We start from the raw sequence: 143,481 nt of genomic DNA on the forward strand, positions 1-143,481 counted from the left end.
CCCTGTTGTGATGGCCTGGGATTCGGACTCGGATGCTGAACCTGAGGGATCCCAGCCTGCACAGGAGTCCCCACCTCCAGAACCAGCTGAGCCGGGGCTGGGGCATGAGCCTGAAGGGGCCTCACCTGTGTTGGATCCTCAGGTGCAGGCATCAGCTGAGTCTGTTCTGGCTCCTGAGGGGATGGAGGACCCATTGCCTGCAAGTGCTCCACTCTCAGCCCCGTCAGGGGAAGCTGAGGTTGCCTCTGGGTCCGGTAACCCTCCAGCCTCTTCTGAGCTGCATAGAGGCGGAGGGAACTAAGTTCCCGCAGGAGGAGTGCTCGCCTCCAGGCCAGGAGAGGCGAGTCACCAGAGGATCGGGGCCGCTCTATGCCTCAGGGCAGATAATAGCCAGCCCGCCCCAGTCCCAAGAGCAACATTGTTGGTTGCTAGTTCCTGCCTGTGGGACGTGGGTGGCACAGTGGGCTAAACCACAGAGCCTTGGGCTTGCCAACCAGAAGGTCGGCGGTTCGAATCCCCATGACGGGGTGAGCGCCTGTTGTTCAGTCCCAGCTCCTGCCAACCTAGCAGTTCGAAAGCACGTCAAAGTGCAAGTAGATAAATAGGTACCGCTCCGGCGGGAAGGTAAACGTTGTTTCCATGCGCTGCTCTGGTTCGCCAGAAGCGGCTTAGTCATGCTGGCCACATGACCCGGAAGCTGTACGCCGGCTCCCTCGGCCAATAAAGCAAGATGAGTGCCACAACCCCAGAGTCGGTCACGACTGGACCTAACAGTCAGGGGTCCCTTTACCTTTACTTTACCTCAGTTCCTGCCTGCACCCTGTCCTGCTTCCCTGCCTGAGCTCCTGACCCGCCCTGGCTCCCTGCTTGCATGCCTGTTCATGACTTCACCTGACTCCCTGCCCTGCACCCAGCTTCAGCTACTACGGACTGCCTCCATGTTGCACCTTTGACCACGAACTGGACTTGGACCTCACCGTTTAGCTGCCTGTTGTCTGCCTCGGGTGCAAAAATGAGTGAACTTCAACAATGCAAGGCCAGCCAGGATGAAATTAGATCATCCAGCGGCAGCTGGCTGGGTAATCAGGACTCCACACTCACATCTTCCCTTGGTTGCATATATGTAACTGCTGCTACATTCAAGACACGACCGTATCCTTAAGTCCTGGGGAATAAAGTTGCACTAAACTGAGGAGCTTTGCTGTTTCGGTGGGGTTATTGTTTTGTTTGTTATAATCAGCGCTTTTCCCCCTTAAAAATGTTTAGAGGTGCTCTCATTTTGACTCAAGAAAATCACCACTTTACAGTGGTGCCCCGCAAGACGAATGCCTCGCAAGACGAAAAACTCGCTAGACGAAAGGGTTTTCCGTTTTTTGAGTCCTATGGGCTTGCTTCGCAAGACGAAATGTCTTGTGAGTTCTTGCGAGTTTGTTTCCTTTTTCTTAAAGCCGCTAAGCTGCTAAGCTGTTAATAGCCGCTAAGCCGCTAATAGCCGCTAATAGCTGTGCTAACGGATTAATTTCGTCTTGCGAGGCACCACTGTATAGTTCAAATTGGGGGAAATAAATACAGTAAATGGACAAAAGTACAAAGATTCACAAAATATTTATTGGTATGTGTTCCCTAGCGTCCCCCCCCCCCCAGAAAAAAAGCACTGGTTAAAATGCATTTTTGTGTTTCCAGAGTGTAAACAGCTCTGTGATCCTGGGTGGGCTATAAATTTAATACATAAAATAAATAAAGTGGTACCTTGGTTTCTCAACGGCTTGGCTCCTGAACAAATCGGCTCCCGAACGCTGCAAACCCAGAAGTGAGTGTTCTGTTTTGCGAACGTTTTTCGGAAGCCGAATGTCCGACACGTCTTCCAATTGAGTGCAGAAAGCGCCTGCAGCCAATCGGAAGCCGCGCCTTGGTTTTCGAACCGTTTTGGGAGTCAAACGGGCTGAGTTCAAGAACCAAGGTGCCACTGTAAATAAATAAAGCATGAATAGGATTGGGCAGCGAGTCTTCAGCATACTTGAAACCAACCCTGTCCGTGTTTCCTTGGAAGCAAGTCCACCAAAATTAATGGGATCCAGTACCGAAACGTCGCTCTCTGAACCTATATTATATCAATATTACTACTGCTTCCTTCAACATCTTATGTTACAAAAGCCTCAAGCCTTCTTGCAAAAGTAATCACACACTAATTCCAACAATTAAGCCCATCTTGCCCAAGTACACCAGCACGATCACCATTAAAACAACGAATTAACAGAAACCATCAAGCAAAAGGAGAAAAGAGGAAGGACAACATGCCTGGGACTGGGAGTAGAGGAAAGTCTTGAACTGGCTCCAGAAAAAATAGTAATGTTAGCACCTTGGGTGAGTGTTCCACAGTCCGGGAGCCACCACCGAAAAGGCCCTCTTTCTTTTCGCCCTGCCAGAGGGGGATTTCGGAGGAGATCCTCCGACGCCGAACTAAGCATCCAGGCGAGGTCACAGGGGAAGAGGTGCTGGGCATCTTTGAACTGAGCCTGGAAACATTTCGGAAAGCCAGCACAGCCGGGTCAGAATCCGTGCTGCAAAATCCAAAGATGAAAGTCTGTGCGGCAAACCAAACCTCTCGTGATCAGTCTGTCTTGTAAATCAGAATGGAGTTAGCGGCGAGGTGGCCTGCTCTCGTTTCTTATGACTTTATTAGGGCTCTTTGTTCCAGGCTTTAGATACTTGGCGTGATTTATAGGCAGACCGACAGGCTAAGACAAGGACCCTCTGCCCTGAAGTGGAAAGCTTTGGTGGCCTTTAAATCGCCTCTCCCTCCAGACCCTCCTGCAATGGAGACGATTCACTTAGCATTGGAAATGCACGCTCAAACATAATTTAGGAAATTATAACGCTTTCCCCCTTTTCCTTTCCTTTTTTAGCTGCTCTTTGACCTGCCAAGGCTTGGTTCTGGTGCTGACCCAGCATAACAGCACCAGAATCCTAGAAGCGTCACACTACCCCAGACCCACCATCACCATCAACCCCAGGATACTTGCAAACATATCGTTCTCCTCCTCCTCCTCCTCCATCACCCCAGTCCTTGGGACAACATGGTTTGGGACAGAAGACAGGTGAGTCCTAACCTCAGAGTCTTCTGTCTTAAGCCCCGTGCAAAAAGTTGTGTGTGAGAGAGGAGAAAAAAATAGAATTAAGGAAAATTGCCTGTGAATATTTGCTCACCCCATTTAACTCTGTTAACGGGAGATAGATAACATGGTGACCCCCCTGTATTGCAGCTACTTACTTGTGACAAAACAAAACAGGAGTTCTCCTGCTTCTTTTTAAACTGCAATATGCCAGGCAGAAGTCCAACAGGTTCAAAGAGACACCTTCATCAACTGTGTCTTCAGTACTTGAGCAAAGTGTGTTTGTTTCTACCTACATTTTAAAAAAAGATCAAGGGCTTTCCCACTTCCTTTTCAACAGCAATATGCCATGCAGAAGCCCAACAGGTTAAAAGAGACGCCTCCAACACTGTGTCGTCTTCTTTTTGTATATATATATATATTTAATATTTTTTTCTGTTCTGCAACTTAAAACATTCATTTTACATCCTTAAGATATCAATGGCTTCCTTCCTTCTCTTTCCATGGTTCATTTTACATATCATAAATCCCTGCATATTTTACAAAAACTATATTATTGCATCCATCAAAACTTGTTTACACTGTTGAATTTATCTGAATGCTGCCAGAGTTTTCAGCTGTACGCAATTATTTCCCATATATTCAATAAACGTTTTCCAAGCTTCTTTAAACTTACGTTCTTCTGTGTTTGAGGAGTGTGCGTTTGTTGCTACCTACATATAAATAATAACAATCAGGGGCTTTCCCACTTCCATTTTAACAGCAATATGCCAGGCAGAAGTCCAACAGGTCAAACCCGCCTCCACCCACTGCAACTTCAATGCTTTAGGAGGGAGGGAGTGAATGAGCGTGCAATTTTTGGTGTGGTTTTGTGTGTTTGTGGCGGGGATTGGCCTGACCTGTTGGATTTCTGCCTGCAGGCGCGAGAGGCTCCCCCTCCCTCCTTTCCCACTGCCGCCCCTCCCCTCGCCTTACTTCTGATTGGCTCCTCCGCCTCCCTCCCCTTTCCAGTCCCTTCGCGGAAAAGGAGGGAGGGAGGGCGCTCGCGAGCGCTGATTGGCTCCGGCGGGCTCTCTGTTTCTCCCTCCCACGCCGCACCCCCGCCCCTGCGCGGGCGGGCGCGCGCTGCCGTGGAACGCTGAGGCCGGCGCGCGCACGCGCAACACGCCGCCCTTTCTCTCTCTCTCTCTCTCTCTTTCCCCGGGTCTGGCATGCGGGAGCCGCGAGGCTGCGTGGCTGTTGCTGGGGCGGCCGGCTGGCTTACAAAGCAGCGGGCAAATCAGGTCAGTGGAAGCTGGGCTGTGTGCATGGGGCGGTGGGGGGGGGGGTCTCCCCGCCTTTATCCTCCCCCCTTCCTTTCAAATCAGCGTTGCACCGCGTTTCACGGCATTGCAGCGCATATGCATTTTGCAATCTATTGCAAACCTATTTTGCAATCTATTGCAATAAGCCCGTGCAGCTGCATTGTGCATCGTTTGCTGCACCGCGCGCGCATCGCTGCTTTTTATTTGGCGCCTTGTCCGCCCGGCAACGGCATTGTGTGCTGCAAAAAGCAAGGGCGCCTCGCGCGCACGTGCAAGGGGAGAGGAGGGTCCGTCTGCAGTTGCAATGCACGCCCCGTTGTCCGCGTTGCATTTCCCCAGGTCGGGTTGCAAGAATCCGGAAAGGAAAGGCATGCATGGTTGCAAAAAAAAAGGAAGGCGCTGCCGCGGAAGAGGGTGCGCCGCGGAAGCGTTAGGCGGGGCTGCAAAACGGCAAGCGAGAGAGACAGAAGAAATTTTGCAAAATTTAAAATAAAAATAGCTCGTGTGCGTTTCTGACGTGCAGGAGAGGAGCGGCGGGGTGAGGGAGGCCGCGCGCCTGTGCCGTGCGGTGCACTCAAGAAACGGGGGGCGGGGGGTGGAAGCAGGAGATCCTGCAGATAATCTCCCCCCCCCCCAGGCCTCCGCCTTCCCTCTCGCCCCACTGGCTTTCCAGAGTGCGCAATCGGGTGAGGTGAAGGTTGAAAGGGAATCGCTGCTGTGGGGAGAGAGGGTGACTGGGACCCATGCAACCCACAGCCAGTTTGCATGCTAGGTCTTTGTGAGCAAGCGCTCCTTTCCCTTCATCCCGGATTGCACCAGCCTTGCGCCACCTGTGTGATTCTCCATCAATGCAAAGGACCTGATTTTGGGGACAGCGGACTTTCTGGAGGGCAGAAAGCTCATCTTTTAAGTGCTTGCCTCCTTTACGAACCTGTAGCGCCTGGACTGTGGGTTGTTGGCGGGCATCCATGTGGCAACTGGTTGGCGTGAGATGCACCCAACTGGTATCTGGAGTTCTTCTTTGCTTTTCCACCCCCGGCTGCCTGCAGGATGCATGATGTTGCTGCGCATGGATAGCGAAGGCCCACTTCAGTTCATGTTGTTGTTGTTTAGTCATGTCCGACTCTTTGTGACCCCATGGACCTGAGCACGCCAGGCACTCCTGTCTTCCACTGCCTCCCGCAGTTTGGTCAAACTCATGCTGGTAGCTTTGAGAACCATCGCGTCCTCTGTCGTCCCCTTCTCCTTGTGCCCTCCATCTTTCCCAACATCAGGGTCTTTTCCAGGGGGTCTTCTCTTCTCATGAGGTGGCCAAAGTATTGGAGCCTCAGCTTCAGGATCTGTCCTTCCAGTGAGCACTCAGGGCTGATTTCCTTCAGAATGGGGAGGTTTGATCTTCTTGCAGTCCATGGGACTCTCAAGAGTCTCCTCCAGCACCATAATTCAAAAGCATCCATTCTTCGGCGATCAGCCTTCTTTATGGTCCAGCTCTCACTTCCATACATCACGACTGGGAAAACCATAGCTTTAACTATACGGACCTTTGTTGGCAGTTCAGTTCATACTAAACACTAAAGAGATGGACGTCTTCCATGTCCTCCATGCGCCAATCGAGCTGTCTGGCTCAGGTTTGCAGCCAGTCGGAGAAACTTTAGTTTAAGAGCATAAGACGAGCTCTGCTGGACCAGGCCAGCATCCTGTTCTCACAGTGGCCAAGCAGATGAACCAGTGAGAAACCAGCAAGCAGGATTTGGTTTCCAGCAGCTGGCATTTGGGAGCATTGCTGTCTCTCACTGTGGCATAGCCATTGTGGCTTATAGCCCACCCACTGCCCTCTCTCCATGAATGGGTAAAAAGGTAAAGGGACCCCTGACCATTAGGTCCAGTCGTGGCCGACTCTGGGGTGGCAGCGCTTATCTCGCTTTACTGGCCGGGGGAGCTGTCATACAGCTTCTGGGTCATGTGGCCAGCATGACTAAGCCGCTTCTGCCAAACCGGAGCAGCGCACGGAAACGCCGTTTACCTTCCCACCGGAGCAGTACCTATTTATCTACTTGCACATTGACGTGCTTTCGAACTGCTAGGTTGGCAGGAGCAGGGACCAAGCAACGGGAGCTCAACCCATTGTGGGGATTCGAACCGCCGACCTTCTGATGGGCAAGTCTTAGGCTCTGTGGTTTAACCCACAGCGCCACCCACATTCCACCATGAATGGGTATTATTATAATATTATTATTAATTTCATTTCTATACCGCTTTACATTTCAAGGGGAAAAAATCTCAGTAGTCTTATAACAACACATTGCAGCGTCAGATAAAACAACCCAGAATAAAACAAATTCCAGTGTCAAGGAAAATATTTCAGATCCTTCTCTATGTGAGAGTGGTGGCGGTCCCTGCCTCATGTTGGAGCGAGTTCAGTACCGTATTTTTCGCACCATAGGGCGCACCGGACCATAGGGCGCACCCAGTTTTTAGGGGGGGAAATCAAGAAAAAAATCTTTCCCCCCCCCAGCCCCAAAGAGCAGCGTACAGGGTGCGCACAACCTCTCCCTGCCGGAGGGGTTGCGAGCAGCTATGGAGCAAGCCAAGTTTTGGCTTCCCCTTTAGCCCCATGCAGCCTCTCCTTGCCGGGAGACGCTGCACAGGGCTAAAGAAGCCATAGCCCCATGCAGCCTCTCCTTGCGGAGGGGTTGTGCGCGGCTATGGAAGAAGGCAAGGCAGCGAGCGGGATGGATCCCGCTCGCTGTTTTGCCTTCTCCTTTAGCCCCGCGCAGCCTCTCCTTGCGGAGGGGTTGCGCGCGGCTATGGAAGAAGGCAAGGCAGCGAGCGGGATGGATCCCGCTCGCTGTTTTGCCTTCCCCTTTAGCCCCGCGCAGCCTCTCCTTGCCGGGAGATGCTGCGCAGGGCTTTCCTGGCTTTTCTGGGAGGTGGGGGAATTCCCCCACCTCCCGCAAAACCGGCAGAAGCCGCGCGCACTTTAAAAGGGCTGCACGGCTTCTTCTGGCTTTCCTGGGAGGTGGGGGGATTCCCTCACCTCTCGCAAAAGCCCGCAGAAGCCGTGAGCTCTTTAAAGGGGCTGCGCGGCTTCTCCTGGATTTTCTGGGAGGTGGGAGAAGGGACTGATGCGGCCAGTCAGTCCCTTCTCCCTCCTGTGGAAAAGCCCGCAAGAGCGCACGGAGCTTGTGTGCGGCTCTTGGGGGCTTTTCCCGCCTGCCTCCCCCCCTGCATTCGCTCCATAAGACGCACACACATTTTCCCTTGCTTTTTAGGAGGGAAAAAGTGCGTCCTATGGTGCGAAAAATACGGTAGTTTTAACCGTGGGTAGGCAAACTATGGTCCGGGGGCCAGATCCGGCCCAATTGCCTTCTATTTTTTTTTTTTAAATTTTTTATTGCGTTTCTTTCCATAGTTTTACAAGTTACAAACAAATAAAATGATTGCAAGAAACAAATTTTTCCTTTTTTTTTTTAACAACAAAAACAAACAAAAAACAACTTGGACTTCCCCACCCCTTCCGGTTCTGCGTTCTTTAGATTAACAATGTCAGCATTTTGTTACCTTATTTCGTACCTTATTGTAACTTTCAAATGTTATGTACCCAAATTCAATATATTATATCTCAATTTCAATACCTTTAAAATAAACATAACATGTTCGATTCAAATTGTCTCCTTTTCTCTTTTGTCACTTATTTTACAATTTACTTAACCATAATTGCTAAAGCATAACATTTCCTTATCATGCACTGTCTTAAGATTCATACAGCTTGTAATATTTTTGCAAATAATCTTTAAATTTTTTCCAGTCCTCCTCAATTGTTTCTTTATCCAGATCTCGGATTCTGCCGGTCAGTTCAGCTATCTCCATATAGTCCATCAACTGTGTCTGCCATTCCTCCAGCGTGGGCAAATCTTGTGTCTTCCAGCTCTTTGCAATGAGTATTCTTGCTGCTGTGCTAGCATACATAAACAAAGTTCTGTCTTTCTTTGACATTTTCTGGTCCACCATGCCCAGCAGGAAGGCCTCTGGTTTCTTGGGAAAGGTATACCTAAATACCTTTTTCAATTCATTATAAATCATTTCCCAGAAGGCCTTCACTTTTGGGCAGGTCCACCAGAGATGGAAGAAAGTCCCCTCTGCTTCCTTACACTTCCAACATTTGTTGTCAGACAGGTGATGTATCTTAGCTAGCTTGACTGGGGTCATGTACCACCGGTATATCATTTTCATAATGTTTTCCTTCAAGGCACTACATGCCGTGAATTTCATTCCGGTGTTCCATAACCTTTCCCAGTCTTCAAACATAATATTATGTCCAACATCCTGTGCCCATTTTATCATAGCAGATTTAACTATCTCGTCCTGTGTGTTCCACATAAGCAGCAAGTTATACATTCTAGATAAAATCCTGGTCTTTGGTTCTAATAATTCTGTCTCTAGTTTCGATTTCTCCTCCTGGAAACCAACTTTTTTATCCATTTTAAAAACCTCTTGAATTTGAGCATAATGTAACCAATCTCGCACCTTGTTTTTTAGTTTGTCCTGGCTCTGCAACTTCCAACTGTCTCCAATTTTTTCAGTTAATTCCCAATATTTCGGCCAGTAGGCCTCCATATTGGGTCTTTTTCGAGCCTTGGCCTCCACCGGTGATAGCCACCTCGGTGTTTTACTCTCTAATAAGTCTTTGTATTTCGTCCAGACTGCAAAAATTGCTTTTCTGACAATATGGCTTTTAAACAATTTGTGAACTTTAACCTTGTCATACCATAGGTATGCATGCCAGCCAAAAGCATTATCAAAACCTTCCAGATCTAGGACATCGGTGTTTTCTAGCAAAAACCAGTCTTTCAGCCAGCAGAAGGCTGCAGCTTCGTAGTACAACCTCAAATCCGGCAGGGCAAACCCCCCTCTTTCTTTTGAATCAGTTAATATTTTATACTTTATTCGGGGCTTTTTGCCCTGCCAGACAAACCTAGATATATCCTTCTGCCATTTTCCAAAACATTCCACTCTGTCCACGATCTGTAGGGTTTGAAACAAAAATAACATTTTCGGCAATACATTCATTTTTATTGCTGCAATCCTTCCCAACAAGGAAAGTTTCAATCTTGACCAGATTTCTAAATCCTTTTTAACTTCCAACCAACATTTTTCATAGTTATCCTTAAATAAATTCAAATTTTTGGAAGACAAATAGATCCCTAGGTATTTCACTTTTTTTACCACATTTAGTTCTGTTTCTCTCTGAAACCCCTCTGTTTCTGTAAGTGTCAAATTCTTGGTCAAAACCTTGGTTTTTTGTTTGTTCAACTTAAATCCCGCCACCCGACCAAACTCAGATATAAGTTCAAGAACTCTTTTTGTACTGGATTCTGGCTCCTGCAGTGTCAAAACTAGATCATCTGCAAAAGCTTTCAATTTAAATTGTTTCACTCCGACCTCTATCCCTTTTACCAGCCGGTCCTTCCTTATCATATTCAATAGCACCTCCAGGACTGAAATGAATAAAAGAGGGGATAGAGGGCACCCTTGTCGTGTCCCTTTTTCAATTTTGAACTCCTCCGTCACCACATTGTTCACTATTAATTTAGCCTTTTGCTCTGAGTAAATTGCTCGTAACCCATTTTCAAACCCCCGCCCCACTCCCATCCCTTCCAAGTTTTTCTTCATAAACATCCAAGATATATTGTCAAATGCTTTCTCCGCATCAATAAAGATTAACACCGCCCTTGTGTTTCTGTTAGTTTGTAAGAGTTCCAAAATATCAATGATGTTTCTGGTATTCTCATATAAATGTCTACCAGGGAGAAAGCCTGCTTGGTCTTTGTGAATTACTTCATTTAAAACTTTTTTAAGTCTACTTGCCAAAATGTCTGCAAATATTTTGTAATCCACATTCAGGAGTGAGATGGGACGGTAGTTCTTGAGCTGAGTCTTTTCAGATTCTGTCTTAGGTATCAATGTGATGAAGGCTTCTTTCCACGTTTCTGGTGCCCTCTTCCCATCCAAGATCTGGTTGCACACCTCCAGCAAAGGTTGTATTAAGTAGTCTTTCAAAGTTTTATAGTATTTGGAGGTAAGCCCATCCGGGCCTGGAGATTTGCCTAGTTGCATGTTCTGAATGGCACCTTCAATTTCCTGAGTAGTTATTGTAGAGTTCAAGATTGATCTTTTATCTTGAGTTATCTTTGATAGTCCATTTGTCTTTAAAAATTGATCTATCTCAGATTCTTTCTGAGGCCCCTGTGCATAAAGTTCTTTGAAATATCTGTGGAAGCACTTCCTGATTTCTTCTGGTTTCTGTACCATCCTTCCTTCAATCTCTAGATTTGTTATCGTATTTAACTTTTGTCTTTTTTTCAGCTGCCAGGCTAGCAGCTTTCCACATTTATTTGCTGATTCAAAGGATCTTTGCTTCATCTGTTTTATTTTCCATTCAATCTCCTGGTTAATCAATTTTGAATATTCTGCTTGATGGAATTTAATTTCTCTCAGCAGCTCCTTTGACTTTGGTTTGGTTCTCAATTTTTTCTCTCCTTGATGTATTTTCTCCAATATTTTATCTTTCTTTCCATTCCAGAGCTTCTTCTTGATTGTATTCTGTTGTATCAGAAACCCCCTCATAACGGCTTTGCTTGCGTCCCAGATCGTTCTTTTTTCTACTGTAGTGTTCAGGTTTATCTCAAAATAGTCCTTTAGTGTTTTTTGGGCCTTTTTCACAATCTCTTGATCTCTTAATAGTGTGTCATTCATTCTCCATCTGAAGGAACCGGATTGAGTTAGTCTGAGTTCTATTTTCAAGGCGTTGTGGTCGGAGCATGTTTTTGGGCAGATTTCCACCTTTTTGGTCTTGGGTGCCAGCCCCCTGGAGATCCAGATTTGGTCGATCCTTGACCAGGACAGGTGCGGCCCAATTGCCTTCTAAATCCGGCCCACGGATGGTCTAGGAATCAGCATGTTTTTACATAAGTAGAATGTGTGCTTTTGTTAAAAATGCATCTCTGGGTTATTTGTTGGGCATAGGGATTAGTTCATTTTAAAAAAATTCAAAATATAGTCCATGTGAATAATTAGTACCGTCATACCTTGGGTTGAAGTAGCTTCGGGATAAGTATTTTTGGGTTGCGCGCTGTGGCAACCCGGAAGTAATGGGGTGCATTACTTCCGGGTTTCGCCACATGCGCAGACGCTCAAAATTACGTCATGTGCAGAAGTGGCGAATCGCGTTCGCTTCTGGATGCGAACAGGGCTCCAGAACGGATCCCGTTCGCATCCAGAGGTACCACTGTATTAGTAATAGATTATTTCATTTCTGTGCTGCTTTATATTTTAAAGAAAAAAAGTGCGAAGAATCCTTTGTGTGTTTTGAGACTGGGACAGGTCCACTTGCGACCACGTGGAGATCTTTAGGTGTCAGACCACAACCTTTCGTAAGCAGGTCAGCAGATAAGCTTGTTTATTGCATTTAAATCCCACCTTTTTCTCCAAGGACTACATGGTTCATGCCCCCCCCCAAGTTAATCCCTATAACGACTGTGCAAGGTAGGTTAAAGGTAAAGGGACCTGTGACCATTAGGTCCAGTCGAAGCCGACTCTGGGGTTGCGGCGAGGGAGCCAGCGTACAGCTTCCGGGGTCATGTGGCCAGCATGACTAAGCCACTTCTGGCGAACCAGAGCAGCACACGGAAACGCCGTTTACCTTCCCACCAGAGCGGTACCTATTTATCTACTTGCACTTTGATGTGCTTTCAAACTGCTAGGTTGGCAGGAGCAGGGACCGAGCAACGGGAGCTCACCCCGTCGCAGGGATTCAAACCGCCGACCTTCTGATCGGCAAGTCCTAGGCTCTGTGGTTTAACCCACAGCGCCACCCGCATCCCCGCAAACTGGGTTAAGAGGCTGCAAATGACTCCAAAGTCAACCAGTGAGGTTCACAATGGAGTGGGGGTTTGAACCCTGATCTCCCAGTTTGTAGTCCGGCTCTCTTAACCACTACACCCCACCGGCTTCCTAGAAGACATCTGCTATGGGGCAGCTCTATAAATCAAGTAGGTAGATAAATATGGGGAAAGCCAAATGCCACTGAAGAAAATGGCTTGAAATATTCTCCTTGAAGCCTGAATTTGTTTAATTCTGGATTGTTTTATATGCTGGTTTAATGTGTTGTGAACAGCTTTGAGATTTTCTTTATAAAGTGGAATAGAAATGTAACAAATAATATTAATAAATCCCATCGAAGCAAGAAGAAAAAGGCCGCCTAGACTTTCTGTGGTGGTGACTATAATGTAGATTTAAGGCATAGCTGTCAACTTTTCCCTTTTCTTGCGAGGAATCCAATTCGGAATAAGGGAATTTCCCTTAAAAAAAGGGAAACGTTGACAGCTATGGTTTAAGGTGCCATTTGGCGATTATCTCATATGCCTGTGTTTCTAACACTGCCCCTTTTCCAGCTCCAGATTTGGAGCAGGAAATTTTCCTTTTAATTTTTCTGTGCAAGGTTTTCCATTTCATAAGTTCGTTAGGAGCAATGAGTGGGTGCCAGCAGCTGCTCCTGCAATATCTGGCAAGCTTGGCCACTGCAAAGTTTTGAGCTTTGTTTACTAAATAGAAGTAAAACAAACACGCCGAGTTGGATTGCTCTCTAGGGCATCAGAAAATTTTCCCATGCAAGCCTAGTTTGTCTAGAGAGATTCCCCCGCCAAAAGCCCACGTCACCAAAACTGGAGAAGGGGGTTGATTTGGATTCTGGATGGACAGAGGGAGATTTATGCACAAGCATCGCAAGATAACAGTGAAAGCATTTTGGGTTGCACAGTTGACATGCTTTTAGTAAATGTGGCAAAAAGCTAGGAACTGTTAGTCTCTCCTCGTCTGATTTAGTCGCCTGCTCTGACTTCTGAGTCCTTAGCGCGCGCGCACACACACATATATATATAAAATAGTTTTTTAACATACCGTTTTTAACAGAAATTAAACATACTTTTACATCTTTACAATTTTTTGGACTTCCATCAATCCTGTCTGAAAATTTTCCAATCTAATCTCTTAGTACAGTGGTGCCTCGCAAGACGAAATTAATTCGTTCCACGAGTTTTGTCGCCTTGCGATTTTTTTCGTCTTGCAAAGCACGGTGTCGGGAAAGTTTTGGAAAAGCTTCAAAAATCACCAAAGTCTTTAAAAACCTCAAAAAAAGCTACCACACCGCGTTCTATGAGTTGCTCCTCGAAGTCAAGTCGCAACTGTATTAACGGTGTTAAGAAAAAGGAAACAAACTTGCAAGACGTTTCCGTCTTGCGAAGCAAGCCCATAGGGAAAATCGTCTTGCGAAGCAGCTCAAAAAACAAAAAAACCTTTCGTCTAGCGAGTTTTTTGTCTTGCGAGGCATTCGTCTTGCGAGGTACCACTGTATACATTTCTTATTTTCCCTATTACATTTAAATCTCATAACTTACATCTCTATTCTTTATCTATTTTGTAACATTTCACATATTTCTCCTTACAAAACTTCTTGTAGTCCCACTAGCGTAATTTATTGATTACAATTGCTCTTCAGATAGTTCACATACCGCATTTTTCGCTCTATAAGACGCACCAGACCATAAGACGCACCTAATTTTTGGAGGAGGAAAACAATAAAAAAAATATTCTGAATCCCAGAAGCCAGAACAGCAAGAGGGATCGCTGTGCAGTGAAAGCAGCAATCCCTCTTGCTGTTCTGGCTTCTGGGATAGCTGCGCAGCCTGCATTCGCTCCATAAGACGCACACACATTTCCCCGTACTTTTTAGGAGGGAAAAAGTGAGTCTTATAGAGCAAAAAATACGGTTCTTCTTCCTATCTTCTGTAAATCTCTGGTCCTGCAGGTTTCAAATCCTTCCTGTCATTTTGTCCAATTCTGCATCGTCCATTAATTTTATCTGCCATTCTTCTTTCGTCCTTAGCACACATTTCTTGCAAGCTTTCAAACGTTCTTCACAGCCGGTCTAGAACAGGAGGAATAATAATAATTATTATTATTATTTATTATTTATACCCCACCCATCTGGCTGGTTTTCCCCAGCCGCTCTGGGCGGCTTCCAACAGAACATTAAAAAAATATGATAAAACATCAAACATTAAACACTTCCCTAAACAGGGCTGCCTTCACATGTCTTCTAAAAGTCAGGTAGTTGTTTATTTCCTTGACATCTGATGGGAGCAGGGAGCATGTCCTGCAGATGTTGTTGAACGCCATCTCCCATCAGGCCTAGCTTGCTACATTGTCCATGGCCTTGAGATATTTGAAGATGGCTATGCTATCTCCTATGCTTTTGAATTCTGGTGCTGGAGGAGACTCTTGAGAGTCCCATGGACTGCAAGAAGATCAAACCTATCCATTCTTAAGGAAATCAGCCCTGAGTGCTCACTGGAAGGACAGATCCTGAAGCTGAGGCTCCAAGACTATGGCCACCTCAGGAGAAGAGAAGACTCCCTGGAAAAGACCCTGATGTTGGGAAAGATGGAGGGCACAAGGAGAAGGGGACGACAGAGGACGAGATGGTGGGACAGTGTTCTCGAAGCTACCAACATGAGTTTGACCAAACTGTGGGAGGCAGTGGAAGACAGGAGTGCCTGGCGTGCTCTGGTCCAGGGGGTCACGAAGAATCAGAAACGACTAAACAACAACAATCCTATCTCCTCTCAGTCTCCTTACCCAAGCTAAACATACGCAGCTCCCTCAACTGTTCCTCATCAGGCTTCATTTCCTAAGGAACTGGGGGGGGGGGTGCCTTATTATACCATTAGTTCTAGGATTTCTGTTAGGAGCTGCTGGGGATCGAACCTTTGACCATCTGCTTGCAGGGCAGATAAGCCTGCCACTGAGCTATGGCCCTTCTTAGCACCTGGAGGTTCCTAATGCTTGGTCTTAAACAGTGTTTCCCAAAGTTGGGTCTCCAGCTGTTTTTGGACTACAAATCCCATCGTCCCTAGCTAGTAGGACAAGTGGTCTGGGATGATGGGAACTGTAGTCCAAAAACCAGTTGAAGACTCGAGTTTGGGAATCACTGGTTTGGAAGGTTTGCGTTTCTTTTTAAAGTGACAGGTGAGAATGCTTCCAATTTTGCAAATACTGCGTTCCATTCTCCGGTTTCTCCTACATTTTGGTGATATCATGTTACCCGATAAAGCCCTAGGTGCAGAATCTGGCCTGTACACCTCCTACAAGCCTGTTGGGTGCTTTTTCCTTTCCTAAAAAGCATTGTTGTCGAAGGTCTTTGCGTGTTATTATTGAGCGGAAGTGCATGGAACAGGTCTCAGTGTTTCGATTTCTGGGAATGGAGTTGAGAGATGACCTAACCTGGGGAGAAAACAGCAAAGACCTGATGAAGAGAGCACAGCAGAGGTTCTATTTTCTGAGAATCCTCCGGAAAAACAATCTCTCAGAGGACCTGTTGATGGCATTTTACCATTGTACTCTTGAGAGTGTATTAAATTATAGTCTGTGTGTTTGGTTTGGGAGCTATACGGTCAGGGAAAAACAATGCTGTCCAGGGTTGTAAAGACTGCGGAGAGAATAATTGGGTGCGCTCTTCCCACCTTGGATCAAATCTACGCTTCCAGGTGCCATAAGAAAGCTGCAGAGATAGCGCAGGACAGTGCGCACCCTGGAAATGATCTCTTTCAGCTTCTGCCTTCTGGAAGAAGGTCCAGGGTTATAAAGACTAGGACTAGCCGCCTGAGAAACAGTTTCTATCCAAATGTGATTTTGGTTTTAAACGCAGTGTAAGGAGTCTCTATGGGAGTATAAAGGTAAAGGGACCCCTGACCATTAGGTCCAGTCGTGACTGACTCTGGGGTTGCAGCGCTCATCTCACTTTTCTGGCCGAGGGAGCCGGCATACAGCTTCCGGGTCATGTGGCCAGCATGACTAAGCCGCTTCTGGCGAACCAGAGCAGCGCACGGAAATGCCATTTACCTTTCTGCCGGAGCGGTACCTATTTATCTACTTGCACTTTGATGTGCTTTCGAACTGCCAGGTTGGCAGGAGCAGGGACCGAGCAACGGGAGCTCACCCCATCGCGGGGATTCGAACCGCCGACCTTCTGATCGTCAAGTCCTAGGCGCTGTGGTTTAACCCACAGCGCCACGCACGTCCACTCTATGGGAGTATATTGTATTTAAAAATGGGGTATTAGAGTTTTTAGCGGGCTAACCAGGTTGGGATAGCAGGCTTATTGGTTTTTGAATTGTCTTGTGTAGGTTTTTCAATTTCGTTGTTCTGTATGTGACAACTATAATAAAGATTATCGTATCATAGTTCATCCTGCGCTGTCTGCTGACGGCATTAAGCGCCAGATGGGCACTGGGAGAGACCTAGAATTGGATGTCAATCACAAGACTTGTCTGCGTATTGAAAGGAACGGCTGTGGGTTAGGGGGCTCGCTTTGAACTCCTTGGCTCTGTGTTCAATGCCTTGCTCTTAAATCCCAGGGTTAAGGAGAGAGAAATGGCATTCCTGGAAGTTGGCTTCACAGCTGTGGCATCTGTATCACAAATGTCTCCTGGAAAACCAAGCCTGGGAATAAGCAGGGATGATAGGAGCTCAAGTCACACAGAAGAGGGAAGATAGGCGGCAGGAAAGCCATCTGATGGAGATAATAGAATCGCATTTGTAGAGTCGGAAGGGACCCCCGCGGTCATCTAGTCCAACCCGCTGCAATACAGGAATCCTGCCCAAAGCGTTTCCCTGGGTGCTCTTGAACCACCAGCTTCCTGGTTAACAGCCAGAGATTCTCTTGACACATTAATAATAATAATAAATTTTTATTTACCGTATTTTTCACTCTATAAGATGCACCCGACCATAAGACACACCTAGTTTTAGAGGAGGAGAACAAGAGAAAAAATATTCTTTCCCTCTTTGCGCAGTACCTCTCCAGCGAAGCGAAGTCAGAACAGCAAGAGGGATTGCTGCACAGCGGAAGCACCGATCCCTCTCGCTCTCCTGGCTTCAGCGATAGCTGCGCAGCCTGCATTCGCTCCATAACACACACACACATTTCCCCATACTTTTTAGGAGGGGAAAAGTGCACCTTATAAAGCGAAAAATACGGTATACCCTGCCCTTCCCGGTTTAAAAACCAGGCTCAGGGCGGCTAACAGCAAATATAAAACATTGCTTAAAATGGGACTTAAAAACAGCATAAAATATAACACAAAGTGCAGCATCAATATCAATAAAATTCAGGGGTCATTTTGGGGGAAAACAACAACAAAAACCAGTCAGTAGACATCAAATGATCACCAGGGCTAACTGGCCAAGCTGGTCTTACTAGGGCCGGCAAGGAGACCAGGGGAGAATTTAAATGCAGGATCCCAGAAAGGGTTTCTTCATAGAAGAGGAAAGGGAAAAGGGAATAGAGGACCAGGCTAATTCACATTGAGCCACTGGAGGGATGCTCCAGCTCTGGGTTTTCTGCACCAGCCAGGGGCTTGCGTTACAATCTCGCTCCCTCCCATCTCTGTGTTTTTGTTGAGCACGGGGAGCTGTGGGTTTGTTTGGTGCTGAGATGCTCAAACGCCACCCGTATCTGCAAACGATACTGCATTTCCGCCAGAGCGCATGTCGATTGGAAAACCGGTTCCCATGCAAGAAGTGCTGAGCGTTCGGTGATGCTTCCCCAGCCTCTCTCTAGCTTACCTGCATGCTGTTCCGCATTTCATCTCCCAAGACCTGCAAAATCAGCGAATAAATTTGCCAGGTGACGGGCACCGTCACATCCAGAGCCATCAGATCATTAAACCGTGATGCAATGCCCTCATGGTCCGCATGTTCACTCCAGCGCCGAAGATGGTTATGCTGGGTTAGACACCTGATGTTTAGAAAACAGCTCTGTTATTTTGTCAAATGTTTGCATTTCACCATTTAAAGTGCCATTTGGGCTCCGTAGGTTCATAGAAGCAGGTATACTGTTCCCACGATGGGAGAGGGCTTAAAGACATTGCCAAAGGAGTTTGGATCCTGCAATGTTCCCTATTTAAAGTTGCTGAGGTCATGTATCTTAGTGTACACCTATCCTGCCCGGTGCTTGTCCCCTAATGGGGTGTAACTGTTGCTGACACCATTTAACCCAAGTCCGGCCCCGGGGCCTAACTGCCCGCCGGTCGGTTTAACCCGGCCCCTGTGGCTGTTTATTTCGTGGGGGGAAATCCTAAAAGGTCAACAACTTCAATCCCAAAAAAAGAAAGGTCAACAACTTTGGGGGGAAATCCTAAAAGAAGGTCAACAACTTCCGTCCTTAAAAAAAGGTCAGCGACTTTGGTTGGTCCTCACACATGTTCACTTCATCAAATCTGGCCCTATTGTGTTGACTTTTGCTGAGCTGCTTGGCTAAACTGGAAAGCTTGATTTTTGGGATTGTGGCTTTGCTTGCTTTCCCTTATGGCATAATTCTTAAATCTCAACCCCTTGCAATGCAGGATTGTGCAGCTGCCCATACGGGGATCAAACCTGCAACCTTGGCGGTACAGTCATACCTCGCGTTACAGACGCTTCAGGTTGTGTTTTCTCGGTTTACAGACTCGCAGAAGCCCTGAAGTACCGGAACGGGTTACTTCCGGGTTTCGCCGGTCACCCATGCACAGAAGCGCTATATTGCACCATGCGCAGAAGCACCGAATCGCTGCGAGTTGCGAACGCTGCAAGTTGCGAACGTGCTTCCCGTACGGATCACGTTCGCAACGCGAGCGTCCACTGTACATCAGCACCACGCTCTAACCATCCGAGCTGTCCAGGCTTTCTGTGTCCCTGTCTGAGTTAACCTCTCCCACACCTGATTATCTGCTCCATGGCCTTGCTTCTGCCTCTGTTAGAAGCCTTTGATGCAGTCACAGTTTCATTCCTACCTTTGGGAAGCTCATTTCTGAACCCTGCAGGGTCCTCTCCAGCCTGTCGATTGCTAATTTCTGCTGTTGCTGGAGGAACGACGGCTTCTCCTAGGGTGCCGGGAGAATGGAGACTTCATTCTCTCCAAAATTGATGCCATCCTTGGATGTAATCAGACAGAATATTCGAAGCCACTTTCCCCCTCCGCTCGTTCCAGCAAACTCTCCCTCATAATAACCTGAAGCTAATTTTCCTCGCTCTCGCCGTAGAGCTGGAGTGGAATGCATTATTTGCAAAGATGACACGTACTTGAGCAAACCCGTGCATATTTCCTATTTGGGTTTTTCATTTCGTTTTCCCATTAGGACCTTCTCCCCATGGCCCTCCTTTTTTAGTGCTGTTTTTCCAAATTGGTTTGAAGTTGATGTTGGATTTTCCCGTAGCAAAATGGAAGCCAGTCATAGGAGGTAGAGGATAGCGAATGCTGGACAGAGGAACAAGTTTTCTGTTTCTGTTCTCAGACATTAAGACTCTGCATTATTCTTTTTTTAAGACGCCAAATTATTTCCCCCATCCCATGTAAGCATAACAGTTTCGCAATCTCCCAGCTTGTTTGTAGTTCTGCAAATCTGCCCACTACGCTTGCTGAAGAGGCTATTGTCCTGCGTTTCTCTCGTTTCTTCAATATATGATTCTAAAATTGCATTTTTTGGGGGGGGGATTAGATTTCTTTTCATCCTCTGTTCATGTCCACCACTAGCTTCAATTTACTGTCTAAGCCGTTCTGCTGAACCAGAGCAGCGCACGGAAATGCCGTTTACCTTCCCGCTGGAGTGGTACCTATTTATCTACTTGCACTTTGACGTGCTTTTGAACTGCTAGGTTGGCGGTGGCAGGGACTGAGCAACGGGAGCTCACCCCGTCGCGGGGATTCGAACTGCCAACCTTCGGATCGGCAAGTCCTAGGCTCTGTGGTTTAACCCACAGTGCCACCCGCGTCCCAAGGTTGTGGTTAGGCATTGGTTAATTTGGGTTGGTGGAGGGGGTGTGGCTGGCTGTGCCTGCCCCTCCAATGCTGCTGCTGCAAGGGTATTCCGTTAAAGGTATCCAGGGGCTCGCCATGCTCTTGTCCAAACCCCTGGCAAGGGGCTAGGGCCACGCAAGATCCCCTGGGAACATTTAGGGAGAGGTGAGAGCCTGGCACCCAGCTGCAGTCTCTCCCCAAAAATGTTTACCCTTGCTGACTTCCGCAGGCTTACGGTTGTTCTGTTCCTACCTCTATGTGGGAACAGATCGTCGCTAACCAATGCCTAAGCCAGTGTTTCCCAACCTTGGGCCTCCAGCTGTTTTTGAACTACAATTCCCATAATCCCTGACCATTGGTCTTGCTTGCTAGGGATGATGGGAGTTGTAGTCCAAAAACAGCTGGAGGCCCAAGGTTGGGAAACACTGGCCTAAGCAACCACTCACATACTGTAACTCAATAAAGTTGTGGCCAAAATTATGCCGAAAACCAAAACAAAAGTGTTGTGTGAACTGTGTCTTTATTTGGGTGTCGACACGCAAACCTGTTGCCTCCTCGTCTCCTCTAAACTTAAAAACACCCTGTTCTTTGCATCCTTTTCTCATTGCAGTGCCGCTGCACTCAGTCGAGGCGCAGGGCTGCCTTAACGCTGTTTGCAACGTCACTTTCTAATTGCAAGCTGCATCCTTGTTGCTGCGCAGCGGGGACGAAAGCTTGGGAAACCTGGGAGATCTGAGGCTCTGTTAATGAGCTGAACTGATTAGTAGTAGCGGCTTAGCAGGGGAGGACCGCTTTGGCCCGGCACTCGAGAAGGCAGCTCCCACTTTTATTGGGCCTTGGAAGAGACAGCTGCAGCCTTCTGCGCAGGGCAACAGATGCTGGTTTCAAGAGGTGCTTTCTCCCTCTTTTTGTCTAGAGATACAAAGGATGCTTTCTTTTTTCTTAAAGATTTTCTCGTTTTACAAAAGCGTGTGCAGTCTCTCTCGTATATCCCCCCCCCCCCAATGTAACATTTTTACAAATCAGTTTCGTTTGTTGAGACATTAGGAAGAAAAGGGGGAAAGATGAGTGGGGATGAGGTCGGGTGGCGATGTTTCTGTTTTACTTAATATATGTAGGGTTTGGTGTCCACGTCGCTTGTGCGGGTTCTCTGCTCTTCACTTGTGTTCCTTTGGTGGTGAGAGAGGTTGGGGTTGGCCTAGGGTGTGGCTGTTCATTTGTGGTTGGCTGTGGTGGTCTTTGTTTTCATGTGTGAGTGGGGTGGGTGGGTGTTTTGGGTCAGGTTGGCCATATTGATTTGTATGCTGTTGGTGGATTTTTGTCGTCGTCTTGTTGGGCTGTGTGTGTGATAAAGGGGAGCCACACCGGGGTCAAGGCGTCTTCTGTTTGTCCCCGTGTCAGTTTCAGTTTATTGGTTAATTTTTCTAGTAAGGCTGTTTCCCATACTATTTGGTACCACTGGGCCAGGCTTACTCCTGACAGGTCTCTCCAATGTCTGGCTATGATGTTTCTGGCTGCTGAAAGTAGGTGGGTTATGAGTTCTTTGTGGTGTAAGTGGGCATTATTGTCTTGGAAGATGTCCTCAGGATGAGAATGGCACAGAAACGGGGGGAAACTAATTGTTTTCCAAATTTGTTTGGTTGTTGTTGTTGTTTAGTCGTTTAGTCGTGTCCGACTCTTCGTGACCCCCTGGACCAGAGCATGCGGCACTCCTGTCTTCCACTGCCTCCCGCAGTTTGGTCAAACTCATGTTCATAGCTTCGAGAACACTGCCCAGCCATCTCGTCCTCTGTCGCCCCCTTCTCCTTGTGCCCTCAATCTTTGCCCACAACAGGGTCTTTTCCAGGGAGTCTTCTCTTCTCATGAGGTGGCCAAAGTCTTGGAGCCTCAGCTTCAGGATCTGTCCGTCCAGTGAGCACTCAGGGCTGATTTCCTTAAGAATGGAGAGGTTTGATCTTCTTGCAGTCCATAGGTGATCCGGCACTCCCATTTCTTTAAGAACTTGCCATAGTTTGCTGTGGTCGACACAGTCAAAGGCTTTTGCATAGTCAATGAAGCAGAAGTAGATGTCTTTCTGGAACTCTCTAGCTTTCTCCATAATCCAGCGCATGTTTGCAATTTGGTCTCTGGTTCCTCTGCCTCTTCGAAATCCAGCTTGCACAAAATCGCCACAGTCGCTCCTTACAAACTTCCTTGCACAAACTCCCAACTCTCCACAGCCCTCAATGGTCAGTACAAGGACCCCCGGAATTCCACTTGCAAAGGCTTGTGGGATCACTAGGCACTGTTTTCACACATTATTTTGACCTTTCTGGGTTATTTTGGGGGCATTTTTGCCACTTTTAAAGTCACTTTTGGGTTTAGCATGCGTATGTGGCTGCACATAAATTGGTCCTTGCCCATATTTTTTATTTATTTTCAGAATTTGGATAGACATCTTTTCAAAATGAGAGCAGAGAGCGTCAAGTGATACTGAGGGCGGTCCCGGTTGTGACCCAGAAGCACCTTTCAAACAGAGCACCAGAGATGACTCGTTTATAATTATATTTTGGAAATGGTTCATGTTCTTAAGTAGCTGCATTGTTTTGTACTTTCTGGGTGTCCCGTGATCATATTATAAAGTCACTGTGTTCTATGTTATAAATCAAGCATTGCTAAGAGTTGCTGTTTTTCTGTTTTCAAGTGCATTTCTTATCAATAAAAAAAAAAATTGGTGTGGTGCAAGCAGATTTTTATTCTGAAAATGTGGTCCTGAGAATAAAGTTTGAGAACCACTGTATTTGCATATGCATGCTCACTGGGCAGGTTGTAACTCAGCATGTCTCTTTCACAAGGTAGGAGCATAATGCAAAATGTTTGGTCATGCACTAGAGAAGTATCTGTTCAGAGACAAGGTACAATTAAGAAATGAATGGATTTCTGTCTGTCTCCGTACGTTTTCATGGAGACCAAGCAGAATCGTAAGACAACAAATCGTTGTCTTTATGACATGCGGGTTGGCAATTGGCAAAAGAGTGGCTTCAGTCCAAGAAAGATTAATAACGCCAAAGTCCCAAAGGCTGAATTGATAGAGGTTAGTTGAAAATAAAGTTCGCCTCCACTGCTTTCAAAGAGAGTTAGTCATAGCAGTCTGGATTGGGGGCCAGTGCTTCTCTATGAGACAGAGTATGGCCATAATTCAACTGGACTTTAAAGGTAAAGGTACCCCTGCCCGTATGGGCCAGTCTTGACAGACTCTAGGGTTGTGCGCCCATCTCTATAGGCCAGGGGCCAGCGCTGTCCGGAGACACTTCCGGGTCACGTGGCCAGCGTGACATCGCTGCTCTGGCGAGCCAGAGCCGCACACGGAAACGCCGTTTACCTTCCCGCTAGTAAGCGGTCCCTATTTATCTACTTGCACCTGGGGGTGCTTTCAAACTGCTAGGTTGGCAGGCGCTGGGACCGAACAACGGGAGCGCACCCCACCGCAGGGATTCGAACCGCTGACCTTTCGATCGGCAAGCCCTAGGCGCTGAGGCTTTTACCCACAGCGTCACCCGCGTCCCCAACTGGACTTTAGGGCTATTTAAATACCACTGATTCCTGTGAGCGATTAAAGCAAACTCCTATTTCTCTCCCTCTGAAACCATTGCAAGTTTAAAATGAATTGTGTCTTAAAGCAATCATGATGTTCGGTTGACAGGAATAAATGCTTATAACTTGAATCAATGACAAAAGACCTATTTTGTCCCATTTCTTTCACAAAGAAGCATAGCTGTCAACGTTTCCCCTTTTTTAAGGGTAATTCCCTTATTCCGAATAGGATTCCTCGCAAGAAAAGGGAAAAGTTGACAGCTATGCAAAGAAGCAGACCAAGTTCAGTAAACCGATCTAGGTGTCAGTCCACACTATTGTTAAGTTAGCTCAGCCATAGTTTAGTGTGGTGTCTGAACGGGTAAACCGTGGCTTGCAATCAGGCAGCAAACCTAGAATGGGAAACCAACAGTGTTAGAAACTCGGATATATAAGCTTGGTGCTAAGTGGCTGAAGCCCCCAAAACAAAATGTCTACTTGCTATTTTTGGGCCATATTGCTCTAAAGTCTTATTTTTCAAGTGTAAAATGAGGGGACTCTGATTCTGATGAACGTGGCTCTGCTAGGGATTGCGATCTGTGTTTCTTGCTTATATCTAGCCTCTTCCTGTTTGGCTATATTGCTGTAGGTTGTTTTGCAAGTATTGCCTCATCAGACTTCCCAGCTTTCACCATAGCATCACGTAAGGTGAGATCATGGGCTCCGCAGAACAGAAATCTGTTGGGGATGATTCTCATTCGACTACAAGAGTCCCCATATCAAATTAGAATGTAACATGCAAAAGCTTGTGCGCTCTGAACAGTTTTCCTGTGCTTAGAAACTTTGCCGTGAAGCAGAGCCCTGAGTCTTTTTACTTAACTGCAGGAAATTATGTGTGTCATCCGCAATCCACAGCGATTTTTGAGTGTCTCTGTGTTGTTGTCTGACATAGAATCTCAGGCAGCTTTTGTACCCATTTCTAAAAAGTCGTGTGTGTGTTTCTCTTTCTCAGCTGCCATCCGTGTACATTCTGCTCTCCCTGCAAATCCGTATTTTAACTTGGGATTGTGCTAAATGCATTTGCCTTGCAGCTTGTTAAAGAATCTTTGCGGCCCAAAAAGGAAAAAAGAGCAGTGTGCTTTTAAATACTACGTTTGGGACGCCGGAATTTCTGCAGGTGTTAAATTTAAGCAATTCTTCTAACCTTTAAATGGACTTGGCTGCTTCGTGCAGCAGGAGGCAATATCGAGTGCACTATCTACTTTGGTCTGTAACTGGCAGTGATGTGCTTGAGAACAGCAAGATCAGAAAAGTGAGCCAAGTTAGGTGGTTAGGGCACAGGTGGATTTTAAAGATAATCCTAAAGATCCATCCTAGCAGATATTATTATTTTATTTATACCCCGCCCATCTGGCTGGGTTTCCCCAGGTACGCTGGGCACCTTAAAGGTAAAGGTAAAGGTACCCCTGCCCTTACGGGCCAGTCTTGACAGACTCTAGGGTTGTGCGCCCATCTCACTCAAGAGGCCGGGGGCCAGCGCTGTCCGGAGACACTTCCGGGTCACGTGGCCAGTGTGACATCGCTGCTCTGGCGAGCCAGAGCCGCACACAGAAACGCCATTTACCTTCCCGCTAGTAAGCGGTCCCTATTTATCTACTTGCACCCAGGAGTGCTTTCAAACTGCTAGGTTGGCAGGCGCTGGGACCGAGCAACGGGAGCGCACCCCGCCGCGGGGATTCGAACCGCCGACCTTTCGATCGGCAAGCCCTAGGCGCTGAGGCTTTTACCCACAGCGCCACCCGCGTCATATCTAAAAACATAATAATAATAATAATAATAATAATAATAATAATAATAATAATAATAATTGTTCCTGTTGTCAATATCTTTACAGGCGTGGGGCTTGGATGGTGAGTTGGGAAACTGCTGAGCATGGAATTTGTTGGAGGCAGGTGAATTTACTGCTCCCGGCTTTTGAATCTGTTGGGAGATTTCTTGGATGCGTGTGCTGATTTAGGTAAGTAACTTTTATTTTTATTATTTTTATTTATTCTTAAAACAGCGTGGTTGTGGTCCAAGCTGCCTCTGGAGCACACCTGACGCCGTTCCTATGCGCACGCCGTGTGTTGACGGAGTTTTGGCATTTGCACATCTTTCCTTTGCTTCCCATTTTGTCGTTTTGAGTCCAGCCCACGGTCAGCATTCTGGGCAACAATTCGAGGGCGTTTCCTGTCTTGACTCTGCGGTGTTAGAGAAGGAGGAAGTTTTGAAACGTGCTGCCCTGTGTGTTGGTGTTCGGAGGTATTTTTACCAACCTGAAGGTGCGTCATGTTCCTAAGGGCCGGAAGCAGGGGTCCCAGCGCCCTAATGTGGCCCTCTAGGCTTCTGTATTTGGCCCTCCTCCAGCTTCACATCCTCCTTGAATGTTTCTACCTGGCTGGCAGGTGTTCTTGAGCTCTGATCATGCCTCCCCCCCCCATATAAAGAATAGAGGTGTTTGGGTGTGTTGAAAGTACTCCAATGGAAAATGATTTTAATAATAATAATAATAATAATAATAATAATAATAATAATAATTTATTATTTATACCCCGCCCATCTGGCTGGGTTTCCCCAGCCACTCTGGGCGGCTTCCAACAAAACACTAAAATACAATAACCTATTAAACATTAAAAGCTTCCCTAAACAGGGCTGCCTTCAGATGTCTTCTAAAAGTCTGGTAGTTATTTTTCTCTTTGACATCTGGTGGGAGGGTGTTCCACAGGGCAGGCACCACTCCCAAGAAGGCCCTCTGCCTGGTTCCCTGTAACTTGGCTTCTCTCAGCGAGGGAACTGCCAGAAGGCCCTCGGCACTGGACCTCAGTGTCCGGGCAGAATGATGGAGGTGGAGACGCTCCTTCAGGTATACTGGACCAAGGCCGTTTAGGGCTTTCAAGGTCAGCACCAACATTTTGAATTGTGCTTGGAAACGTACTGGGAGCCAGTGTAGGTCTTTCAAGACCGGTGTTATATGGTCTTGGCGGCCGCTCCCAGTCCCCAGTCTAGCTGCTGCATTCTGGATTAGTTGTCATTCCTAGGTCACCTTCAGAGGTAGCCCCATACAGAGCGCATTGCAGCAGTCTAAGCGAGAGATAACTAGAGCATGCACCATTCTGGCGAGACAGTCTGCGGGCAGGTAGGGTCTCAGCCTGCGTACCAGATGGAGCTGGTAGACAGCTGCCCTGGACACAGAATTGACCTGCGCCTCCATGGACAGCTGTGAGTCCAGAATGACTCCCAGGCTGCGCACCTGGTCCTTCAGGGGCACAGTTTCCACATTCAGGACATTTGTTGCTATGCTGAATTTTGCCTCTGACATCTGGCCCCTGGGGGGGGGATGTGGCCCTTGATCTGAAAGTCTTCCCCACGACAGGTTTGCACTCATCCTTTGCGACCCTTTCCTATTCCTCACTTATCATTTCCTGGCTCTCTCAGTGTCAGGATTCCAGTTTGTATGCCGCTTGGGGCAGAGATTGCTCTTTTTCTGATGTAGCTCCGTGGTTGCAGTCTGTGGAAACTAGCCTACTTAGGAAAAAGCTTCAATTCATTGTCCCACGCACTATTACCTCTGGCCTTGCCCATGGCATTCGGCCCTCAGAAGGTTTTCAATCAGGGAATGTGGCCCCCGGGGCGAAGTAAGTTCCCCACATATCCCAAATCCCCAAGAGTGCTTCCATATTGTTACGTCACTCGCCTAAGGTGAGCGGAATATTCTCCAGGTTATCAGTCAGGAACGCACAACGTGATTTTGTTCCCCTGCACAACAAATGGCTTGATATTTGGTTCCTAGGGGTTAGTAACCGTGCCTTAACTTTCCTGGACCTGCCTTAAGTGTTAGTTTTCTAAAGAATGTCAGAGTTGGAGCAAGGAAGAGGACTTTGGTGGGAACCAGTGGTACATTGCGAGGTGGATACAAGCCAAAATTATTTGGCCAAGTGCTTTTTAAAAGCCTTAACTTCATTGGAGCAACACACAAGATTATTGAATCTGCAGCAGCCTGGGAGCTTGAACTGATTTGATTTTTGTAACCAGCTTAATTGTGAAACACAGAAATCAACAGTTGCCAGGAACTGGAAAATATAACTTAGCAACGTTAGACAAAGTTCCTGTGAATGATCCCCTGGGCAGTTCTTCTCTTTTGTTTTCTTTATTTTGGAGAGCCCACGTCGTCAACCTGCCAGAGCCAGGGTGGTGTAATATTTAAATGTGCTGGACTAAGACCTGGGAGACCAGGGTTCGAATCCTGACTCACTGTCTTCCAGTCCAGCCTATTACTCAGGGTTGCTGTGTGGATAAAATCAAGAGGGGACGATGATACGCACCATCTTGAGCTCTCTGGAGGAAAGGTGGGTTGGATACGTAAGAAATAACTAAGTTGTCATTTTCCGTTTTAAAAAATGGAATTGGAACAGGGATAGAAGTGGCAATTGCCGAAGGAGTCCATTTTGGAAGATGGGTCAAGCAAAGTACTGTGCAGGGCAATGCAATTCGAAATATGTGGCCTTTCTGCTGATAGTTGTGCCAAGCCTAGGGCAAAGAAAACCGTGCTGTCTTGAGAAACTTGCCGATACAGTGTGCAAAAGGCAAAATTGCTTAGCTCGGAACAGAAATAAACAAGACGGAAGGTGTGCCCGTTTAGCGTATCTGTTCCTGTGTATTCAGTTACGGGTCCAGTAAGGAAGGGATGCATTGAAAACTTGAAAGCAGGCGTGTGGCGTTGTTTGTGTGTAATGCATCACACGTGCTTAATTAAGGGAACAGGCAAATTCCTGCGCATCATTTTGGGGCGCACGTAACAGAGCGGTGCAAGGATCCAGGCACACAAGGGACCACCCCGCTCGACTCAGCTGGCGATTTGAATTTCAAAGCAAGCTATGAAACCACATCAGAAATGCAGCCGCAGCACCAAACCAGGGAGAGAAAGGGGGCGCAGCATTAAATTGGAACAGCGCTGGGGAATAGCGGATTGGCAAAATCTGTCCCTTATGAGAGCTTAAATCTTAAATATTTCCACACAACCTCAGTTGCTGGCAGATTAAGGGAGGCCCTTTCTGCTGGGGGGCTTTAAGAGACTGGGGGGGGGTTGTATGTTCGTGGTGGGGAGGGTTTGGGGGGGTTCTTGCTCCCCTCCCCAACATTTGCTTTTCTTCTCTGCCCATCCCCAGTTACACCCTTGTGCAAATTAAATGAAACAAATCATGTAGTTTATTGTACAAAACTCACACATATATGTACATTAGTAATGTATACAAGCTAAAGGGACCCCTGACCATTAGGTCCAGTCGTGGCCGACTCTGGGGTTGCGGCGCTCATCTCGCTTTACTGGCCAAGGGAGCCGGCGTACAGCTTCCGGGTCATGTGGCCAGCATGACTAAGCTGCTTCTGGAGAACCAGAGCAGTGCACGGAAATGCCGTTTACCTTCCCGCCGGAGTGGTACCTATTTATCTACTTGCACTTTGACGTGCTTTTGAACTGCTAGGTTGGCAGGAGCAGGGACCGGGCAACGGGAGCTCATCCCGTTGCGGGGATTCGAACCGCCGACCTTCTGATCGGCATATCCTAGGCTCTGTGCTTTAACCCACAGCGCCACCCGCGTCCCAGTAATGGATATGACCTCTGTTATTTTTAAGCAGCATTTGAACACGGTTTGGCATGGATTCTACTAGTTTTGAACGGTCACTGTTGATTTTCGGATCCCTGTACTACTCTTGAATCAGTGCCTGAATGAGCTTCTCCATAGTCATACAGTCTACAGCACAACACTTTTCGCAGTGAGGGAACCGCCAGAAGGCCCTCGGAGCTGGACCTCGGTGTCCGGGCTGAACGATGCGAGTGGAAACGCTCCTTCAGGTATACTTCGCCGAGGCCGTTCAGGGTTTTCAAGGTCAGCACCAACACTTTGAATTGTGTTCGGTAACGTACTGGGAGCCAATGAAGATCTCTCAGGACCGGTGTTATATGGTCTCGGTGGCCGCTCCCAGTCACCAGTCTAGCTGCTGAATTCTGGATTAATTGCAGTTTCTGGATCATCTTCAGAGGTAGGCCCATGTAGAGCACATTGCAGTAGTCCAAGCGGGAGATAACCAGAACATGCACCACTCTGGCGAGACAGTCCACGGGCAGGTAGGGTCTCACCCTGCGTACCAGATGGAGCTGGTAGACAGCTGCCCTGGACACAGAATTGACCTGCGCCTCCATGGACAGCTGTGAGTCCAAAATGACTCCCAGGCTGCACACCTGGTCCTTCAGGGGCACAGTGACCCCATTCAGGGCCAGGGAGTCCCCCACACCTGCCCACCCCCTGTCCACCCAAAACACTACTTCTTTCTTGTCAGGGTTCCTTCAGGTATACTTGGCCGAGGCCATTTAGGGCTTTCAAGGTCAGCACCAACACTTTGAATTGTGCTCGGAAACGTACCGGGAGCCAATGTAGGTCTTTTGGGACCGGTGTTCTATGGTATATTATCAGGTTCTCTCTCCCCAAACCAAGTTTGCAATGCGCGCCCGGCCTTTCGAAACAGGCAGCGTTCCATGTGCCAGCGAGCTCTGCCAAATAGGACCTGGCTTGATTAAATCCATTCATCAGGGATCTGCAGCCACAGGGCTGGTTGCCCGCTTGCCACAGACTCCGAGGTGCAGTTGGCAGGCCTGGGATCAAAGTGCCGATCTCTCTTTGGTTCGGTGGGGGACGCAGGAGAACCTCAAACAGGTTCTTGCCCTGCCAGGAAGCTGCCAAACTGGAGCCGCGCACCTGGTGCCAGAGGCAGGGAGGCCGTGTCGCGGTTGACGGCGCGGGCTGAGTGCGCAGGAGGCGCATTCTCTTTCCCACAGCTGCTCCTGCGAGAGGCAAACAAATGACCTTCTGATAAGGATCTCGCTAGACCGGTGTCCTCCCCTTTTCTCTCTAACGCCTGTAGGCTCTCCTCCTCTCCCACTGCAGCTGGAAGAGCAGGGCTGTTCGTCTGCCAGGGATACGCAAACAGCTCCGTCTGACTCTTAGGGAAAGTCTTTTTTCCCCTCTCTCTCGTGCGCCGGATCGAAAGCATGCAGATGGCTGCAAACCTGCCGGTAAGTGAAAAGGCTCAGGGAAGAGAAAGCAGGGGAGATGGAGGCAGCCGAATGCTGAAGATTCAAGGACAGGTAAAAAGAATATCCTCCTTGGCACAGCACGTGGTTAATCTGCGGAACTCGCTGCTGCAGGAGGGGCCCACCCAACTGTTGTTTGTTTAGTCGTTTAGTTGTGTCCGACTCTTCATGCCCCCATGGACCAGAGCATGCCAGGCACTCCTGTCTTCCACTGCCTCCCGCAGTCTGGTCAAACTCATGCTGGTAGCTTCGAGAACACTGTCCCACCATCTCGTCCTCTGTCGTCCCCTTCTCCTTGTGCCCTCCACTTTCCCAGCATCAGGGTCTTTTCCAGGGAGTCTTCTCTTCTCATGAGGTGGCCAAAGTCTTGGAGCCTCAGCTTCGGGATCTGTCCTTCCAGTGAGCCCTCAGGGCTGATTTCCTTCAGAATGGAGAGGTTTGATCTTCTTGCAGCCCATGGGACTCTCAAGAGTCTCCTCCAGCACCAGAATTCAAAAGCATCCATTCTTTGGCGATCAGCCTTCTTTATGGTCCAGCTCTCACTTCCATACATCACTACTGGGAAAACCATAGCTTTAACTGTACGGACCTTTGTTGGCAAGGTGATGTCTCTGCTATTTAAGATGCTGTCTAGGTTTGTCATTGCTTTTTAAAGACGTCCCAAATGGGATGGTTTTAAAAGAGGATTGGACAGCTCCGTGGAGAAGTCTTATTAATGGCTACTAGCCGTAATGGCTGTGCTGTGTACCTCCGCAGTTGGAGGCAGAAATGCTTCCAGATACCGGTTGCGGGAAAGGAGAGGGCTCCTGTGTTCGAATCCTGCTTCCTGCAGGCCTCTGGTTGGCCGATGTGAGAAGAGGATGGGTGAAATACAGTGGAGCAGATGGGCTATTGGCCTGACCCAGCAAGGTCTTCCAGTGTTCTTATCAACAGAGCGTTCATCCTCATTTGTTTACAGCAGGCATGGCCAAACTCACCCGTTCAGCTGTTTTGGGACTACAACTCCCATCATCCCTAGCTAACAGGACCAGTGGTCAGGGATGATGGGAATCGTAGTCCCCAAACAGCTGGAGGGCCAAGTTTGGCCATGCCTGGTTTACAAGGAAGTTAGATCAGTGGTTCCCAAAGGTGCCTTGGGTTTACATAGTGGGGGCGCTGAGAGGCAAGTGTGTGGCGGAGGGGGGCTGCTGGGGGGTGTCATTGACTACCAGGCTTCAGAATCCGTGTCGCTGAAACTATAATTAAATAGTTTTGTTCGGATTTTGAATAAATGTGCAATTAATTGTCACTGCTTAAATTTTTGTGTGTGTGTTACTCGCTTCCTTGTGCAAACTGCCATTTTTGAATGATGACGTTTATTATGGCACCGAGGGGGCATTGCCCTCAAAACATTTGGGAACCACTGGGTTAGTTGAGAGAACACATTTGTCCTGGTCTGTGATGCTGTGCATTTTCCCTGTCGCTTTCCTTCCTGCAAAAAAATCATCTCTTGGGACGTGGGATTTTTGCTCAAGGCCAGGGGTCAATAAACACACAAGACGTAACCGGCTGTACGTTTGAAAAAATAATATATACTATTCATTGTATTGAATAGTAGATTTCAACAGAAGTAGCTCAGAAAGTTCAACGAAAAGGGTAGTGGGCTTTGAAGTCTTTTGGGTCCGATGAATTGCGTTTTAGTTTTAGAAACTGACCTATGGGACGGTTATCACAGAGATGTTTGGGATGATTAGATCTATAATGTAACAAGAGATTTCTAGCCGTACTTTTCTAAAATTTTCTAAAAATTTTCTAAAAATTTCTAAATCAAGAAAAGGTAAAATGATGTGAACTTGATGTTCCTTCAAAGGTCAAGTGTGGATTTACACCATTGATCCAGCGGTTAAACGGTTCAAAAATATCCTCAGAAAATATGAAAATCAAATCATCTATATATCATCGACTCTATGAAGAGACAGGTGGAATAGACACTTTCACATATATGGACCTTATGCATAAACTGATTAGAGAATGAACTGGGTCTTCTACTTTCTTCGTTGAACTTTATGAGCTGTATCTGTTGAAAACTACAATTGAATACAATGAATAGTATACATTATTTTTTCAAACATACAGCCGGTTACGTCTTGTGTGTTTATTGAATATGTTTCACGAACGCAGAGGTTTGTTGTTGTTTTGCTCAAGACCAGGGGTCGGCAAGGTGTACCTCGCCTGGGTTGGTTCACTCCAGCAGAGATCCTTCCATGGGCCAGATCGCGCCCGCACCCACGATTTCCGGCATCTGCTCAGATGCAATTTCCGGTGCTGCGGAAGCAAGTCGCCGCGTCACACTGCGCCTGTTTAGCGCAGTGCGTGGGGACTCGCGTAGTGGGCTGCTCGGTTCGGGGTCGGCTCGTGGGCTGGTTAAACAACCCCCATGGCCTGCTTGTGGCCCATGGGCCTTAGGTTACCAAACCCTGCTCAAGACCTTCCAATCACTCGTAGCTGTGCCACCTGGTTTTGCTGGTACAGTCATGCCTCTTGTTATGTTCGGTTCAGGTTACGTCTTTTCAGGTTGTGTCCCGCGGCGACCTGGAAGTACCGGAAAGGGTTACATCTGGGTTTCGCCGCTCGCGCATGCACAGATGCACATAATGCCGTCATGCGCAGAAGCGGCGAATCGCGACCCGCGCAAACGTGGGTTGCGTTCCTTTCAGGTTACGAACTGGCCTCCAGAACGGATCCCGTTCACAACCAGAGGTACCACTGTATGTGATTGAACCCCTACCCCAGAATAGTTGCAGTTCGGAATCAATGAGATTAAACGCCTGCCATTGTACGAAGCCATGGCATTAGATGTTCTCAACGTTTTGGCTCAAGGTCCAGCAAATTCACTAGACACAAAACAGGGTAAACCCCCTGGAGCTGTCTTTTCCTTATTCCGTCTTCGGATTAATCCTTCATTAAAGGACCTCTGACCATTAGGTCCAGTCGTGGCCCACTCTGGGGTTGTGGCGCTCATCTCGCTTTATTGGCCGAGGGAGCCAGCGTACAGCTTCCGGGTCATGTGGCCAGCATGACTAAGCCACTTCTGGCGAACCAGAGCAGCGCATGGAAACGCCGTTTACCTTCCCGCCGGAGCGGTACCTATTTATCTACTTGGACTTTGATGTGCTTTCAAACTGCTAGGTGGGCAGGAGCAGGGACCGAGCAACGGGAGCTCACCCCGTGGCGGGGATTCGAACCGCCGACCTTCTGATCAGCAAGCCCTAGGCTCTGTAGTTTAACTCACAGCGCCACCCGCGTCCCTAACCCTTCATTGGGTGAGCGTAAACGTTGGAAGTGGGTTGTGATGGCTATTTTTGCAATGCTGTTGCGGAGGGTGGGGAGAGATCCTTGCAAAACGCCATCAGCAGGTCCTGATATTAAAGAAAAACAATATTCTGAATGAATCAAAAAGTAAATCAGACCCCGAGGTGTGTTAGGTGCTCATTAACCGCCCCCCTGCAGTTGTGACGTCCTCAAATGCCCACCCCACATTTGCAGGGACTTTTTCCATCTCTTTACACCAGCCGGGTTTTACCGTAAGCGCCGAAATCACCGTGAAAGCAAAGCCCCCCCCCCGCCTTTTCTCAGTTCTGCTCCGCTCGAGTAGGCTTCTTCTCCGTAAGATATTTGCATTTCTCCAAGGATTCTGCTCTTCATGCAAATAGAATTAAAAATGTAAGCAGATGTGCGGCGTTTAGCGCTTTTTTAGAAAAAAGAGTTTTGCATTTCAGAATTGGCTCTGTGACAAAGGGGAAGTGATTTTTAAAGTTCTGAGTGGCAGTTGCCTTGACAAAAGTCTCTTAACAGCTGGATGTGTGATTCTTTTTTTGGACGGAGGAAAGAAACAGCACCATTCACACACACACAGGTATAAGCTGTTAGTTTCCTGTTTTGCTTTTTAACCGGCAATTATCAAGGGCCTGCAGCCACAGGGTTTCAACATCTATGTTTCATCCTGTTTTTCTCTTTTTTTCCTCGTCTCTCTGTGTTCCCCTCCCTTCTCTGTCTCTCTCCAGATAAGAGCTGCTAGCATTTAAGAAATCACATTCAGCAGCTTTGCAAATATGCTGGTATCTGCTAGAATCCTGGAGGCATTCCAGGGCTTTGAGAGGTCATAAGGTGGCAGACCTCTGTTCTCTGCTAATCTGACCATTGGTGCATTTACAGAGACGAAACTGTCTTTATCCCCCCACACACTGGCCCCATCTATATCTCCAGGTGCCCGCATATCTTGACCGAACAGGTAACCCCATGACCCGTGCTTGTCCTTCTTCCCTCCACCCAGTTCTGTATTTATTTATTTCACGGGTAGGCAAACTAAGGCCCGGGGGCTGGATTTGACCCAGTCACCTTCTAAATCTGGCCCACGGACGATCCGGGAATCTGTGTGTTTTTACATGAGTAGAATGTGTCCTTTTATTTAAAATGCATCTCTGGGTTATTTTGTGGGGCATAGGAATTCGTTCATTCCCCCACCCCCCAAAAATATATATAGTCCAGACCCCCCTCAAGGTCTGAGGGACAGTGGACTGGCTCCCTGCTGAAAAAGTTTGCTGACCCCTGATTTATTTCATAAAATCTACATACCGCTTCATTGTAAAAAAAAACAAAAACCAACAACCTCAAAGTGTTTTATAAATAATAATAATAATAATAATAATAATAATAATAATAATAATAATAATAATTTTTATTTATACCTCGCCCTTCCCGGTTCAAAATCCAGGCTCAGGGTGGCTAATAACAAATTTAAAACACTTTAAAACACTTAATTATAAAGCAAAATTATTAGCGAAAGCGAAACGTTCAAAGAATTGAAGCCAGCAGTGACCTAAGAAAACCACACACACACACACACACACTGGGATTCTGAATATCTGGGCAGACTTGCCTAAGCAAAAATGTTTTTAGCAGGCGACGAATGGAGTTCGCGGAAGATCCCTGCCTGGAGTCAAGAGGCAGAGAGTTCCAAAGGGTAATGGGAGCAGCTACATTGTAAGACCACTTTTTTTGCGAATGCGGAACAAGTGTCGTGTGGCACCTTTGCGTGCAGAGAACTCGAGGGAGGGCCATGCTTTGCCAATCACCAGATACCTGTTAAAAGTGAGAGGAGGTGTTGCGTAGTGACTTAGAGTTTTCGGAGCAGGAACTGGGAGACCAGAGTTCAAATCCTCCCTTGGGCATGAAGCTCGCTGGGTGACTGTTGGCCAGTTGCTCTGAGCCTAACCCAACTCACAGAGCTGTTGTTGGGATTTAACAAGGACTTTAACTATGCACATCAACTCGAGCTCCTTGGAGTCAGCACGTTTCATGCTCGCCCCAAGAAGCACAGCCCACAGCTGTGAGCCTGCTGGAAGCCTAATTAGGTGCATCGTTAACCTGTGGAACTCCCTCCCACAGGACGGCTCCACCTTGGATGGATTTAAAAGAGGAATGGAAAAAATTGTGGAGGAGAAAAAGGCTCTCAGTGGCTGCTAGCCAGGATGGCTGCGTTCTGAATATCAGCTGCTGGAAACCACTGGAGAGGAGAGGGGTCTTGTGTTCGAATCCTGCTTGCCGGTTTCCCACAGGCTGCTTCACTAAATGGGCCACGGGATGCAGCGAAGAACTGAACACACTTCCCTCCTTGTGTGCATTTCTTTACGTAATTTTTCCCAATAGGGATTTTTGTTTTGGGGGTGGGCGCACTTTTTTGAGTGTTGCATCGTATCGCAAAAGGTTCAAAATTCAAAATGCGATTCTGTTCCGATCAGAGCACATTAGGAGTTCGAGGTATGGTTTGCATGGGGATTTGCAAAATCTTCATTGCCTGCCTTTAAAATATTCTGTGTGAATATTCCAGTGCAGTTAGGGAAAATGTACAAAACTAGACATTTTATCGTATGCGGTGGGATTGTAAGGTAATTAAAAAATTTTGGGAAATGAGATACAACGAATTGAAGAAAATGTTCCATTTAACATTTGTTTAAAAACCCGAGGCATTTTTGTTGGGGATTGTAGGGAAAGACCTGCCAAAAAAGTTGAAAAACATCTTCATGTACACGACAGCGGCTGTGAGAGTTCTGGTAGCACAAGGATGGAAGACTGAAGAAACCCCAACTAAAGAATCATGGCAAGAAAAATTGATGGACTATGCAGAACTGGCAAAACTGACATATAAGCTACGGGACAAGGAGAACTGTGACTTTAAGGATGAATGGGAACCCTTTACAAAGTATCTGAAGACGCAACAGAGAGAACTGGACTCCTTGGCTGGTTTTGAATAAACATTCACAAACTTTTTATTGATAATAATCAGCTAAATAGTTTGAGGATCTATACAACTTTGTAACATGCAGAAAACAGCAGTCTCAGAGAAACCAAAGACTGGAACTGTGGGAAGTCGGGGGGTTGGGGGGAATGGGGGGGGGGAACAAGGATGATATGTTTTTGGATAATATGTCTTGTTGTAATTTTGAATTAAAAAAACTTTTTTAAAAAAGAAGTTCAAGGTATGGTTTGCATGGGGATTTGCAAAATCTTTTTTTATAAGATATTTATTAGGATTTTTTTTAAGTATTACAATAAAAAGTGAAAAAGAAAAAAAAATACGAAATAAAAATGGTTAAAAACACTGAAGTTTCTCCTTGCTTATTTTTCTTTAGCTTGTTTCCCGGACCTCCTCATACTTCCCTTTTTTGTATTCCAGTTCAATCTGTTGGTTCAGCAAATCCTTACCCTCTTTATTTATCCTAATCTTTGATCTTAAAATAATAACCTTAAATTTTTACCTCATAACAAACCCCCTTTTCATATTCCGTTAAAGCATTATCTTTTCATATTCCCTTAAAGCAAAATCTTCATTGCCTGGCTTTAAAATATTCCACGTGAATATTCCTGGCTTGCAAAGAAAGCAAAATCGCAGCAGCTTTTGTGTGTGTGTGTGTGTGTGTGTGTGTGTGTGTGTGTTGTTTTGTGGCCTCACGGTCTCATTGTCGCTGTTAGCGCAGCTCCGGCTGAATTGCAAAAGGCACTTGAAGATTCGAGTCAGAGGCCCGGGCGGCTGATGAGACAGTAACCTACTTTCCGTTTCTGGTTGACAGCCCAGATGCAGACCAGGAAATCTGCAAACAGCCAGTGTGTGTGAGAGAAGAGAGAGACAGGGAAACAGCCAGTCGTTCTTGAGTTCTTGGCGCTGCCGTCCGTTGTCAAGGGCGTAGGATTGGACGGCCTGCATTTCGGGGAGACTGGCATGGTTTCTGCATGCGCAGAGCATGTTCCTTGTGTCTCTGTGAGGAGGAACGCTGCGGCCTCAAAAGTTAAATGTCACCGGAGATCGCTTCTGCGGCAGGCAGGCGCACTATGTGTTCCTACCCGGGGCACTTGGAATTCTGCCAACGTCACGGCAAGCACCACCAATGTGCAGCTGAAAGGGCGCGGGACCCAGAAGCTTGCGGTGCTTCTCACAGCTCTGCGGTGGCGCCCAAATTTGAAATCTCACCGGGTGACGCACGGGGGCGTTCGTTTGCCCTTCAAAATATAGTCCGGCCCCCACAAGGTTAGAGGGACAGTGGACCGGCCCCCTGCTGAAAAAGTTTGCTGACCCCTGGGCTAGAACCAGCGGAAATGCGGTTTCGGCCCTTATATCTGGGAGTGAAGGCAGGAACTCAAATCCCTTGGCATCCCTAGCAGCAAGCAGTGCAATCATCTTTATTATTCCTGACCGAACTTGTTGCATTTTGGCAGCGCAGCAGGAAGATAATCCTGTTTTATGCTTTTTGCCTGCTGGATTAAAGATGCAAAATACGAGTATTATTTTTTTTTTATTCCTGGAGCTTCAGAGCCCATTTTGCAACGTAGAATACTACCCACCTTCGATCACCCAAAAGTTGGCCTCGTCTTACCTAGTCCCCGTCGGCTATATCCCTCTAAGCAAGCAAACGTTCGCAAGGGAGGGTATTCACCACCTTTATTTCCACCTTCCAATTTTATTAGCTTGAGTCAGGTGCTCCCTCTCTGAGCGGGATGCCAGCGTTCTTCACCTCGCGTGACCCCCCTGTGCCTTTCGCGGTATTAAACGAAGGGTGCTCTGTTGCATCACGGGAGAAAAGCGCTGTCTGGGTGGGTTAGAAGAAACTGTTCCTGCCAAGGACTTTTCCTTCTGGACCTCGTGTTCTCCTAAGCCCTGCAGCTTTTGGATCAGTTAACCAAAAGAGGTGGCCTTGTTGGGACGGGCCAAAAAGGATAGCTCAGTCGGTTAGAGCACAGTGCCTGGTCAACGCCACAGTCACGGGTTCGATTTAGGATTTAAATATGTAAGGATAATATTTGAGATGTTTAAAACTAATTTAGAAAGAATGAAAGATGTTAAGTGACCAAGTTAATTTTTTGAGAAAATTGATTTTGGAAAACTGTCAAAATGATATATAATGAAATTCAACCAAGGGGATTTGAGGAAGTCACTTAATGATGTCATCAAGATTGGTTTAATTACCGTATTTTTCGCACCATAGGATGCACCGGACAATAGGACGCACCTTGTTTTAGAGGAGGGAGAACAAGAAAAAAAAATTCTCTCCCTCTCTGCCCAGCGCCCCTTCAGTGAAGCGGCAGGAGGCGCTGCGCAGAGAGGGGGAGATTTTTCCCCCTCTTGTTTTCCCGCTCTAAAACAAGGTGCCGTTTAAGGTGCGTTCAGGCGGCTACCTTGGAAGCCTGGAGAGCGAGAGGGGTCGGTGCGCACCGACCCCTCTCGCTCTCCAGGCTTCAGGTTCCTTTCGACCTGCTCTTTGGGGCTGGCGGGGGGGAGCCCACCACCAGCCCCAAAGAGCAGGTCGGGGAGCAGCGGAAAGGCGCAGCGGAGAGGCTGCTGCCATAGTCGCTCGTCACCTCTCCAGCTGGGAGAGGGTCGCGGAGCTATGGCTTCTTTAGCCCCCCGCGCGCTCTCCCGGCTGGAGGGGTGGCGCGCGGCTATAGAGGCTCCTGCCATAGCCGCGCGTCACCTCTCCAGCCGGGAGAGGGTCGCGGGGCTATGGCATCTTCGCTCCATAGGACGCACACACTTTTCCCCTTCATTTTTGAAGGGGAAAAGGTGCATCCTATAGAGCGAAAAATACGTTATAAAAAGGATGTTTGTTTGTTTTAAATTTTTGGAAAATTAATTTTAAAAAATTGGGGGAAAAAGAGATGAGGTCAGGGATTGGTGGAGTGGTTTTGCTGGCACAAAGGCAGCTTTTGTTCCTAACTTTGCAGGAAATGGCATTCTCTCTCCCCCCCCCCCCGTGTTTTTTAGCAGCGATGGGCATCGCCTCCTACTTTTGCCTCCCTCTCAGCTTTCTGACACCCCCCTACCTCCTGCGTCAGCAGAAACATTCAGAAAGAGGGAAGCTTATTGGCAGAAGTACTGATTTGCAAGTGTGTGGGAAGCGATTATATTTAAGTGACGTGTGCACAGAACCGTGAAAGTTGGCCACCGTGTTTAATCTCATTGCGAGGCCTTGAGAAAGGAGATAAAAGGATGCAAGGTGATCTCGCGTTTCTACAGGAATTCAGGGGGAAATAACTAATACGTCTTGCAGGGTCCAAGCCTTGTTCGACAGGTAGCCTTCGGAGAGGCTCAGGACTGCAGATCTGTTACTAATACCAGAATAAACGCTAGCAGGTGTGCTGTTGAAGTCAACAACGTGAGGGATATTGCTTTTGACCACTGAGTTCAGCCGTAAATGTCAGTGAAACTGCCAGAGGTGGGCTGTTGCCTGTGTGTATCCTCCGCCTTCCTATAGCACAGTGTGCGTTTAAATGAAAATTGTCGCAGCCTATCTTGGAATCTTTGGTACTAATAGACACCAGCAGTCTTAGATCAGTATACAGTGGTACCTCAGGTTACATACGCTGCAGGTTACAGACTCCGCTAACCCAGAAATAGTGCTTCAGGTTAAGAACTTTGCTTCAGGATGAGAACAGAAATCGTGCTCTGGCGGCGCGGCAGCAGCAGGAGGCCCCATTAGCTAAAGTGGTGCTTCAGGTTAAGTACGGACCTCCGGAACGAATTAAGTACAGTGGTACCCCGCAAGACGAACGCCTCGCAAGACGGAAAACCCGCTAGACGAAAGGGTTTTCCGTTTTGGAGGCGCTTCGCAAAACGAATTTCCCTATGGGCTTGCTTTGCAAGACGACAGCCCATAGGGAAATCTCCGGGACAGCGGGGAAGCGCAGCGCGTCTTCTCCACTGTCCTCGGACCTCCTCCCGCCGCCCGGCTTCGGAACGAAGCTCCGAAGCCGGGCGGCGGGGCGGGAACGCCTCCTCCCGCCGCCCGGCATCCGAACGAAGCTCCGATGCCGGGCGGCGGGGCGGGAACGCCTCCTCCCGCCGCCCGGCATCCGAACGAAGCTCCGATGCCGGGCGGTGGGGCGGGAACGCCTTCTCCCGCCGCCCGGCATCTGAACGAAGCTCCGATGCCGGGCGGGGGGGGGAAACGCCTCCTCCCGCCGCCCGGCATCGGAACGAAGCTCCGATGCCGGGCGGGGGGCGAACGCCTCCTCCCGCCGCCCGGCATCGGAACGAAGCTCCGAAGCGGGGCGGGGACACCTTCTCCCGCCGCCCGGCTTCGGATGGCTTTCCTGAAGACTTGGGGTGGGAGGAGGGTTTTCCTTCCCACCGCCAACATTCAGAATGCTGTTCTGAATGTTGGCGGTGGGGAGGAAAAACCCTCCTCCCACGCAAGCCCCGGGAACAGAGGGAAAGCGCTGCACGCCTTCCCCTCTGTTCCCGTACCTGTCCTGAAGGCTTGCAGTGGGGAGAAAAGCCCTTCACCGCACCGCCAGCCTGGCAAGCGGTTTCCCTAGGAACGCATTAATTGATTTTCAATGCATTCCTATGGGAAACCGTGCTTCGCAAGACAAAAAACTCGCAAGAAGAAAAAACTTGCAGAACGAATTAATTTCGTCTTGCGAGGCACCACTGTACTTAACCCGAGGTACCACTGTAGTTATATGCCAAGTTAAAGATGTGTGTATGCAAAAAACAAACAAACAAAAAACCCTAAACTTCGCAGTTTTGGGTCAAGCATTGCGTTTGCTTTTCGTTTTGTTCTTGCCTATTAAATCCCATGAACAATTTGAAAGGAGGATGTGATTTTCAGGCCTGTTCTGCCCCTTCAGAGCATGCTCTTAAACCAGAACCAAGCCATTTTGCGACAGGCTGCAAAGTCTCTTGCTCTTACCAGTTTATTTATTTTTATTCAACTGGCGGCCTTGTGCCTGGCATTCGCATGGGAATTCCCAGAAACCAGAAGATCTGATTTTGAAATCGCCGGTGAAAATCAGTGCCGTTCTGAAAAGCTCCCTCCGCCATCTTGATTCAGATTGGCACCCGGTTGTATCAAGAATGGAAACAGAAACCTGCCCCTTCCTCTCAGGAGGCGCCGTGCCAAAAGAGGTGTCCAAATGCAGAGCCGAATATATAGCAGACGAATTACCCGGGTTGGAAAATCCCCAGGCGCCTGCTTACTCAGGCACCTGAAAATTGCAGCATGCTCATTGTTGGCTAGCAAAGTGTGGTTTAATCAGAGTCAGTTTAGCATGGGAAGTAAGCTTCCAATTTGGATCCTGCCCAGGCAGAACAGCCCTCAAGACTTCTTCTCAGTGGGGTGATTTGAAAGTTCTGCCAGCTGAGAGCACGTCATGTAGAGTTTTGTTGGAAGTTTGCTCCTTGGATAGGTTTGCTTGACATTCATCAATTGGAGATGGGTCATTGAGGTTGATCTTTTGTCTCTGCTGTGTGTGTGTGTGTGTTGTATGTATACATGTGTACTGTATATGTCTGATACAAACACTAGGAATGGGTGGCCCATTGGCTTTAGGGCCAGGTCTCTGTGAACTTGACCAGTTCTTCTCCATACAGGATGTACTCCTCCAAAGGGAGCGGGTGGCGCTGTGGTCTAAAACACGGAGCCTCTTGGGCTTGCTGATCTGAAGGTCGGTGGTTCGAATCCCTGCGACGGGAGTGAGCTCCTCTTGCTCTGTCCCAGCTCCTGCCAACTTAGCAGTTCGAAAGCATACCAGTTGTTGTTGTTTAGTCGTGTCCGACTCTTCGTGACCCCATGGACCAGAGCACGCCAGGCACTCCTGTCCTCCACTGCATCCCACAGTTTGGTCAAATTCATGTTGGTAGCTTCGAGAACACTGTCCAACCATCTCGTCCTCTGTCGTCCCCTTCTCCTTGTGCCCTCCATCTTTCCCAACATCAGGGTCTTCTCCAGGGAGTCTGGAAAAGTCTTCTCATGAGATGGCCAAAGTCTTGGAGCCTCAGCTTCAGGATCTGTCCTTCCAGTGAGCACTCAGGGCTGATTTCCTTCAGAATGGATTGGTTTGATCTTCTTGCAGTCCATGGGACTTTCAAGAGTCTCCTCCAGCACCATACCAGTGCAAGTAGATAAATAGGTACCACTGTGGCAGGAAGGTAAATGGCATTTCCATGCACTCTGGTTTCCGTCACGGTGTCGCGTAGCGCCAGAAGCAGTTTAGTTCTGCTGGCCACATGACCCGGAAAACACTCTGTGGACAAACGCCAACTCCCTCAGCCTGAAAGCGAAATGAGCGCCCCATATTCGCCTTTGACTGTACTGAACCGTCCAGGGGTCCTTTTCCTTTACCTTTTTTATGACACCCATCCAATTCATTATGCTCTGCCCTACGAGTCCCTTCCAGCTGGATGTTGAGGCTTGCCCTTTGCGGAACCACAGATTTGCACGTGCTGCGTTGGAAACCCAGTTCTGCCTCAGTTTCCTGGCCCTTCAAGCACCCAGGAACGCCTTCCTGTTTCGCCCGGCTTTCACAGGAGTGCCCTAATTATTGGTTGGTGCCGTTTTACTTCTGCAGCCTGGGCTTTGTTTTAATTATGTGGTCTGTGATTTAATTAGATATTGCACAATGGGTTATATAATAAACATAGCACACACTCACTTACACCACTGTGCCAGTAAGTGCCCATCATGGGAAGAAGAGAAGAGAAAAGGCTGATATATTTTCACCAACATTTGGAGGGGTGAAATATCTATCTATATATCATCTATCTATCTATCTATCTATCTATCATCTATCTATCTTTTGCACTCTCCCACCTAGCACTTTCTTCTTCCACAAAGTTTCCTTTCCGTTGAGTCTAGAGCATGGGTAGGCAATCTAAGGCCCGGGGGCCGGATCCAGCCCAATCACCTTCTAAATCTGGCCCGTGGATGGTCTGGGAATCTGTGTGTTTTTACATGAGTAGAATGTGCCCTTTTATTTAAAATGCATCTCTGGGTTATTTGTGGGGCATAGGAATTCGTTCATTTCCCCCCAAAAAATATAGTCCGGCCCCCACCAGGTCTGAGGGACAGTGGACCGGCCCCCTGCTGAAATTGTTATAATTGTGATGATTGTGGCGTGCAGCTGATGAAAACCCCAAATTAACAGTCTCAGAAAGTTAGAATATTGTGAAAAGGTGCAGTAGCTATTCAATCCATAACACCTGCAATGGGTTCCTGAGCCTTTAAATGGTCTCTCAGTCTGGTCCAGTAGGAAGCACAATCATGGGGAAGGCTGCTGCCCTGACAGTTGTGCAGAAAGCCATCACTGAGACTCTCCATAAGGAGAGAAAGCCTCAAAAGGTAATTGCAGAAGAAGTTGGATGTTCCCAAAGTGCTGTATTGAAGCACATTAATGGAAAGTGATGCGGAAGGAGAAAGTGTGGAAGAAAAAGGTGCACAAGCAGCAGGGATGACCGCAACCTGGAGAGGATTGTCAGGAAAAGACCATTCAAACGTGTTGGGGACTTTCACAAGGAGTGGACTGAGGCTGGAGTTAGTGGGGTTTTCATCAGCTGTACACCATAATCAAGCAGGACTCGAGTGCGAGAGCTGGTGTCCTGCAAGTGAGATTCGGAAGTGTTGCTTTGTCCAGTTGTGGAGGCTGATCTCATGTCAGCAAACTGGCCTGTTCCTCCGTTCTCTCGGTGCGTATTGATGTGGACCCAGCTTCCTGCATTCAAATACCCCAGTTTAGTGCCAGAGAAACTTAACTGCCCCCCCCCCCTGGTGTGCTTTTTCCCCAGCCCGGCCCCTTTGGTAGCTCACATATTCTCTCTCCTTGCTGCTGCTCCAGGCCTTGGCGGGCTGCCACCCGAGAGCTGGAGCACTCTTGCCTTTGCAAAGCTGCCAGTTTAAATGATTATGTTACGATTCCCCGTAGAGTTGGCTTCCCTCTTCCCCCTTCTCTCCCTCCCCGGCGCTGCTTTTTCCTCTTAAATTGGCACTTGAGATTGCTAATTGAAGGCAGACATCGCCGCCCCGGACAGAGACGCCTCGCGTTCCCGTCCTTTTCTTTCTGGAAGACTCCCGTCCCCAGATTCCCGTCCCCAAAGGCGACACTCTGCTTTGGGGGGAAGGCGGCAGAAGCGACAGCTGTCCGCAGCGGGGGCGACTCGCAAGGTAGGTCCGGATGCCTGTTTCGGCCACGTCAGGAGGAGTTTCTCTGCAAGGTTTTTCCCGGGTCGTTCGTCCACAGCCTCCTGGAAACTCTGGGAAATTTATTGGCCTCGCTGCACGAGAGTTATCAGGGGTGGGAAAGTTTCTCCCTTTGAGGTTGAGGACTTGCAGCTGTTGGCTCAAGGCGGCGAGGGGGGGGGGTGTTTGGTGGGGAAATCCCAGAAAATGAGGTTTTTCTCCCCACTCCCTCTCCGCCGGGGTGGGCTGGGGATTAGTGAGGAGGAAGTGGAGACACTAAGCCGCTTGCAAATGGGCAGAAAGGGGGAAGACCTGACGTTATGCGCTTCCAGGCTCTGCGAATTTGCCATAGCTGTGCGTGCCTCTTACCGGATCGGCCTTAATTCTTACAAGCTGGAGTAGTCGAAGGGGCCTGCGGGAAAATAAATGCATGCTGCAGGAAGTTCCCTTTCAACCGTGTCCTGGTTGGAGGATGGATGGTGGCTGATGTATTGAGGTTGAATCCTGACAAGACAGAAGTACTGTTTTTGGGGGACAGGGGGCGGGCTGGTGTGGAGGACTCCCTGGTCCTGAATGGGGTAACTGTGTCCCTGAAGGACCAGGTGCGCAGCCTAGGAGTCATTCTGGACTCACAGCTGTCCATGGAGGCGCAGGTCAATTCTGTGTCCAGGGCAGCTGTCTACCAGCTCCATCTGGTACGCAGGGTGAGACCCTACCTGCCCGCGGACTGACTCGCCAGAGTGGTGCATGCTCTAGTTATCTCCCGCTTGGACAACTGCAATGCGCTCTACGTGGGGCTACCTTTGAAGGTGACCCGGAAACTACAAATAATCCAGAATGCGGCAGCTAGATTGGGGACTGGGAGTGGCCGCCGAGACCACATAACACCAGTCTTGAAAGACCTACATTGGCTCCCAGTACGTTTCCGAGCACAATTCAAAGTGTTGGTGTTGACCTTTAAAGCCTCAGCCCAGTATACCTAAAGGAGCGTCTCCAGCCCCATCGTTCTGCCCGGACACTGAGGTCCAGCTCTGAGGGCCTTCTGGCAGTTCCCTCATTCTGAGAAGCAAAGCTACAGGGAACCAGGCAGAGGGCCTTCTCGGTAGTGGCTCCCACCCTGTGGAACGCCCTTCTATCAGATGTCAAAGAGATAAACAACTACCTGACATTCAGAAGACATTTTAAGGCAGCCGTGTTCAGGGAAGTTTTTAATGTGTGACATCTTAGTGTATTTTTGATCTTTGTGGAAGCCGCAGTCAGATGGGCGGTGTACAAATAAATTATTATTATTATTATTATTAAGCATTGCAGCCACTTGCACGATGTATAACGTTGGCCCCGTGCTAGGCGCTGTACAGGAAGGAGATGGGAGGTGCGGTCTCTGTCGCAGAGATGGTTGGATGACAGCAAAACCCAGCCAGATGGGCGGGGTATAAATACAAAATTTTTATTATTATTTATTAGGAAAAGCTGTTGGAGGGTAGGACGGACTCCTTTGGAAGTGGGTGGTGGAGACCTCTAAGCAGAGGCTGGATGCCCCTCTTTCCAGGGAGGGGACTCTTCAGCTGCAATTCCTGCATTGCAAGGGGTTGGGCTAGATGACCGCTGGGGTTCCCTTTCCGTTCTGCAATTCTGTGAATCTGCACCACGCCACGCCTCCCGGCTGAAGGCAAGCAGGTCTGCACTTGCTCCCTGCCGAGATGGGTTTCATAATGGTGAAAAGGTGGACTGCAAATGAAAGAGAATTGATGTGCCAGATTGATAAAATGGACAGGGATTGAGTTTTGCTGCGAGATCCATTTACTGTTGTGTTTATATTCCTTTTCTTTCATTTTCTGGTTCACTGTCTTAATCCGTTTTGCTCTCTATTGCTTATTTGTTGTGAAGCCACCCAGAGGACTTCCCTCCCGGCCACCCAAATATTTTATGGTTTTCGCTTTTATTGATCTCGTGGGGGGGGGGGTGGATTGAGCCTGTTGGGTTGCGAGTTTCATCAGCAAACCTTCCTCTTTTATTTGCATTATAGAGGTTTCATTGTTCAGAGAGCTTCAGCATAGGTGCTCATCAGCAATAGAAACTCGGATCATAGAATCAGAGAACTGTAAAGTTGGAAGGGGGACCCCAAGGTCATCTATTCCAACCCACTAGCAAATGCAGGAATCTCAGCTAATTGCTAAATGACAATATGTCAGCTAATTGCCAAATGGCACCTTAAACCTAGGTTAGCGTTGCCACAACAGAATGTCTAAGGTGCCCCTTTTCCCCCAATGGAGTTGTTGTTTTCATTTCTACACTGCTTTATATATTTTTTTTGGGGGGGGGGGATCTCAAAGCGGTTTACAATACATTAAAACACCAAATGAAACAATCCAAAATGAAACAAAATTCAAGCTTCCTGGAAAATATTTCAGATCCTTCTTTTAAGTGGCAGTTTGCTTTCTCCATATTTAGTCACCTGCCTCATTTATATAGCTGCCCCATAGCAGAAGAAGTCTAGGAAACCAGGATGGTCTAGTGGTTAGAGCAGGCATAGGCAAACTCGGCCCTCCAGATGTTTTGAGACTACAATTCCCATCATTCCTGACCACTGGTCCTGTTAGCTAGGGATGGTGGGAGTTGTAGTTCTAAAACATCTGGAGGGCCAAGTTTGCCTATGCCTGGGTTAGAGTGATAGACTAGGACCAGGGAGATCCGGGTTCAAATCTCCCGCTGGGGATTTGCCACCACCTGACACCAGAACAGTCTGATTCTGGCGTCAGGTTTGTGGCATGGAAGCAGCAGCAGAACATGGAGCGTGGACTGCTGCTTCTCATCCCTGCACAGGAGGGGGTTGGGCTAAATAATAATAATAATAATAACTATTATTATTATTATTATTATTATTATTATTATTATTATTATTATTATTCCCTGCCCATCTGGCTGGGTTTCCCCAGCCACTCTGGGCCGCTTCCAGCAAAATATTAAAAGCCCAATAATTCATCAAATATTAAAAGCTTCCCTAAACAGGGGTGTCTTGAGATGTCTTCTAAAAGTCAGGTAGCGGTTTATTTCCTTGATATCTGATGGGAGGGTGTTCCACAGGGAGGGTGCCGCTACCAAAAAGGCCCTCTGCCTGGTTCCCTTTAACTTCACTTCTTGCAGCGAGGGATCCGCCAGAAGGCCCTCGGCGCTGGATCTCAGTGTCCGGGCAGAAAGACGGGGGTGGAGACGCTCCTTCAGGTATACAGGACTGAGGCCATTTAGGGCTTTAAAGGTCAGCACCAACACTGTGAATTGTGCTCGGAAACGTACTGGGAGCCAGTGTAGATCTTTCAAGACCTGTGTTATGTGGTCTCGGCGGCTGCTTCCAGTCACCAGTCTAGCTGCCACATTCTGGATTATTTGTAGTTTATGGGTCACCTTCAAAGGTAGCCCTGGACACAGAGCGCATTGCAGTAGTCCAAGCAAGAGATAACCAGAGCATGCACCACTCTGGCGAGTCAGTCCGCAGGCAGGTAGGGTCTCAGCCTGCATACCAGATGGAGCTGATAAACAGCTGCCCTGGACACAGATTTGACCTGTGCCTCCATGGACAGCTGTGAGTCCAAAATGACTCCCAGGCTGCGCACCTGGTCCTTCAGAGGCACAGTTACCCCATTCAGGACCAGGGAGTCCTCCACACCTGCCCGCCTCCTGTCCCCCAAAAACAGTACTTCTGTCTTGTCAGGATTCAACCTCAATCTGTTAGCTGCTATCCATCCTCCAACCGCCTCCAGGCACTCACACAGGACCTTCACTGGTTCTGATATGAAAGAGAGGTAGAGCTGGGTATCATCCGCATACTGATGAACACCCAGCCCAAACCCCCTGATGATCTCTCCCAGCAGCTGCATGTAGATGTTGAAAAGCATGGGGGAGAGGGCAGAACCCTGAGGCACCCCACAAGATGACCCTTGGGTCCTTTTCCCACTCCTCATTTCCACGATCTGTACATTCTCAGGTTTTTGTTCACCGCGGTGATTGCACAGGAAGCTGTTTTGAGATGTGCAGATGTTTTGGGGGGAGAGGGGTTCGCTCATCTCGCGACCGGCTTCCAAAGGAGGGTCCAGCGCGCAGTAATCGCCGAAATTAAATTCGCGGCCTACCCTAGCAACCATGTTGGTGGACCCCTGGAGACAATAACACGAGTGCTCCTCTCCATTGTGGATGGAGCAATGGACGCATCCCTGCATTTGTTTAGCGCATGCATTCCTGCATCCATTTAGCGCATGCATCCCTGCATTCATTTAGCGCATGCATCCCTGCATTCATTCAGCGCATGCATTCCTGCATATATTTTTTTAGCGCATGCATTCCTGCATTCATTTATCCCCTCCGCTCCGTTTCCAACCCTCCCTTCTGCAACCCCTCCAGTCCTTTCTCTCCCTCCGGCTCCTACAGAGCAACAAAATCCCCTCCCTGCTCCTGTCCAATGCATGGATTTTTCTCCCACTTGCTCCCTAGCGCCAGGGTGGAGCGCCGGACAGAGGTTCCGGTTCGTGAGTAATCGGGAGGTGCACGAGTCTCTCTCTTCCTTTTCCTCCTCCAACCTTTTCACCAGGTCACTGTGAGCACACGCTGGCCTGCCTTTGTGGGTTCGGTGTTGTTCTTGTTGCTTTTTAAGAAAGAAAGAAAGAACTCCAAAGGAAGCAGAGGGAGCGAAAGCGGGGGAAAGGAAGACAGGAAGGTGAACTCCAGGAATGTGCACTTTTGCGTCCTTTTTATAGCAGATGCCGTTTCCTTTTGCTTCCAAATGCAGAAGCTCTTTTGACAGCGCCTCTCTCTTTGGAGCTGTCCTGCACATTTCCTGCCGGAGTGGCAGATGTCTGCGGCTATTGGTGGCTTTTGTTCATCGAAAACCGTCTGGGCGGATGACACTCTGTTGCTTCCTCTCGCGCTCCCTTCCCATCCTTCCGGCTTCCACTTGGCCCCGTATTCATGCAGATGTTTGGGGCGTCCCCCCACCCTTCCCCGCCTCTCCTCCTCCCTCTAACCCTTTCATCTTCCACATCCTGCCTCTCCACACCCTTCCACCCACTGGGAATTGGGCGGACTTTGTTTTCCTGTTGCTCCTTTCCTTTGTGCCAGACGCACCCCCAGCTGTTTCGCTCTCTTTTCTCTCTCTCTCTCTCCCCCCTTTTCTTTTGTCTGGAAAACAGTCCTCGAAATTGCAAGCGGGGGAATCCGCCCGCCCGCCGCCGCAGTGAATTGAAGCAGAGGTCCCCCAATAGAGTAGGGTGGGTTCTAATCCTTTGCTGCTACTCTTAAACCTCCCCAATTTGGTTTCTCTTTTTTTAAAAAAAACCCCCACTAAACTTAAATTTTATTATGCCTATTAACACACACACAAATACATTCAGAATTGAAGAGGGTGATCGACACAGCAAATTGTAAATTAGTATTTGATCTCCTCTTTCCTTTAATACAACTCTCTGTGTATTCTAAATATAAAAGGTAAAGGGACCCCTGACCATTAGGTCCAGTCGTGGACGACTCTGGGGTTGCGGCACTCATCTCGCTTTATTGGCCGAGGGAGCCGGCATCCAGCTTCCGGATCATGTGGCCAACATGACTAAGCCGCTTCTGGTGAACCAGAGCAGCGCACGGAAACGCCGTTTACCTTCCCGCCGGAGCGGTACCTATTTATCTACTTGCACTTTGACGTGCTTTCGAACTGCTCGGTTGGCAGGAGCAGGGACCAAGCAACGGGAGCTCACCCCGTTACGGGGATTCGAACCGCCAACCTTCTGATTGGCAAGTCCTAGGCTCTGTGGTTTAACCCAGAGCGCCACCCGCGTCCCATTCTAAATATGCAGTTGCGTAAATAACCCAAACCTCATTGTCTTCTGTAAATATCGGAGCAAAAGTATGGAATTGTCAGTATAAATTTGTGCGTCGGATCAGGGTTAAAAGGCATGCCAGTAAATAGATAAGCAGGCTAAATTTCATTTGCGCAATGCCTTCTTAAACCACATGCTGTCTGTTCTTATCCCCATTTTTCCTAATTCTTTCTAGATATGATTCGTAACTCCATTTATTTTGTATTCCACTGGAGGTTACTATCGTGTCTTGACACTGTGGTTCATTTTATTACTTCTGGTTTGCTTTCCCTGCTTCATGACCCTTGTCTGGAGCATGTCCTTGGTGCACAGCCTTGCCTCCTGGGCTTCACTAGAATCTTAGAAATTTAGAGATGGAAGGGACCCCAAGGGTCATCCAGTCTGACCCCCGTGCAATGCAGGAATCCTGTCCACAGCTATCCCTTGGGTGAGCTCGTACCACCAACCTTCTGGTTAACAGCCAGATGCACTGAGCCATTGGGATTAGTGTCTTGAATGAACAGGGTGACCCCTCCAAAGGAACACCCCAATATATCAGTGGATTTTGGGGGGTGCGTGTGAATGAGTAGCAGTGGTCGAGCTGTCTTTTGTGGGGCCTTGCCCCCCATGATTAAAGTTAGAGAGGCTCAAACACTTATTTTCTTTGGGTGCAAAGAAAACCCCACCCATTTTATTTGTACAGTGGTATCTCGGGTTAAGAACTTAATTCGTTCCGGAGGTCCATTCTTAACCTGAAATTGTTCTTAACCTGAAGCACCACTTTAGCTAATGGGGCCTCCTGCTGCCGCCGCGCCGCCGGAGCACGATTTCTGTTCTCATCCTGAAGCAAAGTTCTTAACCTGGAGCACTATTTCTAGGTTAGCGGAGTATGTAACCTGAAGTGTCTGTAACCTGAAGCGAATGTAACCCGGGGTACCACTGTAGTGGCTTTTCCAGAAGGACATGTCAACTTGTGGGCATTGTTCCCCCCCCCCCGAAAACTGCTATAAACTAGTCAGATGTTTAACTGAGAATCCCCCACAACCAGCCCATCGTTTGGGAAATAAGACTTGCAGTGGTTCTCAACCTGTGGGTCCCCAGATGTTGTTGGACTACAACTCCCATCATCCCTGAGCTCTGGCCGTGCTAGCTAGGGGTGATGGGAGTTGTAGTTCAAGAATAATATTTGATGAATTATTGTATTTTAATATTTTGTCAAGGGACGCGGGTGGCGCTGTGGGTAAAAGCCTCAGCGCCTAGGGCTTGCCGATCGAAAGGTCGGCGGTTCGAATCCCCACGGCGGGGTGCGCTCACGTCACTCCGTCCCAGCGCCTGCCAACCTAGCAGTTCGAAAGCACCCCCGGGTGCAAGTAGATAAATAGGGACCGCTTACTGCCGGGAAGGTAAATGGCGTTTCCGTGTGCTGCGCTGGCTCGCCAGATGCAGCTTTGTCACGCTGGCCACGTGACCCGGAAGTGTCTCCGGACAGCGCTGGCCCCCGGCCTCTTGAGTGAGATGGGCGCACAACCCTAGAGTCTGTCAAGACTGGCCCGTACGGGCAGGGGTACCTTTACCTTTACCTTAATATTTTGTTGGAAGCTGCCCAGAGTGGCTGGGGAAACCCAGCCAGATGGACGGGGTATAAAATTTATTTATTTATTTATTTATTTATTTATTTATTTATTTATTTATTTGACAGGCAAGCAGGGCAAAGAGGAAGAGGTAGCAAGGAGAGTCAGTGTGGATCTTCTCGCAAGGCTTCTGAATTTTTGCATGAACAGAGTGACGTGGGAGGAACTGTCTCAGGAACCGCCAATTGCCCCGGTTCCCTAAATTAAGAACCGGCCCTCTTTCGCCTTAATCACGATTGCTATATTTGGGGAACGTGTAGGCAACCTGTGGTAAGCCGCAGGAATCGAGAGGGCACCTGAATTAAGTTTATTCATAGCTGGAGGCAGGACCCATTTCTCCCCCTCCAGAACTCCTCACCCCTTTGACAGACTGAGCAACAACAGAGTAAGTTGTGCTAGCAAGAAAAGATTAAATAAAATGCAGCCTTAATTGTTGTTGTCCATGTAGGTGTACAGCAGGGTGGATTTGATTTAAATCAAATCAATTTAAATCACTATTCAGTAAGACTGGATTTAAATCATTTTTTTACAGAAATAAAAGCACACATTCTGCTCATGTAAAAACACCAGGCAGGCACCACAAATAACCCAGAGATGCATTTTAAATAAAAGGACACATTCTACTCATGTAAAAACACACAGATTCCCAGACCGTCCACGGGCCAGATTTAGAAGGTGATTGGGCCGGATCCGGCCCCCCAGCCTTAGTTTGCCTACCAATAATCCAGACGCTTGATCGTTTTGGTGGCCCTTTTCTGAACCTTCTCCAGCTGCACGGTATCCTTTTTTCTTACAGCAGGATGGAGGGGGAAAGGAAGGATGTTGCTGTAACTTATTACTTTTCTGGCCTTGTAAGGTTGGCCCCTAGGAGCAACGGAAGGTGAACTCCAGGCTGTGTCTTGAGATGGGGTTGAGGCGAAGTTTGCCAAGGTGGCTCAGTTTTCCCTGCACCTGAGCGAGAAATAGGACCAGGGTGGATTTGATTTGTTTATGTTGTTTAGTCGTTTAGTCGTGTCCGACTCTTCATGACCCCATGGACCAGAGCACGCCAGGCACTTCTGTCTTCCACTGCCTCCCGCAGTTTGGTCAAACTCAAGCTGGTAGCTTTGAGAACACTGTCCCACCATCTCGTCCTCTGTCGTCCCCTTCTCCTTGTGCCCTCCATCTTTCCCAACATCAGGGTCTTTTCCAGGGAGTCTTCTCATGAGGTGGCCAAAGTCTTGGAGCCTCAGCTTCAGGATCTGTCCTTCCAGTGATCACTCAGGGCTGATTTCCTTAAGAATGGATGCGTTTGATCTTCTTGCAGTCCATGGGACTCTCAAGAGTCTCCTCCAGCACCAGAATTCAAAAGCATCAATTCTTCGGCGATAAAACTTCTTTATGGTCCAGCTCTCACTGCCATACACCACTACTGGGAAAACCATGGCTTTAACTATACGGACCTTTGATGGCAAGGTGATGTCTCTGCTTTGATTTAAATCAATTTAAATTACTAGTCAGTAAGACTTGGTTAAAATCGTGGGGTTTTTTTGCTGGTACAGTCATACCTCGGGTTACAGACGCTTCAGGTTGAGTTTTTTCGGTTTGCGGACCGCTGAAACCCGGAAGTACCAGAACTGGTTACTTCTGGGTTTTGGCAGTCACGCATGCATAGAAGCGCTAAATCAAGCTTTGCGCATGCGCCGAATCACAACCCGCACATGCACAGATGCACTGCTGCGGGTTGCAGGCGCTGCAGGTTGCAAACATGCAGCCCGCACGGATCACGTTCGCAACCCTAGCGTCCACTGTATAATCTTAATATTTGCAACCAGATGAAGGTTTCATTTTGGGAATAATAAATTTCCAGAGTAGCTTTTACAGTTACATCAGAAATTACTGATTTGGTTATGCTATTATAAATATATTGAAGTAATTATGAAATTATTGTGAGGTTTAATAAGTTAACTGTTTATATTTGGACAACTTTTCTCCTGTACTTTATTGGAAGGAGAAATATAATCCTTAGTAACATGTTAAACAATTTATTTAACTAAAACATTAACATTATAGCATATGTATCCATGTTTGTTAACTGATGTAGTTAAACTTTAAAAACAAAAAAACAAAAGCCCTAGCCTAGAGTTTCAGCACACATGCAAATCTTAAAACAAATCCTTATTTCCTGATGAATAGCTTTTGGACTATAATGCAACCTAAATAGAAAACTATCTTTAGAAAGATTTTTCCTGCTAAAGCATTTTATTTTAAAAATCCAATTTAAATTAAAAAAAATCCGATTAACAAAAATCTGATTTTTTTAAAATAAAAAAATCATATCCACCCTGAATAGGATGCAGCTCGCCAGACTGGGCTGTGACAGCTTTAGGGTGATGAGGGGGAGATAAATCTTTCATCTCAAAGGAAGCCGTCTTGGAGAGGAAGGGGAATCGGAGCACAAGGAGGAATGAGCAGGCGTGCTGTGACACAACCGTTTAATCTCCAGTGAGCAATCTAATCCTAGGATTTTTGCAAGATGCGGCTGTACCTGGGCGAGGTGAAAGAGAGAGCTAATGCTGCTGGCCGCCCCCCAGCTGTGCTCTAGATTCGATGGCTTTTGTTGTTGTTTAGTCGTGTCCAACTCTTCGTGACCCCATGGACCGGAGCACGCCAGGCACTCCTGTCTTCCACTGCCTCCCGCAGTTTGGTCAAACTCATGCTGGTAGCTTCGAGAACACTGGCCAACCATCTTGTCCTCTGTCGTCCTCTTCCTCTTGTGTCCTCCATCTTCCCCAACATCAGGGTCTTTTCCAGGGAGTCTTCTCTTCTCATGAGATGGCCAAAGTATTGGAGCCTCAGCTTCAGGATCTGTCCTTCCAGTGAGCACTCAGGGCTGATTTCCTTCAGAATGGAGAGGTTTGATCTTCTTGCAGTCCGTGGGACTCTCAAGGGTCTCCTCCAGTACCAGAAATCAAAACCATCAATTCTTTATCAGCCTTCTTTATGGTCCAGCTCTCACTTCCATGCATCACTACTGGGAAAACCATAGCTTTAACTATACGGACCTTTATTGGCAATTCGATGGCTTAGGAGCACCCAAATCTAGGTTGATTTGCAGGTTATGCTTTGGCGAGATGCCTAACCAGTTCTGCCATTTTCCCGACTGCTCTGCCCTTCTTGGAAGTGTGGGGATGAGGCCTTCTTCCTTTAGGCCTCCCACCCCCCTAAGGAAAAAAACAACAACACCTGGGAGCTTTAGTTTGGGGTGCTGGGAATTGGAACTGTGTGAGGGGTAAACTACACTTCCCAGGCTTCTCCAGGAAGTTGAAAACTGAAGATTCACCCTTTGGTCTGTCCTAGGCATTTTCTTTTACTCCCCAGAGTTCTACGTTGTCTTGATTTTTTCCCCTCAACCGCTGGGTGCAGGGAACTAAGTGAGATTAACATGGACAGCCTTGTGGCAAGAGGTGGAGGCCTGGCTGCATGTTTTGCTTTTATCACACATAGCTCTGGCTAGGAATCTCAATTATTCTCAGCTGCAGCACATATAGAATCACTGAACTGCAGAATGGGAAGGGACATTGAGGGTTTCTAGTCCAACCCCCTGCAATGCCGGAATTGCCGTATTTTTCGCTCCATAACACGCACAGCGCGTTTGTTGAACAACTATCTTCCATCTGAATTGGTTACAGGTTGTTCTAAAAGTGGCTCCACAGCTCCTTTGTTGGTGGGGAGAGTTTGTGTGAGGAATGAAAATGACTATTTGGCATTGGGACGTTTCTGCGGTCTGTAAAGTAGGGTTAAATAAATAAGTCCAGTAGCACCTTAGAGACCAACTAAGTTTTTTCTAGGGGCGCGGATGGCACTGTGGTGTAAACCACTGAGCCTTGGGCTTGCCGATTGGAAGGTCGGCGGTTCGAATCCCTGCGACAGGGTGAGCTCCCGTTGTTCAGTCCCTGCTCCTGCCAACCAATCTTTATTGTCATTGTCCCATACAGAACAACGAAATTGAAAAATCTGAATAAGACAATTCAAAAACCAATAAGCCTGCTATCCCAGCTATCCCAACCTGGTTAACCCCCTAAAAACTCTGATACCCCATTTTTAAACACAATATACTCCCACAGAGGGGATGCGGGTGGCGTTGTGGGTTAAACCACAGAACCTAGGACTTGCTGATCAGAGGGTCGGTGGTTCGAATCCCTGTGACGGGGTGAGCTCCCGTTGCTCTGTTCCAGCTCCTGCCAACCTAGCAGTTCGAAAGCACGTCAAAGTGCAAGTAGATAAAGAGGTACCGCTCCGGCGGGAAGGTAAACGGCGTTTCCGTGCGCTGCTCTGGTTCGCCAGAAGCGGCTTAGTCCTGCTGGCCACATGACCCAGAAGCTGTACGCCGGCTCCCTTGGCCAGTAAAGCGAGATGAGCACCGCAACCCCAGAGTCGGCCACGACTAGACCTAATGGTCAGGGGTCCCTTTATCTTTTTTTAGTTACAGGGTGAGTGGGCTGCTTTTAGATAGCACCCCCTTCTCTCCCTCTCCCCTGTCCCGTCCTGCTCACGGCTTCCGGAGTTACGGCCAATTTGAGGGTTTTGGAAAAGGAGCTCGCGGCAAAACTTAATAGCAGCCTGCCTGTTGCCGGGGCCTTTCGTTAAGGAGAAAATGAAAGGCTCGGCATTTCCTGGAGTTTCACTTGGTCCGTACCTGAAAGTTACTGCTTGTGCCTATATAAATCAGGAGGCATAAAGTTGTCCTGCTGTTGCCAGAATCTCACAGGCTTTTATGAGAGATTCCGACGGCTCTGCAGGCTGGGGCTGACGAGAGTTGAAGGCAAAAGCACTTGTGCAGTGTCAGGCTGGGGAAAAGCTGTTTGAGCATCTGTAGAACAACACAACAAACAATACAAGCAACACAGAGACCAGTATACTAGATAGCACTGTATTGCATAATATACATAATTTAGTAACAAAAACAAAATGTGTGCACTTGTAAATTCTCTAATATATTATTATACTTCTGCGGACTTTCAAAGATTGACAGACGTGTGTTCAATTGATTTCAAATATATTAGTGAATATATTTGCAACACATGGGTTGTTCTGTAGAACAACACAACAGCAAATATGAGAAAGATACCCCCCCTCAAAAAACAAAGCCCAATGTTTCGGCAAAATAAACATAACAAGATTACATGAAATGCATTACACCTCCTGGCAGTAGCAGGAAAAAACAAGGGAGCTTAAATTTCCCGTCTTGCTTGTGTGTCCTGAAAGGCAAAAGTGCAAGGAACGTGACTTAATTGCTTTTCAAATAATGGTTTTTCACCCCTATGTTTTTAGCTCTTCTTTCTTTTACAGTGGTACCTCAGGTTAAGAACTTAATTCGTTCTGGAGGTCCCTTCTCAACCTGAGGTACCACTTTAGTTAATGGGGCCTCCCGCTGCCACCACGCTGCCATCGTGCGATTTCTGTTCTCATCCTGAAGCAAAGTTCTTAACCCAACGTACTATTTCTGGGTTAGCAGAGTCTGTAACCTGAAGCGTCTGTAACCCAAGCTACCACTGTACAGTGGTGCCTCGCAAGACGAAATTAATTCGTTCCGTGAGTTTTTTCATCTTGCAATTTTTTCGTCTTGCGAAGCACAGTGTCGGAAAAGTTTTGGAAAAGCTTCAAAAATCACCAAAGTCTTCAAAAACCTCAAAAAAAGGCTACCACACCGCGTGCTATGAGTTGCTCCTCGAAGTCAAGTCGCAACTGTATTAACAGTTTTAAGAAAAAGGAAACAAACTTGCAAGACGTTTCCGTCTTGCGAAGCAAGCCCATAGGGAAAATCGTCTTGTGAAGCAACTCAAAAAACCAAAAACCCTTTCGTCTTGCAAGTTTTCTGTCTTGCGAGGCATTCGTCTTGCGAGGTACCACTGTATCTGTAAGCCAGCTTCAGTCCCTGTCCAGGGGGAAAGTGGGGATATAAATAAAAATATATTAATAGTAATTTCTAGGCTCTGAAGGGGTTGATGTAATTTATGTGTGGCGACTCTCATCCTGTCCTACATTTAAGAATTGTGTGCTGACCCTGGGATTTGCTCGTAAACTAACCTTGGTCTGAACCCCATTTTCTTTTAGTACATAACCTTCTCATTTGCCTAAAAAACCTTATTAGAGCCCAGATCACACATCACACTAATAGTTAACGGTTTACTGTGAACACACATCACCGGGGCTTTTCGGAAACCACAATCCCTTGCTTCAGCCTTGTGTCTGATCCAGGGGGGTTGTGGTTCGTACCCCCTTCCAACAACCCCACTATCATTAAGCCAAGGACACACCTTGGCGACAGGTCATAATCCTTCCTCTGGGCATAGCGCTAAGCCTGGCATCGTGGTTTGTTTCCTCCTCCCAGACGCAAGAGGCTGGGCAGATTCAGTTTCCTGGCGTACAGTAAACCAGGGTTCATAGCTTACCATGATGCATGAACTTCCACTTTTTACAGCAAGACTGGCATAATGGTAAACTTCCTCTTGCATCATTGGGCTGTGTTTTCCAAAGAAACCAGCCTCCTGGAGAGAAGCATTGTACCCTTTTGTGTTCAAAACAGTAAATGCACACTGCTGTACCCACCTGTTTGCTATTGGGAACAGAATAGTGGATCTTGCTCTGTTACAGGAACGCAGTAAGTTAAAAAGAGTCATTCCTCCCTGCAAGTATAGAATCAAATAATTTTTAGAGTTTGGAGGGACCTTGCAGACCATAGAGCATTTCAGGGGAAAGGCTGGGATGGAAACTTCCCCCTGATGTTTTGGGGTTCTTTTTATATATGTGCTCTACGTGGGGCTACCTTTGAAGATAACCCGGAAACTACAACTAATCCAGAATGCGGCAGCTAGACTGGTGACTGGGAGTGGCTGCCAAGACCACATAACACCGGTCTTGAAAGACCTACACTGGCTCCCAGTACGTTTCTGAGCACAATTCAAAGGGCTGGTGCTGACCTTTAAAGCCCTAAACGGCCTCAGGTCAGTATACCTGAAGGAGAGTCTCCACCTCCATCGTTCTGCCTGGACGCTGAGGTCCAGCGCCGAGGGCCTTCTGGCGGTTCCCTCACCGTGAGAAGTGAAGTCACAGGGAACCAGGCAGAGGGCCTTCTCGGTGGTGGCACCCGCCCTGTGGAACGCCCTCCCATCAGATGTCAAGGAAATACAATAGTACCTCGGGTTACATACGCTTCAGGTTACATACACTTTAGGTTACAGACTCCACTAACCCAGAAATAGTACCTCGGGTTAAGAGCTTTGCTTCAGGATGAGAACAGAAATCGTGCTCTGGCGGCGTGGCAGCAGCAGGAGGCCCCATTTGCTAAAGTGCTGCTTCAGTTTAAGAACAGTTTCAGGTTAAGAATGGACCTCTGGAACGAATTAATTACTTAACCCGAGGTACTACTGTAGACAACTATCCGACTTTTAGAAGACATCTGAAGGCAGCCCTGTTTAGGGAAGTTTTTAATGCTTGATGTTTTATTGTGTTTTTACTGTTCTGTTGGGAGCCGTCCAGAGTGGCTGGGGAAACCCAGCTAGATGGGAAGGGTATAAATAAATTGTTGTTGTTGTTAAATTGTTGTTGTTATTGTAAAGGTAAAGGGACCCCTGACCATTAGGTCCAGTCATGGCCAACACTGGGGTTGCGGTACTCATCTCGCTTTATTGGCCGAGGGAGCCAGTGTACAGCTTCCGGGTCATGTGGCCAGCATGACTAAGGTGCTTCTGGCGAACCAGAGCAGCGCACGGAAACGCCGTTTACCTTCCCGCCGAAGCGGTACCTCTTTATCTACTTGCACTTTGACGTGCTTTCGAACTGCTAGGTTGGCAAGAGCAGTGACTGAGCAACAGGAGCTCACCCTGTCGCAGGGATTCGGACCACCGACCTTCTGATTGGTTTAACCCACAGCGCCACCCGCGTCCCGTTATTATTATATATCTCCCCTAATTGCAATCTGATGTGCTTTAAGTTCCTTCTTCCACCTCGTTCAGGGGCACCTGCGTGAACCTTGGATTGACCCAGCAAAAGTCATCACCGACGTTTGTACGTTAGAAGGCAAGAGCTTTATAGCTCCTTCTGCAAACTGTCGAGCCTCACTGATACCCTCTGTATCCTTGGTGCAAAGCCTAGACAGCCATCACCTTGCAATTATCCCAGCGAGGCTGCCTCTGTTTACAGGGACATGCCGACATCTGCGGCAGCTGTCAGGCTGACGATTAGTTTCCAGGGTGGCCTTTGAGGTTACAGTCATCCACCGCCAAGGTGCGAGGTGGCGTCATGCTCTCTGGGGCCGCTGGCTTTCCCACGCCTCACCTGTCAAGCTGAGCATTGTTTACTGTTCAGGATTTAACGCTGGCATCCAGTTGCCCAAGCAGGAGCTGCTGGAGCTCAAACTGGGAGAGTTGGTATCTGAAGAAGTGTGCAAGCACACGAAAGCTCATACCAATAACAAACTTAGTTGGTCTCTAAGGTGCTACTGGAAGGAATTTTATTTTTTTTATTTTTGGGAGAGTTGCAGGGATCTATGCCTATGGCTCTCCCAGGCAGTGTGGTCTGGTGAACTGAATGTTGCAGCATCACTGCCATGCATAGGAAGAAACATAGGATTATCCCTCCTACCGAATGAGGGCATTGGCCATCCTGTTCTCACAGTGGCCAACCAGATGCCTTGTGAGAAACCCACATGCAGGATCCTAGCGCAAGAGCATTCTCCGCACCTGTATTTCCCCACAGAAGCATCGCTGCCTCCAGCTGTGGAGACAAGAGCATAGCCGCCATTGCTAATAGAGAATTTGTCTGATCTTTTCAAACCACCACTGTCTCCTGCGGAAGCGAGTTCCATAGTTGAACTAAGAGCTGCGTGAAGAAGGACTTTTCTTTGATCCCTCCCGAAACTTCTTTTGGATTTCATTTCTTTCTTTCTTTTAAAATACATTTTTATTAATTTTTTAGCATACCAGTTCAAACACTCCTACAACATAACTTCTCGTCTTATACAGTGGTACCTCAGGTTAAGTACTTAATTCGTTCCGGAGGTCCGTTCTTAACCTGAAACTGTTCTTAAGCTGAAGCACCACTTTAGCTAATGGGGCCTCCTGCTGTTGCCGCGCCACCGGAGCACAATTTCTGTTCTCATCCTGAAGCAAAGGTCTTAACCTGAAGCACTATTTCTGGGTTAGCGGAGTCTGTAATCTGAAGCGTATGTAACCTGAAGCGTATGTAACCTGAGGTACCACTGTACAATGCTTTAGACTTCCGTCAACGCCTGATGATTTTCCGTTTTTATCACTTATTCTGCATTTCTTGGTTTCTACATTGCATTCAATTGTCCTTAACTAATAATTCTTTTCATAGTCTTGTAATATTTCAGATAATCCACCTTACAAAACTTCTTGCTGTCCTACTAGTGTAATCTGTTCATCACAGTTACTTTTCAAATAGTTCATGTCCTCTAAGATTCTTGGATGCTTTTGGGTTTCTTAATCCTAATGCGTTGTGTGAAATAACACACACATCCCTTTGTGTTGAGTTCCCCCAACGCCCTTCGCGACAAAGCACAGGGCTCGCAGCTCTGCCTTTTCCTCTGCCAGAAACTTGTTCTTCTGCATGCAAAACAGGGGCAGTCCCTACCTGTCTTCCAGGTGGTGAGTTTTCCTCCAGCCTTTGATGAAAAGCTTTTTCTGCAGGCAGGCAGAATGGGTTCCTCTCAGCCATGTTCAAACTGGTCCAGGGCTCCAGGGCTAAAATATTCCAGTACCTCCATATGTTTCGTTTCTGTTCCTCCAGATTTCTGTCTCCGAACTTCAGAACTGGTTGGTGGGAACGGGGCTCAGCAGGGAAAGCTTTGGTGCTGATGATGAGCACCATAATTTTCTGCAAATGTTTAAAAGGTATTGATCTCGATGGCCACATGTCCGGAGAGAAACGAGAAATCGACATCTTCCGTGCCACTGCAAGCTTTTCCCCCGCTAGTGCACGCTTGCGTTTTTTGTGCATGCTGCAGGATTCATGCAGAGTTCACATGAGGAGACATAGAATGATAGAGTTGGAATAGACCACAAGGGCCATCAAGTCCAACCCCCTGCCAAGCAGGAAACACCATCAGAGCACTCCTGACATATGGTTGTCAAGCCTCTGCTTAAAGACCTCCAAAGAAGGAGACTCCACCACACTCCTTGGCAGCCAATTCCACTGTCGAACAGCTCTTACTGTCAGGAAGTTCTTCCTAATGTTTAGGTGGAATCTTCTTTCTTGTAGTTTGGATCCATTGCTCTGTGTCCGCTTCTCTGGAGCAGCAGAAAACAACCTTTCTCCCTCCTCTATGTGACATCCTTTTATATATTTGAACATGGCTATCATATCACCCCTTAACCTCCTCTTCTCCAGGCTAAATATGCCCAGCTCCCTTAGCCGTTCCTCATAAGGCAACGTTTCCAGAGACATGTGTGGTGTGAGGAGACAGTAGTGGAGACATGAAAGGCTAGGCCATAGGCCTTTGTGTAAGCAGTTCGTGAACCCTAGAATATGTCCCAGACTCCACTGTGTGAAACTTGAAATACAGCCTTTTGCAACTTCTTTCCCCGGCAATGGTGTTTGTGGTGGGATGGCTAGAGTGCTGGATTAGGACCTCGGAGACATTTGGCTTTCCCCATATTTACCGTATTTTTCACTCCAGAAGACGCACTTTTTTCCTCTTAAAACCTAAGGGGAAATGTCTGTGCGTCATATGGAGTGAATGTGTGGTCCCTGGGGCAGGGGGGGGGGGACGGGACCCAGGCTTCCCTTGCCAGCCCCATAAGCTTCAGGATGCCTTATGCTAAAGCCTGGGGAGCGAGACCCCTCTCCTCTCCAGGCTTCAAAGATTCAGGTTACAGACTCCGCTAACCCAGCAATATTACCTCGGGTTAAGAACTTTGCTTCAGGATGAGAACAGAAGTTGTGCTCCGGCAGCGCGGCGGCAGCAGGAGGCCCCATTAGCTAAAGTGCTGCTTCAGCTTAAGAACAGTTTCATGTTAAGAACAGACCTCCGGAACGAATTAAGTATGTGTGTAACCAGAGGTACCACTGTACAAAGCTGAAAATGAATGAAATGCAGCTAAAATATTATGTTCCTGTTTCACACGGTCTAGCCCTTCCCCTGCCCACACCCTAATATTCTTAAGAGGGTCTCTTCTCCAGTCTTCAGAGAGTAACTGGAAGTGTAGAGACAGAAAGAGGTCCTCCTTTCCTTCCACTCTGCAGTTTTAATCTGAAATCTTAGGCGCAGTACTGAGCCCAGAGCTCAGAAACGGCTCACGCTAATGAAATTCCCTGCTGCAAAATGCACCTGGAACAATGGGAGTTTCGAACACTGCTTCCCATTATCAGACAGCTTCCTGGTTTTGCGCAGGAAATGCGACAGCTAACAGGAGGAGATTTGTTCTGTGACCTGCAGTAGGGACCAGTCATGCAGTTTGCTCCATTTCAGAGTATATTGCTCTGAAATACCCTGAGTCACGGCGCAGTGTACGCGGTGCAAAGAAGCACATGCGCCGCGCATTCCCTGGCGTTCCCAGTCCACGTTTCAGGGCGAAATTCTCCCCAGAGAACGGTGGGGAGAAGGTGTCTCCGTAGCCTTTACCACTCCAGTAGCTTTCGATGTGTTTGAAATCTGGATCAAGTTGGTTAAGAGTTTGATCTCCCTGTGATCCTTCCCTAAATCCTCCTGAGCGCTTACTCCTTCTGTGATGCGCGCAGAGAGCTGCCAGATGAATAATAGCTTGGCAGGTGGTGAGCTGGCGTCATTGTTGGCTTGCCTGTATTTGTGTGTGTGTGTTTTTGTGCCCGCCTGCGCAGTGTTCATATTGCCGGCGTTGAAGCGTTCGGACGCTGGTTTGTTGCACCGCAAGTGATGTTGAAATGTTTGTGGGCATTCCGTGACCGATAGAACTGTCAGCGGAATGTTCGCAGGCTTAGCCCTGTGGGGAAAGGGGCGCTTGTTGGTTTGGCTGGGATTACGAAACCCCATACATCTGTATGGGGGGCAGGCTGGCTGGGAAGACTGACTGGGAGAAGAACAGAGCCTGACCCAGATGAAATTAGGTTGGTGAAGGAGCAAATTAACCCTTTCCAAATCTGGAGAGGCTCGCGGCTGAGCCAACTAGCGCTCTGTTTCCTGTTTTTATCGACCTGATGAAGTTTTCAAAGCATGCTCGCCCACTGGTCTGTGCAATTGCACTTGGATTTTCAGGAGGGGGTTGAGCTACATGACCTTTGGAGGTACCTTCCAGCTCTCCAATTCTGGGCACAGCAAAGAGGGAACAGTGTCCCCTTTGTGCTTTTCTTCTTGGCTTCCGGATAGCCTTGCCCGCTGTTGGGGGGCGGGTTGTGGTGAGAACAGGATCCTGAACCAAGTGGATTTTATTCGGTCTAAGCGAACAGGGCTGCTCTTAGCTTCTTTTAAGTGTTTTCGTAAAGTCGAAGCAATCTTCCTCCCAACCGTTTCTCCCTCCCCTTGCCATCTTGAAAACAAAAGCCAGATGTGTGCACCAAGCAGATGTGGGGCAGGTGTCCATCGCAAGAGAGGAGCCCGCCGATGTTTATCAAACAGCCCTGAGAAGTTTGCACAGGATATGAGGGTATGTCCTTCAAAGCGGCTGCATCCTGGCTCTGGCGGTTCGGTGTAATGTGATTTAGGGTTATAAATAGACCCCGGGCCAAGCAGCTTTGCTTTGCTCCCCTCTCTCCCAAGGGGGGATACCAGAATTTCTCGCCCGGCTTGCTCCCCCCTGCACTTTAGAACTGTTTAATCACATCATCAAGAGCTATGGGTCAAGGGATAATTTCTTCCTTAGCATTAGAAGCCCTTTATGCCTCTGGGGCTTGCTGGTTATCAACGTTATTCCTAAGTTGCCAGAGGTGATGGTATAGCACCGCTGGGAGTGACTGCTTGCATTTTTTAATAGTGGTTTCCCATTACTATCGCTGCTGTAAAACTCTCCAAGGTACCGTAGTTGTTATAAGCACCGCTCATAATTACTGTAAAATGGGATATGGATGCAGCCTTGCTGGGAACGGGTAACTCTAGAGACCGCTGGTGGAGCAGTTTGTGTGTGCGCATGTTGTGCGCGCTCAGGCACGCGCATGCCTTCTCACATAAACGCATAAACGCAGAGCTCATCTTTGCACCTGGAAACACTGAATTTGCTCGCGACTTGTACCTAAAATCTGTGCACCAGTAAGCTTCATTTGCAAGATTCTCTTTTTAGTCCCAGAAGAGGGCATTTAGATTTGTGCAGCGCTGAAACACTCCCTCTCCCCGCAAACAAATGCTGATGCAAATGTACACACACACACACACACCGGACCTGGCTTCTGAGACAACCAAGCGTTGTCTGTAGATTTTCAAAGCCATTTTTCCAATGCTAAAAAAAGAGGTGGGTAGTAATAAATAATAATAATAATAATTTATTATTTATACCCCGCCCATCTGGCTGAGTTTCCCCAGCCACTCTGGGCGGCTCCCAATCAAATGTTAAAAACAGTACAGCATTAAATATTAAAAACTGAACAGGCCTGAACAGGGCTGCCTTCAGATGTCTTTTAAAGATAGGATAGCTGGTTATTTTCTTCACATTTGAAGGGAGGGTGTTCCACAGGGTGGGCGCCACTACCGAGAAGGCCCTCTGTCTGGTTCCCTGTAACCTCACTTCTCGCAATGAGGGAACCTCCAGAAGGCCCTCAGCGCTGGATCTCAGTGTCAGGGCTGAACAATGGGGGTAGAGACGCTCCTTCAGGTATACAGGACCAAGGCCGTTTGGGGCTTTAAAGGTCAGCACCAACACTTTGAATTGTGCTCGGAAACATACTGGGAGGCAATGCAGATCTCTCAGGACTGGTGTTATGTGGTCCCGGCGACCACTCCCAGTCACCAGTCTAGCTCCCAGGATGCTGAATTGCGCGCCTCGATTTCCAAATCTAAGCAGCATGGCGGGGTTAACGCTATCCAAGTTGTAACAGTGTGCAAGACAGGGGCTTTGTGTGGGGGGCTTCAAGCTTAGAGCCTTGACTTGTGTCAGATGCTGGTGGTGTGTGTGTTTGTGTAGATTTAACATGACCTACACTGGTAGCAAGGGTGAACCAGATGAGCAGGGCTTGCCCTAAAGAGCTAATGGGATTTAGAAGCACATATCAACAATAATATTTCCCAAGGGCTGCAAAAGTGGAAAGGGGGTCTCCTTGGGCATTCGCCTCCCTGCCACGTTCTGAAGCCTTTATCGGCCGCCTCTCACAGGCACCCACCAAAATGCAAAGTTGTCAGGAGCAGGAAGTAGCCTGTAGCAGCAGCAACAACAACAGCTGTCATGGAACTCTCTTTATCAGAAAAAGTTGCCTTCTCCTTTTTCGTTGCTGCTGCTGTTTTGTGCAAAGGGAGGGGGAGCGATTGACAAAGATTCACTCTCTTGTCTGTCCGTCCACCCCCCCCCCCCCCGGCTGCCGTATCCCTTGCATCATTCAGCTTCCCTGTTCCCGTTTACTTATGTGCTTAGCCCTTGTGTTCTATTTTGAGGCTCTGTGCACCCGGTGCTAAGCAGCGGATGACCCTGCCGAAGGTAAGCGTTGCAAAACAAGAGCTGTCAGGCAGATCACGCCACGGGCTTAGCCAAGCCGGCAGCCTCTTCGAAGGGGGACTGAGCAGTCCTCAGCAGGGCGAAAATCTGGCTGCAAGAGGCGTTTGGGCAACCTGGAGGTTCTCCTCTTCGGAAAGGTAAGCCTCGCGTATGAGAAATCAAACTCCAGGGACTGGTTTTGTTTACCTCCTCCTTTTGCAGAACTTTAGCCAGCGATTTCCCCAAGCCTCTTTCCCCCACCACCCTTCGACGAACGCTTTGGACTTCCTGCAACAGGAGGTTCATGCATGGACAGGCAATGCCTTCTTAAAGCTGCTTTCTAAATTGCTTCTTCCTTTAACCAAGCCCAGGTATCTCAGCACGCAGCTCTTCCTAAGCTACGGGTTTGCAGATTTCCAAATTTATAATTCGCCAGCTCGTCAAAGCAACACGTTGCGGCAAGCTAGTAGGAAAAAGGAAATCAGGAATAAATATGTTGTGGGGGGGAATGTTTCCAAGTGGGGGGGGGGGATTTTCAAAGTCCCAGGTCTTCTGTTTGGGAAGGTCCATTGCTTAGTAGGGGAGAATTTGCATTATAGGAGAGCCCCGTAAGAGGAATGGAGCAGGGCATGTTTAGCTTGGAGAAGAGGAAACTGAAAGGTGATACGATAGCCATCTTCAAATATCTCAAGACTGTCACATGGAAGATGGAGCATGCTTGTTCCCTGCTGGTTCGAAGGATAGGACCTGAACCGATGGATTCAGATTACAAGGAGATTCCGGCTGAACATCATAGAATCATAGAGTTGGAATAGACCACAAGGGCCATCGAGTCCAACCCCCTGCCAAGCAGGAAACACCATCAGAGCACTCCTGACATATGGTTGTCAAGCCTCTGCTTAAAGACCTCCAAAGAAGGAGACTCCACCACACTCCTTGGCAGCAAATTCCACTGTCAAACAGCTCTTACTGTCAGGAAGTTCTTCCTAATGTTTAGGTGGAATCTTCTTTCTTGTAGTTTGGATCCATTGCTCCGTGTCCGCTTCTCTGGAGCAGCAGAAAACAACCTTTCTCCCTCCTCTATGTGACATCCTTTTATTTATTTGAACATGGCTATCATATCACCCCTTAACCTCCTCTTCTCCAGGCTAAACATGCCCAGCTCCCTTAGCCATTCCTCATAAGGTATCGTTTCCAGGCCTTTGACCATTTTGGTTGCCCTCCTCTGGACACGTTCCAGTTTGTCAGTGTCCTTCTTGAACTGTGGTGCCCAGAACTTTCTGTCAGAGCTTTCTGACAGTCAGAGCTGTTGGACAGTGGAACTCTCTCCCTCGGGAGGTTGTGGACTCTCCTTCCTTGGAGGTTTCTAAGCAGATGTTGGGTGGCCATCTGTCAGGGATGCTTTAGCTGAGATTCCTGCATTGCAGAGGGGGTGGACTAGATGACTCTTAGGGTCCCTGAAACTTACAAATTTAACATTATCAAAGGAATGCTTCTGCACTCTTACAAAGACCATTAGAAAGAAACAAAAATTTAAAAGCTAAGAAACTGCCTCAAAGGCATTTTTACAATCCTTCCTCCACAGTAAGGTATTAAATAATCCAATCTATTCACAAAACGGCTCTCTGCATATGCTCTGGTGTCTTCTGCCATATCACTGCATATTTAGGCATGACTGAGATAAGTTTCCTTAACGATGTTATTCGAAAACCTGAAGCTGTTCTTTTACCTCTGTAAAACCTTTTTTTAAAGAGTTTTCTCAAAGTTTTGAAAAACTATTAGCCAGGATCATGGGGCATAACGTTTTCCTTTTAAAAAATTAAGTGCGTGTGTAGAGTTAAGAAGCTGTTGTACATTTACGATTTAATAAAATAATTTAAAAGGGGGGGGGGGGAGATTACTCTTAAGGTCCCTTCCAACTCTAGGATTCTGTGATCTCATGCATACATCCCCCGCAAAAAATAGAACTGTAAAAACAGGATCCTTTCCTACCTGAAATGAGTTTGACAGCAATAATAATAATAATAATAATAATAATAATAATAATAATAATAATAATAATAATAATATATTTATACCCTGCCCATCTGGCTGAGTTTCCCAGCCACTCTGTGTGGCTCCCAATCAAGTGTTAAAAACAGTACAGCATTAAATATTAAAAACTTCCCTGAACAGTTATGATAATGAACAGTGGTAGTTGAGATTCCTGCATTGCAGTGGGTTGGACTAGAGGACCTTCAGGGGTCCCTTGCGACTGTTCTATTTTATGATCCTATGCAAGAAGTCTAGGGTTCAGTCCAGAGACCCCTGCCTCTGAAAATCTGGAGACCCCTTAGCAGCCAGAAAAGACAACGCTGATCTATATGGACCAGTGGCCTGATTTGGTCTAAAACCAAGATTCCCCGAAGTTTTGGCTTCGTATCTCAAGACTGTCTTTTCTCACAATCCCCACTTGTTCCGAAGAGTTAGAATCTGCGGGGCGTGGGGTTCTCCTCCCCAAAAGCCCTGGGATGCTTAGAGCGACACCAGCCCACTCTCTCTCTCTCACACACACACACCCCAATTCCTGGCCTTGGCTACCCAAGCAAGCAGGCGTCGCTGGCAGCGATCCCAGTCCGTTTCCGATTCAGCGTGTTTCTGGTCTGCGGATGTTTGTGCGCTCGTCTCTCTCTCTCTCGTCACAGCAGTTTCTGGGTTGGAAATAAGAGGAAACTGCTGGTGTGACGAAGGCCTGGCACACCCAGGGCTTCCGTAGGAGGGGCGCGCAAGGCTGATGCTTGCCTCCGGCTTATTCTTAGCACGTTGCAAGCTTCAGAGCTCTTGAGTCGCTGCCAGAGCCAGCCCCGGCGCACCGGAGGCGCACGCTTTGCCGGTGCTCCTTCCGCCACGCACGAACAGGCTTTCTGGCCGCTCGCAGGAGTGCCTCTCCTACTTCAGAGAGAAGAGGCAGCGACGGGGAAGCAAAATGCCTCTGCGGAGGTGGGAGAAACACCTTCGCGCAAAGCGAAGGTAACGTCGGGAAGGTTTGGGAGCCTTCTGCCCTCGATGGACCCGGAACCTACTCGCAGAACCACGTCCCGGGGCTCGCCCAGTGCTTTTGGAGCCTTGTGAGGATTGTAGTGCATGCCTCGGCTTGTCGCACCTGTGCTCAGTGTGTGTTGTGTTGGGAAACTCTGAACAGGGGAAGGTAAGGCATCCGTCGGCTTTCGTTTCCCCCACACGCGTTTTTGGTGCGTGATTTTGTCCAAATGGCACCCGCTCTCTTGAGAAGGATGGGCCTGTCTGTCTCTGCAAATCTCGTTGCAAAGTGAGCACGTTGAACCTAAAATAGTTCAGCTCCTTTTTCTTTTTTAGAAAAAGGAAGCCTTGCCTCAGCGGTGGGAAGCCAGCTGTGTGTGTGTGTGTGTGTGTGTGTGTGTGTGTGTGTGTGTGTAGATTAGCATCAAAGGAAGGAATAAGGCTGCCATTGTTTGAGAAGCAAAGCGAGGCTTGGGTAGTCATTAACTATCAATAAAATTACTGTATGAATATTGGTCCCAATCCAGTGATCTCTGATTCGGATACGATTGCAAAGGTTTCACATCAGATGGGTCAGAGACCTACCGATATTATGTATACTGGATTTCAGTTTGTAGGGTCTTTTGTTTAAAGCTGTTCTAAACATGTCTGAGCCCACAGAAGAGGAAACCGAGGCTACACGCATTTCATTGCAACAGAATAAACTGAATTCTATTCAACCCGGTTCCAACTCCTCAGTTTCGCGAGGAAATGAGGCTGGAGATTTCTCAAAATGTACCTAGCCCCATCTCACCCACCGGTGGTTATCGACACTGCAGATAGGAAACAAGGTTTTTTTGGTGTCTCTCGCACCTTCTTCTCTTGTGGTAATGGGACACAAAATTTGTTGGCTTCTAAGTCAGCTGGCCTGTCTTAGCGCAGTGCCGCGGGGCATATTGTGCCAAATCCTTCGTCATAAGTAAATTTTGGGGTTGTTGTTTTTTTGTTTAATTAAAGAAAAAACCCTATACATTTTTACTTTACATACCTATGCTGTGGCTTCCCCTGTTCTGGAGGGTTTAGAGTCTGTAATCTGGCATCTTCTAGAGGAAGGGCATGGCTGCTGTTAATGGGGTGGTAGGAAAGCCTCGCCCATGATTGATTTCGGGAACAATAGGGAAAGGACAGGAAATTCTTTAGGACACACCCGTTCCCCACAGCTGGGAGCCTCCGCTATCAGGCAACCTGTTGTGTTGTTTTGTATTCTGGGCATGTTGTGTGCCCGCTTTTCCACGCGTCTCTCTTTGAGCCTCAGTAAAAGCAATTCTCTCCTGGAGGGGTGTGTGCAATAGCTGTCAACCGTCCCTTATTTGGTGGGAAACTCCCTTATCCAAGTGCCGTGTCCCGCTGCTGTCCCTTATTGATGATGTCTCTTAAATTTCCAAGGTTTCATGCTCGCCCAGCTCAGGAGGGAAGCGGCAGCTCGGGGTCCTCCGCTGCAAGAGAGAGCGTCTCCGTCTCTCCCTTTTCCCCCTCAGGGGCGCGTCATGAGGACACGGGTGGCGGCGGGCGGGCGGGCAGCCCCTCTCTTGCGAGACTTCCACTGCGCTGCCAGGGGAAGCCGGAGGCGGCGGCTGAGGAGGCAGCCTGAGGGAGGAGGAAGAGAAGGGGATGGGGAGGGACGCAGAAGGGCCGTGGTGCAGCCGCAACCGCCTCACGCCGGGCTCGCGGGCGGCGTGGACGAGAGTCTCCCTCCCTCCCTCTCTCTCTCGGGCGGGGAAGGGCCGTTGGAACTCCTTGCGCCAGGACGACGGCAGCCCCAACCTGCTGCTTAGCATCCCCTCCAACCAGTGCAGCATCTTAATGTAGTGATTTCCCCCTCTGCATCCCTTTCATAACTCTATGTTTATAAATCATTTGTCCATCCATAGTTCAAATTTTTACAAGTTTTCTGTCAATCCTACCAATGTAACTCTTCACAATAGCTTTTCAAATAAATTATAAACTTTCCCCATTCTTTATTAAAGAGGTCCTCTTCCTGGTTTCTAATTCTGCCTGTAAGCTTTGCCATCTCGATGTCGTTCATCAGTTTTGTCTGCCCCTCTTCTTTGGTGGGAGTTGTAGACCCTTAGGATCATCTAGTCCAACCCCCTGCAAAACACAGTCGCAGCCAAAGCAGCATGGCTCCATCAGTGCCGGATTTATGTACAGTGGTGCCTCGCAAGACGAAATTAATTCGTTCTGCGAGTTTTTTCGTCTTGCGAATTTTTCGTCTTGCGAAGCACGGTTTCGGAAAAGTTTTGGAAAAGCTTCAAAAATCACCAAAGTCTTTAAAAACCTCAAAAAAGGCTACCACACCGCGTTCTATGAGTTGCTCCTCAAAGTCAAGTCGCAACTGTATTAACGGTGTTAAGAAAAAGGAAACAAACTTGCAAGACGTTTCCGTCTTGCGAAGCAAGCCCATAGGGAAATTCGTCTTGCGAAGCAACTAAAAAAACCAAAAACCCTTTCGTCTTGCGAGGCATTCGTCTTGCGAGGTACCACTGTATAAGTTAAGCAAAATCCCTTATTTTGGCTGCTCATCCCTTATGTTCGAGGCTGCTGGTCGCTTATTTTCAAATCTGAAAGTTGACAGCTATGGTGTGTGTGTGTGTGTGAGAGAGAGAGAGAGAGAATATTTGGGATCTGCCGAGTAGAGCGTATGTTTCTCAGTGCCTGCATCTCTCCCAAAAGAGCAAGCATCGTTGTAGAGGGTCCAAGAAGCCGTTCGGTCTGCTTTGCATTATCACCCCGTCTCTTGGCCCAGTGGAGAGATGCAAATCTCTTGCCCTGTAGCCAGGACCGAGATCTTTTCAAAGGAAGAAATGAGGCCATACCTAGATCTTGCTTTGTTGGCAGGGCTCTCTCGAGAGAGTGAGATAAATGTTCAAAGCGGCGTTGACAAGCTCTTGGACGTTCCCTCTTGCAGGTGCCGTCGACGTGGTCTGATACCATCATTGCCACGACTTTGCTGGCCTGGGATTTCCCCAGCAGGGGAGGGATAATCAGAACTTAATAAGGCTGTAGGCAAACTCATCGCCGTGCTGCAAGGCGTTGCAGTTAAAGTGGGACAGAACAAGATAAAAGGTCATTGGGAAGATTGGAAATTGTAGTAGTAGTAGTAGTAATAATAATAATAATAATAATAATAATAATAATAATAATAATAATAATAATAATAATAATAATTTATTTATTTATACCCTGCCCATCTGGTTGGGTTTCTCCAGCCACTCTGGGCGGCTTCCAGCGGAATATTAAAATACAATAACCTATTAAACATTAAAAGCTTCCCTAAACAGGGCTGCCTTCAGATGTCTTCTAAAAGTCGGATAGTTGTTTATTTCCTTAACATGTGATGGAAGGGTGTTCCACAGGGCGGGTGCCACTACCGAGAAGGCCCTCTGCCTGGTTCTCTGTAACTTGGCTTCTCGCAGCAAGGGAACCGCAGACGACTCTGGAGGTATGGCTCTCGCTTTATTGGCCGAGGGAGCTGGCGTACAGCTTCCGGGTCATGTGGCCAGCATGACTAAGCCACTTCTGGCGAACCAGAGCAGCGCACGGAAACGCCGTTTACCTTCCCGCCGGAGCGGCACCTATTTATCTACTTGCACTTTGATGTGCTTTCGAACTGCTAGGTGGGCAGGTGCAGGGACCGAGCAACGGGAGCTCACCCCGTCGCGGGGATTCAAACCGCCAACCTTCTGATCAGCAAGTCCTAGGCTCTGTGGTTTAACCCACAGCGCCACCAGCGTCCCTTTGAGACTCCTTAGGGTAGTGATAAAGCGGGATATCAAATCCAAACTCTTCTTCCTCTTCTTCTTCTTCTTCCTTCCTCTTTCCCCCTGCAAACAGCCACAGCTCACCTGCCAGGAAGCGAGTTTAGTGTCTCTGTCCCACATCCGGCGACATATTTATTTCCTCATCTTTTCAATCCCTGACAAGGGCGAGTTCGTGCATGTTGATGAACCACGGGAAAAACTTTAAAATCACCCGAGGTCACCAAACCACCCTGCTCTTCTGAGTCAGCAGTTTACAATATTCAGCTGTGAGTTGTTCAGTAACGGCTGTTTGCAACCGATGCTTGCATATGTATGAGTCAGCTCCAAAGTGCTAGCGTTGCAGGTTTCAGGTTCCGGGTGCAGTTGGGATGTCCATGCCATAACACCCGGCAGCTGGCAGGGGCAAGAAGGGAAGAGGGGCAATATCCACAGGCAACCATCGCAAGATGCTTGGTCCAGGTGTTTTCCATCCTGGCGAAGGTCACATCAGACTGGTCTTGGAAGTTTAAGCAATGGGAGGATTGTAAGAATGAAGGGAGTAAAGAAATTTATAATAGAATAAGAATTGTGTATAGGCATAAAGATGGAAAGGCTTTGGGGGGCAGAATGGGGGGAAAACAGGTTTTTCCCCCAAAACGCTTTTTTTCCAGGGGAAAAACACTCTCTGTGGAATATTCAAACTATATCTCTTTTTTTATAATAATATTTATTAAAGTTTCAAACAAGATTACAAAAATACAAAAAAAAGACAAAAATAAAAACAAGTCAGTATTTCCATAACTTATCTTTCGTTCACTTGTTTCCCGGACCTCCTCACACCTCCCTTTTTTGTATCCCAAATCAGTTAATTAATTCAGCAAATCCTTTCCCTCTTTGTTCTTATCTTGATCCTTTTTCTTAGTATGTTTTTACTTCAAATTCCCATCTATTAACAATCCATTGTTTATTAACCCTTAGTAACATTACTGCTAAAACCACTTAACTTCATTCCAACATCATTCTAACATTCATTAATTTTACAATATTTCTGTAAATAGTCTTTAAATTTCTTCCAATCTTCTTCCACCAACTCTTCTCCCTGGTCTCGGATTCTGCCAGTCATCTCCGCCAGTTCCATATAGTCCATCACCTTCATCTGCCATTCTTCCAGGGTGGGTAATAATAATAATAATAATAATAATAATAATAATAATAATAATAATAAATTTTATTTATATCCCGCCCTCCCCAGCCGAAGCTGGGCTCAGGGCGGCTAACAACAAACAAAATAGTCCAACATTCTAAAAACATTCATTATAAAATTAATTAGATTAAGTAGATCTTGAGTCTTCCAATACTTTGCAATAAGTATTCTCGCTGCTGTTGTAGCATACATAAAGAAAGTTCTACAAACTATATCAAACTGATTGCTTTTCATGGGGGAGGGCCTTGGTTTTTTTCCAAATTTTTCCAGGGTTTTTTTCCAGGCCTTGCCATCTCTAATGAGGCAGCAGGTAATTTGTCTGTAGGGGGAAACCTCATGAATGTAAAGCTGGGAAGTCAAAGTGTATGAATTGCACTTTGTGTAAAGTTTATAAAACCAATAAGAATTTAGATATAAAAAAGAAAGAATTTGAGGAACCAAAGAGTCACATTGAAAAATATGACCTTTGAGCCGCCTGGGCCCAAAATGGCAGCTAGACATTCCATTTTGGTCACCGAAAACCTTGGTTTAAGGAGCTGTTCCTATCTTATATATCTTGAGTTTCTAACACTGGTCTAGTCCAGCTGCTTCCCAGTCCAGGATTAATGGAGGACGAAGAACAGGGGCAGATTTAGGAAGGCACCTATTCTCTTCCCCACCTCCTCCTTCCATCATTTTAGTCCTATTTATTTCGTAAACTTTGTACACCTCTTGGTTGCAAAACGTCTCAAAGCGGTTTGCAAAAGAGAAAAAGACCTTTCTCCCTCTTGACTGGAGGATGGCTTCCCCTGATCCGTATTGTGACCTCACGTGTCGCATACTGTGACAGCAGAATAGGCTGGGCAAGTTCAGGCTAGTGATGTCAACCTTTTGGGTACCACTTCCTAGCAAAAAGAGAGAGAGAGAGAGGGATTATCTGTTGTGCAACGCTCCTCCATACTGGATAGAAAAGTGGGTGCCGTTATTATTATTATTATTATTATTATTATTATTATTATTATTATTATTATTATATTTTAAATGAAGTGTTTAGATAGTGCTTCTTACCAGCGTACATTGGTACCTTCATTCTCAAACGCCTTGGTACTCAAACAACTTGGAACCCAAACACTGCAAACCCGGAAATAAGTGTTCCAGATTGCAAACTTTTATCGGAAGCCGAACGTGCTCCATTTTGAGTTTTACGCTTCCGATTTGAGTGCCACACTTCCGTTTTGAGTGTTACGCCAAGGTCTGTCTGTTTTTGCTGTTTATTTCGCTTTTTTGTATGTGTGACTGTGTGGAACCCATTTCAGTTACTGATTGATTGATTGACTGTACATTGTTTATTGCTTTCATTTTATGGATCAGTGGTCTCGTTAGATAGTAAAAATCATGTTCAATTGCTGTTTTAGGGGTTGCTTTGAAAAGTCTGGAACGGATTAATCCATTTTGTATTGCTTTCTATGGGAAAGTGCGCCTTGGTTTTGGAACGCTTTGGTTTTGGAACAGACTTCCAGAACGGATTAAGTTTGAGAATCAAGGTGTCACTGTGCTATATATCTGTATATAAGAGCCGGTGTTAGAAACTCATATACAGTGGTACCTCTGGTTGCAAATGGGATCCATTCTGGAGACCCGTTCGCCAACATGAAAAGAACACAACCTGCAGCAGCGCGTCTGCGCATGCGCAGGTTGCAACTTGCCACTTCTGCGCACACGCATGACGTCATTTTGTGCTTCTGTGCATGCATGAGCGGCGAAACCTGGAAGTAACCCTTTCTGGTACTTCGGGACACTGCGGTACGTAACCTGAAAGAACATGAGGTATGACTATATAAGTTGGGTGCCAAATGGCTCCTTAAACCAAGGTTGAAGTCGCCAAATTGGAACATCTGGTTGCCTATATTATTATAGGTTATTGTATTTTAGTGTTCTGTTGGAAGCCGCCCAGAGTGGCTGGGGAAACCCAGCCAGATGGGCGGGGTATGAATATTATTATTATTATTATTATTATTATTATTATTATTATTAGTCCATATCGATGGAGACTTTTCCACTGACCAGAGACCCTTCCCTTCTTTTTTTCCCTCTCCCCCATTTCCCCTTCTTCCAGATTGTCTCGTATGCTGAAAGGCTGTCGATTTATGGAGGGTCCCGGGTGCAGCTTTGAGCACTGCCCCGCGCAACATCCTGCCCGCTGAAGGAAGGACGCCGCCGCCCCGCCCCAAACCGGGCGCCCTGAGTCGTCGGGCTTCACCATTCAGGTCTCCTGTGCATGGCTCTTACAGCCCAAGGAGGACTTTTGCCACCCGCTGCCCCAGCCTGAGCCGCCCCGGGTCCCCATCGCTGCCCCCAAATATTCTACATATCCAGATGGGGTAACGTGATGGCGCAGGACGGACGCCGGTGGGGTTAACCGAATGCAGAGGCCTTTCTAAAGAGGGGGAAGAGAGAGATAGAGCCCAGGCAGGGAAGCGAAGCAGCAGCGAAGGACGTCTAAAATTGCACACACAAAGGAAATTGACACTACAGCAGGTTTTGGTTTCATTTTGATTTATTATTATTTTTGCTCAGCAACAAGCAAGCACAGGGTTCCTTCCCCCCCCCCCCCCTTAACTGTATGGTTTAGAGAATCCGGCCTGCGCTCTCCCCAAAGCTGGGAATATTTTGCACAACATTTGTGTTGGGGGGGAGAAAAGATAGCCTTTTGCCAAACTCTTCCGTTTCCTTTTTCGCCCTGCAAATCTTCTCTTTTTTTTCCCCCCACCTGCTTTGCGGGCGTGTTGGATTTTGGTGTGTGTGCATTTGTGTCCCCCCCCTCCAACCAATCTTGAGACCCCCACTCCTTCCTCCGCCATGGCCCGCATGAACCGCCCGGCGCCTGTGGAGGTTTGCTACAAGAACATGAGATTCCTGATAACTCACAACCCAACCAACGCCACTCTGAACACCTTCATCGAGGTAAGTCCGCCTGAGCAATTTGGAAACGTTGGGGTTGAATCGGATTCTGTGTTCGCCCGTAGGTTTAAAGGCCCTCTTGCAGGTTCCACCAATACAATGGTACCTTGGGTTACATACGCTTCAGGTTACAGACTCCACTAACCCAGAAATAGTGCTTCAGGTTAAGAACTTTGCTTCAGGATGAGAACAGAAATTGTGCAGCAGCGGTGCGACGGCAGCAGGACAGGATGCCCCATTAGCTAAAGTGGTGCTTCAGGTTAAGAACAGTTTCAGGTTAAGTACGGACCTCCAGGACGAATTAAGTACTTAACCCGAGGTACCACTGTAATCATAATCATCATCATATATTTGTACCATGCCCATCTGGCTGGGTTTCCCCAGCCTCTCTGGGTGGCTTCCAACAAAGATTAAAAATACAATAAAATGTCACACATTAAAAACTTCCCTGAACAGGGCTGCCTTCAGATGTCTTCTAAATGCCAGGTAGTTGTTTATCTCTGACATCTGGTGGTAGGGCATTCCACAGGGCAGGCGCCACCACCGAGAAGGCCCTCTGCCTGGTTTCCTGTAGCTTTACTTCTCGCAGCGAGGGAACCGCCAGAAGGCCCTCGGCGCTGGACCTCAGCGTCTGGGCAGTACGATGGAGGTGGAGACGCTCCTTCAGGTATACAGGGCCGAGGCCATATATGTTGGTGTTCCGCTCTAGCAGATGTTTTTGAGGGGGATGGGCGCAAAGGGCAGCGGCCAACGAAACAGTTGTACGAGGGGAACGAGGAACCTGCGCGAGGGACACTGCTGCCACCCCCAAATCTGCTTTATTTGGTTCTGGGAAACCGCAGAACCGATTTAGGGGATAAACAAGGAGGGAGAATCCCATTGTTACTGCTTTGAATACAACCCAAAAAAGACTACATCACTTTTCCAGGAGTCTGTTCCAAGAATGTTGCAAGGAAAGAGGGAGATTCCTGGTCCCTATCCAATCTCAGGTCAAGGGCACATCGAATTAAGAGCTGGAGAGAAAGACACTCTTTTCTCCCACCGCAAAAGCGCTCCTAGGGATTTCAGGGAGTTGGAGCAGCTGTAGAGTAGAATTTCGGGAGTCTCCCATCCCAGTTAAAGGCAGAGGGTGAGAGTCTTAAGCTTGCACATTCTTACATGTCAAACAAAGAAGGGTGTATTTCCCCCCCGACGTTCTCTCACTGTTAACTGGAGAGGGATTCAGTCTGAATGTTAGGTGCCTTGTTCAGAAAGCCGCCTTAGTCACCATAGGAGCTCCTGACGGCTCCAGAGTATGTGAAGATTACCTGAAGTTCTGACGTACTTGGAAAATTCTCAAGGACCTCGGCTGCCAGCGGTTCAGATAAGCCACAAACTTTTGGCACCGCCGCTCCTGCAGAAAATTGGTTCTGCAGTCTTCACGTCCAACTCCTAGACGGAGGGACCGTTTATTTAGCCTACTTAAAGGTTACTCGCTTGCTGAACTTTCGGCCTACTCGGTGTCTGTATCAGCCGTCGCGTTTGTAGGCTGCAAAATAAAACCAGACACTTTCAGGATACTGCCTCCTCGGTTCCAGAAACTCACCCCCAAATTCCCCTTGCCCTGCCCTATGAAAAAAGCATCAATCAGAATATCGGTATGCACAGCCCACTAAGAAAGATAACACAATAAAATTCAAAGCAGTAACAATTGCGCGTTCATTCTGAATGCAAGTAAAACTAGTGGGATTAATACCAGCTTTCCAAAGCGGGAAAGTCATTCCGCACCCCGCTTGCCCCTTAGCACTGACCCCCAAGTTATCCCAGTGCACCCAGCTGGTGGTTCCTTTTCTCCCTGTTTTCCTGGAGATGGTTCTTGCTCGGCAAGGGATCTGGTTCGCAGAAAGATTGTTTTGGCTGAATTGTAATTGTAACAGGCTGGGCCAGGAGAGTCAACAGTCAGAAGGCGTTTACCTTTGAAAGTAAGGTAATATTTAGACCAGCAAGGCCAAAGCTGTCTGCATGGAGCCGGTGGAAGGGCTCAAAGTGTCATCATTCTTCAGCCCATCATTCTTCAGACCCCCCAAAACAGCAAGTTGCCCATTTGAAACAGGGGTGGTCACCCTTTTAGCCTCTCGAAAGGGCACTCAACTACAAATCCCATCATCCTTGACCCTGCTGGCCAGGGATGATGATGATGATGATTTATTATTTATATTTATTATTTATATCCCGCCCATCTGGCTGGGTTTCCCCAGCCACTCTGGGCAGCTTCCAACAAAGTATTAAAATGCAGTAGTCTGTTAAGCATGAAAAGATTCCCTAAACAGGGCTGCCTTCAGATGTCTTCTAAAAGTCTGGTAGTTGTTGTTCTCTTTGACATCTGGTGGGAGGGCGTTCCACAGGGCGGGCGCCACTACCGAGAAGGCCCTCTGCCTGGTTCCCTGTAACTTGGCTTCTCGCAGCGAGGGAACCGCCAGAAGGCCCTCGATGCTGGACCTCAGTATCCGGGCTGAACGATGGGGGTGGAGATGCTCCTTCAGGTATACTGGACCGAGGCCGTTTAGGGCTTTAAAGGTCAGCACCAACACTTTGAATTGTGCTCGGATACGTACTGGGAGCCAATGTAGGTCTTTCAATCATGGGAGTTGCTAGTGCACTTGGAAGAGCAAACTGGAAGGGGTAGCTAATACCGCAGAAGACAGAATTGGGATTCAAGGTGACCTTAACGGATTGGAGAACTGGGCCCAAACTAACCCAGTGAATTTCAGTAGGGACAAATGGCAGGTTCTGCTCTTGGACAGGGAGAATTGGATGCACAAATGCAAGACTAGGAACACCTGGATTACTAGCACACATGTGAAAAGGATCTAGGGGTCTTGGTGGATCACAAGCTGAACGTGAGTCAACAGTGTGCTGCAGCAGCAAAAAAAGCTAATGCTATTCTAGGCTGCATCAACAGAAGTATAGTGTCCAGATCAAGGGAAGTCGTAGTCCTGCTCTATTCTGCCTTGGTCAGACCACACCTGGAATACTGTGTCCAGTTCTGGGCAGCATAATCTAAGAAGGATGTTGACAAGCTGGAATGTGTGCAGAGGAGGGAGACCAAGATGATCAGGGGTCTGGAAACCAAGCCTTATGAGGAATGGTTGAAGGAGCTGGGTATGTTTAGCCTGGAAAAGAGGAGACTGAGAGGAGATATGATAGCCATCTTCAAATATCTCAAAGGCTGTCACATGGAAGAGGGAGCAAGCTTGTTTTCTCCTGCTCTGGAGGGAAGGACTCGAACCCATGGCTTCAAGTTACAAGAAAGAAGACTCTGACTCAACATCCGGAAGTACTTTTTGAGAGCAAGAGCTGTTTGACAGCGGAACAGACTCCCACAAGAGGTTGTGAACTCTCTTTCCTTGGATGTTTTTAAGCAGAGGTAGAATGGCCATCTGTCAGGGATGCTTGCGTTGAGATTCCTGCATTGCAGCGGGTTGGACTAGATGACCCCTGGATCCCTTCCAACTCTGATTCTATGAAGCCACCAGCCAACAACTTTGTTCTCTTAGGCTGTGTGCACATTTTACCTTTAAAGCCCATTCCATGCACATTTGCCCGCCCTCACATTATTCTGGGCAATGTAGTTTGCCAGGGGTTGTTTGGGATTCTGCCTTTGCGAGGGGTAAACTACATTGCCCAGAATTCTTTGCTGGTGGGGAGGGGGAGTGATCTGATTCTGCTTTAAAAGCTATCATGTAAACTTAGCCATAGTTTCCCCCTCCCCCCATTTATTTATTTTTTTTTTAGGGGCTGTTGAGATGCAAGTATTCAGACCACATTTGGCAGGAGGTTGACCGCTTTGGCGGCTGAGCTTGCCCAGGCAGATCTTTGGGAATGCTGAATTACGTCACCTGGTAACCAAACCAGGTGCCTGGCTGCTTGTTCTTCCCAAAAGCACCCCTTGCTTTTACTTTGCATGAATGTACTGCCGTCACTTTGCTTTGCCACAGGTCCCTTCCTGTGTCCCTATTCCCTTTTTTGTTTTGTTTTTAAAGCCCACCCAGATCTCCTTAACGTTTGCTGGGCTGTTTTTGCCCTCCCCTTTATACCTGGGCTTACGGCCAGGATGCTGTTTTTAGCTGTTCGTCTCTTCTCTCTCTCTCCCCCGCCCCCAAAAGGCCCCCAAAACAGCTCTGTTGTCTGCAGATGTTGATCTGGTTACGTGGGCAACTCAGCGAACTTGCAGCATACCTACCGGGATTAAAAATAAATGCCCTCGTTTAACCTTTGAGGGAGCAGCAAGGAATAACGCTGCCTTCCCTGGCTGGAGTCTGCTTTCTCTAAAGTAGGACTTGGAAGGAGAACCTTGTGGGAGGAGGAGCGACTAGGCCAAGGATGCCGGACCTCAGCCAAGCGTAGCCTTCCAGACCTCCCTCTCTGGCCCATGAGATCTAGTAACTTCATCCTGTATTTAAAACCCACAAGATCTACCGAGAGCAAGTCTTTGGCCTGCTCTTTGTAGCAGCCCTCTGGGGATTTTAAGACAGTCCTCGATGGCCCCACTTCGGGTAGTACAGTGCTACCTCTGGTTGCGAACAGGATCTGTTCCGGAGCCCTGTTTGCAACCTGAGAAGAACGCAACCTGCGTTTGCGCATGTCGCGATTTGCCGCTTCTGCGCATGCCGTCATCTTGAGCATCTGCACATGCGCGAGTGGCGAAACCCAGAAGTAACCCTTTCTGGTATTTCCGGGTCGCCGCGGGATGCAACCTGAAAACGTTCAACCTGAAGCAAACGCAACACGAGTTATGACTGTAGCTGCATCGTGGGCATAGAAGCCTAGATTTGTAACGTTGTCAATCTCAACTAAGGCATCCATGATAGGTGAACATCCAACCTCTGTTGAAAAACCTCCAAGGAAGGAGAGTCCATCACCCTCTTACTGTCAGAAAGCTTTTCCTGATGTTAAACTGAAATCTCCTTTCTTGTAACTTGATGCTGTGGGTTTGAGTCCTGCTCTCCAGCTTGCCAACAGCCTTCTTAAATTGTGGCACCTAGAACTGGACGCAGTACTCCGAGGTGTGGTCTGACCAAGACAGAATAGAGTGGTACTATTACTTCCCCTGGGACGCGGGTGGTGCTGTGGGTTAAACCACAGAGCCTAGGACTTGCTGATCAGAAGGTTGGCGGTTCGAATCCCCGCAACAGGGTGAGCTCCCGTTTCTCAGTCTCTGCTCCTGCCAACCTAGCAGTTCGAAAGCACACCAGTGCAAGTAGATAAATAGGTACCACTCCGGCGGGAAGGTAAACAGCGTTTCCGTGCGCTGCTCTGGTTTGTCAGAAGCGGCTTAGTCATGCTGGCCACATGACCCGGAAGCTGTACGCTGGCTCCCTCGGCCAATAAAGCGAGTTGAGTGCCGCAACCCCAGAGTCGGCCACGACTGGAACTAATGGTCAGGGGTCCCTTTACCTTACTATTACTTCCCTTGATCGGGACACTGTACGCCTGTTGAGGCAGCCTAGAAACTCCTCTGTAACACCTCTCTGGGGGGCACCAGTTTGGAGAAGGCTGACCCCAATACCAGCTATATAAACTTCACACATTACAACCCATATATTACAATCCTGAAGGAGTGTCTCCACCCCCATCGTTCTGCCCAGACGCTGATGTCCAGCTCTGAGGGCCTTCTGGCGGTTCCCTCATAGCGAGAAGCCAAGTTACAGGGAACCAGGCAGAGGGCCTTCTCGGTAGTGGCTCCCACCCTGTGGAACGCCCTCCCACCAGATGTCAAAGAGAAAAACAACTACCTGACATTCAGAAGACATCTTAAGGCAGCCCTGTTCAGGGAAGTTTTTATTGTGTGACATCTTAGTGTATTTTTGGTCTTTGTGGAAGCCGCCCAGAGTGGCTGGGGAAACCCAGCCAGATGGGCGGGGTACAAATAATAAATTATTATTATATGTTACAACTACAATAAGAAGGACAAAGGTACATACCCCATAGATTAGAAAAATGCACAAGGAGCAGTGGTCATGTGGATATATAACCACTGCTACCAGTTGCATGAAACCTGAAGTAACTATTCCCAGGTGGCACTCATTACAGGGAGACTGAATTGCAGTAATTCAGTTTAAAGGTACAGAGCAATATTGCAGCAATAAGAAAACATTATACTTCCACGGACTTTCAAAGATTGACTGGTCTTCGTGTTGCTTGTGTTGTTTGTTGTGTCAAGTTTGCAACACAGGGGTTTGTTGTTCTGTATTAAAGATTCCTTCGCGGCAGGAGGTTAGACCAGAATGGCCCTTGTGGTCAGTCTACGAAGCCAGGATTCAAGCCAGGCGAGCTAAAGTCTTCTTTCCCCTTCCTCCCCTGCGCAGGACCTGAAGAAATACGGTGCGACGACAGTCGTGAGGGTTTGCGAAGTTACCTATGACAAGACTCCGCTGGAGAAAGATGGCATCACTGTCATGGTATGTGCCTTGGTCCCATACACAGCCTTGGGAAGGCTGAAATGTCTCGAGCGTCTTCAAGTTTCCAGGTCTGATAACCTGGCGGATTTTGTTTTACTTTTCGCAATGCTTCGGTGTACATTGGTTGTTTAAGGAGTGCTTTTTAGCTCTGTACTGTTCGCGCCTTCGCATTGTGGCCTCCTACCATTAGGGTTTTGCGATAATCCGGTTTCCAACATTCTGACAGATCACAAACTTAACTATCGCGATACACCAGTATTAAGTTACAGGGAACCAGGCAGAGGGCCTTCTCGGTGGTGGCACCCACCCTGTGGAATGCCCTCTCACCAGATGTCAAAGAGAAAAACAACTACCTGACATTTAGAAGACATCTGAAGGCAGCCCTGTTTAGGGAAGCTTTAAATGTTTAATAGACTATTGTATTTTAATATTCTGTTGGAAGCCGCCCAGAGTGGCTGAGGAAACCCAGCCAGATGGGCGGGGTATAAATAATAAATTATTATTATTATTATTATTATTATTATTATTATTATTATTATTATTATTATTATTATTATAATATTTATTTATTTATTTATTTATCATGATGCTGAGGTCCTGGGAGGGAGGGAGCAAGAGGAGCGAAAGAACCCTCCAGTGGTTCCCAACGATCGCTCCGGCATGACCTTCCCAGCGATGGCCCCTCACGGCAATATACTGTCATTCTGAAGCCATTATCGCAATCTTAACTTCAAATTGGTTTCAGGCGATTTATTGATAGACCGCTCACCCCTACCTAACATGATGGCATTTCTCTGTGAGGTAAAACACTGTTGATGCAGGTATTGATCTCCTCCAAGACTAAAATCATTGGGGTTTTTTGTTTTTTTGGAAAACGTAGCCCTCAATATGCTTCCCCCCCCCCCCCCCCCGCTCTGGAGGGTAGGACTCGAACCCGTGGCTTCAAGTTACAAAAAAGGAGATTCTGACTAAACATTTGGAATAATTTCCAGACAGTAAGAGCTGTTTGACAGCGGAACGGTTTCCCTCAATAGGTGGTGGATTTTACTTCCGTGGAGGTTTTTAAGCAGAGATTGGTCAGCCATCTGTCAGGGATGCTTTAGCTGAGATTCTGCATTACAAGGGGGCTGGACTAGATGACATTTGATATCCCCTTCCAGCTGTTAAGATTCTATGAATATAAATGGAGATGGGATCAACTAGAGCAAATATTAATATAATATAATATAATATAATATAATATAATATAATATAATATAATATAATATAATATAATATAATATAATATAATATAATATAATATAATACAGTATAATAATAAATTTTTATTTATACTTCGCCCTCCCCAGCCAGAGCTGGGCTGAGGGCGGCTAACAATTTAAAATACAGGTTAAAATATAATTTAAAATGCAGCCTCATTTTAATAGTAGCCCATAGAACAAAACCATAAGGGAACCATAAGGTTTTATGAGGAAAACATAAGGGTCAGACTGAGTCCAAACCAAAGGCCAGGCGGAACAGCTCTGTCTTGCAGGCCCTGCGGAAAGATGTCAAGTCCTGCAGGGCCCTAGTCTCTTGTGACAGAGCGTTCCACCAAGTCGGGGCCAATACTGAAAAGGCCCTGGCCCTAGTTGAGACCAATCTAACCACCTTGCCCCCTCCAGAAGCAGGAAGATGCCTGGGCAGGCTGGCTGGCTGGCTGGCTCACCCTGTGACTTCTGCAGGGAATGAATGGTGGAGAGTTTTAAAGGGGCTTGGATATGAAACCAGCTGCTCGCGTTACCCTCTGATTATCTCGCAGGGAAGGAATGAAATTGCGCATGTTTCAGCAGTTGCCTTTGATTGTTTGAAGCCGTCAGCAAAAGAAAAAGAACTGGGTTCTGTTTTTTTCAAGCGCCTGTTCTGCCCTTTTAATTAGAAATAATTAAAGACGGCGTTAAGACACAACCTTCTGTGCTCAGGGCAAGGAACAGCGTGGGAGAAGGTTGTGGCTTTGCTCAGGTGTAATCTTTGCTTCCTGCTCCAGACTGCATGCTTCCAGATCAGTAGTATCGTTTCAGGCAGCTCTGTCTAGTTTCAAGCCCAGACTCAGGGCAATGTGCTTCCCAAAAGTCGGGAGGTAACTTAACTGGTGGGGACACGGGTGGCGCTGTGGGGACGCGGGTGGCGCTGTGGGTTAAACCACAGAGCCTAGGACTTGCCGATCAGAAGGTCGGGGGTTCGAATCCCCGAGACAGGGTGAGCTCCTGTTGCTCAGTCTCTGCTCCTGCCCAACCTAGCAGTTTGAAAGGACGTCAAAGTTGTTGTTGTTGTTTAGTCGTTTAGTCGTGTCCGACTCTTCGTGACCCCATGGAGCAGAGCACGCCAGGCACTTCTGTCTTCCACTGCCTCCCACAGTTTGGTCAAACTCATGCTGGTAGCTTCGAGAACACTGTCCAACCATCTCATCCTCTGTCGTCTCCTTCTCCTTCTGCCCTTAATCTTTCCCAACATTAGGGTCTTTTCCAGGGAGTCTTCTCTTCTCATGAGGTAGCCAAAGTATTGGAGCCTCATCTTCAGGATCTGTCCTTCCAGTGAGCACTCAGGGCTGATTTCCTTCAGAATGGAGAGGTTTGATCTTCTTGCAGTCCATGGGACTCTCAAGAGTCTCCTCCAGCACCAGCACATCAAAGTGCAAATAGATAAATAGGTACCACTCCGGCGGGAAGGTAAACGGCGTTTCCGTGCACTGCTCTGGCTCGCCAGAAGTGGCTTAGTCATGCTGGCCACATGACCCGGAAGCTGTACGCCGGCTCCCTTGGCCAATAAAGCGAGATGAGCGCCACAACCCCAAAGTCGGCCACGACTGGACTTAATGGTCAGGGGTCCCTGTACCTTTAACTTAACCGGAGGACTCTTTACATAAGCTTTGGTAATATCTGAGAAGCAGTACAGTCATACCTCATGTTACGTTCGGTTCAGGTTAGGTCCTTTCAGATTGCGTCCCACAGCAACCTGGAAGTACCAGAAAGGGTTACTTCCGGGTTTCGCCACTTGGGCATGAGCAGACACGCAAAATGACATCACACGCATGCGCAGAAGTGGCGAATTGCAACCCGCGTGTGCACAGACGCGGATTGCGTTCCTCTCAGTTTGCGAACGGGGCTCCGGAACGGATCCCGTTCACAACCAGAGGTACCACTGTACAGTGGTTCCTTGGTTCTCAAGCGTAATCCGTTCCGGAAATCCGTTCCAAAACCAAAGCGTTCCAAAACCAAGGCGCACTTTCCCACAGAAAGCAATGCAAAATGGATAAATCTGTTCCAGACTTTTAAAAACAAACCCCTGAAACAGCAGTTTCACATGAATTTTACTATCTAACAAGACCATTGATCCATAAAATGAAAGCGATAAACAATGTACTGCAGTCACACAATCAGTCAATGAGTAACTGAACTGCCTATATATTTTTCATTTAAGCACATGTTCCGTACCACAATTTTTGCTTTATTTTTAACTTGGGGCACCGATAGCCCACCCAAGAGAGGTGGAGTTAGAGTGTTGGACTGGGACCTGGGAGACCAGGGTTCAAATTGAAGCTCATTGGACGACCTTAGAGTTAAGTCACAGCCTCTCAGCCTAACCTACCTCACAGGGTTGTTGTGAGGACTGAGGGGGAGCATGCAACTTTGATCTCCTAGGAGAAAAAAGTGGGATATAAATGCAGTAAAATCAGTCTTTAGGATTCATAAATATCGATTATGACAAACACTGCAAAATTAGCACGAGAAACCTGCTTCTCAGAGTCTTATCGGGGCGAAGGGAGAAATCCCTTAAGATGGGATGTTGTTACGAGTGGCTGGCAGATGAGCCAAGACGCTGGGGTGTAGCTGGGAGCGAAGATTTCATCCGAAGGCACGAGCCAGCTTTGTGAGCCTGGCATAAGGCGATTAACTGTCAAGGAGCAAAGGCAGGGCAGGATTTGGGTAAAAATAGAAGGCACAGAGGCAGACTGCAGAGAGCCAGTGTGGTGTAGTGGGTAAGAGCGGTGGACTCATAATCTGGTGAACTGGGTTTGATTCCCCGCTCCTCCACATGCAGCTGCTGGGTGACCTTGGGCTAGTCACACTTCTCTGAAGTCTCTCAGCCCCACTCACCTCACAGAGTGTTTGTTGTGGGGGAGGAAGGGAAAAGGAGATTGTTAGCCGCTTTGAGACTCCCTAGGGTAGTGATAAAGCGGGATATCAAATCTAAACTCTTCTTCTTCTCTTCTGCAGAGTCCCTTTTAACTTTTATTTGCACAATCTGCATAATAATAATAATACAGTGGTACCTCTGGTTGTGAACGAGATCCGTTCCGGAGGCCTGTTAGCAACATGAAAAGAGCGCAGCCTGCAGCGGCACATTTGCGCACACGCAGGTTGCGATTCTGCGCTGCTATGCATGCACGTGATGTCATTTTGCGCTTCACATGCGTGAGTGGCGAAACCCGGAAGTAACCCTTTCCGGTACTTCCGGGTCGCGTGGGATGTAACCTAAAAGAACGTAACATGAAGCATGACTAATAATAATAATAATAATAATAATGTACTGCTTGTCCCTTCAGGTTCGTTGTTTGCAAATGTCAATAAATAAGGAAGACTTAGGGACGCGGGTGGTGCTGTGGGTAAAAGCCTCAGCACCTAGGGCTTGCCGATCGAAAGGTCGGCGGTTCGAATCCCCGCGGTGGGGTGCGCTCCCGTTGTTCAGTCCCAGCGCCTGCCAACCTAGCAGTTCGAAAGCACCCCCGGGTGCAAGTAGATAAATAGGGACCGCTTACTGGCGGGAAGGTAAACGGCGTTTCCGTGTGCTGCGCTGGCTCGCCAGATGCAGCTTTGTCACGCTGGCCACATGACCCGGAAGTGTCTCCGGACAGCGCTGGCCCCCGGCCTATAGAGTGAGATGGGCGCACAACCCTAGAGTCTGTCAAGACTGGCCCGTACGGGCAGGGGTAACTTTACCTTTAAGGAAGACTTGGGGTGTTGGGATCCCCAAGTTGCTCTCCCTGTGGCCTGGTTCACATATCACAAGTAAGCCAACCTCCCTTACCAAGGGCTGCAGTCAAGGCTTGTTCTTAGCTACAGCTCGTGGTGAGCGAGAAACAAGCTTTTCCTGGGCACAGCGGAGGAGCAAAAGGAACCAGCACATCCTCAGTAAGCCATAGTTACCGCGACACGTGAGTGACGCTTGTTGTTAACGGAGAAATCTGAGGGCTCCCTTGTACAAAAAAAACCAAGGACACCAGCCAGGAATATCAGAGCAAAACAGCAGCCAGTTGGCTTAGTCTTTATTGAAGACTGTCGCGACAGGACTCCCACCTGCCACAAGGTGGGACAAGATGGAAGCCCCAAACAAAAGAGAACCCAAACTTTTATTAGCTGCTAATCCCGATGTTTTGTTGTTTAGTCGTGTCCGACTCTTCGTGACCCCATGGACCAGAGCACGCCAGGCACTTCTGTCTTCCATTGCCTCCCACAGTTTGGTCAGACTCATGTTTGTAGCTTCGAAAACACTGTCCAACCATCTCATCCTCTGTCGTCCCCTTCTCCTTGTGCCCTCCATCTTTCCCAACATCAGGGTCTTTTCCAGGGAGTCTTCTCTTCTTATGAGGTGGCCAAAGTATTGGAGCCTCAGCTTCAGGATCTGTCCTTCCAGTGAGCACTCAGGGCTGATTTCCTTCAGAATGGATAGGTTTGGTCTTCTTGCAGTCCATGGGACTCTCAAGAGTCTCCTCCAGCACCAGCACATCAAAGTGCAAGTAGATAAATAGGTACCACTCCGCAGGGCCTGCAAGACAGAGCTGTTGTGCCTGGCCTTTGGCCCAGGCACAGACTGACCCCCTCCTCACAGAACTCTAGCCCAATGGTTGCCGTTAATTTGATTTTGAACTGATTTTAAAATGAATTGATTTTAGAATGCTGTGTTACTTATATTGTTGTTAGCCGCTCTGAGCTCGGCTTCGGCTGGGGAGGGCGGGATATAAATAAAATATTATTATTATTATTATTATTATTATTATTATTATTATTATTATTATTCCTTCTCTCTTAAGAGATGAAACGAAAGGGGGCTTTCATGCGCCCAAATCTGTTTCTGCTTTGTGCATCCCAGCTTGGTTCTCGTTTCACATCGAACAAGGCGACATTGTGGTTTCCTCCTTATCGGCCTCGCATCGCGTTTTGCGTCCGGGAGCCTGAAAACTGCCTGTCCTATTTACACAGCATGGCCCTTTTCCTCCCCGCCTTGCCCTGTCCTTGGAAAGGATTTGCGGAGGCTTGGTTGGTGAAACTCCTCTCTCTCTGTCTCTCTCTCCCCCCCCCCCCACCTAACCCCAAACCCGTTCTAAATGGGCAGCTTGTCTAGAGCTCCTCCTGGACACCGGCCAGCTTGCAAACATATTTTCTCTATGCAAAGAAGAGAGAGAGAGAGAGCCTGTTTGCAAGATTTAGCTTTGGGGCTCCAGAGAGATATCACATCACTCGGAGTCTTCCCTTTCTCTGCAACCCTCTTTGGGGGTGCAATCTTGCTTTTGGGAGGGGTGTTGCTGACAGGCTTTCCTTTCTCGTTTTTGCAAAACGGGCTCTGCTGCAAGGCTGCTCCTAAGAGCAAAGGCCCGGCCTGCGTTCCAGGTCTCCGTAGCCGGGAGAGAAGACAGCTCCACGTCCTAGAAATGAACTATTTACGAGCCGCATCTGTGAAACCTCCTCCTTGGGTCGGTGCCTCGCCGATTACGCACAACCAGTGGATTTATCGCCGGCCCCAGGGGGGAAGGCCTTTTCCAGGCTTGGCTGGCCCCCCTCTCTCCCTGTTCCCTTTCCTATCCAAGCCTGTCTTCGTTCGTTCGAGAACGGGCGGCCGTTTATGGTGCAGAAGGTTTTTCGTGTGCCTGCGTGCTCTTGTTTGCAAAGGGGTGGAATCAATCAATCCTTTTGTCAGCTGCGGAACTCGTGGATGATCCCAACACGGTTGCACAGTGAAATCCGGATGGATTTATCCCATGCCACATAGAACCTAGCAGCCCAGAACGGTGTGTTATATATCAAGTCAGGCCCACGTCCCGTCTAGATCAGTTTTGTCTGCACTGAATGAGAGTAAAGCTTTTCAAAAAAATATATTTCATTGGAAGAATTTTATTTATGAAAAGATAGAGTGACAAAGAAGAACGGAAAAGTGAAAATGGAAAAGAGAATAAAAAGTTACGTTTCTATAAATTATTATGGAATACAGTGGCACCTCTGGTTGCGAATGGGATCCGTTCCAGAGGCCCGTTCACAACATGAAAAGCCCACAACCTGAAGCGCTGTATCTGCACAAGTGCGTGGCGCGATTTGGTGCTTGTGCACATGCGCGATTTAGCGCTTGCGCGAGTGGCGAAACCCAGAAGTAACCCTTTCCTGTACTTCCGGGTCGCTGTGGGACGCAACCTGAAAAAACGTAACACGAAGCAAATGTAACATGAGGTATGATTGTAATAACAACAACAACAACAATAATATTTATACCACGCCTATCTGACAGGGTTTCCCCAGCCACTCTGGGTGGCTTCCAACAGAATATTATAAAGGTAAAGGTACCCCTGCCCGTACGGGCCAGTCTTTGCAGACTCTAGGGTTGTGCGCCCATCTCACTTAAGAGGCCGGGGGCCAGCGCTGTCCGCAGACACTTCCGGGTCACGTGGCCAGCGTGACAAAGCTGCATCTGGCGAGCCAGAGCCGCACACGGAAACGCCGTTTACCTTCCCGCCAGTAAGCGGTCCCTATTTATCTACTTGCACCCGGGGGTGCTTTCGAACTGCTAGGTTGGCAGGCGCTGGGACCGAGCAACGGGAGCGCACCCCGCCGCGGGGATTCGAACCGCCGACCTTTCGATCGGCAAGCCCTAGGCGCTGAGGCTTTTACCCACAGCGCCACCCATGTCCCAACAGAATATTACAAACATGATAAAACATCAAACATTAAAAACTTCCCTAAGCAGGGTTGCCTTCAGATTATTATTATTTTATGCTCTGTCCTTAATACACATATAGTTCTCAATAACCTAATATAGTTTCTGTAAAACTCACTCCAAATATCATTGTATTTATCCAAAGGAAGTCTGCGTCTATTAGGGTTAGGCAATATCTGTTTTTCAACATTGCGATATATCGCCAGCTAAACATTGTGATGTACTGATATATCACGATGTCTGAAATAAGGATGGAGCTATGCATTGGCTAGCTGCACAGTTTTTTCCTACGTTGTGTTTTTTTGCGTAGCACATGAAAAACACGCATCAGGATATGTTATTTATTGCAAGGTCAGAAATTATGGAACCAATATCACAATATGGACTTCAAACCAGTTTGAGACTAAATACTGATATATCTCCCAGCCCTAGCGTCTATAAGCAGCCTGTTCATATATTGTTATGTTCAACTTTGAGTTTATAAAAACGGCAAATGTTTTAATGCAGCCTTTCTCAACCTGTGGGTCCTCAGATGTTGTTGAACTACAACTCCCATCATCCCTGGCTAGCAAGGCCTGAGCTCAGGGGTGATGGGAGTTGTAGTCCAACAACATCTGGGGACCCACAGGTTGAGAACCGCTGGTTTAATGCACACTTTTTAAGCTTTGTGTATAACTTTTTAAAGTCACTTGTAATAAGATGAAGAAGGTTTTAAAAATGGATTATTAAAAATATAAGGTGTTATAGACGTGCATGAACAAGTCTAAAATAATGGAACCAAGAAGGGGAGGGGAGGGAAGTCAAGCAAAACGTTATGGTTTTAAAATGTGTTTATGATTTTTTTTAGATATATACATATAAAATCAATAAATTGCTTGTAAAAAAAAGCCCATACATATATTGTTATGTTCACATGTTGTTAGGTTGCCAAGCCATTGGTTAAGGAGAATCGTATCTCTGTTCTTCCAGTTCATCAGTATCAATCTCATTAGTGTGCTTAGAGTAATTCTGAGAATAAACTTGTAAGAAAATTAAGGAATCTTGGAATGTAATTTATAATGAACTTAAAAGAATGATTAAGGTATCGTTCATTAAAAGGAAAAAGAAAAACCGCAGGCATTTCTCCTGGGGATACTAGGCCCAGATATACCTATAAATGCGAGAGAAATATTCTTTTATGCTACAGTAGTTGCAAGAATACTAATCGCCACAAATTGGAAAGGAGAGAAAACTCCAAAAAGGTGGAGTGGCAAAATTTGTTGGAGTACGCCCAGTTGGCAAAAATGACAGAAAAACTGAGAGATCATACTGATCAAACATTTATTAGGAGATAGGAAATGTACAAAAAAATTACCTTATTGAATATTGTAATAACATCACGCCAGTGGCAGGACTTTGAATAACTTTTGTGGCAGGACGATCGATTGTAAGAGAACATAACATTGATGAAAATTTTAAAAAATTAAATTAATTGTGCGCTAGATAAAGCAGTAAACACACGATGGGGTGATGGGAAATTGTTAGAAACTCAAGAAGAATGTACAGTGATGTGACGCAACAAATATTACTGTATTTTTCGCTCCATAAGACGCACCTGACTATAACACACAACTAGTTTTTAGAGGGGGAAAACAAGAAAAAAAAATTCGGAACGAAACAGTGGATGTATGATTTTTGTGGTTCATGCTGTGGCCACAGACATGTGATTTGACAGTGAGTTTGGGATAGCCCAATGCAAAAATCCTGAGAATCCATGTGGATCCGTGCTTTGTAACCACGTTTTTGCGCCATTCCATGATCTGCTTTTCGCCCCTGGGCAATTCGGCTCCAGGGACCACGCATTTGCTCCATAAGACGCACAGACATTTCCCCTTACTTTTTAGGAAGAAAAAAGTGCGTCTTACGGAGCGAAAAACACGGTACTTTCTTTTCTTTTTCCTGATTAACCCTTATGTTTGTTACTTCTTTTTAATCTTAATAAAGCATTAAAAAAAGAGGTAAATAAACCTCTCTCTATCTCTCTGTGCCCCCTCTCCTCCTCCAGGACTGGCCCTTTGACGACGGCGCTCCGCCACCCACCAAGATTGTGGACGACTGGCTCAACCTGCTGAAGACCAAGTTCTGCGAAGACCCCGGCTGCTGCGTGGCCGTCCATTGCGTGGCTGGCCTGGGACGGTAAGCCGGAGCGCCGCGCTCTCAAAGGAGCCTGGGACTATATGGAGCTCCCCTCAGTCTAAGTCGGGCCATTCTTCTGTCGGGAAAACATGAGACTCTTCATCTCAAGGTCCTGGGTTCAAGCATTGGGCAGAAGAGTCCTGCATTTCAAGGGGTCAGACTAGATTTCTCAAACTTGGGGCTTTTTGGGGACTACAACTTCCTTCATCCCTAGCTAGCAGGGCCCCTGGTCAGGGATGATGGGAGTTGTAGTCCAACTACAGCTGGAGACCCAAGTTTTGGAAACCCAGGACTAGATCAAGGGAAGTAATTGTCTAATAATAATAATAATAATAATAATAATAATAATAATAATTTATTCATTCCCCGGCCACTCTGGGCTGCTGCAAATAAAATATTAAAAGCACCATAAGACATCAAACGTTAAAAACGTCCCTAAACAGGGCTGCCTTCAGATGTCTTCTAAAAGTCAGATAGTTGTTTATTTCCTTGAAATCTGATGGGAGGGCGTTCCACAGGGCGGGCGCCACCACTGAGAAGGCCCTCTGCCTGGTTCCCTGTAACCTCACCTCTCGCAGGGAGGGAACCGCCAGAAGGCCCTCGGCGCTGGACCTCAGTGGCACCTGCCCTCTGGAACGCCCTCCCACCAGATGTCAAAGAGAACAACAACAACCAAACTTTTAGAAGACCTCTGAAGGCAGCCCTGTTTAGGGAAGCTTTTAATGTTTAATAGACTATTGTATTTTAATACTTGGTTGGAAACCACCCAGAGTGGCTGGGGAAACCCAGCCAGATGGGTGGGGTATAAATAATATCTTATTCTTATTATTTATTACACACACACCCAGGTCTCTGGTTCCCCACCCCTGGATTAAAAAGGGTGAGGTGCAAGCATAGCACAAAATACCAAAGAGACAACTAGCTAGGCTTATAGGGAGAGTGACAACGGCCTGTTCAGGGCTTTAAGGTAAAGGTAAAGGGACCCCTGACCATTAGGTCCAGTCGTGACTGACTCTAGGGTTGCGGCACTCATCTTGCTTTATTGGCCGAGGAAGCCAGCGTACAGCTTCCGGGTCATGTGGCCAGCATGACTAAGCCGCTTCTGGCGAACCAGAATTCGGGAATTTGAATCGCTGACCTGATCGGCAAGCCCTAGGCTCTGCGGTTCACAGCGCCACCCGCTTTAACCAGGGCTTTAACCAGCTGTAAATATCTAAATGCTCATGTCGGGAAGGGGTGGGTGTTTAATTCTGTTTACTGAAGCTGTTTACTGAAGTCCTGTGCCTTCTTCCTCCTCTTTTCCCCCAGCAAAAATAAAAATGTCATTTTCTCTAGTTGAACCCTGTTTCTTCTTCCTAGTGTCATGGTTTAATCTTCTCTCTCTCTCTCTCTTTTTTTTAAACCAGAGCTCCGGTTCTTGTCGCGCTGGCGCTGATTGAGAGCGGGATGAAATACGAAGATGCCATTCAGTTTATTAGACAGTAAGTGCCTCTGAGCCGCCTGCTAAGATCCAGATTAATGGCTCGGCGTTCCCAGACTGGCTTGATGCTTGTGGAGAGGGGAGTCGGGGGTTGCTTACGGAAAAGGCAGAGGTCGTTCGGCCTAACGAACGCACCAAAAATGGCAAGCGTGAGGCTTGCTGGCATGGGTTTTCTCCACCCAGAAAGTCGACCGGGCGCAGGCTCGTAAAAGATGGCTGGGAAAAGTTTCCGCCCCTTCTCTTGAACTCTTGGTTTCGGTTTAGCTGAATGAATCAGAACCTGACCTACAAATTTTACACAGGCAAAGCTGTTTGTTTACGGCCAGGATCCGAGGCCCAGGGAAATTTAAACAGTCGTCTTTCCCCCCGCCCTCCCCAAAATTGCTCTTCTGCTACGGAGGGGACTTTGTAAAATGCTTCTGGGCACTCCCGCGTCTCGAGACGCAGCTTTTGGACCCCAGCCTCGGTCTTCCATAGTTGATCAAGGTAATGGGTAGAGATACTGCTTGGCTTATAAATGGACTGACCTTAGGGGGCAGACTTTTATTATGACAAGCCACTCGGCTTTCTCTTCCTGTCCTCAACAACTCAACTCTCGACACACCTGGTGATGATCTCAGTATTGGTCCTGGTGTTAAACATCTGGAAGAACTTTCTGACAGTAGGGATCTGTTTGGCAGTGTAACAGTCTCCCTCAGGAGGTTGTGGACTCTCCTTCCTTGGAGGTTCTTAAGCAGAGGTTGGATGGCCATCTGTCAGGGATGCTTCAGTTGAGATTCCTGAATTGCAGGGCTGGGTTGGGCTGGATGACCCTCCGCGCCCCTTCCCACTCTTAAGATTCTATCATTCTACTCTTCTGGAGTCATAGAGGTGGCTGTACCGCTTCATAGTCCTTAGCAGTGTGTCACATCTAATTTCCCTTCCAACGGCAGCAGAAACCCTAAATGGAGAAAGCTAGCCTATCAAGAGGGATGTGGGTGGTGCTGTGGGTTAAACCACAGAGCCTAGGACTTGCCGATCAGAAGGTCGGCGGTTCGAATCCCCGCAACGGGGTGAGCTCCCATTGCTCAGTCCCTTCTCCTGCCAACCTAGCAGTTCAAAAGCACGTCAAAGTGCAAGTAGATAAGTAGGTACCGCTCCAGCGGGAAGGTAAACGGTGTTTCCGTGCGCTGCTCTGGTTTGCCAGAAGCGGCTTAGTCATGCTGGCCACGTGACCCGGAAGCTGTACGCTGGCTCCCTCGGCCAGTAAAGCGAGATGAGCGCTGCCACCCCAGAGTCGGCCACGACTGGACCTAATGGTCAGGGGTCCCTTTACCTAGCATATCAAGAAGAAGGATTTAGCTTAGCCTTGTTCTCCCTGAGAGGCTAACTTTTCCCAGGCAAAGATGCAAGAGGATTCCTGTAATCCTGTAACAGTGACACCGTCACAGCGATACAGGAAGCTGCGTTATACAGGCCAGGCCATTGGTCTTCTGTAGCCTAGTATTGTCTCCACTGGCTGGCAGCCTCTCTCGAGGGTTTCAGGCAAGGGGGTCTTTTCTAGCTGCACCCGGAGACGCCCTTGGGGGATTGAACCCTGAGCCTTCTGCATGCTGAGCAGATGCTCTCTGGCTGAGCTCCGACCCTTCCCCAAACCCTACATTGCTAGCAGAAACAGTACCTAAAGAGGTAAAAGTAAAGGGTAAAGAGACCCCTGACCATTAGATCCAGTCGTGAACATGAACAATTGATTCTATTTGTCTCTGTCCACAGGGGCATAGTCTCTCTAAGAGTGTTGTTTTCTGGAACTGGGATGACTACTTTATTCAGGGTGCTGTGACTTGTTAAAAAAGGTAAAGGGACCCCTGACCATTAGGTCCAGTCGTGGCCGACTCTGGGGTTGCGGCGCTCATCTCGCTTTATTGGCCAAGGGAGCCGGCGTACAGCTTCCGGGTCATATGGCCAGCATTACTAAGCCGCTTCTGGCAAACCAGAGCAGCGCACGGAAACGCCGTTTACCTTCCCGCCGGAGTGGTACCTATTTATCTACTTGCACTTTGACGTGCTTTCGAACTGCTAGGTTGGCAGGAGCATGGACTGAGCAACGGGAGCTCACTCCATGGCGGGGATTCGAACCGCCAACCTTATGATCAACAAGTCCTAGGCTCTGTGGTTTAACCCACAGCGCCACCCGTGTCCCACCTAAAGAGAGACTGCACCAATCTACTGAGAACCAGTCAGTCTGAGTCAGGGATGTTTCGATCCCATGACGAGGGACGCTGCAGGATTCTGCACTAACCGATGATGTTGGGAGGTTTAACCTGGAGCCTTCTGCATGCCAAGCAACTGATCTCCCTCCGAGGTGCAGCCCGTTGCTGTTGCATGGCACACCCACCCACCCTGCCCCTCGCTTTCAGGGGGGTTATTCTTGGGAATCGGGACGTTGTTGCCCTTGCAGAAAGTCATCTGGGGTTAGGGAAGGACTAAAATGAACCTTTGGGGGGGGGGAAATCCAGTGAAAACTGTCCGGCCGGATCCGGCGAGGATTACGGTCCATCTGGCCGCATCTCCTGGCTTGCAGCTGTAATAGCTGTGTGAGCCCTTCACCGCCGCCAGCTCTGCTTACGAGCTGCAGCCGAGCGTCCTGCTCTCAATCCCTCCTCTAATCTCCTTAGCATGTTCTGCTAAGGCCACAGAACAGGGATTTTTCCTTCAGTCTCTCCTTGGGGAGGGGCCTGAACGGCCTGAAACATCTCTTCTTGCTGTGGGATCACATTCATCCAGTGCTTTACCGACTGCACTGGCTCCCGGTGGAGTACAGGGTCAGGTTTAAGGTGCTGGTTTTGACCTTTAAAGCCCTATGCGGCCTAGGACCCTCATACCTACAGGACCGCCTCTCCTGGTATGCCCCCGGAGGACCTTCAGGTCCACAAATGATAACATTTTGGAGCTCGCAAGGTGGTTAGATTGGTCTCAACTAGGGCCAGGGCCTTTTCAGTACTGGCCCCGACTTGGTGGAACGCTCTGCCACAAGAGACTATGGCCCTGCGGGACTTGACATCTTTCCGCAGGGCCTGCAAGACAGAGCTGTTCCACCTGGCCTTTGGTTTGGACTCAGTCTGACCCTTATGTTTCCCTCCCCTTATGGTCCTGATTTATCGGCTACTTTTAAAACGAGGCTGCATTTTAAATTGCATTTTAACCTGTATTTTGAATGGTTTTTCTTTTTTCTTTCCCTCCTATCATGTTTTTTACTGTGATTTTATTGGTGTCAGCCGCCCTGAGCCCGGGAGGGCGGGGTATAAATAAAATTTATTTTTATTATTATCATTATGATGATAATAAGCCCCACCCTCCCGCATCTGGAGTTGAGGGCACAGCTGGGGCTGCTCTGACCAGCCTGCAGCCCTTTCCCCCGACTCTGCAGAAGAAAAAGAGTTTTGCTGCTGCACGGCCTTGGAAGCACCTAACTGGGGCTGGCAAAGATAGCTTTTTCTTGCCGCATGCGATGGTCTCTTGGTAGGCAGGACTGCAGGGGAGGTTTTACTCGGGGTCAAGAAGTCATGTGTGTGTGTGTTCAATGCTTGCTAGGTGTTCTGATCAGCACACCAAAGCTTTGATTTTTGTATCCCCTCCCTTCTCTCTCTGTCGCCTTGCCAGGAAGCGCCGCGGAGCCATCAACAGCAAGCAGCTGACGTACCTGGAGAAGTACCGGCCCAAACAGCGGCTGCGCTTCAAGGACCCTCAGAACCACAAGAACAAATGCTGCATCATGTAACCTCAGTAATAGCCTTTTGCCAAAACACACACACACACACAAACTCCACAAACACAGACACAGGGCTTGACCTCTGAAGTCCCAGGTGGCAATCTTCCCCACTGGGCAGGATTCCCCTTGTTTGGCGCCGCCAAATCTGAGCCTAGGAAGGAAGGTGGCTGAGTCCATTCCCCCCCCCCCCCCCAAAAAAAACCTAGAAATTATGTTGTCGTTTTTCCCCTGTCCCCCTCTCCTCGCAGAACACTCACCAAGTGCGACGATGGCACACCACAATGCAATTGTGCTTCTGTTCCTTGGTGCTGGGGTGTATCTATATCTGGGAGCACCACAGCCCCTCTTCCGTGCCCCCCCCCAAAAACCTCCTTTCCAGGCAGGGGCAGGTCCCAGCAGGGGCCGAGTGGGATCGCTTTGGGTGGGATAGACTTCTTGGAGCTCAGATCCCTTGCCACTGCCTCCCCTCTCTCTGATGCCAGCGTGGCTTCCGATGCACCAAGCCAAAAGCAGTGCCACCCTGCCACTGCCTCCCCCCTTTCTGCTGGGGGTGGTGGTCTCCAATTGACTTGGTGGGCAGCGCAGGTTTTGCCAGGCCTTCTGGAACCCAGGTGGCAAGTTGGTTTTGGCCGGAGGGATGGCATTGGTTGGGTAATGGCGTGATGGGTCATTTGCCACCTTCTTGCAAGGTAGTCTTTCTGGCAAGGTAATCCTGTGGTCTTCTTGAGTGATCTGCTGTGATCTTTGATCTAACCCCATGAAAGGGGTTTCCTCACCCCATTTGGAAAAGGTACAGGGACATTTCTCTGCAATGCACAACAGGAAAGCAAACAGGCTCTCTGCCGAAGGCATCGTATTTCTACCTTGTGAGATTTCGTCCCCCAGTTGATACGATTCCTGTGTGTGTGTGTGTGTGTGTGTGTGTGTGTGTGTGTGTGATCAGAAGTTGGTCCCTTCACGTTTAAATCATCCGGTTCCCATCCTTGCCTCTGCTTGCAAGGGCATCCTAGGGTTGTAGCTCATTGGCAAAGGTTTGGCTTACCTGTACGAGAGACCCAAGAGTGAATTCAGGGGAGGCAGGTAGCTAGTAAAAAATGGTTTTTGGTCTGAGAACAGAGGGCTTCAGGAATGTTTGGCATTGGGCTCAGGAATTGGGAAAAGGCGTGAGACAGAGAAAGCTGTTTCATGCATGGAACGACATCTGATTTGGACATGGAGGACTGCACAATTTATTCCTGTCTCCGCCCTAGGCCTTAAGAGATCAGGCCAGGGGAAAGGAACCGCTCCTGCCCCTTGCAGCTATTCCTGCAGTCACGGGACGTTTACGAGGAGATCCCACTTCGCGGGAGAAGAATAAATGAGCATGCGATGTAATTTTGGCACCCTGGGAGATCCCCGGACCTTGTGGGTCCAGTTTTAAGAGACAGAGGAAGCTGGACCCAGGAGAAGGCAGGCTAATAAATTCTCCTCTGACTCTTCACAGGTTGTGAGGAGGTTACCGGAAGCTTTAAAACCCATTTTCCATGCTGCAGTTTTGCCCTTGTCGAGAGCACCCAAGCCACACCTTCGGTTTTGATGCTTAACGTTTTTAATCGCTATTAAACGCACAAGTTATTTCTGGTGATTTTGTCTTTGCTGAGCTAAATCGCGCCATTGCCGCCTGGGTGCTTGCAGATTTGCTGTGTGAGCATAGCAGCAGCGGCTGGTCCTATACCGGAGCCATGCAGAAATCACAGCCCCCAAATGCCCCCCCCCCCCGCTTCAGCAGGGAAATGGCTGTTCTAGGGAGCTGCTCACCGCCTCTTCCCTGAAAGAGGACTAAGCCTATGTGCCCCTTGGTTCAAAAAACAATGGTAACAATTCTACCCCCAATGCATTATGGGTCAAGAAATCAGGGGACTGCGGGAGGGGGGGTGAGGAATAATAATTCTGCCCCTCTTGCCTCATTCTGGTTTCCCTAGTCCTATTTTGCAGCTTGGCTGCTGAAGCCCCACTTCCAAATTATGAAAATCTTCAGCAGGGATTGCTCAAAAGTTATGAGATCCTGAAGCTTGCTTTTTCTGTATTGCTAGCAAAAATGGGAGTTCTGGGTACATAGCCATGTTTTGTGTGCTCTCCTCCTTTTCTGGCGCTTGGGAATGGCATGCAACGTTAATCACAGGCGTGCAACTGGTTGCAGGTGGACACATTCCATCTGCATGCAGAACGCCCTGGCCGAAGCGGTAATCCGTGTCGGAAATAGGTGAATTAAAGTCCCCATGAGCAAATCGAGGATCTTTGCTTTTGGCAAACGTGCGCAGAGACTCGCTCTGCCTCTCCCTGTAAGCCTTGGTATTATTAGCGCTCTAAAGGTGAACATGCCTCGATCTGAGATGCGCAGCCCACAGAGACACCACAGCTACTGCTTTCCTCTTGTTTGTGTAGCAAAAGTTTCGGTTGCGTTTTCAATACCTTCAAGCAAAAAAGTTCAGCGTTTTGCTTTTTAAACTTTTAAGGTCGTCTCCCTTGGCCCGGAAAGCTTTCTTCCGGTTGACGATAAATGTGCAGTCCTCTTGACAGCTTCCATGCGTGGGTGGGAGCGATTTCCTGTGCTAAGAGCTCAAGTGTGCAGCCAGCAGGTTATGGGATGGAGGATGGGTGGGAATTGTTCAGCCTGCAAAGGCGTGACTTGGTGGAGGGAACAGTTGGGGGGGGGGCAGGCAGGCAGCTGCTTTGGGTGAGTGTCTACCAAATTGGGGGGGGGGGAGCCTTGGTGACTAGGATGGACTCAAGCAGATCGCAGCACAAAATACCCATGGCCTACTTTTGCACCCGCGCCCAAATGTTGGCTAACTCTTGTGGCAGAAGCAGGATCGCACCATTTCCCCAGGATTTCAGGCTGCAGGCAGAGAGACTGTGTTGCGCGGAAGCTTTCACGCACTCGGCCCCTTGCATGTAGACAGCTAGCGTGTCAGGGAGAAGGAAGACTCGGCCCCACATGCCTCTTCTGGCAAATGGCTTTCATGTGCACTGCTGGGATTCTCTCCCCATCCTGCCTCCCATGTGAAACATTCAAATAATTGGATTTCCTCTTCCCTCGGACTCAAGTGGTGCAAATTAGGACAGGGATGCCTGCCTCAGAAAGAGGTGATCACGCCAACACAACTTTATCCTGACCCTCCCGGTTTTAATTTTTTATTTTATTTTTTAAATGTTGCTTGTAGTTGTCACGTCCAAGGAGTGAAGCATTGGGCCTGTTTATATATTTCACTGCCAGCCTCCAGGTTGAGGGGATCCTTCAGGAAGTATATTCCTCACTTTGGCCCCTAGTCAGCAACCTTCTGCCATCAACACATAATGTGCCCAATCGTCGTGAAACCTCATAGCCTCTTTACAATAGAGTCTGGTCACTCAGCTTGCTCCAGAGCCCAAGACTAGTGTCTGGAGAACACAGTGCCCTCCCTCAGATTAAAAGTGACCACCATTTGTGCTGACCATGAGCTTGTGGGGGGTGGTTGGAGACCAGTGGTCAGCACAGGCAGGGAAAAGTTATTTTCATCTACCTGCTGCATCAAGAATGTTCTTTGAAAGGGCACAAGCGCCAACTTTTTAAAAGGATCCTTTCCGAAAAGCGCCGTTCTTTCCCTCAAATGTGCGCCTTTTGCAAAAAAATTCCCCATAGGTCTCTTTTTAGAAAAATAAAATTTTAAAAAATCATAGCACATAAAATGTCTTCAGACCTTACTTCAGAGCACCGGCTTAGACAGACATACCAGCATTCTTAATAGCCTTATAGTGTGGAAATCTTGAATTCAAATTAAAAAAAACACGAAAGCTTGCGTGTATCCTCTAGCAGGGAGACAGGGGGGAAACATATATATACATATAAATTTGCAATGCCTCTTGTGGTTTTTGTGTGTGTGGTATTGGGAGAGGCGATTTCTCTCTCCCGACTGTTGTAAAGCAAAAGTGATCATGTTCCTCCACAGATCTCAAGGTGCTGTGCACTGCAACACAGCCCAGAGTGGGGATTTGAAACGCCCCCTTGCCTCTGGTATGATATGGCTCATTACAATGTCCAGGAATGTGAATTTAAATGATGTGTGTGTGTGTGGTTTTTTTAATTATTAAAAACGACGATAATGTTTTCTCGGAGGGGGGATTCCCAACTGCTAATGCAAACGTCGCAATGAAATGACGTTTTATGGTTCCAGGGGAGAAAGGGGGCTTCCAGCATAACTCCAAGGGTCATTCCACCATAGCTGTCAACATTTCCCTTTTTTTAAAGGGAAATTCCCTTATTCCGAATAGGATTCCTCGCAAGAAAAGGGAAAAGTTGACAGCTATGCGTTCCACCCCACGGCAGCCAGAGAATTCCTCAGACCCTCCTTCATTGGACCCTCAATGTAACATCCCGGAAGCAATGGGCGTAGTTTCCCCAACATTTCCCCATGCGCAAGTTTTTCCCACCAGAAAGCAATCAATTGCATTGAATGTGCAGCACAGTGGGGTTGTGCAAGGGCTCCGCGATGGCATCTTCCGGGGCATCGAAAGAGCCTTTTGGGAGGAGATTGGCAGAAGCGGACACACCTGGCAGGAAGGAAATTGGAACGGCTGCCGCCACATCGACCTCACACCCCGTTTAATCTTCCAGCGCCCTGGGAGCGCCTTAAATTCCGCCGGCTTCTTCCCACACTGCTCTTGCGCTATCGAGGCGACGGGGTGGCGTCCTAGCTTGAGCATCGCCCGACCCCAAGTGGCCAAGCAAGGGGGGAGACAGCCATGCAGTTGGCCCCGGCGCAGAGCATTCCTGGCACACCAATGTTCCCAGGCCAGTGTGGGAAGACTTCACGAAGAAACAGCTCCCACTTGGCCATGGCGGCGGGAAAGCGAATTAAAACCTTGGTGAAATCGCTGGTGAAAGGTTAATGTTTTAATCGAGGGCAGGTTCTAATCCCTGCTGAGGGCGCAAGGGGGCATTTTTCCAGACTGGTACGCCTGGCTTCAACATTTTAGTGTTCTGGGATGTGTGTCTGAATTTTCCCAACCCACCCTGTTTCTTTTTTAAACGTGTTTTCCCAAAGATACACCGGGCGATCCTTCTGATTCCTTTCAGCAGTGGGATTTTACACGTCTCCCTTTTTTAAAAACTCGGTGCGCCATTAGTTCATAGGTCTGCCTTCCCTAATTCGACGTCCTGCCACTCCCATCAGCCCCGCCCTCTGCTTGCTGAGGCTGCTGGGAGTTCTAGTTCAGAACATGGAGAGAGCGCCAAGTTGGGGAAGGCTGTTGTAGACGGAGACCAGTTACTTGGGGTATTTGTTGGTTTGTTCGTTTTTCCTCTGAGCCATAGCTAAATTATTCTTGTTGGTTTTTACTATTATACCCAGTGCTTTTATATCGGGCAAGCATCACTTTGGCAGATGCCAACGAGGTCCAGACACTTTATAACCTTTTTTTAAAAGAAGAAGAATTATTAAAAAAAATGAAATAAGTGAAAACTTGTCTGTTTTTTCTGCTCAAGTCCTGTAAAACTGTCAATGCCTTTTTTAAAGTATTCACTTTTTTTTTTTAGTTGTGAGAGGTTTCCTTAAAAGTGTAATAAGGCTGTCCTTGCCTCCGACCGCAACAACAAAGGAAAATTTAAAAAATAAAAAGGCTTCACTGTTTTGTATGAGACTCTGTGTTGCAGTGTATTTATTTATCTCTCCTTCCCTTAAGGTAAAACTAGAAGCTGTCCATTGAAATAACCACAATCTGACTCCCTTCCAAGTCATTGTGGTTTGAACGCTGAGCTTAGAGGCATCATAGATTGCTCCTTCTGGGTAGAAAATCAGATATATAAGCTAATCGCCAAATGGCACTTCAAAACTTACATTGTGGTCACCACAACAGAATGTTTAGGTGCCTTTTTTTTGCTGCAAAAAAATATTATTGTTCATTTCATCTCTGTACTGCTTTATATATTAAAGGGGGATGATCTCAAAGCTGTTTGCAACACAGCAAATAAAACAAATCCACAATAAAATTCAAACTTCATGGGGAATATTTCAGATCCTTTCCTATGTGACATTTTGCTTTTCCTCATATTTATTTACGGACTTTATAGAGCTGCTCCATAGCAGAAGTCCTCTTAAGAAGCCGGTGAGGGACAGTGGCTCTCAGCCTGTGGGTCCCCAGATGTTGTTGGACTACAACTCCCATCATCCCTGAGCTCTGGCCTTGCTAGCTAGGGGTGATGGGAGTTGTAGTTCAACAACATCTGGGGACCCACAGGTTCAGAAAGGCTGGATTAGAGGGTTGGACTAAGAACTGGGAGATCAGGGTTCAAAGCCCCACGAGGTGACCTTGGAGTCAGTTGCAGTCACATAATCTACCTCACAGGGTCGTCATAGGGATTAACTGGGGGGGGGGCATGTAGTCCTTGAGGGAAAAGGTGGGATATAAATAAGCTCTTCTGACCTCCTTAAGAAAGCTGGAGGGGACCAGCCAGGTGGAGGTGTCAGTTGGCACCCAGAGATCTCCACGTGGTCGCAGTTGGACCCGTGCCACTCGCAAAATGTGCCTGGCTAATTTCTATCTGCTTCTACCTTGGTCTGGGGCAGGGGGTCAGCAACCTTTCTGCACCTGTGGGTCTGTCTTAAAGGTAAAGGGACCCCTGACCATTAGGTCCAGTCGTGACCGATTCTGGGGTTGCAGTGCTCATCTCGCTTTATTGGCCGAGGGGTCCAGCGTACAGCTTCCAGGCCACATGACTAAGCCGCTTCTGGCGAACCAGGGCAGCGCGCGGAAACGCCGTTTACCTTCCCGCCAGAGCGGTACCTATTTATCTACTTGCACTTTGACGTGCTTTCGAACTGCTAGGTTGGCAGGAGCAGGGACCGAGCAACGGGAGCTCACCCCGTCATGGGGATTCGAACCGCCGACCTTCTGATCGGCAAGTCCTAGGCTCTGACCCACAGCGCCACCTGCGTCCCTTCTATCTTAGGGTTGCCATATTTCAAAAAGTACAAACCGGGATGTCCTGAAAGTTGTTGAGCTGCTTTTTTTTCTTTTTCTTTTTAAGAAAACCACCGAAATTGTTGAGCTTTTTAAAGGTTTTTTGGGGTTGTTTTTTTTACCCAAAATTGGTTGAGTTTCTTTTTTACAAAAACTTACATACACACACAAAAACCACCGCAGTTTTTCCTGCCTAGCACCCAGGACACAAATAACCCAGAGATGCATTTGAAATAAAAGGACACATTCTTATGTAAAAACACGCCAGCCAGATTGAGAAGGCGATTGGGCCGGATCCGGCACCCGGGCCTTGGTTTGCCTACCCCTGTTGTACAGAAAGCCAAGGAAAATGAAATTGCAAGAAGAAGAAGAAGAGTTTGGATTTGATATCCCGCTTTATCACTCCCCTTCAGGAGTCTCAAAGCAGCTAACAATCTCCTTTCCCTTCCTCCCCCACAACAAACACTCTGTGAGGTGAGTGAAGTTGAGAGACTTCAGAGAAGTGTGACTAGCCCAAGGTCTCCCAGCAGCTGCATGTGGAGGAGCGGAGGTGCGAACCAGAGTCTATCGCTCTTAACCACTACACCACACTGGCAGCCTTGAGTCATTTCAGGATCGGCGTGGGTGGCCGAGGGAGGCGAAGAGCAGGACTTTGAATGCACCAAAAGCCCAGGTGGAACATGAGTAGAAGTGACTCAGGCCCTTTTAAGGGTGGGAAAGTTCCCCCAGAGAGCAGCGCAATTAAGATGGCTATCTTCAACTGCTTAATCTGACAGTATGCAGTTGCTTTTTCCTTAAGCGATGGCAAATCTGCGTTGCAGTAGCCCCATTCCTGCTCGGGGGCTAATATTTGCAACTCCGCCGGACAGCAGCTCCTTCCTAAAAAATGCAGGCCGGTTGGTCTGCTAGCAGCAATGCAGACAGAGGCTAGCTCTTCTGTGCGCCATGTCAGTTGCATTCAGCAGCTGCAGGGCTCTACCTGCCAACCAAAACACATTTATGCCTGGCCAGAGTTCGCTTGGCTGTTGGCATCTCTTGATTTTCCCAGACGATAATGCCCACCTGTTTTGCAGGGCACGGCTGAGGGCTGGAATGTGGAGAGGCATCCTTGAAATCTCTGGGTGTGCCTTCGCTTTCCCTTTGTCGTAATGCTGTGTGGGCCATGCACTGAGAAGCAGGGTAACTTTATCCTATACTTTGCAGACTTTATTTGGAGGTTTTGAAGCAGAGGTTCGATGGCCATCTAACAAGGATTCTTATTATTATTAAAAATAATAATTTATTTAACATAATTGTTACAAAATATAAGCAAAATATTGCAAATACATACAATATATATTTCAAATGAGCACATATATAAGAAAGGAACAAAAGAGAAAAGAAGAAGAAGAAAGGTTGGAAGAATTTCTTCCAAGTTGATTCTACAAGTTGTTTATTATTATTAAAAATTTTAATTTATTTAACATAATTGTTACAAAATATAAGCAAAATATTGTGAATACATACATATATATTTCAAATAAGCACATATATAAGAAAAGAAAAAAGGTTGGAAGAATTTCTTCCAAGTTTATTCTACAAATATCTCAATATGAAAATAATAATAAAATTTCATTGATTGACTTCCGTCACTTACACTGCACTTCCTATATACATTTTAAGCAAGATTGTATCTGTTATTCTGTATTTTTCCCATACAATCTCACACAAATATTCTCATCAATAAGTTTACTAAATCTTTCATAAATCTATCCTAAACACAACCAATACCTTACATTTGATCCTTGTCTGCATAAATAATCATTTAGACAATTCCCATTGTTTCTGGATTATATTTTTTGGTTTTTGTCTTATCAAATCAGTCAACTTTGCTAATTCCAAGTATTCGCATAATTTATTCAACCATTCTTCTTTGGTTGGAACATAATTTCCTTTCCAGTTACTGGCTATCAACATTCTCGCTGTTGTTGTTCCATACAAGAAAATATTCTTTAGCATTGAAGGGGGCTGCACTAGATGATTCTTGGGGTTCCCGTCGAAGTCTACAATCCTCGGATTCTACGTATTCCAAAGTGCAATCAGTGTCACACAGTTTACCTGAAGACAAATTGCATGCTGCTTATAGATGCCAGGGTCCCCATGCTAATATTTCCCAAAAACATCCCATTAAAAGCTACCTGTCAGGGATCCTTTACAGTGGTACCTTGGTTCTAAAACGCCTTGGTACTCAAACAACTTGGAACCCAAACACTGCAAACCAGGAAGTAAGTGTTCCAGTTTGCAAACTTTTTTTCAGAAGCCAAACATGCTCTGTTTTGAGGGCCACACTTCCGTTTTGAGTGTTACGCTGAGGTCTTGTCTGGTTTTGCTATTTATTTTGCGTTATTGTTTTTGCGGCTCTTTTTTGTGACTGTGTGGAACCCAGTTCAGCTCCTGATTGATGGTGTGACCGCAGCAGCCAAGGGAAACCCCAGAGGGGGGAGGCTCAGAGCCCAGGGATTTGTGGTGGGACATTGTGGAGAGGTCAGTAGGAGAAGATTGTAAGGAGCTTCCGAAGGGCAACAGGGTTTAGTGAGCAAGAAGAGTCGGTGGCGGAGAGCAGTTCAGACTGCGAGGCTGAAGCAGAGGAGGGGGGTCAAGAAGCCGCTTAAGAATCCAGGGAATCTCCCTCTCCTGCTATGACAAGCTCCACTCCTCACTGGTCTCCAAGAATGTGCAGAATAAGGAGAACAGTGGCCAGAGGTGCACAGACCCAGCTTGCGCCTGCATGGGTGAAATATACTCGGAGTCGGGAGTGGATTTCATGCTCTTTATTCAGCTCATAGTGGTCCAGAATGTCCACTTTATATACATTATTTACACAATGGGCCCCACCTGATTGGCAAATTCCAGGATTCATCTGTAGGCCAATCAGGTTGCGGATTCACTTCCACCTGGAGCTGGATTGGGTGACTCCTGTGGACCAGTCGGACTGCTGCATTCTGAATCCTACTGTTCTAGGACCAGTCAGACTGCTGCCTTTTGGATCCAACTCAGTACATAACAATTGGAAACATCTGAAAGAGGAGGAGCCTTAGAGAGTCCTGGCAGCTGCTCGCTAGGGGCAAGACCTGCTGCCAAGGGTTTCAAAGTTGTCCATTCATTTCCTCAAGGAAAGAGTTAACTTCCCTGCCAACAGTCTTTCCGCTCCTGATTTGCGGCACTTTTATTGTGGCACCGCCACCGAGAGTGTTCTCCAGCCCCTTCAAGCCAGGACCCAAAACTTCAGGCGGCACTCGGTCAACTTGCAGGGCCCCCAGCCAAGGTGTCACAAGGGGGTTGCACATGTGACAAGGATAAATGCTGCACCGGTTTAAGCTCAAAAGCGGGAAATGCTGGGCAGGAATAGATTGGATATATACTGTAATTTAGCAGGAAAAGTGCAGAATCTGCTGTCTTTTATTTTCGCTAGACTGCCTCCCTCTTTGTCCTTCCACCAGCAGGTGAAACCTTCTTGTTCCAACAGGCTGATAGGAACCGGCTGCTTTTAATGAAAGGGCTGGTGCTGTTTTATTGTGATTATCTGTGTGTTTTAAACATGGTCTGAAGCATATAGTTTTACTTCTGTCCGTGTTTACTCGTTCGGTGTCGTTTCTTCTAAGTTTTTATCCGTAAGCCGCCTTGAGTCCCATCATGGGGAAAGGCTGGGTATAAATAAATAAATACGGAAGAAGAAGAATAACAACCATTTTAGATGATATGTGCTTGAAAGTGTTTGTGCAGCACCAGATGCCATCTCAAAATTCAGAGGTGTTATGATTTCCAGTTACGGAGTTCAGGTGCTCTTAAATAGCGCAACAGGCATTGCAGGAATCTAACTGCAGATCCAGTTTGGCCGGTAATCCTTGCTTCTATATTCTTAAGGCAGCTTGCCAATAATTTATCTGACTTGTTGCCATGTTCCTTATTACGGAGATGCAGAACCTGTCAGACTCCAAGCCCCCATCACCCTCAGTTAGCATGGCCAATGGTCAGGGTTGATGGGAGTTGTAGTTCAGTAGCACCCGGATGGTATCAGGTTTGTTGTTGTTTAGTCGTGTCCGACTCTTCGTGACCCCATGGACCAGAGCACGCCAGGCACCTCTGTCTTCCACTGCCTCCCGCAGTTTGGTCAGACTCATGCTGGTAGCTTCGAGAACACTGTCCCACCATCTCGTCCTCTGTCGTCCCCTTCTCCTTGTGCCCTCCATCTTTCCCAACATCAGGGTCTTTTCCAGGGAGTCTTCTCTTCTCATGAGGTGGCCAAAGTCTTGGAGCCTCAGCTTCAGGATCTGTCCTTCCAGTGAGCACTCAGGGCTGATTTCCTTCAGAATGGAGAGGTTTGGTCTTCTTGCAGTCCATGGGACTCTCAAGAGTCTCCTCCAGCACCATAATTCAAAAGCATCCATTCTTCGGTGATAAGGCACAGTTCTCTGCTCTTGACTTTTATTCCCTCACCTCTCCTACTCTTTAAAGATCCCCTTGATTTCTGCCTCTGTCAGATTGTGAGGCTGCGGGCTGGAACTTTCTTTATTATTATTACTTTTTAAAAAAATTAATCCGAGGTTAAAGTGCTTGTTTTTCCGAAGTATATTGCACCTAGCAATAAATACCACCCTTGCCAAATGAAATTCAAACAGCAGAGCGAGATTTCTTTGGCGATCGCTCGTAACTGAAACTATCAACAGAACTGGACGGAACAAGCTTTTATTTACATAGCGAAATATCCTCTTGAATTATATAGCCAGCACATGGAACCTTTTGTAAAAGGGCAATGAGAGTGGACTCTCCGTGCCCTTACCACAGCAAAAAGACTGATCCTGGTGAATTGGAAAAATAAAAATCCAGCTCCCTTCTACGATTGGATTGAAGACTTACCATGTTTTTCGCTCTATAAGACTCACTTTTTCCCTCCTAAAAAGGAAGGGGAAATATGTGTGCGTCTTATGGAGCGAATGCAGGCTGCGCAGCTATCCCAGAAGCCAGAACAGCAAGAGGGATCGCTGCTTTCACTGCGCAGCGATCCCTCTTGCTGTTCTGGCTTCTGAGATTCAGAATATTTTTTTTCTTGTTTTCCTCCTGCAAAAACTAGGTGCCTCTTGTGGTCTGGTGCGTCTTATAGAGCGAAAAATATGGTATATAAACTTGCAACATATGTACAACTTGCATACAAACACAGACTTGCCATGCACAAACTCAGTGATATTTGGAATCCATTCCATATGACCTCTATAACCTCCTTCCCAATTTTCCGCCAATTGGTGGCTTAATTTCTGCAGTAGCCAGAGGCATGTCACCCAGGATGGTTCAGAGTCCATTGCCTTAAGGACATAGCCTTGAACAGGACCCGTGACAAGGAAGAGAAATGTCCCGCCGCAACTTGACCTCGGATTGTCCACCACCAGAAACTTCCAAACTTTGTGCCCTTTTAGCTCAGCTGGTATGGAATGAGACTCTTCATCTCAGGGTTGTGGGTTCGAATCCCATGTTGGACAAAAGATTCCTGTGCTGCAGGGGGTTGACCCTCTAGATGACCCTCAGGGTCCCTTTCAACTCTACAATTGGTGCTTCTGTGGTGCAATGGGTCAGTGCGTCAAGCTGTTAACCAGAAGATTGGTGGTTCGAGCTGTTGTAAACAAAATCTGCCCTTTTCTCCTTATGGGGTACACAAGAGCCCATATAGAGTCCTTACGTAGGTTCCCTATTGGTAGGAGAAAATAACAGAGGCCAACCAGAGAATATTGAGAAGCAAAGCAGCTGGTAAGCCTGATCTTTATTGATCTGTTGCAACAGGGTGCTCCCCTCACACGAAGGAAAGGAGGAGGACCCAGAACAAAGGTGTGCCTGCCTTTATATGTGTAGACATTTTAAATTCCCTTCCCTGGAGCAAAAGACCACCCCTCCATACATCATACATACATCACTGAAGGGGTGTAACCCAAGACCACCCCCCTCAAACATCATGCCTACGTCTCAGAAAAGGTGGTCTACAACAGAAATTTGAATGTTGTTGTTTTTCCTGTCTGTCAGGTTAACTGATAATGCCTTATCTGATTGCCTTTCCTGGTGGTCTGGCCATTCCTTTGAAATGGTGATTACTAAATTCCTGTAACAATGGGAAGGCTCCCTGACCCCCTTCCTCCTCGCAGAGAAAACATTTGGTCAGTTTGGGAGTCAAAATGGCTTCAGGTCAGACTCCCCATGCTGATCTATGTACGTGCTTGGTTGGTACATTTATCAACATATATTATATATACTAGACCTTAAAATTCTTATAACAGAGCCCACCCAGGGATGGCTGCAGGCAGGATTCCTGCATTGCAGAGGGTTGGACTAGATGACCCTCGGGGTCCCCTCCAACGCTACAATTCTAAGATTTTGTGATTCTAATTCTATGACTGGCTGCATTGCTCATGCAAGAGGGAGAGACAGTGTGGCGCGATATGGTTAGAGTGTTGGAGCAGGACCAGGAGGACTAGGGTTCGAATCTCCGCTCCACTATCCATGAAGTTCAATGGGAGACCTTGGGCCAGTCGCCATCTCTTAGCCGCACCTACTTCACAGGGTTGTTGTGAGGAGGAAATGGGGAGCGGGGTAACCACATACACTGCCTTGAGCTCCTTTGGAAATAGCGCTGGCATATAAATGCCAGAAGATCAAACCTCTCCATTCTGAAGGAAATCAGCCCTGAGTGCTCACTGGAAGGACAGATTGTGAAGCTGAGGCTCCAAGACTTTGGCCACCTCATGAGAAGAGAAGACTCCCTGGAAAAGACCCTGATGTTGGGAAAGATGGAGGGCACAAGGAGAAGGGGACGACAGAGGACGAGATGGTGGGACAGTGTTCTCGAAGCTACCAGCATGAGTTTGACCAAACTGCAGGAGGCAGTGGAAGATAGGAGTGCCTGGCATGCTCTGGTCCAGGGGGTCACGAAGAGTCGGACATGACTAAACGACTAAACAACAACAACAACATAAATGTAATAAAGAATAACAAATTGTAATAAACAAAAACAGCCCTTATTCCCTTATGGGGAACACAAGAGCACTTACAGAGTCCTTTACAGGTTCTCCGTCGGTCGGAGAAAATAACAGAGGCCAACCAGAGACTATTGAGAAGCAAAGCAGCTCGTATGCCTGATATTTATGGAAACTGTTGCAACAGGGTGCTCCCCTCACAAGCAGGGAAGGAGGAGGACCCAGAACAAAGGTGTGCCCGCCCTTATATAGACATTTTAAATTGCCCGCCCTGGTGTCCAAGACCACCCGCAGAAACATCATACCTACATCACAGAAGGGGTGTAACTCAAGACCACCCCCCAGACACATCATACCTACATCACAGAAAAGGCGGTCTACAACAGAAATCTGAGTGAGTTGTTTATCTCCTGTCTGGCAGGTTACCTGTTAATGTTTACTTGATTGGATACCCTGGGGAGCCTGGCCAGTCTTTTGTAATGATAAATACTTAGTTCCTCAGCCAGGTCACAGACTCACCCTATTCATACACAGACATACCCTTAAGACAGGATTTGTGAAGGAAAAGACAATGGGGAGGCTTTTCCATTTTCCTTTGACCTTGCAGAGAAAACATTTGGTCAGTCTGGAAGTCAATATGGTTTCAGGGCTGTTTTCCTGTGCTGCTTCAGACATGTGGTTTATATATTTATGTACATGTTTGCTTGGTATACATTTATGAACATTTATTATATATATAAGACCTTAATTTTTTTATTTCAAAATGAACCAAACAGATTGGTGGAGATCACCTGCCCTTTGTATATCTTTGTGGTGGCCCATCAAAGGGGTTAAAGGTAAAGGTACCCCTGCCCGTACGGGCCAGTCTTGACAGACTCTAGGGTTGTGCGCCCATCTCACTCAAGAGGCCGGGGGCCAGCGCTGTCCGGAGACACTTCTGGGTCACATGGCCAGCGTGACGAAGCTGCATCTGGCGAGCCAGAGCCGCACACGGAAACGCCGTTTACCTTCCCGCTAGTAAGCGGTCCCTATTTATCTACTTGCACCCGGGTGTGCTTTCAAACTGCTAGGTTGGCAGGCGCTGGGACCGAACAACGGGAGCGCACCCCGCCGCGGGGATTCGAACCGCCGACCTTTCGATCAGCAAGCCCTAGGCGCTGAGGCTTTTACCCACAGCGCCACCCGCGTCCATCAAAGGGGTTAGGTCTTCCTTTTTGTTTTACTTGCTTCCTCAGATGACTAGACTTTTGCAAAAAGAAACCCGACTCCTTCTGTTCGCTGTGGACCCTTTGAGCTCTCCACACAGCCCTCAATCTGTTAAGGAAGACGGAGGAACGCTCAGAGCTGGATTTCCCCGCTCGCAAGTCCCACCCAGAAATGCACATCTGCTGAAGTTATCAGAGGGTGGAAACTCAAAAGTCAAATGGAGGTTAAATCTCAGCAGGAGCGCCATGTGGTGCTTGGCACCAGAGCTATCGCAAGCAGGGGAGAGGAGAGGCCCTTTCTGCTGGCCCAACTGCGCTCAGACACTCTGTCCTCTGTTTGCACTAGGAAAACCTGGCTGGAGGTTTGGGCTGACTCCTGCAGACACCCACGTCCCGCGCAGGAGTGGGTGGGTGCTTGGGTGCTGTTCTGGGTCCTCGCCGCCAGGGCTAGAATTAGGTTTGATGAGGCCCTAAGTTACTGAAAGTAATGGGGCCCTTTATATGTCCAGCTGTCCTTTATCAACAGCAAATCATCACTGTTTTTTGTTGCTGAATAGATGCTATATGGTAATTTATGGACCTAATAGCTCTCTGGGACGCGGGTGGCGCTGTGGGTTAAACCACAGAGCCTAGAACTTGCAGATCAGAAGGTCGGAGGTTCGGATCCCCACGACGGGGTGAGCTCCCGTTGCTCGGTCCCTGCTCCTGCCAACCTAGCAGTTCGAAAGCACGTCAAAGTGCAAGTAGATAAATAGGCACCACTCCGGCGGGAAGGTAAATGGTGTTTCCGTGCGCTGCTGGCCACATGACCTGGAAGCAGTACGCCGGCTCCCTCAGCCAATAAAGCAAGATGAGCGCTGCAACCCCAGAGTCGGTCATGTCAGGGGTCCCTTTACCTTTACCTTTAATAGGTATCTAAATCCATTTGCACATGTTGCCATGCAACCAGTCCATGCAGAATGTTGTTGTTGTTTAGTCATTTAGTCATGTCCGACTCTTTGTGACCCCCTGGACCAGAGCACACCAGGCACCTCTGTCCTCCACTGCCTCCCACAGTTTGGTCAAACTCATGTTGGTAGCTTCAAGAACACTGTCCAACCATCTCGTCCTTTGTCGTCCCCTTCTCCTTGTACCCTCCATCTTTCCCAACATCAGGGTCTTTTCCAGGGAGTCTTCTCTTCTCATGAGGTGGCCAAAGTATTGGAGCCTCAGCTTCAGGATCTGTCCTTCCAGTGAGCACTCAGGGCTGATTTCCTTCAGAATGGAGAGGTTTGATTTTCTTGCAGTCCATGGGACTCTCAAGAGTCTCCTCCAGCAACATAATTCAAAAGCATCTATTCTTTGGCAATCAGCCTTCTTTATGATCCAGCTCTCACTTCCATACATCACTACAGTGGTACCTCAGGTTAAGAACTTAATTCATTCTGGAGGTCTGTTCTTAACCTGAAACTTTTCTTAAGCTGAGGTACAACTTTAGCTAATGGGGCCTCCCGCTGCTGCTGCTGCTGCTGCACGATTTCTGTTCTCATCCTGAAGCAAAGTTCTTAACCCGAGGTACTATTTCTGGGTGAGCGGAGTAACCTGAAGCATCTGTGACCTGAAGCATCTGTAACCCAAGGTACCACTGTACTGGGAAAACCATAGCTTTAACTATACGGACCTTTTTCAGCAGAATGCAGAATGTAGGCACACTATATACAGAAATGAGCAAACCAGTGATATTTTAGGGAGCAGGCTAGCAGGGGGGGGGGGGGCATGACTTACATCATAGGAGCCTACACATCGCAAAACACTGTTGCTGTATATAGGTTTGTTTTATTTGTTTTTTATCTTATATTTTGGAAATGTACATCCAGGTGTTTTTTCCCGTGTTGGGGCCCCCAAGAGAGTGGGGCCCTAAGCTATAGCTTGTTTAGCTTATACATAAATCCTGCACTGCTCACTGCCATGTGTTGCAGCCAAGGCAGCAAAAGAGGCTAGCCGATTTCACGATAAATATCTCCCCCTTTTCTCCTCCCCTAAATGCCTCTGTGTGAGCAACACAGACCTCTGCATGCCCTTCCTGCTTTCAAGGGCGCAGCCTGCAAAAGGAAGCTTTTGTTCAGTCCTGGATGCGAAACATATGGCTAGGAAGTGTGGGACGGCCGAGGCCAAACTCATGGCGAGCACGTAACGCAGGAGAGACGTTCCTGGGGACCGTGACTGTTCCGGCGCATTAGGCCAATGTTCAAAGCCGGCCTTTAATAAAGAATGGAATGCTGCCACAATGGAAGGTCAGCTTTGGGTAAAGAGGCCTTGAACTGGACGTTATTCAAAGTCTCCTAACTGCTCATTTTGAAGTGCCCGTCTACAAATGAAATTCAATAATCCTGCAGCAACAAGTAGATATCTGGCAGCTGCTGGGCCAAATCCAGCCCATAGGTAGCTAGTCAACAATGGCCGCCCAGTGGCTGAAATTAAGCTGCATTAGAATCTAATATACGCTCCCAGTTTCATACATGTTGACTCTCCAAGTTAATAACCCTCATTGAGGTGAGTTCTTTTCCTTCCAGATGAACTCTTTGCATGTTAAGCTGCCACTACTAGGCTTAAGCTTCTCAGGCTCTGTGTCCCCTGAGACACCATTGTGCCTACTTACCTGAAAGCCAGGTGGGATTTATATATTGACAGATATATATTATGGTCCAGGCTGACAGTGACAGCTTGTTTTAAGGCCAAACCTCCAAGAATAAACAGAGTGCAACCATAGAACTCTCCCAACCATACTATGACTGTAGCGCAGATTGAATTAGACTAGGCTTCCTTTTGAGTAGATGTGCACTGTTACAGAAGTTATTATTATAGAAGGCTTTTCATTCATTCTAGGTATGTAAAAGCTTTCATCTGCATCAATAAAATGAATGCAAACAGTTATTTTCTCTTTGACTTACATATGCCGGAGGCAGACAATTTAACCATTAACACAGGGCGGTGTGGGAATAATTCTTAGTAATGGAAGTTTGTGTTAGTTATGAGGACATTGCTGATTTCTCCATTAATTTCTTTTGTTGCCCCACCTGGGAATGGGTAACTGAGTAAGATTGTCTTCCATGAACACAGTTTTAACGGTGAGTCCGTAAGTGACTGTGGAGGCCAATTCTGGATGCACACATCCTTCTACAATGGGGACATTGGTTTCCGGGCGGGAACTGATCATGGTGAGGGTTTGCCAAGCGAACCTTCCTCTTAGCACATTTCTCCCTTGCGTCCTGAGTTCGAGTGTCTTCAAAGTCCATGACACCTTTGGTAAAGGCTGTTCTCCAATTGGAGCGCTCACAGGCCAGTGTTTCCCAGTTGTCGGGTATTTGTACTACATTTTTAAAGATTTGCCTTGAGAGAGTCTTTAAACCTCTTTTGTTGACCACCAGCATTACGCTTTCCATTTTATGTTGGGAATAGAGTAGTTGCTTTGGAAGACGATCATCAGGCATCCGCACAACATGACCAGTCCAACGAAGTTGATGTTGAAGAATCATCGCTTCGACACTGGTGATCTTTGCTTCTTCCAGTACGCTGACATGAGTTCGCCTGTCTTCCCAAGTGATGTGTAGAATTTTTCAGAGACACCATTGATGGAATCTTTCAAGGAGCGTTTATAAGTGGTCCACGTTTCACAAGTATGCAGTAAGGTTGGTAGTACAACGGCTTTGTAAACAAGCATTATGCTCCCTTCCAATGGTTTCCAGCAACTAGTATTCAGACGCACTGAAGGAGAGCACAACTACCCTGGCTAGGAACGACTGATAGACCTCTTTTCCAGGAATTAGCCTGATTTCATCCATTTCCTTCTTTGATCTGGAGGTCTTCTGCCTATGTGGGCATCCTGGAGGCATCTGCTTGGCCGCTAGAGAAGAAGGATGCTGTCTTGCTCGGATTCTGCAGGACTCTCCTCGCGTCCATCCTTTCTCACCTTTGGTGTGTCGGAATAACAGTTCAGGGATGCCACCTCCTGGCTGTGCATGAGCATTGCATGCAAGCAGAGGAACAGCCAGAGAGGATTCCCCACTTGTTTTTGTTGTTTAGTCGTTTAGTCGTGTCCGACTCTTCGTGACCCCCTGGACCAGAGCACGCCAGGTACTCCTGTCTCCCACTGCCTCCCACAGTTTGGTCAAACTCATGCTGGTAGCTTCGAGAAAACTGTCCAACCATCTCCTCCTCTGTCGTCCCCTTCTCCTTGTGCCCTCCATCTTTCCCAACCTCAGGGTCTTTTCCAGGGAGTCTCCTCTTCTCATGAGGTGGCCAAAGTCTTGGAGCCTCAGTTTCAGCATCTGTCCTTCCAGTGAGCACTCAGGGCTGATTTCCTTAAGAATGGATAGGTTTGATCTTCTTGCAGTCCATGGGACTCTCAAGAGTCTCCTCCAGCACCATAATTCAAAAGCATCAATTCTTCGGCGATCAGCCTTCTTTATGGTACAGCTCTCACTTCCATACATCACTACTGGGAAAACCATAGCTTTAACATTCCCCACTTACTTTCCGTGTTAGTAAAGGTAAAGGGACCCCTGACCATTAGGTCCAGTCGTGGCCAACTCTGGGGTTACGGCGCTCATCTCACTTTATTGACCGAGGGAGCCGGCGTACAGCCTCCGGGTCATGTGGCCAGCATCACTAAGCTGCTTCTGGTGAACCAGAGCAGCGCACAGAAACGCCATTTACCTTCCCGCCGGAGCAGTACCTATTTATCTACTTGCGCTTCGATGTGCTTTTGAACTGCTAGGTTGGTTGGTTGGCTAGGTTAACTTTCTGTGTTATCCAGTCCTTAACAGGAACTGAACCTTGAAGCAAACTGTGTTGGTCACTGTCTAATTCAAGAGTTTGGAAGCTGCTGCAATGGCACTTTGCTACATCTTAGGGCTCTGCCACTCTAATAATAATAATAATAATAATAATAATAATAATAATAATAATAATAATTTATTATTTGTACCCCACCCATCTGGCTGGGTTTCCCCAGCCACTCTTGGCGGCTTCCAACAAAGATTAAAAATACATTAAAATGTCACACATTAAAAACTTCCCTGAACAGGGCTGCCTTCAGATGTCTTCTAAATGTCAGGTAGTTGTTTATCTCTTTGACATCTGGTGGGAGGGCGTTCCATAGGGCGGGAGCCACTACCAAGAAGGCCCTCTGCCTGGTTCCCTGTAGCTTTGCTTCTCGCAATGAGGGAACTGCCAGAAGGCCCTTGGCACTGGACCTCAGTGTCCAGGTAGAACGAAGGGGGTGGAGACGCTTCTTCAAGGATACTGGACCAAGGCCGTTTAGGGCTTTAAAGTTCAACACCAACACTTTGAATTGTGCTCGGAAATGTACTGGGAGCCAATGTAGGTCTTTAACGACCGGTGTTATGTGGTCTCGGCAGCTGCTCCCAGTCACCAGTCTAGCTGCCGCACCCTGGATTAATTGTAGTTTCCGGGTCACCTTCAAAGGTAGTCCCACATAGAGCGCATTGCAGTAGTCCAAACGATAGATAACTAGAGCATGCACCACTCTGGCGAGACAGTCTGTGGGCAGATAAGGTCTCAGCCTGCGTACCAGATTTAGCTGGTAGACAGCTGGCCTGGACACAGAATTAACCTGCGCCTTCATGGACAGCTGTGAGTCCAGAACGACTCCCCGGCTGCGCACCTGGTCCTTCAGGGGCACAGTTACCCCATTCAGGACCAGGGAGTCCTCCACACCCGCCTATCCCCTGTCCCCCAAAAACAGTACTTCTGTCTTGTCAGGATTCAACCTCAATGATTGCATTTATAGCCCACCTTTTTTGTCCAAAGAGCTCCACTTTCTCATTTAATCCTCCCAACATCCCTGTGAGGTAGGTTGAGCTATGAGGCAACCACTGGCCCCAGGGAGCTTTATGGCAGAGTGGAGATTCGGACCCAGGTCCTAGTCCAACGCTCCAACCACTACACTGGCTCATTTTATTCAGGTGTATTAGTATTCATGCGGTGCCACTTCATTTCCAGTCGGTGCATGTCCTGTAACTTTTTGCTGAAACGCCACAACCTTCCATACCACAAATATTTTGGGGAGAGTTATTTGTCCGGGTTTCGTTGCATTATAAGCCCTCCAGACAACAATAAGGAATTACTGTTGGGGAAGCACCGTAGAACAACCAACAAAGCGGAGTAAATCTATTATTCTGTCAAGAGCATGCTGCAGAAAATATCTGCAATTGGACATTCCACTCTCCAGTTCCCTGTTTAGGGAAGTTTTTAATGTTTGGTGTTTTGTCGTGTTTTTATTATTCTGCTGGGTGCTGTCCAGAGTGGCTGGGGAAACCCAGCCACATGGGCAGGGTATATTATTATTATTATTATTATTATTATTATTATTATTATTAATTCTGCTGCAGAGGGTGGAGAAGGAAAAACTTTGACCAAGGTTGTGGTGTCATTCCAAACAATGGCCAAGAGGTGGCGGCAGAGTCCTATCCATTAGTTCATGCCTAAAAGGAGATACCGTATTTTTCTGTGTATAGGGCTGAGCTTCGCCACAACACCCAATGTTGTAACCAGTGGTACCTCGGGTTAAGTACTTAATTTATTTCCGGAGGTCCGTTCTTAACCTGAAACTGTTCTTTACCTGAAGCACCACTTTAGCTAATGGGTCCTCCTGCTGCGGCAGCACCGCCGGAGCACGATTTCTGTTCTCATACTGAAGCAAAGTTCTTAACCTGAAGCACTATTTCTGGGTTAGCGGAGTCTGTAACCTGAAGCGTATGTAACCTGAAGCGTATGTAATCCGAGGTACCACTGTAGTGCTGTTGTTTTTAACCCCTCTGCATCCACCATCCGTGTATAAGACGACCCCCAATTTTGGAATGAACTTTTAAAGCAAAAAATATTGTCCTATACCTGGAAAAATACAGTAATTATTTACAAAAATGCTCACACAAGATGAGAAGTGATGTTGCTTTAATGGTCCACTGATTTAGGCAAATGCACACCTTTATCACAGATGATTTTAGGAACTGGTTGAAGGCTGTTACAGTAAAAATGATTTCTCCTCTACTAGGGATAGCTGAATCAAAGTAAGATTTGCCTCATCAGTTTTTTATTTGTTTGTGTTTTTAAAAAGAAAACTCATGAAAATTTGTATTTTAGCAAATATTTCCCCTAATATGTTCAGTTTTCTATTTTGCCAAATATAGGGTTGCCATATGTCTGTTATTTCCCAAACGTATCCGGAATATCACAGTTGGAAGCAGTGTCCAGGCAGAAATCATTAGAACGTCCAGGAAAATCTGGATGTATAGCAACCCTTGTCGGCAGTGTTGTTTTTAGCGATTTTCTTTTTTAAAAAGGCTCAAAACTACTTCTCCCCCTCCTCCTCCTCATCCTCCTCCTCCTCCTCCTCCTTTTCTAGAGTTTGATTTTGCAAATTTGCCAAATGAGCTCAACAACTTTCCTGCCCTGATTTTCACTATTTGAAATATGGCAACCCTACCTAATATGAACATTTTTGCCAGCAATTGGCCCCAACAGAACACACTTTTGTACATTTCTTCCAGACATCCACGCACACTTTCCCCTAATGTACAAATTGTTGCACACTCATGTTCCTCAGGAACCTGGTATTCAAATCCATACGGCCTCCGATACAAGTACACAGTTTTTTGTGCTCATAGCCATTCATAGCCTTAAACTCCATGCATTTGTCTAGTCTAGGGGTTCCCAATTAGCTCATTACTGAGCACCCCTTATTTTTCAAAAGCCAAGCCACGGACTCCCTACTTTTGAACATTTTGATAACTCTAGGGTAGTTCCCGCTGCAAAGCAATTTATGGAACAAAATGTGGGGTAGCCCCTAAGAAGCAGATTTTAGGTATACCAAAAAACAAACTAGGGCTGAGCGATGCCTGGTTTTCAACATCTTGTTACATCAACAGCTAAACATTGTGATGTTCTGATATTCTGATATACTGTACTTTTTGCTCTATAGGACTCACTTTTTCCCTCCTAAAAAGTAAGGGGAAATGTGTGTGCGTCTTATGGAGCGATTGCAGCCTGCGCAGCTATCCCAGAAGCCAGAACAGCAAGAGGGATTGCTGCTTTCGCCGTAAATTTCATCCCGGTGGTCTGAGGTAGGCACCTTGATGGGCATACAAAATGGCCCCTCCCCACTCATCAGAATGATCATTCGGCAAGAGGGGGCAATGATATGCCACTCCTTAGCTGATCTCTGCAGATCTAAGAGATGCTCCTTCCATCAGTGGCATGCCGGAGAAGGTTGAATGCAGCCCTTGTAGCCAAAAGAGTTAGCCACCCTCGTTGTACAGTGCCTACTGGCTTTGTCTGTTTTATCAATATAATAATTGTAACAGCAGCATCAAGAAGTGCCCTGTGAGAGAGTCCTTTGCCTGTCTATGGAGAGAAAGAATCTGGAGTCCTTGGATCAACCTTCCAGACCACCAGTTGTCTATCCCTAGACCACCCTTCCCAAACATGGTACCCATCAGACGGCATGCACTCCAGCTCCCATCATCCTCAGCCAATTTAGCCAAACAGCAATGAATCATGGGAGTTGTAGTCTGGGGAGCCAAGGCTGAAGAACACTGCCTTGGACAGTAACCTTACAATGCAATCCTAATCTGGCCAGGATGAGACAAGAGAGAAAAATACGGTATTCTGATACCATAAAACCTGTGATATTACCATGCAAAAATGACCAAAAAAAAATCAGTTGGGGGGAAGACAAGGGATGGGGCCACAGACCCCCTGGGTGCGTTCCATGGACCCCCCAGGGGTCCCCAAACCCCAAATTGGGAACCACTGGTCTAATCCGCTTTCAAAGCCATCCAGATTGGTGGCCATTCCTTTCTCCTGCGGGAGCAAATTTCATCGTTCAATTATATGTTCTGTGAAGAAGTACTTTCTTTTGCCTGCCCTCAGTTTCCCAAGAGTCAGCTTCCCATTGGGTTCTAGTATTGTATGAGAGAGGGAGAGAGAAACTTCTCCCAATCCACTCTCCACACCATGAATAATTTTATATTCTCATTTTCTCGAAACTAAAAATGCCCAAATGTTGTAACAATTCGTCAGAGTGGAGTTGCTTCAGCCCCTGAAACATTTTGGTTCCATTTTCTGAACCTTTTCCCAACTCTACAATGTCCTTTCTGAGGTTCAGCAACCAGAACCGTACACATTACTCCAAGTGCACTTGTGTCAGATTTGTGTGATGGCATGATGATGATGGAGAGCCATAATATGTCAATATTATGACTAGCATTGTGTCAAACGAGACCTCAAGACACTGTAAACTTGTGTGTTCATCCTCTTTAGAGAGAAAAGAGAGCAGCCGTTTTCACATTCTGCTTTAAGCTAACCACAGTTCCCTGTGATGTTCAAATTTAAGAAACCATGGCTTGTTTAAACACTGTCTAGTTAGAACAAGCCAAGATCAAACCATGATTTGAGATCCTGGCTTGTTCTCAAACTCCTTCCAAACCTCCGAACTGTTTTTGCTTCTCTCGCCAAAGTCAAGCTGTCCCTCTCAGATCAAAGTCAAAAGCTAGCCTTTGCTCCCACCTAGGAAGGAGTGTGTGACCTCCTTTATCTGCCCTTGTGGTGTCTAGCATACAGACCCGTTGGTTGGCCTGTTACGAACCAGACATCACCAAGATTTACTGAAGGAGTCACTCTGCCTAATTAAAGGACACAGGTGGTGTTATGTACTGAAGTTCTCACCCTGGGCCAGCAAGGGGATACTGTAGATAGTTATGGAAATAAGGGATCGAAAGTGACGTTCAGTGATTGGATAGTTTTAGGAAATTGTTACAGTTACATTGTACTGGAGCTCTATATAAGCAGGCTGACTGAACCCTTCAGTTCAGTTCTGTTCTGGCTTGTGAATAAACAAGAGCTGTTTGAAGAATTGCTGTGTCGTCTGATATGTTCACCCACAACTTAACAGGTAAAATGGCCGATTCGCTCTTAGAATAGGATGCCAACATTTCTCACATCACACAGCTCGTATGGTACATTAAAATTGTTCTCTCTCTCTCTAGGTTGGAACGGTTTGCCCTTTGCAGTCTCCCCAAGCTCTTTCCAGCAGTCCAGTGTGACCAACTTCAAAGTTAGCAGGGTTTCAGGAGGGGGCACGTTTTTCCAGACTACAGAGGCTAGAGGTTACTCTGCTTCATATTTCCCTGAGAATTATTGGCAAAGGAGTCGTTTACTCACTGGGATGCTAGCGCAGTGGGAAGAAGGTTGCAGTTGGCCTGAAGGCTGTTATCATTGCTAGGGCAGCTTATGTGCTTAGTTCCTTGCCTGTTTTTTATTTTGCCAAGAGAAAATAACACAGCCTCGTGGATCTTTCCAGCCAGGGTTGGCTCCAGTTTTTGGAGGGTCCTTGAAGAAGAGGCCGTTCTGCTCACCTTCTACAGTGAGTCTACTTCCTCATCGGTTGGGCCTCCTCAAGAACGTGAGAGGATCTGGCTGCTGGGTTAGCCAAAGTCCCATGTAGCCCAGAATCCTGTTCTAACTGTGGCCAAACAGACATTCCAAGAGGAAGCCCGTCAGCCAGACCTGAGTGCAGCAACTCCTCTCCTGTGGGATTCCCAGAAACTGGAATCCAGAGGTCTTCTGCCTCCAGTGATGGAGGTAGAACTTAGCCGATGAGGACCTCAAGGTAGCTACCATAATGTCCTGCTATAAGAGAGCATGGCAAAAAGCCTTTATAGTCATACCTCTTGTTACATTCGCTTCATGTTACGTTCTTTCAGGATACGTCCCACGGCGACCCAGAAGTACCGGAAAGGGTTACTTCCGGGTTTCGCCACTCGCGCATGCGCAGACGCGCAAAATGACATCACGCGCATGCGCAGAAGCGGCAAATTGCGACCCACGCACGCGCAGACGCGGGTTGCGTTCTGCTCATGTTGCGAATGGGGCTCTGGAATGGATCCCGTTCGCAACCAGAGGTACCACTGTATAGAGGATTTCACCCCAAAACAACAACAACAACTTATTATTTATACCCCGCCCATCTGGCTGGGTTTCTCAAGACACTCCGGGCGGCTCCCAACAGAATATTAAAAACACGACAAAACATCAAACATTAAAAACTTCCCTAAACAGGGCTGCCTTCAGATGTCTTCTAAAAGTCAGATACAGTGGTACCTTGGTTTAAGAACATCTTAGTTTATGAACAACTTGGATTAAGAACGCTGCAAACCCGGAAGTAGGTGTTTTGGTTTGTGAACTTTGCCTTGGAATAAGAACATGTTGATAACTGCAGATGGTGAGATCACCACAAATGGTGACAGCAGTCACGATATTAAAAGACGCCTGTTCTTGGGAGAAAAGCAATGACTTGCCAACAAAGGCCCATATAGTTAAAGCTATGGTTTTCCCAGTAGTGATGTATGAAAGTGAGAGCTGGACCATAAAGAAGGCTGAGCGCCAAAGAATTGATGCTTTTGGATTATGGTGCTGGAGGAGACTCTTGAGAGTCCCATGGACTGCAAGAAGATCAAACCCTTCCATTCCGAAGGAAATCAGCCCTGAGTGCTCACTGGAAGGACAGGTCCTGAAGCTGAGGCTCCAATACTTTGGCCACCTCAGGAGAAGAGAAGACTCCCGGGAAAGGACCCTGATTTTGGGAAAGATGGAGGGCACAAGGAGAAGGGGACGACAGAGGATGAGATGGTTGGACAGTGTTCTCGAAGCTACCAGCATGAGTTTGACTAAACTGCGGGAGGCAGTGGAAGACAGGAGTGCCTGGGGTGCTCTGGTCCATGGAGTCACGAAGAGTCGGACACAACTAAATGACTAAACAACAACAAGAACATGTTTTGCTTCCTGTTGAGTGTGTTCCATTTGCAAATTGAGTCCCCCGCTGTTATGGGAAAGAATGCCTTGGTTTAAGAACAATTTGGTTTAAGAACGGATTTCAGGAATGGATTAAGTTTGTAAACCAAGGTACCACTGTAGATGTTTATTTTCTTGACATCTGATGGGAGGGCGTTCCACAGGGCCACTACCGAGAAGGCCCTCTGCCTGGTTCCCTGTAACCTCACTTCTCGCAAGGAGGGAACCGCTAGAAGGCCCTCGGAGCTGGACCTCAGTGATGGGGCTGGAGTGATGGGGCTGGAGACGCTCCTTCAGGTATACTTGGCCGAAATTACTGTAGCAGAAGGAAGTAGTTCAGGAAATGTTTGGAAGGCACAAATGCATCACTACGTTAATAACTAGGGTGTTTGCAGAATGTAATTCACCTAGGTATTTTAGGAAAAGTTTGGAAGATTCAGATGCATCCCATAATAGGGATGATGCTACGTCACTAGGACATTTGCAAAACGTAATTCACTTAGGTATTTCAGGAAAATATCTGAAGACGCAGATGCATCTTGACATCATAAGCTGGTGTGTTTGCAGAATGCAATCCACCCAGGTGTTTTAGGAAAAGCTTTGGAAGATGCAGGATGAGGCTACGTCAATAATGAGGCTGTTGGCAAAAACGAAACCCCCTTAGGTATTTCTGTCCTTTTACATTTTAAGTTGAGCTCGGAGTTTACTGAGCTTGTTCTTAGCAGCGACTGGAGAAAATTTACACCTCCCTATGTTTGCGCCAACCATCACAACTCATGCCGCGTTTCTCTGTTTTGTGTCTCGCGTTGCTTATTTTAACAAGAAAAAGAAAAAGATACACAGGGAGGTAATTTATTGCCATCACGTTTGGACAGGCATTATGAACGGATGTTTAGTTTTCTGGCAGGTTTCCACCCTCCCCGCACTTCTCTTTCTCCTGTCGTTGTTGACAGCTGGTTAAAAATAACTGTTTAAAAACTCCATGCGTTTGCTTTGAGGAGCCCGAAATGTTGGAAGGAGGTGAAGTTCAGAGCTAGCAAAGCAACGGAGGGCAGACTGGAGAGCCTTTGAGAAATGTTGCGAAAGGAAGACTAGCCAGAAGTGCCCGGCGCTACCCAGGAATTCAAAGGGAGAAAAATAAAGTGGGGTTTTTAAAAAACACATTATGTAATTTGTGAATTTGGGGGGGGGGGGGAGTACTTGTCCCACACTTTTGGGTTGTGGGTTCTCACCAGTACGGAACATTCCTAATGTACTTCCTACAGTTCTAGTTACAGGTAGGTAGCCGTGTTGGTCTGCCGTAGTCAAAACAAAATAAGTTTTTTACCCTTCCAGTAGCACCTTAAAGGTAAAGGGACCCCTGACCGTTAGGTCCAGTCGTGAACGACTCTGGGATTGCGGCACTCATCTCGCTTTATTGGCCGAGGGAGCCGGCGTACAGCTTCCGGGTCATGTGGCCAGCATGACTAAGCTGCTTCTGGTGAACCAGAGCAGCGCACGGAAACGCCATTTATCTTCCCGCCGGAGTGGTACCTATTTATCTACTTGCACTTCGTGCTTTCGAACTGCTAGGTTGGCAGGAGCAGGAACCGAACAACGGGAGCTCACCCCGTCGCGGGGATTCGAACCGCTGACCTTCTGATCTGCAAGCCCTAGGCTCTGTGGTTTAACCCACAGCAGCTTAGAGACCAACTAAGTTTGTTATTGGTAAGGTGCTTCTGGAAGGAATTTTTTTTATTTATTTTGTACTTCCTACACTCTGGGTTCAAATGATCCTGTGCATCTTAAAACAATCCAAGAAGGTGTCAAACGGCAAGGCACATCGAAGATGGTCAGTGCTAAAACTTTAGTGGATTGCATCCAGTAGCAACAAGCTCACCCAGTGTGTGTGTGTGTGTGTGTGTGTGTGTGTGTGTGTGTGTGTGTGTAGAAGAAGAAGAAGAAGAGTTTGGATTTGATATCCCGCCTTTCACTCCCTTTTAGGACTCTCAAAGCGGCTAACATTCTCCTTTCCCTTCCTCCCCCACTACAAACACTCTGTGAGGTGAGTGGGGCTGAGAGACTTCACAGAAGTGGGACTGGCCCAAGGTCACCCAGCAGCTGCATGTGGAGGAGCGGAGGCGCGAACCCGGTTCCCCAGATTACGAGACTACCGCTCTTAACCACTACACCACACTGGTTCTCAGTAGAGGAAATTGGAATTGAACCGATGTTTCCCGAATCTCTTCTGCCTCAATACTACTACAATTTTCACAGCATCTTATAGAGACTCCCAAACTGCCCCGTGACGTCTGATTTCCCACAATTCTTCCCCAGTGTGTCACAAAACCCAGATGTGTGAGCCCCTGACCTAACTATCCCTCTAAAATGCTTGTATTTTCCGTGACCTCCTTTCTCTGAGCTGAACTTCTCCCCAGCTTCCAGGAATCTGCTATCCTCTCTCTGATCAGAATGATCCGGTTCATCTAAGAAGGAAAACGAAAAATGCACTGCTCTCACAGAGCAGAGGGATGCTGGGAAGAACCAGCTAGGGAACCCCTAAGGGAAGAAGGCTCAGAGCCCAGGGATTAGTGGCGGGACAATGATGAGTGATCAGAGGGAGAAGAGGGAGCAGACTGGGGAAAAGAGGTGTTGGGAACTGGATAGGACTTAGTGAGCAGGGAGAGTCTTTGGCAGATAGGTGTTCAGAATCAGAGGCAGAAACTGAAGCAGGAGAAAGGGATGAGGGAGACCAAGAGGCAGAGATGAGTCAGGCTGGTGATTCAAACTGCTGACCTTCGGATCAGCAAGTCCTAGGCTCTGTGGTTTAACCCACAGCGCCACCCGTGTCCCTTTTCCCCCCCGGTATAGCTCCCCTTTATCACATCACAGCCCAACAAGACAACGACAAAAATCTACCAACAGCATACAAATCAATATGGCTAACCTGATCCAAAATACCCACCCACCCCACTCACACATGAAAACAAAGATCACCACAGCCAACCACAAATGAATAACCACACCCCAGGCCAACCCCAACCTCTCTCACCACCAAAGGAACACAAGTGAACAGCAGAGAACCTGCACAAGCGACAGTGACACCAAACCCTACATATAGTAAGTAAAATAGAAACATGACCCCACCCCACCCCACCCCATCTAAACCACCCCTCCACCTCTTTCCCCCTTTTCTTCCTAATGTCTCAACAAATGAAACTGATTTGTAAAAATGTTACATGAGGGGGGGAATACGAGAGAGAAGTATTGCACACAATTTTGTAAATCAATAAAATATTTAATAATAATAATAATAAAACAAGCAGAGAGCCAGTCTAGCTTTGAGTTGCCTTTTAGGATATTTTAGCATCTTATATTTTTTAGCACAGTCCGAAATGTGGTCTACAAGCAGGATCCCTGCCCTTTCCCAGTCTGCTCTCTTCCACCAAAATGAGGTCTCTGTACAAATGTACACAAATGCTGCACCTTCTCTGAAAACACGTACGTAGTCTTGGGGATGTTGGGGAATACCCTTCCCACTTTATAGTACTTCTCCAAGTTATAAATCGCTCATCTCTCTATATCCTGCTGGACTCAGGCTAGTGCTATGTTTCAGAGACCGACGGGAAAGAGTGATTCAGGAAAAGAGTTTCTGCTGGTACACGATGAGCCTGTAGCCTGTGAGCAGTTTTCATGGGGATAGATAAAGCCTGACTGGAGCCTGACAGCATCTCCCAGCAATGAGTCCTTGGCCGGTGTCCCAGGGAGACCCGGTCCTGGAAACGGGCTGAAATCTCCATAACAGGAAGGCATTTCTTGAACGTCAGGAGAATTTGCAGCCGTTTAGCACCAGGCCCAAATGTGGCCGATGCAAACGTGCAACGGTGGTGAAATATACTCAGAGTCGAGAGTGGATTTCATGCTCTTTATTCAGCTCATAGTGGTGAGGAGGAATGGAAGTTCCCCCACAATATCTGCTTTATATACATTATTTACACAATGGGCCCCACGTGATTGGCTAATTCCGGGATTCTCCTGTAGGCCAATCAGGCTGTGGATTCACTTCCACCTGGAGCTGGATTGGGTGGCTCCTGTGGACCAATCATACTGCTGCATTGTTCTAGGACCAATCAGACTGCTGCATTCTGAATCCTATTGTTCTAGGACCAATCACACTGCTGCATTTTGGATCCTATTCAACTCAGTACATAACAGCTGGGAATCCAAATTGGCAAAGATGGAACTGCACACTGGAACAAAGCTCTCTTGGGTAGTCAAAGGGAAGAAGAAATCATTTTCCTTGTTTTGGGAATCCCGGGGCTCAAGGACACACAGGAGTGAAGAGCGCCTGTCACCAACAACACACAATACTTCAAGGTGGGGTTGGCTAAGCTTCTAAAATGTTGCTGGACTCCAATTCCCATCAGGCCCAGCCAGTATGGCCAATGGACAGGGATGCTGGGATTTGTGGTCCACTAGTGGTCCTCCTACCCACCTGAATCTTCCAGCTGAGGCAAACGCCTCACTTTGCCCAATGGTAGAGTTGGCCCCATGATCAGTGCCATGTACAAAACGAAAACACATAGCCAGGCCCTCTGCCTGGTTCCCTGTAACCTCACTTCTCGCAGCGAGGGAACCGCTAGAAGGCCCTCGGCGCTGGACCTCAGTGTCCGGGCTGAACGATGGGGGTGGAGACGCTCCTTCAGGTATATAGGACCGAGGCCGTTTAGGGCTTTAAAGGTCAGCACCAACACTAAAAATAACCCCCAAGTGGAAGCACCAGAGCCTTCTGTACGTGCATCCGTAACCATGCAGATGATTTTGACTTTCAGCATGCATTGGCAAGAGTCTTTGGTCAGCTTATGCTTCAGCTGCTGTTATCTGCCTTGGCTTGTAACTTGCAATACTGGAGTGGAGCTTCTTTCGCAGAAGGTTAGGATGACCCTGATTGATTCAAGACAAGAGACCAGACGAAACATGGCAGGATTCCACAGAGCTTCAGAAAGCTGAAGAGGGTCCTCTCTGAAAGTGAGGGTGATTTTTTAAAAACACGGTGTGGGTGTGTTTTAATGAAGTAGCTTCTCTGGCAGATCCTTCTGGTTATGTCCCATTTGATAAAAGTGTTTGATTAAGCTGGGCGAGATTTGGAAGCAAAAAATATTCAATATGGGCGTGTTAACTGTGATGTCTTGTGGAAAGGAGAACTGGACCAGGACTCAGAGAAGCATGAACAGCTTAAGAACAACACAACATGTCATGCTGAAAGGAAAAAAACCAACAAATCGTGTCCTCCCTAAAAGAGGGCACGTGTTGCGGTGAGACCTGGACAACCGGCACCAGAGGAAACTGGTGTTTGTGAGCATGGCCAGCTCTGAACAGATGAACCTCATGGTTCCTTCTAAGTCTGCAATTCCATGACACTGACAACAACACACAGGTTTCCATGGCTGGTGGCCTCCATTTTATGTCTCCCAAGATTCCCACGGTGAAGGTGTTATGTCTCTAAGGTCTTATAATTCTAAGGTCTCCAATACAGAATAAATATTCATAAATGCACACATATCTAAATATTTGAACCAGGTGTCTGAAATAGTATGGGAGAGCAAACCTGAAGCCATTTTGACTCTCCCAGTGACCTCAAATATTTCCGTGGGCTGCTCTGGTTCGCCAGAAGCGGCTTACTCATGCTGGCCACACGACCCAGAAGCTGTACGCCGGCTCCCTTGGCCAGTAAAGTGAGATGTGTGCCACAACCCCAGAGTCAGCCATGACTGGACCTAATGGTCAGGGGTCCCTTTACCTAGGGTGAGCCTGTGACCTGGATTCAGGAACTAAAGTATTAAGCATCAGAAAAGAATGGCCAGGCTGCCCAGGTAATGCAAATCGGTTTTCTTCCTTAAAGAGACCACTAATTATGGTGAGACCTGGACAACCGACACCCTGTGTTGTGGGTGGGTACAACTGGTTAGCCACAACACCCAATTGGTAGATCCCTCGTTGCTGGGTTTAATCTGGCCAATGGGGTGCCGTCTAAACGGACCAAGGGACCTATATATACCTATGCACGTGACCCAGAGCTTCCTCTTTCGGCTCATGCATCGGAACACCCACCCACCTCTCCCTATATTTTGGGCATTTTGTGATTGACCTTGCTATGCTGTCGTGTGTCGTCTGTCGTTGGGACAGGGGCACGGCAGGAATTTTCCCCACTTTGCTGATTGGCTTTTGCCATTTGGGTTTTGCCTGCCGCGTAGCAAATCGTCATAACTTGTAAGGTTGCGGATAGGCACTGGTTTAGGTGATAGGGATGGGAGAACGGTCTCTCCATCCCTATGTGAAGGGTATTCCATTAAAGGAATCCAGGGAGTCAACTTGGTTTGGTCAACCCCCAAGAGGGGGTTTGTGCCCGTGTCTGAGTCCAGGGGAGCATCTGGGGAGTGAACAGAGTCTGTTCCCAGGCTTTTCACCTGCCTCAGGTGTTCACCCTTGGCTGACCTATGATAGAGCTCTGGGTCAGCGCTACCTGCAAGGGTGCAGGGAGCTAGTCGAACCAGAGCCTATGCAACCACTCACTTTTCTGCAATCAATAAAGTTGTGGCCAGAATTCTGCTGAAATCCGAAACTAAAATTTGAGTCAATTGTGTGCTTATTTAGGGGGGAGGTCTCTGGGTCTGAACACGCAACTTACAATTGGATATAACAAAAATCAACACTTTGAGATGTAGGGTGTGTAGGAAAAGACTGTTGAAATGGACATATGCAGGACATGTAGAATAAAGCAGTGTTGGTATGGAGACCCCAAAATTTCAAAAGACGAGAATGGGTGGATGATATAAAACTAACAGCAGAGCTTATGCGGATGAAGGAAGCAGAGAACACCACAGAGTAGTGGCAGGTCCAGTGACATTCACCGATGTACCATGATGGTATATCAACAAAAATCCACAGTTCCTTGACATGAGGGTCATCGAGTCCAATGCAGGAATCTTTTTGCCCAACGCTGGACTCGAACTCATTGCCCTGAGAGCCTTGTGCCCTACCGACTGAGCTGCCTTCCCCCCACAACTTCCCTTCTAGCAACAAGCAGGAGAAAAAGGAACTACACAAGACTGATGGATCAAATAGATGGATATTAGCGCAGTTAAGGTTCAGAATCAATCTTCCGTCCTCCTGTGTTTAGCAGGACAAGCAATCTGCTTTTTATCCTGGCCAGAAAAATATATGATTTTTTCCTCTTGCAAAGGGACGCAGTTTCCACCCTCAGTGCTAAACATCTTCTTTCGAGACAGCATGCTAATGAGTCAAAGAGATGAATTGCAGCAATTTTGTCCTCGTAGCTAATGGAGTATACTGCTGCTTTTCCATTAGAGCAGGGGTCAGCAACCTTTTTCGGCCATGGGCCGGTCCACCGTCCCTCAGAGCATGTGGTGGGCCAGACTATATTTGGGGGGGGGGGGACGAATTCCTATGCCCCGTAAATAACCCAGATGAAATATACTCAGAGTCGAGAGTGGTTTTCATGCTCTTTATTCAGCTCATAGTGGTGAGGAGGAATGAAAGTTTCCCCAAAGTATCTGCTCTATATACATTATTTACACAATGGGCTGTGCGTGATTGGCTAATTCCGGAATTCTCCTGTAGGCCAATCAGGTTGTGAATTCACTTCCATCTGGAGCTGGATTGGGTGGCTCCTGCAGACCAATCATACTGCTGCATTGTTCTAGGACCAATCAGACTGCTGCATTTTGGATCCTATTGTTCTAGGACCAATCAGACTGCTGCATTTTGGATCCTATTCAACTCAGTACATAACACCAGAGATGCATTTTAAATAAAAGCACACATTCTACTTATGTAAAAACACCAGGCGGGCCCATAGCTGTCAACTTTCCCCTTTTCTTGCGAGGAATCCTATTCGGAATAAGGGAAATTCCCTTTAAAAAAGGGAAACATTGACAGCTGTGGGCAGGCCCCATAAACAACCCAGAGATGCATTTTAAATAAAAGGACACATTCTACTCATGTAAAAACACGCTGGTTCCCGGACCATCTGCAAGCTGGATTGGGAAGGCGATTGGGCCGCATCCGGCCCACGGACCTTAGGTTGCCTACCTCTGCATTAGAGGGTCAGATCCTGCTGGTGGACTTCTCAGATTCGCCAGCTCTGCTCTGAGATCCTATTCACCTTGAATTGTGAAGGGTGAGGAGACAATAAGGAAAGGCTCTAGGGCTCCAGTAGGACAGCTTGGTTGGTCAACCACACCCCAATAACACACACACACCTGCACACACAGAAAGTGAGAGGCATCCGGTTCGGTCGCAATGGGTGCAGAGCCACAGGGGGTAGCAGACTAGGATGCAGAATGGAAGGTGAGAGGTGAAATTCTGGCATTGCCACTGAAACTGAAGACCTCAAGGTCTACCACTGATGCCACCAACAAGGACTGAACCTGAAGTGAAATCAGTTATGATACACTGGGCAAAAGATTTTGGATATAATATACAGCTAAAAGAATGGGAGAGGTTGTGGAAAGAAAGAATAAAAATTTACAGCATGTAATGCTTTGAAAGAGAATATGATGGAAATGATGTATAGATGGTATATTACACCAGTGGAATTAGCTAAAATGTATAAGACATGTAATAAATGTTGGAAATGTAAAGAAAAAGAAGGATCATTTTATCATATGTGGTGGAAATGTAAGAAAGTAAAAAACTTATGGGAAATGATATATAATGAGATGAAAAAGATGTTGAAATATACATTTTAAAAAAACAAAACAGAAGCATTTTTACTTGGCATTATAAGTGATGATATTAATAGACAGGACATTAAATTGTTTTTATATGCAACAACAGCGGCAAGAGTATTGTTGGCCCGGAAATGGAAGCAAGAAGAAATACCGACGAAAGAAGAATGGACTACGCAGAATTGGATAAAATGACAGGAAGCATTCGAAACCTGCGGGACCAGAGATTCACAGAAGATTGGAAGAAATATACGCATTATTGGAAGAGCAAATGTAATCAATAATTACACTAGTAGGACTACAAGAGGTTTAGTGTTATGTACTGAAGTTCTCACTCTGGGCCAGCAGGGGGATATTGTAGATAGTTTTCAGTCAGGTCCACATATGCAAATAAGGAATTGAAAGTGACGTTCAGTGATTAGATAGTTACAGAAAGTTGTTACTGTTGCATTGTAGTGGAGCTTTATATAAGCAGGCTGGCTGAACCCTTCAGTTCAGTTCTGTTCTGGCCTGTGAATAAACAAGAGCTGTTTGAAGAATCGCTGTGTCATCTGATATATTCACCCACAACTTAACATTTAGTAAGGAGGAATATATGAAATATTGCAAAGAAGAGAAAGAAGAGAGATATGAGTTATGATATTTAAATGTAATAGTTAGAAATAGTTTAAAATGGTATGTTAAAAAACTAATTTAAAATGTTTAATAAAAACAACAACAAGGATTGATCCTGGGAATTTCTGCATTTAAAGCTAATGCGCTGTGGCCCTTTCCGTAAAATACCAGGCCCATTCCTTCTGTCTGTCTGTCTGTGTGGCCACTGCTTTCTCCATGTGCCTCTCCCTTGTCTAGTTCTTCTGTCTTGTCTGGTTCAGGAGGGCAGGAATTTGGTTTCCCCCCCCCCTTTCCACCCACCCTCTCACTCTCTGTTTATTCAAATACAAGGCGAGACCCATCTCGGCAGATATTTCGTCAAAGCAAACCGTGAACGTTTGACATAACGGGAAGAGAGTCCGGCTGCTTCGTGTTCCTTGTGGTTTAAACTGTGTAAACCATGTCAGCGGCTTTACAAATCCCCTTTCCAAAGCAAAATAAACCCAGTGCACCCGAAATGCGAGGAAACCGCAGCCGAGGAGGCCCCGTGCGGCTCTCACATCTTGGAGAATCTTCCACAGCATGCTTTCAAAGCAATGGAAGGAGACCGGCTGGTTGTTCCATTCAGCCATTATACTTTCCCTGCTGTGGTAATGGCACCCGGGTTTTTTTTTCTGCTTCAGGTTTCGGTTGGTAAGGAGGTAGCCCTGGAGAGGGGGTTGCAGACACTCCAAATTGTCCCCATTTTCCAGGGACATCCCTGATTTAGAGACGCCGTTCCCGTTTCTGATTTGATCCCGGAATGTCCCACTCTTCCTCAGGATGTCCCTGTTTTTATTGGGAAAATGTTGGAGAGTATGGAGTTATCCTGGGACGCGGGTGGCACTGTGGGTTAAACCACAGAGCCTAGGACTTGCCGATCAGAAGGTCGGCGGTTCAAATACCCGCAATGGGGTGAGCTCCCGTTGCTCGGTCCCTGCTCCCGCCAACCTAGCAGTTTGAAAGCACACAGTGCAAGTAGGTAAATAGGTACCACTCCGGCGGGAAGGTAAACAGCATTTCCATGCGCTGCTCTGGTTCGCCAGAAGCGGCTTAGTCATGCTGGCCACATGACCCAGAAGCTGTACGCCGGCTCCCTTGGCCAATAAAGCGAGATGAACGCCGCAAACCCAGAGTCGGCCACGACTGGACCTAATGGTCAGGGGTCCCTTTACCTTTACCTTTTTATGGAGTTATCCGACCCCCAAGCTGTCTGAAGGCAATCCTGTAGGGAAGTTTTTTTAATATTTAAAGTTTTATTACTATACATGTTGGAAGCCACCTGGAGTGGCTGGGGCAACCCAGTGAGACAGGCCCCCCCAAACTCAGCCCTCCAGCTGTTTTGGGACTACAATTCCCATCATCCCTGACCACTGGTCCTCTTAGCTAGGGATGATGGGAGTTGTAGTCCCAAAACAGCTGAAGGGCCGAGTTTGGGGATGCCTGCTGAGTAAGTTAATAGTAAAATTATTATTATGGAATGGGGCATCCCTATTTTCATCAAAGAAATGTTGGAGGGTATGCAGATTTCCTCCCGTCCCCTCTTAGCATTTTCAGTCTCCATGGCAACTACTTATGAGGGATGGAAAATGACAACAAGCATGCTTTTGACTATTCCAGATGTTGGTACTTTGCAGAAGCGGGGAGTGGTCTTGTGTTTGAAACCTGATTGCGGGTTTCACAATAGAGGTATCCGCTTGGCCACTGTGAGAACAGGGGGCTGTTCCCTCCTCCTAATCATCTTTTAACTGATACAAGATGTTCTCCATATTATTTGGCCATGAAACAGGGGGACTGTTTTCGAGAGTGGGGAAAATTTTGTCAGGAAAAGATGAAACCCACAGATATCCCTCTCCGCTCCCCACTGCTGTAATCTGGAATACAGAAAGTAGATTTGGGGTAATAAATATTGTGGCCAGCAGAACCAAGCAAACCAGGAAGTGACTTTTGCCACTGCCCCCAACATTTCTTTCGTACCTCTCAAAATGCAGAAGAGAGAAACCGTTTCACAAGGGACTTTCTCCACCCTGCAGACAGCCAAAAGGACTCAGCAAAGAACTTTCAGTCAAATATTTGAGCTATTGGGGGGGGGGACTTCTATTTTCTCTTCCCCATCACATTAGCCCTAAACCATTCATTCATTCATTCATTCAATCAATCAATCAATCAATCAATCATTTATTCATTGTTTTTATGTACTTTGCTTTGTTGTTGTTGTTTAGTCATTTAGTCATGTCCGACTCTTCGTGACCCCGTGGACCAGAACACGCCAGGCACTCCTGTCTTCCACTGCCTCCTGCAGTTTAGTCAAACTCATGTTGGTAGCTTCTAGAACACTGTCCAACCATCTCGTCCTCTGTGGTCCCCTTCTCCTTGTGCCCTCCATCTTTCCCAGCATCAGGGTCTTTTCCAGGGAGTCTTCTCTTCTCATGAGGTGGCCAAAGTCTTGGAGCCTCAGCTTCAGGATCTGTCCTTCCAGTGAGCACTCAGGGCTGATTTCCTTCAGAATGGAGAGGTTTGATCTTCTTGCAGTCCATGGGACTCTCAAGAGTCTCCTCCAGCACCATAATTCAAAACCATCAATTCTTCAGCGATCAGCCTTCTTTATGGTCCAGCTCTCACTTCCATACATCACTACTGGGAAAACCATAGCTTGAACTATACGGACCTTTGTTGGCAAGTTGATGGCTCTGCTTTTTAAGATGCTGTCTAGGTTTGTCATTGCTTTTCTCCCAAAAAGCAGGCGTCTTTTAATATCGTGGCTGCATGTACTTTGCTAGGAACCTCATAAAACAAGCCCTCTCTGTGCAGCATACAGGATCGGTTAAAAATGCAATACAATAGAAAATCCATAATAAACCTTTAAAACCTAACCCTGTGTCAAACCCCAGGCAGAGAGAGGCAAGCACAGCATAGTACAAAGCCACAATCACTGAAACCACCAGCCTCATTTCACAGGGACTAAAGTAACAAGGTCTTATTTCTTATTGGGAGAGTGAAATTCAGGATTCTCCAAATCTATGCCCTTTGCTAAAGGGCGGGGAGTTTAATTCCATATAATCAGCTGGGAGTACAGATCAGGTAATATTTTTCTTAGAAAGTCAACTGAATTGTGTGATTTATTTGAGTAGAGATAGGAAAGCTCATGTTTGACTGATGGTTAAAATATTTACATTGTGTTCATTACAATATTTATCAGGCCCACATACTGTATAGTGTAGAGCTGTGATTTATTCGTATTTTGTCCCATCCAACTTTTCCAGAGCCAAAATCTGGGTGAGTCATGTGACCCATGCCGTGCTCTCAACCTGGAAAGGAGCTTTTCCAGGGTGAGATCTTGTGAGGCACCCCAAAAATGCACATTTTGGGGAACCGTGTGAGATCACAGTATAAAAGAGCACCCAAAATGGCTGCTGTGATCTCACGTGAAAAAATTGGATGTCCCTTTTTTTCTGGAGCACTTGGGAGATATGATATTTATATCTCTATTTAACTTCTTGTATAATCCCTGCGACGGGGTGAGCTCCCGTTGCTCGGTCCCTGCTCCTGCCAACCTAGCAGTTCAAAAGCACGTCAAAGTGCAAGTAGATAAATAGGTACCACTCCGGCGGGAAGATAAACGGTGTTTCCGTGAGCTGCTCTGGTTCATCAGAAGCGGCTTAGTCATGCTGGCCACATGACTGTACGCCGGCTCCCTTGGCCAATAAAGCGAGATAGGCGCCACAACCCCAGAGTTATCCATGACTGGACCTAATGGTCAGGGGTCCCTTTATGCAAGTTGAAGAGGCAGGAAAGTCCCATTGTGTCACGGCAAATCCTTTCACAGTGCTTCTGCTACCAGTGGTTCTCAACCTGTGGGTCCCCAGATGTTGTTGGTCTACAACTCCCATCATCCCTGAGCTCTGGCCTTGCTAGCTAGGGGTGATGGGAGTTGTAGTTCAACAACATCTGGGGACCCACAGGTTGAAAAAGGCTGTGCACTAGCAGAACCTGTTTGTTGAATCTGCGCCCAAGATCTTCAAAAGGCCTGGTTGCGGTGTTGCCGGGGTTGTTGCGGACAGCGGCTTGTGACGTCAAGCGAACTAATTTGGGTACAGCCAGGGGACTTTTCCCTTGAGAGTCTCACCATGACTGTCCGAATCCCATTTTTAAAAATAAGTAAGTGTCTCTCTTCTGCAAAGAGATGGAATGTGGGAGGAATTTCTCTTTAAGTCAGTGGAGAGTTGGAACTTACAGAACCCGGATATTTTGCACTTGATGTTGGTCCCTTTGGGGTATCGCAATCAGTCCCTAATAATGGCACAACATCCAGACATTTGACTTGTTTACCTGAAAGCAAATTCCATGGACGGGAAACCCCAGTGGGGGAAAAGATATCCTGCGTATCATTCCACACTGCTATACGTTCCCAGGCTCATTTGTCTATTATTTCAACATCCATCTTGCCAGGGTTCTCACACTCCATCCTTCGCCCTCGAATGAAACTGCGGCTATACGCTTTTTCCTTGACCGTTTCTCTTTCTGCCACTTCCTCCCCTCTAAGGAACAATCAGTGCGGGAGTTTTGCCCTTGTGTCCCAAGCAATTGTGTGGAGAGCTTGAGGGGGAAAACGCTCAACATCCCATTCCCTTGCAACAGAGTTCTTCCGATGAAGCTGATTCCTGGCATCTGTCATTCATTAAGACAGAATATACAGTATGTGAATTAACTAACAAAAACAGGAAAAGGTTGTTTCTTTTTAGTGTTAACGTAAGAAGGGTCCTGCGGCTAGATTAATTAGCAAGAGAACAAAATGTTATCTTCTTTTTTCTATTTTATAATACATTTTTTATTGAATTTTCGAAAGTTTAACATATATACGTCAATACGCCATAAATTTGTGTTTTCTCAGCTTCCCGCCTCATTTTCCATGATGTTTCAATTTTTCCTCCTCTACCACACAATACCTTCTAGAATAAAATGTTAGCATAACACATGCGCAGCTCTCCCACAGCTGCCAAAATTCACAGCATCTCTCTCCAGAGCTGATGTGTATGAATGGAACTTTCCACAACGCCTTGTGCAATTTATATTATTAATAGCAATTGATTGTATTTTATTTTAAACCAAAGGCACCTCTGGAAGAACAGCCGTGGTAAGAGATTAATTGAGGAAGAGGAAACAGAGAGATGTTATTTTCCAAACACCTGCTCAAACACTGGAGATAAACCCATTCTTCTCTGTCCAGTGGGAAATGCAAGATTTGTTCCATTAGGGACTCTTGGGGGGCTCCAAATTCTCTCTGAGGTCCCCAGGCAGGAGCAACTGATAGGAAGGGAACTGGCCTTTTCCTCACCATTTTCTCTAAAGCAGCCAACCCAGTGATCTGCCTGCCCTGCCCCTATCTTGTTTGACAAAGCCATTGTCAGTAAACGGTGCTTTTTCTCACTCTTTGATCCCTGAAACTCTCTTCTGCTCTGTGTCTGTCTGACAACCTGTCTAAGCAGGAAACGCGCAAGGTCACAACCTAACACAGCTTTCCGCATTCGGCAAGATGCCGCAGGGCTGCTGGAGACGTCAGATGGTGCTGCCTCAGCCCAGATGGAGAAGTAATGGCTCTGACACGACCACGTTGCTCATTTGTTCTCGTTGCTCGTGTCTTACTGCTCTAGATCAACAAACTCGGGAACAAATTCCCCTTCCAGGAAGGGGTTTGTATGGAATACCCTGCTGAAACGGAAGGTGGAGAGTCCATTTTAGCAGCACCTTGCAAGGGGCTTTGAAGTCCCGGTTTTGGGACTTCAAAGCACCTTGCACCTCACACCATTGCCGGTGATTGAGAGACCGTGGAGCCAAAAAATGAGGCAGATATGATTCAGACTGGTGAAGAGTCATGGGTGTCCGTCCCCCCCACTGCAACAAGCTCTACTCCCCACTTGTCTTCCAGAAGCAGAAGAGACATGAAAGGGCAGAGGAGAACTTAATGCAGTCTCAGATAGCTTGGGGAAAAACCTGGAGAGGAGAGGCAGGGACTTTCAGTCTCAGCAACTGCTTCATGGGGGCAGAACTTGCCGGATATGAGCTGCTGTGCTCATTAGGCCGGGCGCTCCTGTGCAGATCCTGTTTTTGCTAACAAAGAGTTGACTCCAACTTGCTCAGTGTAATTTACCACTGGCTCACTCCTGTCAGAAACTGACAATAGCCCAGATTGACAGATTTGCCCACCGGTAACTAGAGATGCTTGCGATTAAACCTGAGATTTTCTGTATGCAAAGAAGATACTCCACCACAGGGCTATTGTCCTTCCCCTGGCATTTATATTGGGCAATATTCTGTTCCTAAATAGAATGATTTTGAAAGAACTTGGAAAGACACTGAGTATGACAAGTTCAGTGGATCTCAACTCTCTCTCTCTGTGATTATTTTAACTTCAGATGTAGCGGTGCTCTCGTAAATAGCTGCATTCCCACTGGCTACAAGTTATGGGAAACTTTCTATCTTGGGCCGGCCAGGAATGTGCCCCTGTTTTCTGCCCTGTGGCTGAGCTGCAGAGAAGCTGGCAGATCTTCACAGCGGTGTCGAAACTCCATCACAGAGGAGGCAGAGAGCTCTTTGAAGCAAGGCGAAAGGTGGCCTCCCAAGGTAGAAGGCAAAATCGGGCTGGGGGAAAAAGGACCCCACATTATTTATTTCCATTTTTGAAAACACACGAAGCAAAACCAAAGAAGCCTTAAACCACTGGATGTGGCTGCGACTCCGGGGAACATAAGAACAGCCTGTTGGATCAGGCCCAACTAGTCCAAAATCCCATTCCCACAGTGGCCAAAC

General features: G+C 47.4%; 1 protein-coding gene across 4 annotated transcripts; it reads left to right on the top strand.

Moving 5' to 3' along the window:
• Nucleotides 1-4,240: 4,240 nt before the first annotated feature.
• On the top strand, nt 4,241-100,473 carry PTP4A3 (protein tyrosine phosphatase 4A3). Of its 4 annotated transcripts, XM_028736059.2 has the most exons (7): nt 4,241-4,396; nt 25,756-25,878; nt 77,635-78,482; nt 84,827-84,919; nt 94,926-95,056; nt 96,463-96,537; nt 100,176-100,473. In XM_028736059.2, exons 3-7 carry the CDS (start codon nt 78,378-78,380, stop codon nt 100,291-100,293), a joined length of 522 nt encoding a protein of 173 aa, XP_028591892.1. In that variant the 5' UTR covers nt 4,241-4,396; nt 25,756-25,878; nt 77,635-78,377; the 3' UTR covers nt 100,294-100,473. The 4 variants fall into 4 exon arrangements, with proteins under 4 accessions (XP_028591892.1, XP_028591894.1, XP_028591893.1 ...); XM_028736061.2 differs by lacking the exons at nt 4,241-4,396; nt 25,756-25,878 and adding an exon at nt 45,311-45,458; XM_028736060.2 differs by lacking the exons at nt 4,241-4,396; nt 25,756-25,878 and adding an exon at nt 67,552-67,696.
• Nucleotides 100,474-143,481: the final 43,008 nt, after the last annotated feature.

The sequence above is a fragment of the Podarcis muralis genome, chromosome 8 (genome assembly GCF_964188315.1).
Source record: "Podarcis muralis chromosome 8, rPodMur119.hap1.1, whole genome shotgun sequence".
Lineage (NCBI taxonomy): Eukaryota > Metazoa > Chordata > Lepidosauria > Squamata > Lacertidae > Podarcis > Podarcis muralis.

Excerpts from the sequence above, each read along its gene's own strand:
- PTP4A3 (XM_028736059.2), top strand. The coding sequence starts at position 78,378 with ATGGCCCGCATGAACCGCCCGGCGCCTGTGGAGGTTTGCTACAAGAAC. Across the intron at positions 78,483-84,826 it reads CTCTGAACACCTTCATCGAG|GACCTGAAGAAATACGGTGC; the intron begins GTAAGTCCGCCT and ends TCCCCTGCGCAG. Across the intron at positions 95,057-96,462 it reads TGCGTGGCTGGCCTGGGACG|AGCTCCGGTTCTTGTCGCGC; the intron begins GTAAGCCGGAGC and ends TTTTTAAACCAG.